A 106,904-nucleotide genomic window follows, 5' to 3' on the forward strand; every position below is an offset into this window, starting at 1 on the left:
TGTCAAGAAACTAATGTTTTTAAGCTCTTACTTTTGAAGCCTTAATACTTGGTCTATGATAGCCAAAACAGAAATATACATTCCTTCCTACCTGCTAAAATGAACTTTTATACTAAAAATAGAAACCAAAGAAATACAAGAAGGAAATGGATTCTTCAATGTTTCATTGTAGAAACTGCTGACTATAAGTTCTATTAGGGCTTAAACAGATCAATCTGGATTAAAAAAAAAAAAAAAAAAAGTTATTCAATTATTCCTTTTCAAAACCCTGTGTAGGACCTCCCACACAGGCCATGCTTTACAATTGCAGGGTGATCAGTATAAATGTTGAAATAATAACTCTTCCTACTCTAATTGAGGCACTTACCCCAGTGCCTCAAATATTTTAAGTGTACCATTAGGTTAGTGACTATGACTCTGAAAGCAGAAGGGATCCTGTCCAAAGTGGCATAGGCTGGATCCTTGTGATACCTGATCTACAGGATTAGGTTTTGGTTTATTTTCTTGCATAGATCACCTGGAAATTGTTCAGAAGTTGATTACTCATAGAGCTATAGCGTCTGTTTTACTGGTGTTCTCTGAAGCATTTGTGATAGATGAGAGTCAGGAATTTGATTAGTTTTAGTGCACCTATATTTACACTGCTTCTGGATGGTCCTACTGTAAGGATGGTCTTAGCAAAGGGCTTGAGGAGAAAAAGGAAGAGTGGAGACTTCTTTCTTGCTTAATTTGCAATAATCTCTGAAAGCAGAGCATCAGCAATCAGCTGTGAAAGCTGGAAAGTTCAGTGGCTACACTGGTCTTGCTGGAGCATTGATCAGTTCATGTACTGCTCAGATAAAGGATTTTCTAAGGCATCAACCACAACAGGCCTTACACAAGTTTCAACAATAGGTGAACGTTTAAGATATCAGCTTAACCATGCTAACAATAACATAAAATGGAGTATAAACACCCTAAGGATGCAGGTAAAACAAAGGGAAAGGATTATTGAAGGAGGTCATACTAAAACAAGAGGTCATACTTTTTTTTTTTTAATAAGATAACTCATTTTGATCACTCTATGGAAAGACTAAGAAATCACACAGCTTTGTTTTGATCTGTGGGATGTAGTTTTGAGTTGACACTTCAGTGTAGGCATCCATGTGTTAACATCTCAAAAGAGCAAGTGTACTCATATCTTGATAGCTGTCATGACTGAGGTCTGTGAGGCTACAGCATGTATTCAGATTAAGGTTTTAGACACCTGAAGTTAAAAAGGCTTGTTTATACCCACCAATCAGGTTATTGTTGCAATCAGAGTACTGAAAACAAATGACTGAAGACCTATCACTGCTCCATCTGGAAGGGTCCCTGAGATACTATGATGCCAGCTGAGAGCTAAACTTATCTCTGAAATATGTGGCAATTTTTTTAATGCTTAGATATACCTTCACGCCAGTACCAGCTCCTTGACTGACCATTTTTTTCTCTCAGATGGTGTTATAAGCAATTAAGTTACAGCCCTGTGACAATGGGCACAACCTCTTATGTGTGAAAGGTGATATAGCAAGTCCTGAGAGGTAGGGCTGCAGGTTTCTAGGCACTGGGCTCTGATAGCTTCTCCCACACACCACTGCTGTTGGATAAATAAATAACTGTTTTTTCCAAACAAAGGTGGCCTCAGAGTTTTAAGAATTGCTTTTGGAGCCAGGGGCTGTTAACACTGAAGGTCCTGTTCCCATCTTCAGTTAGTGATAACTAAGACCTCGTGTTATCTGTCCACTGCCTTTTCAAAGGAGCTGCTTAATGATGTGTTTTCATATCGCTGTCCACACACTCAGGTAGACATTGTTTATATGCAAATGAGGCAAACTCTCGTTCATGGTGCTGTCTTTTCGCTTGATTGTTTTTATAGCGTTCATTTATGTCTTGCCCTAAGGAATATTTGGAGGCTCCTGAACTCGGAATGGGTGCCTTCTTTTTCCCAAGCACATCTCTAAATTCCAGCAAGATCAGGAATTGGTAATGCACAGGTTGCCACTGGGGTAGCCACCAGTGGGATCTCACTCATTCTGCATCAATTTCGGTTCTCATTTCAACCCCTCCAAGTCTCAGGCTGAGAAGCACACCTAATGAGAAGAGATCAGACCCTGAGATTTTGTGACAACTCATTTTCTTGACGAAGACGGTAACAAAAACTGAAAATGACACAGCCCTAATCCCTTTCTCTGACAACTTTAAAGCTGTAATGAGGACAGACAGCTGCTGAAAATGTTTCTCTTCACTTCTGAAACTGGAAACTTGTGTCCCTGCTATGGAGCACTGGTGGCAAAGAAGACAAAAAAAAATATTAGCACCAAAACCAACCCCAGCCTAAGCCCTTCACGAGGAAGGTCACTGGAGTTTCTTTATTATGTATAGCCTCAAGCACAGCTTTGGTGGGCAGATAATAAAGCTAGAGCCCCTGCCTCCAGGTGGAAGTTCCCCATTCCTTGCATTTCAGCTGACTCAAGAAATTTCTTTCCTCCAAGAAATCCTTTCTGTTACTTACCAGGCTGGGGAAGAAGATGGAGCCACAAGGAGCTGTATCAGCATAGATGGGATCTGATGTTAATTGCATTATTGTGGCCTGTGAAGGTAAAATTAACAGAGCAACAAGGCCACAAAAAGCATACTTAAGCAGACAATTTAATTGTCTGTAGCAGATGTTGTTAGAAAGAATGATAAAAGCCAGAGAAACTAAAATATTGGGTATAATGTTTGGCAGGTAGGTAGGCTCTGTGAAAAAAGAGATCTGCAAATGGATGGCCTCATTTGGAAGTTACTTAACCCTGGGAAGGGGAGAGGGTTGGAAGGAAAGTTTCAGTCTGGAAGGAGAAGATCAAAACGATAAACTGTGTTAGCATATACAAAAAGGCACTCTTGGTAGCAGAGAGATGGTCTGGGATTTATCAGGGAGAAGTTTTACACCAGGTCTTTTTTTGATGTCTTCAGGATGAGACCATTTATAAAGGTGCATGAGCAAAAGGAGTCCCCTATGTATAGACACAGATGAATAAAAATATACCTATACACACAGTGTGTAATAAATATTTCAGTAGAGTACTCTGACATATGAATGTGGAGATTGGTCTTTTTTCCAGTCTATCCAAGACAGTAAACCATGAGTCAAACCCAAGATAGCACAGGGAAATAATGAGACAATACTGGTCAGTGCAAGAGGTGGTGGACCCTATAAATCAGGCAGCCTAACCTTTCTGCAGGCAGTACAAAGGCGAGCTCTAATGAAAGCCCTAGCAAAGGATAATGAGTTATTTGTGCATGTTTACATGAAGTCCTCCCTCAATGCAAAGCATAACATGGGCAAAAAAGAGCTTGCTGAGTCCTGTAACCAGCAACAGAAGAGACTGGCTTTGAGGGCTGATCAGAAACAAGATGCAAATTCTCAGCTTGAAAGGGAAGCCAAGCTCACATGTGATGCAGGAAGGCATGGGGGTCGCACAGCTGCCCCAGCATTCTCTGGTTACTTCCAGTGTCTGTGCCCTGCTCTTTTCTTGTTTCACATCCAGAGTGACTCTTCTTAAGTTTGATCTTTGCTCTTGCTAGTCATCATTGCTCTCTGATCCATGAGCTGGATCAGAGATTTAGCTATTTTAGCTATTATTGCACATTTCCTGGGCTCAGATTCAGTGTTTGGGCCCAGATGTGTACATGGGTCCATGCAGGAGGAAAGAACAGAAAGACAAAACCATGCCTGCAACTTTGCTGGGGAGGGCACATCTCCCAGAACATATAAGACTCCAGTTCATGTCAGCTCCTGAAACACTGAAGAAAACAGCTTCCCATTCCCATTCATATTTCTCTGCAAATATTTACAGACAGTCCAGACTGCTGCAACATTTCTTACTGGTGTTTGCAGTCTGCTGACCCACATAGTTTTGGTGCTTACTGAGTTTCACCCAAAGGCTGGGGTCTTTTCACAGGAACCAACAGCACAAGGATTCATTTAGATGGATCCATAAAGAATCTATCCAAATAATATAAATTGGCCTCTGATTTACCAACAGACAAAGGACTTCCTCAGATTCACTATTGTGTGACCAGACACACTGCTAAAACATAAATAGCCTGCCTAGATTTTCCAGTCTACAATGGGACAGAATTCACCATGTTCCTTTTATATCATTCCTATTTTTGATTACCCTCATTGTAATAAACCTACTTAATAATATTAATTATAAAAATATATCATATATTATATATAAAATATATTAAAATATTATTAATATAAACCATACCAGTTGTAACTTCCAGACCTTGGCACTTTTTGTCTCATGGATACCCACCTGGCTGAAGGTGGATCAGACCATAGGTCTGCATCTGGTTGAGCCTCCTGTATTGTCAGGATGAGAAATTGGCCCTTTTCCAGTGTGGATCACCTCAGCTCTCAGAAAGACACCTCTGTGCACATCTGTACTGCAGAGCCTGAAAATTAAATGACTGCCATGATCAGACTGCTCAAGCCACGCTTTAACCTTCTGTCTTGGAAAACCCAACAGATTAACCTCCCAGAGGGGATGTTTTCTCTAATCATCCCCTAGGCTTTTCTCAGAATCCTTTCCCAACTTTTCTGCCTGAGTTTCCTGAATACCTTTCTTATGAAACACATTGATCACAGAATGCAGTCCCTTGGATTTTATACAACCTGATTCTTTTCCTTCTGGGCATCACAGATAGCTCAGTAAGAGATAGATTTAAAAGCTAAAGCAATAGGTAAATAAATAAATAAACAAGAATATTGCTACATCAATTGCAGTTGTGGTGAGGAGTCTTGGTATGGCAGAATAAATAACATGGAAGCCAGAAAGAAACTTGAGCCAGGCTCCACGTGCTCAGGGCAATTTGTTGTATTGTACACGATATATTCTGCATCCACAGGTTTTTATTCCATTTTAAATGCCACACAACTGATGTTGTTAAAGTTAGAAAGGCATGTGAAATAACCCAGAAATCCCTCCTGGCTTTTTGCAACAAGGTAGCTGAGGAGATCAGCTTCTCCATAAGACCTCTATCACAGGATAAACAGGGCTGGGATAGGCAGTGCCCCTTTCCTTCTACCTGCCCCCTCTCCTGTGCTCCTTTCAGCCCAATGGTCTGGCTGCAAATGAAGAAAGCAAGGCAGTGCAAATCAAAGGGAAATGGACAGACTTCAAACATCCAGTTTCTCAGAGATAACAAAATTATTTTCATTTGGAAAAGTAAAATCTCACTTCCAAGAAAATGCCACGTGCATCCCCCTGGGGCTCCCCATCTGCCACACCAGCGGAGCAGAGGATCACTCCCCGTACCAGCCGCAGCAGCAGCAGGGGTGACGGATGGAGCACCAGCCATCTGGAGCGCTCCTCTGGGATCTGGCCTGTATCAGGTAATTATAAGATGTAGCAGGCTTCATCTTCAAAGCACTTTACAAATATTTATTAATTAGCTCGCACCACTCCCGGGTTAGGGACAGAAGTGGTGCAGTCTCCATATGTACAGAGGGGAGGAGCAGATGTAGACTTGATGACTTTCTCAGGACCTTCTGAGGAGTCAGTAACAGGGCACAGGTGTGCCTGGCATCCAGTCCCGTGTTTGCTCATGTATAAAAATTCGTTTCAACCTAACATGTTCTTACTCCACAATAAATGGACTGGCAGGCTTTGCTCTGCTTCATCACCAGAACACAAGATGTTGCAGTAATCCAAAATCTGGCTTTGCACTACAAACAGCAACAGCAACAAGTCTGCATGTGCAGTAGCATATATACTTTTAGTTATCAGAGCAGAAAGAGTGCCTCTTGCTTCACAGGGAAGTGAAAGAAGAACCTTCTGTCCTGAAAGCCTTTTATCCAGTATAATGTCATTTCCTCACAAGCAACATTAAAGGTTGGGAAAGTGATGGGCAGATGGAGGACTTGACCAGTGCATTGAGCGAGGGCTCTCTGAAGTGCCCTGGTTTGGCAGGATGAGTCTCCATCTTGCTCATATTCTACTTAGCAGTAAAAGAGTAGTGTCATTCACCACTGAGTGTATCCCTGGGGAGAAAGCAGAGCTTGCAGGAACCTGGGAAGAGGGGAATTTTAATGAAAAGCTTGAAAAGAAAACCTGTTGGCCTGAAGTCTTCAGAGGCAATTTAATAGCTGGAGACCAGAGACTCAGATAAGGTAAATCAGATTGCAGCCGTTCACACTGACTGACAATTTTTCTGTACATGTGTGTAAGAATCATACATCTGCTTTAAAATGCAACTGCCACAGCCAATTTGCACAAAGAGCTTTATGCAGTGGCACGTTTTAAGAGGAAGAACCAAGGATAACATTTTTCTTTGAAATTACAGGGGAAAATTTATGTAGGAAGAGAATATAATTAATCAACTCATGGTTTGAAAATAATCTCAGAGTTATATGTAATATTAATAAAAAAGTGAAATTCAATACTCAGCCAGTCACAGCTTCTTTTTCCTATCACACCTGTCACATGGCAGCATCGGTGCCACTGCAGTCTCCAGTCATCTCCTCAGGCATCTGTTCCTCCCCAAGAAGGCTGTCATCCCTTGCAGTCAGCCCTCAGCTCCACAGCCCCCTTGGAGGACCATTATTCATGGACTCACCCTGCACCTCCTTAGGTTCATAACTCTAGTAGGATCACCTCTGTGACAGCCGAGCAACAAGAAGCAGAGACCCAGATAATCCTGGTGGTGCCTCAGGAGGACTCTGTTTCATGGCAGGAATGCACACAGGGGTGTGAAAGCCCACACTAGGAAGATCAGAGGTCCCCAGAGTATCCCTGCCTCTCCACCCTGCCCACAGCTCTCCAATTCCTGAGATTAACCTCAAAAATCTTCCTGTCACCAAGATTGTCCTGCATATTTATCACCTCTACCATAGCAAGAGTTTCCATCTGTTACAGCACCTCAAGTTTTAAATGAAGTGTCACAGGTAATTTGAGGGGTAAAAAAAGCTACAGCATCCTCATGATGTTTCCAAAGCATTTCTCTGCTGTGCCCAATCTCTCCACTGACCCCCCCCCTACCACAACTCATGAGCAACGAGGTTGTATCTCAAAGAAAAGACAAGATATTTCAGTGACACACGAGGCAGTGCTAGGTGATCTGCTGTCACCGAAACACTCAGAGAAAATGACAGAGGTGTAATTCAGAAAAAAAAATATTGGCCTGACATCTTTCCAAAATGTTTTGATCTTACACACCGCTAATCACTTGTGATATCCAGGCCTTTCAACAGCGCGCAGCAGAAGGCTCATCAGCTGAACTATCCATCGGATTAAATTGATTGAATTATATAATAAAGAGGGATTTATTCCTGCCTCTAGACTCCCATTTTGTTGCACGAGCACTAGGCAGTAGTAAGATAATGCCTATCAAGTAGGGAAGATCAGAATTTCCCTGTCTTCTTTATTCAGGCACAGTTGCAATCAAGTAAATATCACATAGTCTATAAATGTAAATACTGTGCCTGTGCATGCGTCAAATTTGTTTAATCATCATATGCAGTTTTTAAGTCCATTCAAAATCTCTCCCCAAACACCTCATTCTTCTGAGGCACCTGCAAATGCTGTCTCTCAAGAAGCATCCTAAAATAAATGTCAAGCTCAAATACAAAATTATTGTATTTGTAAATAAAATAACTGTTTTTACCAGTCAAGTACTGAAAAACTAGCTCATGCATACATTGTCCAGGACTCTCCTTCTGACCTTAAGAAGAAAACCTCACCCTCAGATGTCTTCCCTGAATGTTAAATGACAAGGTCAGATAATAATATCCTGCACCAAGATATCAATTTCACCACAGAGGACAGTCATCTACGCACATAGGAGGGTCAAAGGCAGCTTCTAACACAACAGAGAACAGCAACTTGCAAATAAATTGTGCGCTGATAATCCGTCCAAATCCACTGGAAGATCGGAAAGCAGAATCACTCCTAGCTGGGAACTCTGAAGGGTTTGATCAGCTGAAGCATCCCCTTCAAGACAATGTGGATCTGCCTCCCCACCCCTTACACCACTGCCATGCCCCAGTACTGACATTGCTGCAGCAGGTTGTAGATCAGAATTTACACATTAAGCTTAATGCTTTGCAGCTTGTGGAGATATATGTAAGAGCTTTAAAATGTGAACACCCATCATCACAAAGTCCCCATGGTTTAGAGATGGCTTTCATTTTAAGAGAATATTTTACATTTCATTTTACATTTCCTGTTCAGTTCTGTTTTCACTTCAGCTGACAAGAACCTTTGCTTAAATTAATAACGAGAACACTGAACAGTCCCTTGATGTTTTCCCCATCAAGTCTTTTACAGAGAAAGTTGGTATTCTCACACCTGATTCAAAAATCATTATCCCAGTCATACATATGGGCTCTGTCGGAGTCCCTCTATAAACCACATTTGTGTGAAGGGATGTCATCAAATAAGTACAAACACACTGGGAGAGGTCTCAGTGTTAGCTACTAAGTGATATGGTTTATTTCCAATCACAAAGACTTCCAGAAAGGCTTCTGCTAAAGCAAAGACATCTTTTGGGAGCTTGCATTGTGCCATGTTGGCATTCATGCCTTCAATAAAATTATTCCTCGTTTACACCTCTATAAGTGATAGCGGAATCAAGAGTAAAATGTTTGAATTGATGTTTATTGGGAAATCTTTGAAGTGTAAATCACTTGTACCTGGTTCTTTAGCCTTGACACTATGCTCGGATTTCCTGCAATTAACTGCAAATGTTTGCACACAAAGCTGCCACCGTAATACAAGCCTTTGTGAAATCATAGGCAGTGTTTAGCCTTGAAGTATGCCACTTTTGAAAATACATAGGTGCAATTATCAGGTGGAAAAGTCAGCCTTCCTGAAATACCAGGTTTAATAACCACCTTTTTTATAGAATTTCTTTGCTCGGTGCAAATGAAAAAGAGTTGCACCAACTGCAGTGAGGGCCAAAACCAGGCTTCTCAAGTGGTGTAAATCAAATTATCACTCTTGAGTTTGTTTCAGAGATGAGATAATTTGTAGCTGAGGTGTCCGTCTTCCTTTCTTTTTCTTTTTTTTTTTTTTTTCTCCTGTCCTGTAAGTAAGCAGACATTGTTGCCTTTGCAGTGTGAACACAAACTTCCTGAAGTTTCTGGGTTGAAAGATATAAATGGATACCTTGTGGTTAAGACCTGGACTGAGATCTCACATTCCTTTTTGCTTTGCCTGATGTCCTTTTGCACAGGACATGAGCAGCCGGGACTGGAAGAGCACTATGACCAAAGTGTTGAACAAAACTTGAGGGTGCAAGTTTGAGGAACTCAAAAATCAGAAGTTAAATACCCAGAAATCACAAAATGAATTGTAAAAACAATGAGACTCCTGAATAAATCCTAGTCTCTTTTTATCTCCTTTCTGAACTGCAAGAATTAACAAACAGCTGCATCAGTCTTTCAAGCTTATTGTTACAACCTGAGTAGATCAGACCTTAATTCTTGCTTGATTTCATTTATAAGGATGGCAGAGGCTCTCATGTAATGGCATGTCTCCACCAGCTCTGGCTTGGAGAGGCACCCTGCTGATCACAAGATTCCCAATAAGCTCACCAGTGATTTAAAACTTAAACCTTGGAGCTACTCAGTTCCTGGAAAATTATCATTAATTAATTAGGTGGCAGGTGGTGAGTTCCAAGGGTTTTATTACTATTAATTCAAACTGGAAATTAGAAATAAAAATGAAGGAGCAAAATAACTGAAAATCCAGAAGAGAGGTTTTCATTAATCCTTTCAGTTCAGTGCTACAGAAGATTAATGAGTTCTGTTCAAGCTGAGATAGGCATCCAATACAAAACCTTCCAAAATGTATATTTCAGAGGTAAGCTGGAGAGAAACAGCTTATAGAAAAAAAAAATGTCTCAAAATACATTTGAAAATGAGACCAACACTGCTTCAGATTTATAGTGATCACCTGTATTTTCATATGTATACCCAGTGGTTATTACTAGCAACATAAAGATTCTTCTCCCCATAACTCAGCATCACTGTGGGTTATATATAAGATTGAAGGAAACACTAGGGACGTTTCCCCCAGAAGTTCCCCCATAGTCTCCTCCTTTTTCTCTGATTTTTTGACCTCTGATTATTTTATCATGCTTTGTTTCAAACAGGGCAATTTACCTGCAGGTAAGTTTTACCTAAGATTTTATTTCAAGTGCTAGTATTTTGAAGAGGTGGAAATCAACTGAAATATGGGCATAAAAATATAACATTTCCTTTCTTTCCCTTAGGTGCATCCAGAATAGATCAATGGAATTTGTCAAAATTACAGTTCACTGGTTTTGTCAAATCTAGGATACAGGAGGCAGCTACTGCAAAACCCATTCAGGACTCAAATCCGAAGTAAAACTCCAAAATCTTCTAGCTGAAAATGAACAAACCTGACATTCCTATTGAGATTCAAGACTCTTTGGTTCCATGACATCCTATTCATTACCAGTAGCAGAGTAGTGCTCTTCTTCTTCGTGTTTGTCCAGAGTACTTGTAGAGCAGCCAGGAGATGACTTCCCGTGGAGGCAACGTCTCTGCGCAAAATGCTGAATGGTTCCTGGGGGCTTGTAGCAACTCTCTCAAAATAAACTTTCCTTGCAGTTTTACTTTTCACAATAAGCATGTCTCCAAGAAACAGAGGACACATAATGAGATTCACAAACCAGGCAATAATTTAAATCTTAAAGAGCTGAAAGAGAGTGAAGATGGAGTAAACAGGAAGACAAAGCCTGGTCTGTTGCAACAGAATCAGCTATTCACAAGTAGACTCTTAAAGTTACCTTGGGTCACCTCAGGGAAAAAAGAAAAAAAGAAAAAAGAAAAAAAAAAAAAGAAAAAAAAAAAAAAAGAAAAGAAAAAAAAATCACCTGAAAACTCATAGTAAAATAAGGAGATGATTTATTTAATACCATGCAGCAAACCCCTTGACATCAAATGATGCTGTCTTCATCTCCTTAGGCAACATCGATTTCCATAATGAACTCAAGATACAAGTAGCTAAACATTTCACACTTCATGCCCTGCTCACATCTCTGCTCAAACCTCCTGCCATGTCCTCTCTCAGCCGCTTCCTCACAATCTTTCTCACACTTGTAATGCCATCTCAGTGACTTAGACACTTCTCTCAGCTGCCTCCTGTCCTTGTTTCCCCACCTCTGCATGTATGTCCTCCAAGTAGCGGCCATATTCTTGGTTCAAACATGCTCCTTCAGCGATACCCCCTGGAAGATAGCCAACATTCCTGCTGGAGCCGCAGGATGGTCCAAGGAAAGGCAACACTACCAAGAAGTACCACAGCTTGTAGCCTTGTTCTCCATCACTCTTTTTGCACTTCTTCTTGTCTCTCTGTATCCATAACTGGATTTTTAGTTCCCGTTGCCATTATTTCTCCATGGAACCCAGAGCAGCCTCCAACCTGTGAATATAACAGTGATTAATAACGGAGACATGCAAAGGGGACTACAGGTGAAAGGAAGAAAAGTGATTCCAGATTCATCCTCTGTGAGGCTTCTACTCTTCCCTTGAAAACCTCTCATACCCATGAAAACCATTTAGTACATTAATCATAACGTAGTCCTGACAAGGTCTGACAACTTCTGCTTTACTACATGAACAGATAAAATGATTTGAAAAACCTACTCATAAACACTTCATTGCTGAATATCCCTGAACATTTTCACCAAAATGCAAGGCCCTCTCCCCATTCTCTAGGAAGGACAAAAAGCAGATGTGGGATCATGGGGTTTCAGACTCCCCTCACAATATAACTTGTGCTTCAGTGGATTCACTGGCTCACTGTCAAATATTATGAAACACAGGTTAAACAAAAACACCTTGTCAAGTCAATTCCTAGTATAATACATCAGCTTCAGATACAGTTTTCTTTAGGGGTCGCTGTATGTTTTCCCATGTATATTTGATTAATCAGTTCACGAATGTGTCAATGTGCCCTGGGACGTCTGGTCACCAGTGGAGTTTAATAAAACTCTTCTCCATATAAAATGAACATTCCAGCCAGCAGTAACGTTATTTAAATCAAACCTCCAACACTGCATGCTTTTGAAAAATACTCGGCAAGCCCCACAAGGAGAATAAAGAAAAGAAGTTCAAATCACAGATCCTTTGCCACATTCAGCTGTACTTAGAAAGTTCCCACTCTCAAGTATTTTTTTTCCTTTTTTTTTTTTCTTGCTTGCTCTCCCTTTTTCTGACATGGCAGACTAAGAGGATATAAAAATTTCTGTCTTTCACCAGCAGAAGAGTTAGAAGTGGTTGCTCCCAGCAGAACACCTGGCCTTGAGAACCTTGAAGAGGAGCTCATACTGCCACTGGTGCTGTGATGCAAGGAAGGATCTGAGAACACATGTATGTTGGCAAACTGGGTGTCTCTCCTTCCCCTACAGAGAATTTAAGCTGACGATGACAAGCTGCTTCTCTTGTCAGACACTGCATTAACTCAGGGGGCAGATGTGCATGCTGTGCAAGTGAAATGCCCCAAGCCTTGTGGTGGTTCATATGCAGTACTGTATTGCTACATGATGGAAATCTTGTTTTCAGCTACTTTGTTTTTAAACTTAGGAAATGGCACACATACTTGCATGCATATGTGCACACCCATTTGCAAAGAACATTCTTATGGCTTCAAATTCACACATGCAAAAGACAAAAAATGTTAGAAATGAAGGTGCTCATGCAACCTGTTATGCACAATTATAAAACAGTCCCTAGCTTGTTAATTTAATTTGATTTTTTCAACTCAGTAAGGATTTTGCACAAGGTCTCTTACGCCCCTTCATTTTCCCTTTTCATCCAAGATTTTTGTGTGAGTTTCTCTATCTTTTTTTTTTTCTCTCTCTTTTTTTTTCTTTTGGGAAAAAAAAAAAAAAAAGTTGAAGATTTGTAGAGAATGAAAACAGTGATTGCAAGCACGAAAGGGCACTGCACTGGAACTTAAAGTACTCTATACGCATGTGGATATTTCCTGGCTCCTTGGTACATTATCTGAGATCAGGAGGTTGGATATAGTTGATACTTAAGGTCCCTTCCAACACAAATGATTGTATGATTCTATGAATTACTCAGGTCTCTTGCTCCAAAGAGTGGAAAATAGCGCCCCAGTTCAATTCATCACATCATCTGAAGACAATTTACAGAGAGAAGTGTTTGGTTACATCAGTAGCAGACGCTGTTGAAAAAAAGAAAAACAAAACAAACAAAAAAAAGTGGAAATGATTCATTCTGTCTTCAGAGTAGGGTTTGATTAGCTCCCAATAATAAGGAAAGAGGATCTGTCTTCAGCAGCGATGGTAAAGCAAAACATTGCACAGCTGCTCATTAAATGGACACTGTCTATCCAGAAGCCTGAAAGGGATCATAGGACATGAGGTGATGTGATTAAAGGTGCACAGACAACCAGAGGAAGTTGTCTGGGCAGGTTTAATTTCAGAATTGCTTCCATTTTGACTGGAGGCTTTTGTAAGCCTGCTAATATTCTCTTATCATGGGTACGATTGTGTACAAGCATACATACGTGTGTAAATAGCTTTTATCTGCAGACATAGAGGTAATGCTGTCTTCATGAGGTTTCTAATGACAGGTGAGTTATGACCATAGTTAAGAAGCAGTTTCATAGCTCCTACATCCAAATGGGGCAATTATGATCATACATCAAATAAAACAGACCAAAGAGATGCACTTAAATGAAGGTGATTACACGCAATTACCATTATCCCCTCTTGCCCTCAGCCAGGGGCTCTGCGTTTTCAGTTCAGATGGCTGCTGGTTGAGCCAGCTCATGCACGGCTTGGCCCTTCTCCCAGCAAAGCAGTCCAGTCTCGTGGGGCTGCAAGACACAGGCACAGATCTGTAACCCACACGCACTCCAGGACCACCTTTTCCAAAGCCAGCACTCAGCTTCCCTGCCTGCTGGTCCCTACCCAGACTACAGCTGCTCCAGCCACCAAGTCAAACCACAAAGTGCTTCCCATTGTGGCACAAGGCACATGCTGGTTCACTGCCGTGGCTGTGTAATGCAAACAATTTCCCCTTCTCCAGCTCACTGACTCCTGTTGCAGGCAGGGAGAAATCGAGGCTGTCTGAATGTCAAAGCGAATTTACACAGCTGTAATGCGTAGCTAAGAGCCATGGTGCCTCTCAGGGCTGTTTCTCTAATTAGTCAGCAGAGAGATCAGAAGAAATGACTTGAAAGAGAGCACAGCAGCAAGAGCAGGTAAAGGAGTATGTCAGGGAAGGAGGGAGGATGATGCAGGGAGAAAAGCAAATAAGAATTTTTGGATGCCATGCTTCAGTTAAATGCTAAATACACAATTGCAACTCATTGGGCTGTTTTATTAGGTAAGAAATTTTTATTTGGCATTAAAGGCATCCCAGACTCAGTAATAACAGTACAAGCATGTTTTCTCAAACACCATGTAAAAGGTAAAGATCTCATTGCACAGGGTATATCACAGCTTGGCAGTCACCCAGCCTGTACCCACAGGTGGCCACTTTCAAAAGTGACAGGGACTTGGGGGACTAAGGCCAGCCCTGCACTTTGTGGGGTTGTTAAAACCAGGCAACAAGCTACCAGCTCAGAGCAGCAGTACCTGGCTTATGTTTAGCACTGATGCAAGTCACTGCATGGTGCTTGGTACCAAAAAAACACTCCAGGCTGCTTGACTCCAGGTGGAGTAATTAAGTCATTTAACAAAGCCTGGCTATTAAGGGAAAATGTGGAATTGTTTGTTTCCCACACCCCCATTTCAGAAGTGATCCTCCTGACTATCTCTCAGGGGATGAAAAGCAGGTGGCTCCCTGTGACCATGCTGGGAGCCCCAGGGAGCAGCATGGTCTCTACAGTCCATCATCCAGCTCCAGCTGTGCCATGGCCCATATCTACATACCTTTAGGTTGATATTTTGGTGACATCACAGGCATGAGGAGGAAAATTTTACTCTCAAAATAAATCACCACTGCCAGTGGTCTTCCAAAGGCCAAGGGGGGAAACCTGCTCCTGCTGAAGGTTGAGGAATCCTGCCCCTGGATTCAGCTGCTCATACAGAGCTGCACAATCCATGCTGACCAAACCATGACAGCAACAAGCAGACACGGGAAAAGGCCAAAATGGGAAGAAAGAAGCATTGGGGTACGTAATGAGTCAGCTTCCCAGGAGAGAAGAAACAACGTGGACCCAAACTCTGTGATGCTAACTCCTCTGGCTAGTGCCTATCAGGGTGGAATGGTGAACAACTGTAGAGCTGTTCACCACTCGTGGGACCAGCTGGGGTCTCCTCCGGCTGCCCTGTGAGCTGTGGCCTATCTGGCTGCTCCCAGCACCTCCCCGTAATGAATGTTATTGCTCTGAGCATCCCTTTCTCTGTCCTCACTGCACCGTGGGTACCAGCTCACCAAGAACATGACAGGTGAGAAGTGCCTCTCACTGAAATGAAATACAAAATGCTCCCACAAAAGCCCAGCCCACAGCTAATGACAGCACCTTGTGCTGACAGCAGCTGCTGCAGAGGGAAATGTCGATGGGGCTATTACAGCCAGCGATTTCGCTTAGCTGATGGCAACCCTGACCTTTGCTGTACCCAGCGGCAATTTGTTTTCCTGGCTGCTGGAAAGCTGGAAAGTACCAAGAGACATTACAAAAATGGTGCGTGCCCTGACCCTGTCTCATCATCATTTGCTGTGAGATGTCTCTCTCCCGAATGCAGTGGCTGCCAGCAGCTGTGGCACAGTCTCCTGCTGGCTCCATGGGGTGGGCACAATGGGGACTCGATGGGACCGTCCCACTGCTGAGCAAGGAGCAGGGGGACTGCAGGCAGCAAGGTTCACAGATCTCGGTTCTTGGCTTACTATTTAGCTAAGGCAACTTTTCCTTAAACTCTGGACGCTTCTGCAGGAATGAACAGTGAAACATCAGCTCTAAATGGCAGCTAGATGAACGCCTCCCTTCTGCTGTTCCCAAATAGCCTGAAGGACTGCTCACCACAGCCACCCAGAGGGGATTATATAGGTGTGGGCCACCCAGAACATATTGCTTATGAGAAAAAATGCTCCTCCTCTTGACAGACCTGATGAAGAGGTGCTGAGGGAGAGGAAAGAGAGAGGTCCTCGTCATCCCATGTTTTTCGCTCAGTGTCATGTAGAGGATGACTCCCGTCCATCTGTCACTTGGGGTGCTGGTATAAACCAGCAGCATAAACCAGCAGCATTAGGTCTGACTTCAAGATGCTACATCATTTGTAGCTACTGAGGGGCTGTGTCCCTCATATTCAGCTCTAGCTTCTAAAATTTGGATGTGAAACAAAGAGCTGCAGAAGCAGGGGGTCTGTGTGAGCAGGCAAGATCATCAACAGCCACGAACAGAGTTGGAGAAATGTTTGGCTAAACTTCACCTCTGCTACAGGAAGTTTGAGTTCCACAAGCCTGTTTCTAAAGCTTTTTTCCTGACATGCTACTTTTAGTTTCAGGTATTGGACAGGCTCCATCAGACCTCCCATGCTAAGTCAGCCTTCATCCCATTTCCCAGGGAGAAATACACTTCTACCAGAATTAATTTTCAGAGATTTTGCTTATGGGAGCAGGACTCCCAGCAGTGTGCGAACAGCAAACCCCACAAATGCTGCCTTTCAGTTCTGCTGACGCTCCTCAGCTGGTGGTGTGCAGGGCTCGTTGCCAAACCCAAGCTTCCTCAGCACCCTCCCCACCTCACAGGCTGAATTCGCCACTGTGTCAGATCGTACTTGTTTGCTGTGTGCCAGGGTAGCTTCTGAAGTGAGGTCTCCAGGAAAAAAAAAAAAAAGGTAAAAAACCCCTGCCATTCCTACATCACCTCACTGCTATATTGCATTCAGCAAGGACAAAGGAGCATCCTTGCCCAGGTACCGAACTATGCTTACCCATCCTAAGATCAATTGTAAGCCATGTCCTTAAATAGAGCAATTAGTCCTCTGCCACAGGTGAAAAAGAAGGGAAGAGAGGATGGGTTTAGTCTCCTGGCTAAGCTCTGAAGATGTGTGTCACAGGCAGGAGGTGCAAGGTCTGGTATCGATACTTGCAGGGATGCACAAGCAAGCCCGCACTGTCCCTGGGAGAATAAGCTGCTTGGCTCCTAAAACTCTCTTTCCAAGGAGCTGTACTGGAAGTCTCAGAAGCTGCCGTTAGTTTTTGGTTCTGATTTCTCAGTCTATAAATGGCAGAGCTGTAATCATTACTGTTCCCTCTTACTCACGTGCCACTGTATGCTGCTCAGGGTGCCCTGCCTGCAGAGCCTGTGCTCTGCACGTGCAGCCAGCCAGCTACAGCCCTGCACAACCTGCAGCGAGCTCTGATCCCCTCCCTGTGGTCAGCCCCTGGAGGGGTGTGTGTAACAACAGGAGTGAGAAGGGGAAGGCAAAACACTGAAAGACTGATAAGGCTCCTGTTCTCGCTCCCTTCAAGCACGAGGTAACACCAGACCATCGGGATGCTATTGCATGAGCAAGTAACATCTCCCCAGATCTATTTTCTGCTTGGAAAGTGGAAAGAAATAAACAGGCAGAAGGCTTCAGACAACAGCAATATGCATGGTGGCTGTGGTGGGCACTTCAGATTATTTTTTCCTTGCTACTTCTATGTTTTTTTTTTCCCAGAGGAAGAGTTATATGACTTGAAGAACCAGCCCCTGTGGCAATCAGCTCCCTCCTGCTGGACACATCCCACAGCTTCCTTTGCCATGGGGCAGCAGTGCCCGTGAGGTGTCCTCCACTCCACTTCCCAACCCTGTCCTCACATCCCTGCAGCAAGAGGGCAGATCGCCACCTCCTTCCCAGCTGCTCCGTAAGAGGGCACTGCAATTTTTTCCTGGAGCTGAGGTGAGCTTGCTCAGGATAGAAGCTAGAAGCTCTCTGGGATGGCAGAGTCTTTTGCCATTAAGCTGTCTCACTCGTTGCAGAGTAGATCCAGACAGATCAAACGTTGTCTCTACTTACAGAGGGCACCAGCACACCTTTTATGTCTGCCATGAAAGCCAGTTCTCTGTGGCCTTTTTCTGCTTAGACATTGACTGAGGAAGAATATGTTTGCTTTAAACAGGAGTGCATATAATGAGAAAACATTGCATCATTTTCTCTTATTTATATTTTAACAGAAAAAAAGAAAAGTGAGAGAGGGTTTTTTTTTTTTTTTCATGAGGGCTGTCACATTTTCCTGGACCTTTGGCAAATGTAAAGCTTCAGTCAAGGCAAGTGTTGGTGAGGTGAAAAACAAAACCAGCCTAACAGCCCCCACAGCTGATGGCCCCTTGCCCCAGCAGCGTAGGGCAGGCTGAGTCGGAATCCCTACAGAGCCGCGCCGTGCTCACGCACGTGAACCCTGCAGGATGCGGGCACGGGAAAGGAGCTGTGGTTTAATTGCTCCCAGAAGTGGTGCCTGTTGGGATGGGGACGGGGCTGGGAGTGACAGGTGAGGAAAGATTTATTAAATGAAAAAGCGATGTCTGAAACCTGAAGCACTACAATGAGACTTAACGAGCTTTGGGCCTAGCCTGGAATGACCACGTGTCTGTACAACTGACAGGGCTTAAATTCAAGCCCAGAGAAATGAACTCCTGAGCTACCTCGGAAGGAAATATTTGTTTTCTTACCATCAATCTTTGCATTCAAGGCTACTGGTCTGTCAAGCCCTGCCATGACAGCGTCCCCCTGTACCACCCCTTTCAAAGGACACTGATGGTCTCTGAGGATCTGCCCTGAGGGACGTGGCCAAGCCACAGGGCACACTCCAGCATCAAGGCAAAGAAATGACCCAGCAGTAGGAGATCTCTACATTTTTGTGCCTGGATGGAGCCACACATCCATACGGAATGGCTGAGGCACAGCAGAGCAGCAAGGGCTGCCCCAGGAGTGAACAAGGGAGGACTGCACACCCTCGGGCCTTGGAAAAAGGAGGGCACATGCAGACCCAGACACTCACCTCACCATCTCACCATAAGTACCTCAAGCTCCCACTGAAGATAAGACATGCCTGATACTGATATTGCCTTGTTTTTCACTGATGGAGGGGCACATACTGGCTAGAAGTCCCTTTAAGACAGAAAGAAATAAAACAATACCAAGAAAAACATCATCCTTCTGCTGCTCAGAGTTTGGTTTGCTCAGTCCTGATTTTGGTGCAACCTACATGACAAGAAGAAAAACCTCCTTCATCTGACAGCCTAAGGGCCAAAGCTTCTGCACAAGTACTTTATTCTTCCCTGGGAACAAGATTGTCACGCAAACACAACTGCCTCCTGGAAGCTCCCGGAGCTGCGAGGGCATAAGTATTCAGCAAATAAGCACACATCTATACATAACAAATCTGCATCTATTCAAGACGAAGCCAGGCTGCTGGCTATCCACATAATACTGCATTCATGCCTACGCAAACCACTGTCATATTGCTGGCACTTTCACGCGATCTCAGAGCCGTGTAGAACTAAATCTGTATAAAATCAGATAATCCGCTCTGAAGGGAAAGCAGAGAAATTGAATGCAGCTTGGTGGGGGAAGGTAAAAGAAGGCTGCATAAAATAATAATAATAATAAGATAAAATAAAAAGAAATGTAAGCATATTCAAATAACTGGTATTCTTTTGGAGCTGTAGCAGGAGAAAAAGGAAGAAATAACACCCTTCTTTGGTAACTTATACAGCCCGTCACCTATCTCCCCCATTTCCTCTTGCTCAGTTAAACGCTGGCTCCATCATTTCCCATTTTATCTATATTTAATTGGGACTGCTCTATCTTCTGATTTCTTCACTGTTTTGACCAGTTTGCTCTTGTGGACACTCCTGATAACTGCCAATAGCTAGCACCAAGGTAAACAGTGTAAGGAAAGGATGAAAATAGAGCAAGCCTTTCCCAGTGACGCTCTCCTCCCTCCAGCAATCTGCTGTTTAGAAGTTCCCTGTGACATTTGCATTTAAAAATAGCCTGGGACAGAATTTATTCTCTAACTTTTTCTAACATTTGGCTGCCTTCTGTGCACGGTGCTTAGGGAGAGCGTGGCCAGGCAGCAGCAGAGCCAGGAACCACTCACTACCTGGGCTGTGATTTGCATGAGAAGGAGCAGCTCTGACACACGATACATTCACTTTGGTCACTTTGGAGGTGAGCAGATACCTGGCAACTTCGAAACGAGGGGGAAACTGGAATTCAGATGGAGTACCCAGGCTGCAGACGCACTCAATTAATTTCATTAGACAAAGGATCCCCCCCAGGCTAAAAGGCTTCAAAGTGGCGGGGGAGATAAATTATCCTTCCAATTCAGACTCATGGCCATCCTTCGCTCGGGAGCCTGCTTGGATTATTATTAATTTTTTCCCCCTCAGTAACAGTGAAAGATGTCTGCAAATAGATTCAAGAAGAGGGGACATTTCCAGAATATAAACTCTGAGCTTTCCCTTGATTGCTTTCAGACTTGCTCCTGTAACATCCTCAATTCCCCCCTCCCTGCCCAAGCCTATCAGGTTTTTCTTGATGTTTCTGAGGACTTGTTTAAAAAGGCTGCCAGACATAATACTGCCTCATCATTTCCTCCACTAGATGAATTACTTTTGGGGGGCCAGAGTACAGTGATTTTCCCTGACCTTACAAAGGGACAAAGATAAATAGCCTTAAAGGGGAAAAGTTAGCGTTCTGCCATAAGATGACATCAAACCACTTGGCAAAGTACAAATTGATCTGAAGTTAGGAGGACAGCATAGATGTGGAATGACAATCAATATCTGTAGGAAGGTATTGTCCCATTTTTCAAGGCACAGAAAAATTCACCTGCACTGATGCACAAGCTATATCTAAACATATTTCTCCTGCAGATGGTCTAGGATCAAAACAGTGGGAAGTTAAAGACAAGAGAGGGAGGGTTGTGTTTTCTTTTCAGAAGCTTCATAAACTTCTTCCCTTGTATTTCATTATGAGACAAACCCTGGGGGAAAAGAGGGTGAGGTTCTCATCCTGTTCCGGCTGCCCGATGTTCAGAGCAAAGGCCAGGCCAGGACTAGTGGGCTGGCATGGCTCCCCTGCTGCCAGCACGGCAACAGGCAGGGGAGAGGGATGTGGAGAAAGACAGGAGGTCAAGCGAGGGCTGTGCCCTTGCCTCTGCAGGGCTATGATGACCCCAGCAAGTGCCAGAGCCCTGAGGGCAGCCCTTCCAGCTCTCTCTTTGCTGTAGGTGAATAAACCAAAGCAGCCACCCTGCCTTCTCTGCACGGCTGATACCTCACCTGCTCGGCAGCAGATGCCCTGTTCCTCCTTGCTGCAGGAGACCAGCAGGGCAGCCTGGAGGAGGTCAATTATGTCCCTGCATTCCCTGTGGGAACAATGGGACACAAAACCCAACTGTTGTGACTTGCAGTCCTGCTTATCCCCCCTTCTCTCGGGCTGCATGTGTGCAATCTACAGGGAACCTTGAAATGGGGGTCAATTTTGCGTTAGTCACATGCACATCACATCAACATCCATTATGCTATGATAGCACCAAAAGAATTTTGTTGTTTGTTTGTTTGTTTGTTTTAATCCTATGAGCTAGGTTGCTGCTGAGGAGCTGGGAGAGCAAAGCAGTTCCATCACCCATGACTTGGCCAGCCCTGTACCACCACTTTGCCCAAGAGGAGGTCTAGCATGTAGGCAGGTTCCAAAAATCGAATGGTTCAGCTGAAGATCAAAGAGTAAAGACCAGGAGAGAAGGGGAGCAGAGCTGAAGAAGGACTGAGCAACAGCAGGCAACAGGAATTAGCTTCCCAAGTCACAGACAGACCATGCAGCAGAGGATGCCACAGCACTAGGGATCGGCATCCTTCCCAGCAGTCAGCTTCAGCTCACTTCTGCTCCTGGGGGAGGCAAACCCAGGCAGTGCCCTCCAGCCTGTTGTCCCCAAGGGAGGAAGGGAGAAGTGGCCACAGCGGCTGCTGCATTCTGCCAGCAGATCTGTTGTCTGTGGCCCAGGCTCCCTGGGGCATCCGCACACGGCCACACATATATGCATGCACACACGCGCACAAACGCCGAGGATAAGCTGCCATACATTAATAGTGCTATTAGTAATATGTAATGGAATTGTCAAAGTCGCCCAACGCTGGCATAATAGGTAATTCTTCATCATTAACAGGAACTGCCAGCAGAACAGCTACCAGCATCCAAATGTTTAATTTTCAGACGGAGGAAACACAAAGCTCTCAGTGGGCAGCTCAGCAGCAAGCCGACCCCGTGGCCAGTAACTCTTGGAGGCATCAAGGAGGTGTCACTGGTGGAGAAAATTGCAAGCTCATATCGACCAGATCAGAGCTAATCACCAGACCCCAAAGTGAGACCTCACTAAGGTGGGAAGAAGTTACACCTACAGTAAAAATGAAAAATAATGAACACTTTCCTCACCTTGTCCATGCCTCCTGGTCATGGCCACGACAGCGACGTGGCAGTACTGGGACACCTGCACTGCCAGCTCAGCAGACACAGGTAGCTCAGCAGCAGGACTGCCTGGCAAACCTAAATATATCACACAGTCCTGTAGGGAACAGGATTGTACTACTCCATCTCCCACCCCACTGGATTGATTTCCTCCGCCCTGTTTAAACCTCTCCTGGATATGCATCAGGAGGGCAGAGACAAGGAGAGAAGTAAGTAATGCTCCGCTTAGCAGTACTTTAAGTATGGATATTGGTTTCTCCTTTTCTTAGTTCCTTCCTCCCACCCTCAGAAAAATAACTGCTTGTATTCATAGAAGTAGGGATACAATTGATCTGAGAATGAAAAGGGCAAACATATTTACCTGGCTTTTTGGAATGCAGCTGGTAGCATCCCAGGACCTGTAGGATGGGTCCAGGCACCTTCTGGAATAGCTGGTGAAAGAAGGTAAAGAAAAAGAAGAGGGGTAAATTGGACTTATCCAAGGGAAGTCACTAAATTATAGAGCTAGCTAAGTACTTTATATCAAAGCCATTTTACAGAAAAATACACATTTTTCCTGAGAAATGTAATTTTCTTTAAGTTTTAAGGGAGTTATTGTAAACAAATACTGGACAATTTCCAGAAGAGGAGAAGGAAAAATAAAAAAGAAAGTGGTTGTTTTGTAAACCGAAGCATTTTTAGTTTATTGGGAAACAATAAATTTCATGGCAGACACTCCAATATTGAGGTTTTATAGATCGTGTGTGAAAAACAGTTGATAGTTTTGACTCATTCATTGCCCTTTAGCTACCTACAGGACCCAGTTCTGCTCCCAGACTCACACAGATGGCTGCAGGAAGGGTGCATCCACAGCATAAGCAACAAAAGCACATCCCTCAGTCTGACCTTCCCACGTGTGTGTGATCTGTGGTCCCTACGTGTTCGGGAGCACAAGCTATAGGGAGGAAGAATGGCAGTGACAACACATCACTGGTGGTGGTCACAGCAGGGATGCTGGGGTGGGAAGGTACGGACTGGCCAGGGTGAAAACAGGTGGAGGAGTGTGGAGGAAGGAAGGAAGGAAGGAAGGAAGGAAGGAAGGAAGGAAGGAAGGAAGGAAGGAAGGAAGGAAGGAAGGAAGGAAGGAAGGAAGGAAGGAAGGAAGGAAGGAAGGAGGGGAGAGAGAGAGAGAGAGGGAGAGAGAGAAAGAAGCCAATCAGTGAGTTTCCTCTAGTGCAGGAAGGACAAAACTAAGGATGAGACAAAGAGAGAGTCCTGCTGCACCCCATCCCAACAAGGAAAACCTGAAGCTTGGCCTTTTTGCATTTAGAAATTAACAGATGCAGTAAAAGGGCAGAACTGCAGCTGGCAATGTAACGAGAAACATTAGAAAAGGAGTAGAAGAGAGACAGGCAGCATGCCAGGTTGCTTAAATGTTCTGGGGACTTGTTTCAAACAGTGAAGGAAGGTGCTGGTGGAGCAGCTCCTCTAGGCTTGATTGCAGTCAGCAGGTAGCTAGTAGTTAAAAATCCCAGCTGGAAAGTCATTTGGGTGCAAATAATTCAGAAATGTTGGCACCCTCTGGTCTTCAGGAGCTGGGCAGAATTAGCAGGAGCCCAAAGGAAATGCAGGTTCTCCCTCCCACACTCCAACAAACTCAGCAACGTGGCAGAAGAGGTCTCCAGAGAAGGGAATTTCTGCATGGAGGAGCAGAAGAAAATTGGCAGTTACTGAGAAAGACCATGTTAAAGCACAATGGTAACCTATCCTATTGTGCTAGAAAGATGGGAAGCAGAATAAGTGACCATTAGAGCTGCATGAAGAGCTCTTTAGGGACCTGAAAATCAAAAAGAAATTACAGCAAAAGTGAAAACTAGACCACATAGCTAAGGACCAGCGTAAAAGAATAATAGAGGCATAAAAATCAGAATGGATAAAGCACAGAATTAATTACAATTAGTAATGGACATCAGACCACAATAAAAGTGCTAAGGTATCAGCAGAGGCAGAAGAAAAGAGAACATGCAGTCTATTATTTAATGGAAAAAGTGGAAACAGAGGCTGATATAGAGAAGGATGCAGTAGCCTCATCCATCTCTGCTTCAGACTTCATAACATACTTCAAAAATTAATTCCAACAAGGAGACAGAAACACAAGCCAGAGCACAGAAAGAACAAAATCTTGAGATAAATGAGATATGGTCAAATTATCAGTGCCTTCTGAAATCCACCCTCAGACATTGAAGGTACCCGCTATAGAAATCTCTGATCCGTTCAGAAATTATCCCTGAAATTCATGATATAACAGTGATCCCAGAAGATTCAAGAAGGGCAAATATAATATCTTTATTTAAAATAAGGCAAAAGGAAAACATGGAAAAACACATACTAGTTAACTCTCCCTGGAAAAAATACTAGAACAAACTATTACATGATCAATATATAAAAACCCAAAGGAAAACAAGTGGATAAAAAAAAAAAAAAAAAAACTCAACATAATGAATTTATCAAGAAAAAAAATCATTTCAGTTATTCATTTCAACAAACATTGAACATTGAATCAGTTGTTCTTTTCTGAGCAAACTAATTTTCTTCTTTGACAAGGTAACTAGCTTTGTGGGTAAGGAAGAAGTGGTAGAAATATGTTTTAGCACAGCTTTCAATATTGTCCCACATGGCCACGAGCAAATTAAGTCAGTACAGCCCTAGTTTTGCAGTACTTTGGCTTTTGGGGTCCTTGATCATAACTGGTCGTAAATTCTCTTGCAAACACTGTCTGGATTTACTATCAGACTTTTAATAGGAAGGAGGAGTGCTTCCTTGGATCAAGTGCAGGGCATGTACTATGGCTTTGCAGCTCATCAGCAATTCAAAGATGATAATGTGGAAGTCACTAGCCTACATGAAATTGCCTATAACTGCAATTAGGTAGGAAAAAAAAAAAAAAAAGAAAAGAAACCACTAGTGAAGAACTATTGGTGTAAGATTTCTTGTGAATCCTGGAAGAATCTGTCCTCCTCCTGGCTCTGTTCCAGGTTTTTACAGTAACTTGAGTAATGGAAGACAGCATGAATTACAAAATCTGCAGATCAATCCAAGGTAAGAGGACATTTGTAGAACAGGACCTGAATTCGAAATGATCTCAATAAATTGGAGAAATGGTATGAAATCAACAAGTCATAATTCAATAAATCCTTCAATAAAATATTAAACTAGGAAAGAAGAAAGCAAATGCTGAGCCTTCAGACAGGGAATAACTGCTAAGTCAAAGGTATATATTTGAAACTACAGTGAAATACAAACTCAAGATGAACACAGTCTCATTTTTGCAACTCTTACCGAGTGTCATCTCCAAAACCATAAGGAATTTTTTCTGTGCTACTCCGCTTCAGTGGGGCTGGGCTGTGGTCTTGTATTCAGGTCAGTGCACCTGAGGATACTAAGAGAAGAAATGTAGAAGACAGCAACATTAAAGACAAAGGCTAAGGAAGTGGCACCAAAGTTGATGGGTTGATGGTGAAGGGCACAGCATTGTTTGGTCATAAATAAAATAAAATAAAATAAAATGAAAGAAACTTGGATTTGGAAGGAAACTGGATTTGAAAACTGGGAAATCCTTTGTTAAGGGTGAGTCCATCACAAAGGACAAAAATAATGCCCCTCCTTTCCATTGCCACCTTCTTGTTTGCAAAGCAGTGGGTGCTCCCTGCAGGGCTGGAGAGGTGTTTTGTGGTGTGCATCATGCTCCAACAGGAGACAAGTGTTGGGTTTGTGGACCACTCTAGGCACTGAAGGGGCAAAATCACAAAGTCCAGGCAAAGAGAAAGTGACCAATGTCAATAAGGGAGAAACACGTCTAAAGACCAGGGCCATGGGGCAGCCATAGGGCCGCTGGCTAGCCAGGCCAAAGGGTGTCAAACCCTGGTGTCACCCTGTCAGCACCTTCCCTGGGCATGGCATCATCTGCAGATTCCCAAGCATTGCCTAACCCCCAGCATTAAAATTTGTCACCACATGTATTCGAGTCAGTCAACATTTCTTTTTTATATTTTTGAATGATAACTCTAAGAAATTGGCTTTTTTCACCATTTTGGGTGCATTTTCATTGCTCGAAAATAAATAAATAATAAATTTAAAAATACGCATTCTTTCATCATTTCTGATGTAGACCTCAGTGGAGGATTAGATTCACTCCTCTGTTATTTTCCCTTCACCCAGCTGAGGGGGAAGAAAAAAAGGATGATGGAAATGAAATGAGCAGACGAACAGGAAAGAGACATTTCAAACAGTTGGAACTAAAAACCTGGTTTCATTAATTTTCAAAGATGGCAGTCAAACGTGAAATTTAAAATAAATATTGTTATTCACTTTTCTTAATTAAGAAAAAAATAAGAGTAATACTTCCAGTATTTTTCATGAAAGCTTAACTGGTATCTTTCACCATCTCTGTACATTCTGCCCTTCATCTGCCTCAAGAGCTGAGATTACCCCACCCTGCCACCAAGGATGAGAAGTGCAGATGTCACAGGTCCTTCTCCATGACATGCTCTCCTCAGCTTCCTCGAAACCCAGCTGAGACTTTCTGGCAGCCACATGGTAGATATTTTTTTGCCATCATTCTGTATTGGTTTGGTCACCCTATTAGCAACAATATAGTTCCTCATCAGAGCTAATGCATCGTCTTTGATCATTGTTCTAGTTTACATTTCTCATGTCTTTTACTCACATATCACAACCCTCATTATTAAACACATTTCCAAACTTTCATCTCCCAAAGGTCAGAGAGGGAATAACGGGGAAGTTGGAATTTAACAAGATTTGGCACTAAGCTTTGATTTATTGAATCAAAGGCTGGCGGGAAGGCGCGCAGAGAAAGGAAAGGGCAGGAGAGGAGCAGCGCACAACAATAATTTGCAAAGATCTTAGGTGCCAGTGAAACCTTGCTTGTTAATGACTGGCTGCTTCCTGTGATATTGATGGACAGGAGAAACCTCCCCACCTTCCTGGCTTCCTCCAGCACAAGGAGTCCAGCCGGCAGCTGAGGTAGAGCCCAGCGAGCAGCTTGAAGGCTCTCACCCTCCCCAGGTGCAGATGCTGTCCTGTGGGAGGGGGACACCACAGGCAGCTGAGATTATCATCTCCTGCTCCTCTCTGCTGTGATTTCCCCCTCTGACTAAGTGACACAGGGAAGAGCACCACCAAGCAGCCCACAGGGAAGGAGCCCCCAGTGCACTACAATGGCAGTGAAATAGGGCTACACGAGAGGTGTTCAGATGGGGCAAGAAGGGGTGCCCGCTCCCCATCACTCTCCCAGCTCCCCAGCAAGGTTGTTGCTGGCCCTGAACAGCTGAAGATGGTGTTTTTAACATGAGTCTGTCCTCCAGAAGCGTGCCAGAAGAGCAGCAATACTTAAGGCACCATACAAGCATCTTGCTTCTCTCCTGGTAGGAGTGGGTGCTCCCCACAAAAGCTTGCTGACTTCGGCCAGCCCTCCTATAAAGATGCCAAAACTGAACCCTACTTAGAAATGCTGCCTGCTCCAGCTAAAGGAGCAGCAAAACCCGTGGCTGCCCCACAGCTTTGAAGATGTCAGTGTGGAGGGGACAGCCACCAGGAGCCCACTGCGGAGTGGCAGAGCAAGTCAGTGTTGGTGCTCCCTCTTGTACAGCTATCAGCCAAGGCAGAATAATAACAACTCCATCCACATCAGCCCTCCAGCTGTTAACTCCTGCAGATACACAAATGCTTTGCAAAAGGCTGACGCATTTTACAATTCACAGATACCTAACCAAGACACCAGAGGTACAGGCAACCAGCCTGCATGGCAAAAGAAGAGAGAAATAAGCATAAATTTATCAAAAGCTTTGAGGTACTCTGCACAAACTTACTAACAAAATGTGAAACATAAAGGATAGGCTGATCACGGGCAGAGATGGCATTACTGCTGCTTGTGTTGTCCCTGTTTACTGGATAAACAAAGGACTCCTGTAGATAAACAAAAGATTGTCATTCTAGCACTTTTCCCAGTGCCAGATTTGGAGATAAACACACAGATGAAAAGGGTTTCTTAGAAAAAGCTCGACTGTTTTGGCTCTTGGCACTGGAAATGATAGGGATTTGTGTCAGTGGGGCATTAATCCTTTATAAATGTTTTTTTTAAATAATACATGTGCCCTGAAAGAGTATGTGAAGATTGCCTTATCAAACTGAGATCTAAATTTAACAACTTATTTGGGGAAAGGCATCATTTATTAAGCTGTTGCCAACAGCCCCTCATTCCCAACACAAGCATCCCCTTCCTGTCTGGCTGAATCCCTTCCAGCCCCAGCAAAGCCCATGCTGTCCTACTGAAGACAAAAACAGGAGATCTGCATGGCCCCAGGGCACTGGGATGGTCTTCCCATGGCTGTGGCCAGGCCAGAGCAGCAGCCCCAGCGTGGGGAATGCCTGCCGAGCCTCCTGTCCACAGTTTTGGTGCGGAGCCCAGCAGCAAGGGAGACTGCGAGCAGCCAGCTGAGCAGTCTTTGCTTCTGCCACCAGCAAGTCGATACACAGAGCAGTGTGCACTAAGACATCCCTGTGACTTTTGTCATGGCTTTTGTTGTCATCAGCTTTGGCTTCTGAACTTCCAAGCCAGCAAACTCTGTTCAGCACGCTTCTCTTCAGCACCATCCACAGTTTGCCTTCCTAAGCATGCCCCATCCCTCACCAGGTGAGAGGGACACTTCCAGGTGTCTGAAGCACACCTTGTGTGATCCAGCAGACTACGTCTGCTTTTCAGATGCTGAGTCTTCCTCTCCCTCACTGGGGTTGTGGGGTCCTTTAGCAGCGGGCACATGGGGCTGAGGACTACCTGTGCCCACCTTTAGTCCACTTGTAGTTTACTGAAGCCACAGACCCACACAGATTGATTAAGATCTGGTACCACTGGGAATTAATCCAGGTGGGGACATGGCATGGATGGATCTTCTACCTACCACTAAGCCATACTCATGATTCCCCTTTATCTCTGGCATGACCAGAGGGAACTGGGGCCTCCTTTTCCTAAAGAAGAAGCCTCTGGGCAGAGGATGCATTTGGGGATCTCCAAGGGCTTGGGCTTTACCCCCACCAGACTGGAGGAAACACTAGCCCCGTTTTATTCTCCAGGGATCAGAGCAGTCAGCACCCAGCCTCCTGCAACAAGGAGGGGAACAGAGCTTTAGGGCTTTGCACTGCAGGACCTAAACCCCTTTCTTGCACCGCTGCAGGGGCTGCCCTGGCCCAGGGCTTGCTGACAGCACCAAGCACCTTGGTTAATTTCCCTGCTCAGTGACAACACTTTTGACAGCTTTTGCTATCAAATGAACAATCTCAGACCCAAAATAAATAAATAAATAAATAAATAAATAGAATAAAGCATTAAAAATAGAGACAGAAAAAGAAAATCCTGACGTGGCCTAATTTGAGGTCTAACACCAAACAAGTCTGCAATAAATTGGAAATTTTCTTCACATAGTAGAGATCAATAAATGTAATTATTTGGACTTAAACCTCATGAATTCTGAAGAGCTTCTCGGATTACTTGGAGAATAAGTGCTATTTTATACGATGTCAAAGCTGATCAGAATAACAACGCTTACAGCAAAGACCCCATCAAGAGGAATGAAACCTTACAGTATCTCACTGCGCCTCACACTTCTTAAAGGAACATTACCAGGGCAGAAATCACGTTAAAAGAATTGATGTCTCCTCTCTCAACTTATTAACAAAGCAAGCCGGGCTTGTAAACCTCTCATTGTTGCAGTCTACATCTCTTATCTTAAACCTAACACATTCTTCAAATTTCGTTTGTTTCCCTCGGAGAGTCTGGCTGTTAGCTTTTATGCTTTTCTTTGAGACGGATGGTGAAGTTAGATGGGACCGACTGGCAGAGATGGGGCCCAAATCCAAACCGTATTTCCACAGACCTGTGTTCTGGGATTTGAGAGGAAATAGGATCAGCACTGAAGTCACCCTTGGTACTGGAAAATTAAAATGTCAGCAGCAAGCTAAGTCAAGCACAGGTTTGGTCTCTTTCCAGGACCTTCTATGTAGGCTGGTGTGAATTGGGGTAATTCCACTAAAGTCAAGTTACTGCTCAGCTGGAAAACTGGCATTAGAGGAGAATTTCTCAGGCCTTAGGGTTGAATCCCTTTCACTTCCCATTAATCCTCTGCAGTTCTCCGGCACTGCACAACGTGGCTGCACTGAGCTCGCAGCAGTACAGGAGAAAGTCTGAAAGAAATTCATCCCCAGCAGCAGCCTGAAAGCCCAGAAACCTATGCATTTTAACCAGGGCTATGTTTTGGAGCCAAAATCCCATCCTTAGAGATCAGAGCATTTAGACTGCACTTGCTTCAGATGCAGCAAACAGGATTTTGACCCATTTAGATGGCACCCATCCCCAACTAAGAAGAAAAAAAACAGCTCAGGTTGTGAGCCCAGACCACTCCTTGCTGCCAAACCTACGTGTCCATCCCTGCACACCAATCCCAGGCTCTGGCACCCACAACCCACCACCACTGCCCCAGGGGACTGATAGAGCTGTTGTTTGGTTAATATTTAATTGGACATAAGACGTGATGGCTTCTGTGGTCTCCAAAGGGAGGTGACAAGGCTCCAGAGAAACACTTCGTAAGAGCTGTCCAAAGACTTCATCTGCTCATGTTCACTTGTCCGCTTCAGCAAACTTTCAGAGCACTACGGGCTCTCAATCAGGTGGTGCTCTGACTGATGCAGGGTCTGTGATCTACACCCTTCTCTAAATTATTGCCTTTAGGTCACAGATTCACCAGGGCAAGCTTTTAACTAGGTTCCTCAGCTAGCAGTGTACTCATGGTGACACAAGGCTCAATGTGGGTGCATACTGCCATTTTTTCTGACTTACCTATTTCCACAGTAGCTAGTTTAAAATCAGTAGCAGCAAATACAACATTACAGCCACTGGTAGGGCTCTAGTGCAGATTTACACATATTCCAGGACAAGATCTGAAACACTCAAGCAGAGACCCTGGCTTTTATAGATCTCATTAGGCAAGCTTCATGCCATGCTATGTGTTCTTTTCCACTTAACTAAAACACATGGGAAAAAGTGCTTCCCAGTCCTTTGGCTAGAGCCCAAAGAAGCTGTCACTCCACACATCTGAAGTCTTCATGTGCAGTGACAGGGGCTGGTCAGCATAGGCATGAAGTTGTAAATATGCCAGCAAGTCTTGCTGGTAGAAACACAGACTCTCTTCAGTTTTCTCTACCTGCATCAGAGGCATTCCCAAACGAAAATAAGTGACAAAATCCACAAAATCCACTTTTTTTACTGGTAAAATGGCATCGTTGGCTTCATTCATCCTCCCCACCTGGCTGCAAGGACAAAGAGCACATCCCTGTGAGACGAAGAAAAGGCTGGAAATGCCTGGAATTCCCCACACTTCAGGAAGCAAGATTGAAAAATCTTCAAAGGAAGAGCAGACATGAGGGAGAAGCAAGCTAAGCAGTGCCCATTCATTCCCAGCCACCACAGGAGAGGCCTCCACATCAGGCTGCTATTGAAGGTTCAGGCAGAGGAAAGGGAATCAATTTACTTTGTGCCAGAGTATTTATCTACCCCTGGGAAGTCCTTCATAGCTACGATACTGTGGCAGCTGATGGTGACCCTAACATCCCCTCCTCGAGACTGGACATATCTGCACATGCAAGTTTCACTTCTTGGGGCCAACACTCAAACCATCACCCAGGGTTCGTAAAGTAGCAAGGCTACGTCCATGCTATCAGAAATCCCATATAACAAGGAGCTCTGTGAAATGCCTGCTGCTCACTGGCACTTGGCTCTGGGATGCCTGAGTCTGTATTCAGCTCTTTTCAGGTTTCTCATTCAAAAGCAAAACAGAGAATGTTCCTGCTCGTTTTAACTTCCTATAGCCATTAACCTTAACCCTGATGCGCTTGGACGCGAGGAGGTGGAGAGGTCAAGCAGGCATTTCACCCCTGTGATGCTAAAGCTGCCTGGTGTCCAAGCAGCTTCACCTGGCATCTGTTTACCCATTTCTATCAGCAACCTTTTCACTTTCTCCTCCCCAGTGCACACTGCCTGCTGCTTTACATGGTTAGCCGAGAAATTCCTGGTGCCTTGTCCTCTCCCGTGCACTACCGCAGCCTTTAACCACTGCCAGGTGGAGGGGTCCTGCCCTTCAGCACACCAAGGGCACCAAATTTAAGCACTCCAGTCAAACTCCTCCAGTTTTTGCTGTGCATTTTAGTAGGGCTGCCCCAGGCAGTTGGTACAGTAGAAGTGGAAACAGCCCCTCCATGCAGAGACAACATGATGAGGGATTTTAGAAGGAAAAAAAAAAAAAAAAAAAAAAAAAAAAAAAAAAAAGATTCAAAAGAAATGTTAAAGCAAACACAGGAAAGAAGAGTGTCCAAGCAGATAACATTTCTCCATAAAACACTCTGGCAAACGCATGCTGTTACTGGTGTTTCTGCTGGTTGCACTAACTGCTCTTCTGAGTCACCAGCTTATCATCTACAAATGTGCCTGATAAGTCAAACAGTCTGAAATGCTTGGTTACAAAAGCCCTCAGGAAGCGGGAAAACAAATCGGGTAAAGCAAAATTAATGGAAAGGAAAAGCTTTCTGATTTTATTTCAGTTTTAAAAGGAAGAGACCCAAAATGCCACAGATAACCAGACCAGGAACTTCCAACCTTGTGCACTGCACCAGTTTTACCACATTGATCATATTCCTTCCAGACTTGGGCAAATGCCTCCTGTAAGCAGAGAAGTGTGAAAGATGGTCCACGACCTAACTGCCCAAAGCAAGCCCTTGACAGCCCAAGGGGAGATGCAGAGCAAAGGTCTCTTTATTTTTTAACGTGGCTGAGGTGGGAATCGGGTTCAAGGACTGACACAATCAATTAAAACACTCTGATAAAATTAAAATATGACAGCTGATACCCGTCATTAGAGATTACATCTCATAGGATATCCACAAGGACGTCCAGCTGTGTGAAAGAGGTCAGCTTTCCCAAAACCTTGGAGATGGCAGGAGGGGGGAAGAACATCCCATTTCTCCATATGCACAGTTCTTTCTGTTTCTGTTGTGTTGTGTTTTTTTTTTCATCCCCAAACAAGTAAATTGAGTTTTTCAGCAAATAATGACAGAGGATCATTGGGGGATAGATGTCAGTAGCATCTCTTTATGTGTGTGTTATGCTCTCCTTTCTATTATTTCTCTTCTACATCTACTGTTTCAACCTGTCTGCATTACAGACAGATACTGTGTTTTGTTCTGCGGAGATCATTACATTTGTAATTGGAAAGCTCAAGAAATTTTTCCCTCACCCCTTTTCAGGAACAGCTGACAATAGAAACTTTGGTGTTAGGCTGTCATTCAGATTCTGGGAAAGGAGATACAGCTATGGAAACAACCTAGATTTTTTCCCTTTCTCAAAGTACAATTAAGAGCTGGCAAAGAGGTTACATTTAAAACCCTGAGTAACTGGGACCAGGGTGAGCACAGCAGTGGTAGGCAGAAACAGATGTTCTCATTGAGTGAGGAGCAATCTTAAAATCCAGCTGATGTTTAAATGCAGATGATTTTCTTCTTGCTGTCCACTGTAGGCCACTTCTGCTCCAGGGTTCAGCTGAGAAGGAGAAATGTCCTTCAGCAGGGGAGTCTCCCATCCCTGTGATGCTGAAGCACAACTGTTTCATGGTGTCACCCCTCTCTGCGTTGTACCACATCATATAAATGGGGATTGTTTGCATCTGGCATCAATAGTTGCCATTTTGCCCTGTTGCTGTGCAAAGCATGGAAGGGGCAACTTTGGCTAAAGACAGGGTCTGCTGGATGCTCTTGTTCTGCCAACAGCTGTATTTCATCAGCCTAAGTAATTGCAGTAACCATTAGTAATAGTGATGTGTATTTGGTATTCCTTCCATTACTGGTTTCACCACCTGCTGCTAAAAGCCTCTGAGGGTATCAGTGGAAAAACAGAAACAGTGGAATATGGAGAGGATCCTAATGGAAAGGTCTGCCCCAGGGGAGGTAAGGAAAAGAAATTCTCCTGGGTATAAAAAGGGAAAGGTGGAATGGAAACAACGTATAGGAAAGTTTTCTGCTCTATGAAGAAAAAAAAAAAAAAAAGGAAAAAAAAGATTAAATTAGGGTTTTAGAGCCATTTTTATGCAAACTAAATTGAAAATTGAGGGAAAAGAGCTCTCTGCCTAAATGTGGTGGAAGAACAGTGGAAATACTTAAAGACTTCTGTATGGCTGAAATATAGCATACAGACTGAATTGAGGAAAAGAAGAAAACATTACATAATAACAGAGAATTTTCTAATGGGAAAAAAATATGAGAGACATTATGTAATAACAGAGATTTTTCTAATGGGAAAATATAAGAGTTTCATCAGGAAAAAGAAGAGAGGGGAAGTGAGAAAATCTCACTGCATCACTGGCCAGCTTAGAAATCTTCTCCAATACCTGTTGTATTTGTAATTTCTCATTAAAAGTCCTGTCCACTTGAAGGATAGCGAGCCACAACTTGGGCAATGTTCCCACTGTCTCTTCAAACCAATTTGAAGCCCAAGCTGCAACCCGTTGTGCTGTACTTATTTATCACATGTTTACAGCAGCCTGCCACGCGTGCTGAGCAGTTTCCAAACACTGAGGAAGGATGGAGCCAGCTCTCAAAATATCATATGCTGAATATAAGCAGAGAAGATGACAGAGGTTAAGAGAAGAATAACAATTTGCAATTTAGGTTTAAAACTCATCTTTAAACTCAGGCCATCGCTTTGGCAATGTAAAGATGACTTCACATAGTCAAAAATGCAACCTACTGTTAATTTATGGCTCCTCCACATTTCCAAGAGAGCAAAAAGAACTTTTTCTATAACTGAAAACAATCCCCAAAGTACAGATCTTTTTGGTTCAGAGTGAACAACCCAGCAAAAACATGTCTCCAAAAGGATGCTAAAAGTAGAAAGAGCAGTGCTAGCATGCATCCAATGTTTCTACACATCTTTGGGTTTTTCTGCCTTCAGGTGTGCCCTAGGCAGACTTTCTAGCTGTTTAGCTAGGATTTCTGCTTTGCCGGCAATGCCAAGATGTGTTCTTTGTGCTCAGCACCTGTATGATGTGTTACTCCCTCCGGGACAAGAGAATGCTGAGTTCACATCAAGACAGGGCTAAGGGGATGATCTGCATTAGGCACACAGCCCGTGGTGGGCTGTAGGCTCCCATGCAGATGATAAACTCGCTCTGATGGTAAATGCACCCTGATGTCAACAAGCAGGATGACATCTGCTTGCACACAAGCATCCAGACATGCTGGTTCTTCACCAGAGCCACTGGGAGGAGGGTGTACAGACATCACATAAGGCTGATGTAGAGTCCACATGGATCCTGTTCACCTTCCTATGGAAAGGGAAGGAATCTCTTGGAAGGGACCATCCCTTTGGGGGATGGAAGGGATTGAAGGGACCATCCCAACACCACACCATGCCCAGCCCTGCCCTGCAAGGTTGGCCCTTGCCTCCTAGCTCAGCAAGCTGTGAGACTGTCCTACCGTGGCCCAAATCCCATCACACCAAGCAAATCTGCATGACCAAGCCCTGTCTCAGAGTATTTTTCTAGCATATGCTGCTGTAGCACGTGTGGTTGTCAGCCTGGGATCCTTGACAGGAAACCAAAGAATTTCACTGTGTTCTCTAATGTAGTGATTCATCTTTTCTCAGGTTTCATCTATTATTAATTGTTATTATTTCTATAATTTGTTAAGCACATACAGCATATTTCTACATGCACAAGACTAAATTATGGCCCTGCGCTAAGAGGCTGTATTTTAAATAGACAGATTTTCTCACAAACTGCTGTGAGCTCACCATCATTTCTGCAATATTTACAGTGTGTCTTAAAGGCCTACCACCTAGATCTCCGGCTTTCTTTTTTATTTTTCAAGACATTTCTTCTCCATGTGTTTGCAATGAGATAAAACAGACTTAGAAACCTAATGAATCTTTGAGGAAAAAAAAAAAAAAAAAAAAAAAAAAAAAGCACTTTCAGTGTTTTTTTTTATTAATCATATGATTTCCCAGCCGATCGCATGATATCTGAAGAACTATGACAGTCTCATGAGAAAACCTGATGAAAGCTGATAGCGGTGAAATGGGAGCACTGCTGAAGCACGATGAAAGGAAATACCCCATGTTTGATTGATGCAGTCGTGTTTCCTATGCCGCAGTTCATGCTACGTGAGGGTGTGTAGAGGCAATGCTCTCTGGTATCTCCACTACACCCTCAGTCAGCCCACATGCTGGGACTGATCTGGACAGATCCACATCCATGGCTCTGGGCTGGGGGGGACCAGCCCCGGAGGGTTCCTGCCCGCCCTCACCGGGTGACCACAGCATCTCAGGATGCGTGCAGTCCTTGTGCTCTGCGAAGCAAAAAATGACCCAAGCTCTGAGGCAAGGAGCACGCTCATGAGTAGGTGTTTTAACTTACTGCCTTCACAGTCCCTGAGCCAACTATTGGAGTTTCTGGTTCAGAGGTTCCCTCTAAATGTAATGAGTAGAGGAAATTATTTCCATGGCCACAGACTGGGCCTGCTATGCTAAAATGTCCAGAGCAGAAAAGGAGCTTGTAGCTAGGAGTAATGATGAATGTGAAAGCTGAGGTCAAAGAACGATATTGCAGCGGCTCCGTGCATCACCCACGGGATGCGGGAGTTCTTTCAGTGCCTGGAGGAAGGAAAAGCACTCACACCACAGTGCCTGTTCCTGCTGGCCAAACAGCCCAGCATAGCGCCTCTCGCTCTCCCAGCCAAGAGTGGTACTATAAATGAGGCAGGAGAGAGACCTGTGGTTATTTATCGTTTTAAAATGAACTGGGAATATTGATTATTTTTCCCCCTTTCTTTCTGAAAACTCGATTAAGTCGGTATAACAAACAGCTCTGCTAATGGGCCGTGTCAGTAACTGATGTCCATCCTGAGATGAAATGAACTGCATCCTGCTAGGCTTGTTTCACCCCATTGCTTCCTGCTCCAGCAGCAGTCCATGTACTGACTCGTGAAGCCTTTCCAGACTCACTCCTGCAGGGTTCCCTGGTCAAAGTGGGTGTCAACATTTTTTTCTGAAGGTCTGTGGTGCATGTAATGAGCCGAGCTATGTTCTTGCATCTGGCAGAGACTCCTGATCTCATTTAAATAGTGCAGGGCAGCTGAACACCTGCCAAAGGCCTAGAACTTTCCATGGGAGATCCCTTCCTGTACACGCTCTACTCCTCATGCTTTAAGGCACCTCAGAAAAGTCATCCCTTTCACCCTGAAATTCAACCCCAGCCACCAACTCTTTGGTGCCCGCACTGCAGTCCCGTCACAGAAATTGGTCCCTGTTTTCTGAGCCCAGAAATGGCACCAAACCGAGTGGCCGTGTGCCTAACAAAGCTACAAGAGGTGAGCAGGTTCATTGTCCTTCTCTAGCTCCTGCCAAAACCTCCCAGAAGCATACCTGCTGGGTTCCCGCACATAGCTGTGACTTCAGCCTGTGTTCAGCATCCCCGAGGGGAAGCAACTGTCAGCCTCATAGAAAAAAAAAAAAAATATATATATATATATACACACACACACACACACACACACACACACATATATATATACATATATATATATATATATAATATATATATATAAATATAAGATGCTCCATAGCATGGACTGGCTTTGTACTGTCCATAGCTGCCCCAAGGCCTTCTGCTGGTCTGTGATGTGAGGCTGGTGGAAATGGACACAACCACGAAAAGAATCACAAGCTGGGGGTGTTGCTTGCACACCTAAAATTTGGCACGAGAACCAAGGGCCTGAGGGAAGCAAGGAGCACCTGGCTCCCCTTCCTCATGACATTACGGGGGACAGAAGCAGAGAAATGGGTGCCAGGCTGAGCTGGTGGGGCTGAGGTTTTCAGTCATTTCTCTGAAAGAATTACAGAGAATGGCCTTGCATATAAATTACAGGAACACACAAACCAGGGCTTTCTGTCTCTGTCAGACATCCCTCGATAAGCAGTTGTGAAAAATACAGCAGCCACACAGTAATAAAAAACAGGCTTACATTTGTCACCTCATTGAATCCAGAACAACACATATAAAATACAATGCATCCTTTTCCAGGAGGCAAAGTCTTCCATGGCACCTTTGGGCCAGGTTCAGGCTCAGCGAAGCCTCTGGAGGCAGGTATAAGTTACTCACACACCAAATACTTCCACTAGCGCAGTGTTCAGTGAATTCCCCTGCCTGCAGGGATTTGGCCTGCAGCCATTTCCATCCTGATGGTGCCAAATTCTGCTGTCTTCAGCGAGAACCCTGAACACATTCTCAAAGGCAGAGTTTGGCCTAATAGTCAAGATTAAAATCCTTTGAATGCAAATATTTACCAAGGAATGCATAGATTAAGTCCCTAATTTATCCTTTAGGAAGTGATGCTCAGGGCTCAGAAAGCATGGAGACCTTCCAAACTCACTGAAAGAACATTTCTCCTATATGTCTTCAGCTCTGTCAGCACCGGAAAAAGATGCTCACTGGATTAAGTTACATGGCTAACTGGCCTGCTTTACTCCAGGGCAGTGTGTCTCCCTCAGGGGACTGATCATCACTGAATGATACCTGAGAACCACTTGTGTGTGCTTAATTTTGGTTTCCTATGGGTAAGGCTTCGTGCTGTTATCTCAGACATTGCGGTGCTCCTCAAAGAAATACAATGGAGATGATTTCTGTGATTTTAATAGAAAAGGATTTGAATTCCTTGACCAATCACGTATTCACAAATGCTTCAGCAATGTTAATTAGATCAAGTGGAGAAATAGTTATGTAAAAATCACTTCAAACAAAAATCCAAGGCTGTCCAAGACTACACAGAAACTGATGGATGACCTCCATTGCACTTGACACCCACTCCCCACATCACTCGGACCCTGAAAGTCCCCAGTGCTTCCATACCCTAAGATCAGACCCATGTGTCCCCTGCCTTAGCCACGCATCCTTCAAAGGACCTGCTGGGGATGGAGAGAAACACACTTCTCTGGGGAAGAGAGGCATCAGAACAGGTCAAGGCCAGGAAGGTGGGAAAGCTGGACAGGTGTTTCTAGAAATTTTTATGAAAGTTCAGCTTTCCATTTGAGTAAATATTTGTGTCAGTACACAATCACAGCTGTCTTCCTCCAGTGCTCCCTGGTAATGCCATCATTCATATTCCTCTGCACTCTGCTGTGTTTGATGGTTAAGAGCCTCCACAGGCTCCTCTGCACGTACCACTGAAAAGGGGTTACTCCATGCTCTGGCAGAGAGATGGCATTGTACTGTGTATATTTACATTTTTTAAAAAGATATTGCTAATGCATTTCAGTAATGATAATTTAAAAATAAATAAATAAATAAATCTTTCTAGCCATTACAGTAATGGCTTTGAGCTAATTGCTTGCATTTGCACTCCAATATGGTACTCCCCTCTCTGACTCATTTCCATTTTTATGCAGATAAGCTCTAATCAGCTTGCTTACTAGACTTTTATCTCCCAGCTCTTAAGGACCAGCTGTTGCCTGCCTTACTCACTCAGGTAGGAACTTGCTCCATGGACTGCAGTATGGCCACTCCTGGAGGAAGATGCTTCTTAGCACAGGTAAAATTTCCAGACTCCAGCTTACGCTAGATAGGCTGTGCTGGGAGATGCTGGGTGTGTTCAGTGTCTGAGGAGGCCCGCCCTAGGTGCTGCAGGCAAACAAAGAGGTATCCCCTGAGAATTTGCTTTCACACAGGGAGCCTGGCCTTTGTGGTGGGGTGACCCTGTCCCCAAAGCCGCTGGCTGGTGAAGCATGAGGTGCTGGTTGCCATATTAGCAGGCCACGTTCTCCACAACTGCCTGTGCTACACTTGGTACAAATCAAAAAGGGGGGCCCAAGGTTGCTTTAAATTCTTTTGAATTTCCCATTCGACGAGTTATTGGATCCACAGGAAAAAGATAAAGGTATGAAGCTAGAAACTTGTTTGGCAAGCCTACAGATAAGAAAGCCTGTTCCATAATGGATAAGCTGAGGCCGCAGCCTGACAGGATCCATAGCAGCTGGCAGTCCTGCTGCAGTAACTATGGGATGACTTCTTTTCTCTTGAGCACCGAAGCAAAAAAAATGTGGATAGGACATACATTTTGGAGTCACCTTCGAGCATTTACTGATGAACACAGTGACTGATTCTGGTCAAGGACCGTTGCACTTTTCACGGGGAGCACAAAGCCTATCAGAAAGTGTCGGCTGGCTAAATGCTGTAAAGCTGCCTCTGCTCAGAGAACACTCATACCAGCGTGGAAAAACTGCGAATGAAAAGCAACAGCCCTTGAACACATGGGAGGAGAACTCTGAAACATGTGGGACGCTGATCTGCAAAGGAGGGGGAGATACTCCACCGCCTGCCTGATGTTCACGTGCTCTTTTTCCATACACAGTCAGGCCACACAGAATCAGAAGGCAGGAAGGAGGACCTGCCTGAAATGAAGGTGCACGTGATACTGGTATTTTTCTTCTCCAGGGTGATTTCTGTGGGGTCTTGGCAGTCTGGCATCTTTTACTGTCTGTAAAGCAGGGATACATATGGAGTCTATCAGTTATAACTAATTCATGCCTTCCAAAGACCTCCAAGTACCCAAGCCTATGTAAAGCATTGTGACTGAATGCAGAAATAACACAATTTGTCATTTTTGTGGGTTTTGTTTTCTGTTTTTGTTTGTTTGTTTGTTTTGTTTTCTCTAGAGGTCTCTGAACCTTCAGCACTCACAGAAATCATCTTATAATTTCACCCATCCAAATAAGCCATGGAGCCAGAGGGGTGAATGTTGTCAGATTTTTGACTCTGCCCAATGGCAGCCAGAGACCTAATGAAACATATTGTTTTTCATTGCCCTGCCCAGCACACATGAAGCACAGACAAAGTACAGGAAATGTGAACTGTACAAGTGTAAGTCTTCTAGCCAAGGAGGTAACTCTGCTCATGAAGGCACTGTTTTTCACAAAGGTCTCAACAAGATCTGGTGAAATGTCCATTGCAATTATCCTTTTACTCTATCTGCTTTTATTAGTTCCACCAATAGCAGAGAATTATTAACACCTGAGCATCTGTGTTGCATCTCTACTTGGCCACTGTGAAGTCCTAGTAGCTACCATGGGGAGGGGATCTGTTCTTGAAATACCTGTCCATGTCGCTGTCAGACGTGAAGCTCAGGCTTGGGCTTGAGTTCTCAGAGCCAAATGACCACACTGAGGTGGATATGTAGCATGTTTTTTTTCTGTTGGGGGAATTTCAAGTGATGCCTCTGCCAGAAGAGCAGGGTTTGTTCTGGTGACCTTCCCTTTCCCTTCAGCAACTCAGCTGGTTGTATTACTACTAATATATTCCTAATATCCCATGCTATACTCAATATTCTCCCCATCTATTTGCACATTATTTAACAGTTCCTTCCTCCTTCACATTCATTCATGACTTAGAAAAAGCCTTCCCGTCCTTCTTCAGGCAAAACACCCACAGATGTCCCCGGGAACTTTGTCCAAAGGTTGCGGTGTCTGCTTCAACACTGGACATAAACTACATGACTGTACTCCTGAAGTACAATTACTTTATTCCTGTGCCCAACTGCAAGCATGTGACCTTTTTTTTTTTCCACTTGTGAACCAGCTAAGGGAAAAATTAAATGAGTATCTCATCGATCTACATTCCCAACGCAGAGTTTGCTGCTCCAGGTCCCTAACTCTGTATCTCAGCTTCTATCATATATCAGGGCTCTTGCTGCAACAACGGCACAACCATTCTTAAATTAGCTTTCCGTGTTGGTGTTTAAATGAAAAGAGACATCTAATTTGTGAGTGAAAACATTTGTCATTTCTTAGGGGGATCCAGACACACAAAATACAATTAACATCTCTGAAGAACGCTACACAGAGGTTCAGAAGCAGCTGACAGGGAAAATGAAATGAAAACAAATAAAATCAGTTGTTCTAATACCATAACTCGAGTGGCAAGTGTAATCTTCTCCTTTTATCTGAGGTTGGAATTGCTTTCCTGCAACAGCTTTCATTATGAAAATGTGGCACTTCTCAGCACCAGAATATTAAGACAACACATGCCCACAGGGGCCCAGATCATTTTAACGAGGAACAAACAATACAGAATGCAGCTTTTATGTTTTTTCTGAGCTAACACCTGCTTTGCAGCAAATGAACAATGGTAATGATAAGCACGACAACTCACACATATCTAGGCTGAGATGCGTGTCGCTGGCATCTTTCTCTTCCTTTCAGCATAAGAAGGGTCTGGTGATCAGTGTCATTTTTAGGGTAGCCAAAACCCTTGGCCATGGGCTGAGGAAAAGGTCTGTGTTTCTTGGAGATGTGAATCTTGTGGGGTGGTCCTGAGCTTCCCAAGGGACTGAGGGACCTTCTGTAACCTGACAGCTTTACAGGTGTGGGGAGGAGGACACGGCAGGGGCACAGAATGATTTGCATATTGGTGATCCTGCCTGAGACAAGGCAATGGGCTCCAGGACCTTTCTGCAGCACTACCAGCTCTGTATTTCTGTGGAGCTATGCACTAGACCTGCTGCAGGATGGCTCTGTTGCTGCACAGGGGATTCCAGACGGGGTGTGGGAGGAGGAGGACTACCCAGTTGATTAAAGGCCTGGAAATTAAAGGCCAAAAGCATGAGATGTGGGAGAGCCAGAGGCACAATTAACCTGGTAACTACAACAGAAATATTACTGTAGAACAAGCCCAGAGAATTTGCAAGTAGCATCTCCAGAGAATCTAAGCGAATAACATGATCTAAGGATTATTTTTCCTCTAGTTTAGGACTGAATCACAGTTTTTGATATGGCCAGTAGGGTGACTGCCATCACCTAGGTAGTGACTTGCACAGGATTTGCAAGGCTATAAAGCCCGGACACTTGGAAAGGGCTCGTTCTTGGAGGAAACTCATGCAGCTGAGAAGGCAGCCTGTGATCCAGAGCTTCCTTTTCATGTCCAGACCCTAGAGCTTACAGGTCTCTTACAGACCTCATGCCCCCAGCTCAGGCTATAAAAAGGGTCACACTTTTAAGCTGTGGAAGTTCCCCGGTTCAGTCCCTGGTGTTAGCCAGCACAGCAGTCATCCCAGGCACATTGCTGCTGTGTTATTTTTGTTCTGGGGATGAAAAGAGGATTAAAATCTTCAGAGCTGCCATCTCAGATTCTTTTGGTAGGAGTCTGCTCATTTATGCAAACAAAACCTGCAAAGCTGGAAGGAGATTGACGCATAAGATTTAGAGCAAAGTATGGAATAATGATGCTGTGTTTTGCCAGATAGCAAATCTATGTGCTTCTCACTTGGCAACCAAGCAGAGACCTTAAAGAAGATGGAGGAGAGCAAAAAGGATGCCACAATTCACCCACACTCATTGAGACGGAAAGGATAGAAAGACCCTCAGGGCCTAGAACTGACAAGATAAAGAGGGAATATAAATAACTTCAATTAAGGACAGGTTTTGAAAATAAGTCTAATGATTTCTGTGCCTTCATGTTATTTCTATTTCCCTTAGGCACCCTGCTGTATTTGGTGGGGTGGCATCAAAAGTAACAGAAGACAACGAACACTATTTTCCTGTTGCAGGACTCTCTGGTTTTCCTCCCTCAGTTTCCTTGGAACAAAATCTTGACACTTCCATTCTCCACAGCCCGTTCTATTTCTCCCTTCTCAGAAGCGGATTTCAAGGTTTTCTGGTTATATAAATTCTAACAAGGAAACTAAAGTAGTGGAACCCACTTCTGAAGCATGCACTATAGACGGCAGCTCTCTCTCTCTCCCCTTCTCCCTCTCTCTTCTCCTTATTAAGGTAGGAAACCCTTTGTTCCTTTTGGAAAATTATACAAAAATATCTTTGCAAGACACGGGATGCATTTTTACTTGGTCTCACAAAAATTATCACTCAGAAATGAAGATCTGTTTCAGGACTGCACACTGAATATCTACATGTAAACTAGAGAATTTCAGGGATAATTTTGGATTTCTCAGAAATGACTTGAAACAGAATTTTTTGTAAAAAGACCGACTCTTGCATGTGCTCTGTTCAGTATGCCAAGAACTTATTAACTTTGCTTTATCCATCACAAGATATGACATAAAAGAAAGCATGCCACAGCTTAAATGAGGGGTGTGTGTTCTGTAAAAAAAGTCAGGCTTCGTGCCATCGCCCGCCCGTGCTCCCACTCCCCTCATGTCCCAGTTCTGCCTCTCCTTTCTACCAGGGACCAGATCCTGCCCAGAGCACCAGGCTACACAGATGAGCATCCATTAGCAAAAATTTAAAAATGAAAATAAAAAACGTGGCTGAAACCAAATCATTGCTAGTGGCTAGCAAGCTTTGCATTAATTTTGTGTGGGCAAGCTCAGTCCTGACAGAGCATGACAAGAGTAACAGCCCTAGATTTTGAGAGCCTCTCCGTAGCAAGACTGGAGCACATAACATGATTGCAGAAGTTGTTGTATATTCATGGGCTGTCCCAGGAATGTGCGGCAGTGCCGTTTGGTGGGAAGATGGGCCTTCAGCTTCCATCCAGGCTTTTCACATTTCTCCGAGGGTACAGCAAGGGAACCAATTAGCACTAACAATGGCAGAGGTAATTTAGTGATATGGACACTTGTGTATATGAAAATGACGGGTGCTGTCAGATCGGTGGAACAAAAAAATCATTCCTGGAGCAGCCCAATCGTGCCAGTTAGCTAGAGGCATCAGGTGCCCAGAGAGATGAACTGCAGATCCTGATCTAAATTTAGCACGATGAGCTTTTTTTAATTTGGCTTATTACTCTGCTGTACAGCTCTTATCCAGAAAAGCATTGAGGTACACACATAATTCACAGCACAGCCACACCCTGTCGTTCAGATACCTAAAATTATGTGTGCTTATCTGGATTGCTAGATGAAAAGCGAGGAGCACCACATGGTTATCTCAAGCACCCAAAACCCTTGTGGTCACACATCCCACAAAGCCAACGTGCTTACAGAAGAAGGAAGTATTCAGAATCCTTTAGGAGCTATAAATGATAGGATGGTAACTGCAAAGCCACATATATATATCTGGTAGGTACATCTCCGCATAGATAAGTACATACACAAATACTAACTGCATCAGCATTTGTCAAATACATACCTACATAGATTGCTCTCTCCTTCTCTTCAGTTTCTTAGGTCACTTTGAATCGCTGAAGTCTCAGAGACGCAGCTGGATTCAGGGCAATGGGGGATGGAGAAATCAAAACTTGTCATTTTTAACTTTTACAGTTCCTAGAAGAATTTGTCTCATCTTTCTCTCTTCACTGCCTTTCTTTTCACTTTTAGATCCTTCACCACTGTACGAATTTTCAATAGGCACTCCAAGAGCTGATGCTTTCCCTCCGAGTGAGGCTGCTCACAGATTTTCTGTGCTGACTGTCACCGTCTCTTCCATCTGCCTTTCAGAAAAAGAAACTTCAGCTCTTTCACAGTCCCACACTGGCACTCATGGGTACTCATCTACTTGCATCATGACTCTGCAAAATTACCTCTGTCTCATTAAAATATCCTAGAATTACCCACAGACAGCACCCTAGTCTGTATCCATAGGTTCTGAAACTACTGAAGACTCTGTAAGATGCCAGGCTCATGCAGAATTTATAAAGCAGAGTAAATAGAGTCAATGCTCAAGGGTCTGTGCCAGGCCAACAAGCATCCTCTCTTCTGGCTTGCAGTTGCAAGGCCAGGCATCTTTAATTCCCTATTGCCTCGGGTACACCTGGGAGGACTGGGCCATTAATTAGTGCCTTTTGTAGGGAGGATTCTGTTCCTTTTGCACCCAAACCAAGAAGAGCACAGCTTATCAAAACTGAGTATGCCAACAGCATCGCAAGGCACAGTGAGAAGAGGGAAAGAAATCATTGCTGAGAGCTGTGGAGCTCCCACGGATCTGTTGTGCAAAGCTCATTTTTTAAAGATTGGAAACGAGTGCAGGGAAGTCTCTGAGCTTTAGGCTAGCGGATCTGAATACATAAAGGAGAGCATCTTTTTATTCATTTAATTTCTACAGTTTCTTTGAAGTCTTAGTGGAAGATTTGGATATAAAGAGATGTATCTGGTTTGCTCACTCTTTTCCTCAATAAAATCAATTCAGTAGACAAACGATTATGGTTTATCCTACCTACGTGTTTAAAAATGCTCTGTATTATGGGGCACCTATAGTTAATAGAGCTGGGACATCTCAGCCATAACAGACAAATTTAATTCAGATAGCACACCATAAATGCAACTACTTTACTTTCAATGTGGCCGTCCATGATGCGGGGAAGTCGAGTTGCATCTTTGTTTTTTTATGAGCTATAAGGAAGTCTCAGAAGATGGTTTCAGATACCAAGCTTTTTAGGTTAAAATTATTCCATGTTATTTTCTTTAGTCATGAAGAGTAACCAGCAACTGGATTCCTTGTTTCTTTTCTTTGCTAGAGAAATTCAGGACTGCTGTACAATAGAAGAGTTTATATTGACTTAAATAATAGCAAAATTATGGTATTACAAGAGTCAAGAGAATAACAATGGGGGAAGACAGTGTTAAACTGGTCTGGTTGCATTCATTTAAGTCTTTTCAGTACTGGGCTTTGCAGATGAAAAGGGGTTTTGCTAAATGTTCAGCATCGCTCTCTTCAAAGCAGCTGCAGCAGCAGCAGACACGTCCCACTTACCAGGAACACTAAATTTCCTCCAGCAAGATCAGGAATGCCAAAACCAATATTGTGGCTGCTCCCAGGTTGGAAAATAATATGAAAAGAAAAGGGAAAAAATAAATGAATACAAGAAAAAGGCTGCTTTTCCTATTTGCTTGTTTGTGCTAGTATTGGCAAACGCTGTCATTTTTCCAGCCTTTTTTTGCACTGCTCTGAAAGCGAAGCCCAGAAAGGCCAAGCTTCTTCAGTGTGCAGATCTTTCATGGGGTTACTGCTTAGCAAGAGCCAGCTGTGGGGAAGTGTGCACAGGGTGTGCAAGCTTCTCTCCTCGCGTGCTGAAACCTTTCATTGCCTGAGGACTGCGCTCCCTGAGGGATGCTGGAGGAGTGGCAGCTGGGTGGAGACATTTTCCTGAGTACAACCCAATGGAAAAAACAGACCTTTAGTTCTAAAATGTGCCCCAGTACTTGGTGAAGAGGAGAAGGAGGTGCAGTGGCAGTCAGGAGGCCTTGTTTTCTGTTTAGCAGATCTTTCCCAAAGAGCTTTGCCAAAAAGGAAAACCACAGGCCCCAGCAGAGCCCCTCCAGCCTGCTGGCCTCTCCCTGTCCTGCAGCATGGAGGCACCAGGGATGGCACAGCTTCATGCTGGAGCTGGGAGCCACAGGCTGCTATGCTGGGCCACCAGTTTGTCCAGCTTCAACAGGCTGGAGCGGCTGAGAAGAGCCACCAGCACTCCCAGCAGGTCCTGGAGGTAGCTGCTCGTTTCTCACCAACCTCCGCGGCCTCTCACAGGTCCATAAGCACGTGCTCAATGCTAATAAAAGCCCTGATCAGCTCAGCACATGACTTGAAAATTCAGTCTCCTCACAGCTCACTATCCCACCCGAGGGTGAGGCACAGCTCCAGGGGCAGTTTGGGCTTAGGGGCAGCAGCCAAGATTTCAGGGAAAAAACACACAGAAAGAACACCAGGGCCCTGCCAGGCACCAGAAGCAGAAAGAGACCCCTCACAGCATCCAAGCCACTGGTCCAGCTCGCTGGCAGGGCCCTGTTCTTGTTGCAGTGACCTTCCCAGAGCAAAGGCACGCGTGGCCCTGGTGCAGAAGCGATGCAGCTACTGCTCATGAGCTGATTTTCAAGGGAAGGGGCTGCTCCAGCAGCAGGGGCTGTTTCTGACCTGCCGAGCCCAAAGGGAAGAGCCTGAGAGCTCTGCAAATCACAGAGGGTGGGTGCAAAGGTGGGCAAGCACCCCCTCACCTCCCCAGATCCCCACAGCGGGGCTGGGCATTCCCCTCGCCCTGCAGTAAGGGCGTGGGGGCAGCGAGCCCACCCCGAAGGAGATTTCATCGTAAATCATAATGAGGTCGTTTTCTTTCACTCGAGCGTTCCCATAGCAACAAAGAGAGGCGATTCTAATCTCCGATATAATAGACGCCGTGAAAAATGACATGGTTTGGGGTTTGGGGGATTTTTTGGGGAGGGGAGAGGATGCTTCTGCAGCTGCTGGCAGCCCCCCGCGCAGCGTGCGGCCAGCACCACCATGCGGCCACGAGCCCGGCAGACCACCAGCCCCACCACATCTCAGCTGGGCAGAGGGCAAAAGTAACAGGCACAAGAAAGCTTGGCAGGTGCCCTGCTGAGACCTTCTCGGCCATCCCTTGCTCTGCCTCACAGATGCTGGTGGACTCAGGGTTGCAGCAGCACAGCCCAACACAGAGCCACTCCCTGTGCTGTGGTACTGGAAGGGCCCTCTCCAGAGCCGACAGGGGCACACTGCAGGACAGGGGGCACCTCATGTCAGGCTGGTGGCCACAGGCTTAGGTATCTTCTTCACAGCTGCAGGGCCTAGCCCTGAATTGCCAGGCAGCAGAACACAGCACATTTGAAAGGGAAAGAGGAACACACACACATTTCCCCCCACACAAGATGTCCATGGGGACATAGCTGAGAGCACCTTCCATGACTCTGAGGATCACCGAGAGCCTACTGGCTCCAGGACAGAGGTGATACAGCACAGGGACATTCAAGTCACTAGAGTAAAGGGACGTAAACCTGGGACAGAAGGAGGCTCATGCTTTAATCCAGCAGGGTGCAATAGGAACTGGTGATTACTGTCTTTTTCCCCCCAGGCACTGTCAGGGAAATGCAAAGCACACCCCAGGCTCCCCTTGGACAGGTGAATTAATTCAATACTGCACGCTTCAGAGGACAGCAGCTGTGTGGACAGACTAGTTTCAGGAAAAGGGGAGATGAGCAGTGCTACTGTTAGTGTTCCCTCTCACCCAGCCAGGTACCATGGGCCTTTATCTGAAACATCACTCATCAGCTCTACTGCAACAGGGGGAGCAGAGGGGAAAATACCCTCTTCTTCAGTTACTGCAGTCTAAATCAGTCTTTTCTCTTTTTAATAACAGTATGTAGAACAAGTAGACTTATACGTAGTCTGGTAATATAAGTAATAGTTGTTGTAGAATATCAAGTTGTTTAAGCCAGATGAATACCAACACTAGTATCATGGTACCTATCTGTCTTCTGGGGTTCTCTAGCAGTGGCACCCATGAAAAATAAGACTTCCACTTTCTCTGGCCCCATCCTGGAATAATATTTCATCTGCCTAGTTGTGATAGTAACACCAATGTTTAACACCAATGTTGTGTCAGTAGCATATTCAGGTCTGCAAAATGTCTGTTCCAAATTCCATAATAGGACCTCCACGACTTTGTATTCACTATACCGTGCTTTAAAGCAAACAAAAAAAATCCACACAAAACCTCTACAATTTTTATTTCTTAGACTTTTTCTTAAAATTACAAAGAAACTCTCTCCAGGAGAGCAAGGAAGAAAAGAAAAAAATGAGAAAGAAATATTTCCCAGCAATTTTGTTGCTTATAAACAGAAGCAAAATTACATATTTCACTCACATGCATGTACAAAAAACATTTTACTTAAAAAATACCCTTCACACATAACATGTGCATCAGTCTCAGAATTCAGCACGTAATCAGATTGGCCTCACCTACCCTACCTAATCTTATTTTCCTATTTTCCTTTTCAGCTGTGAATTTCTATGCAGGAAACATCTTTTTCTGCACAGCATTATGCATATTTAAATTAGTATGGATGGTCTTGGAATTAAATCGCTAGGTAGCACAGTCTGACTTACAAGTGTACACTGGAGTTGTCACACTGATGTTTACACAGTGAACTTTGCTGGATGCCAGGCAAAACTCTTCAAAAGGAATGAAAAGGTATTGCTAGAGGGAAAAAGGAATATGATATATAGCATTCTCTCATCTGCAATAATCCTGTATCATTCCCATGCAAAATACTTCAAAAGCCTAGTAATTCACAGATCTTGCTCTTTAAATTGATATCACAGTTACCAACAATTTAAATCACGGCAAAATAAATCCCCTGAAGACATCAATGCCACTGGACATGGATGCAGTCAACACTCAATATTCCAATTTGCCATCTGTGTACCTTTGGAAAGGGAAGGCAGAAAGATGAAAGAGCCAACAAAATGACAAACTTCTGAAGCAGGTGTGGCAGCAGAGCACTTTACACAGAAACAGAAAAAAAAAACACAACTCTGAGAGCACAGCTTCATTCCAAACCATTGCATAATCTCAGTGTGGCTTAAAATTTGGGGATTACATGGTCAATGAACTTCTTGCTAGCTGTCCAAGGCTGCATCAACACCTAGTAAAATCTTATTTGATTCATCAGAAAAGCACATGGTCTGTATCTGAGCTGGTGAGCTACATTTGAAATTTCACTATTTCACGCATGATGAACACCCCTGTAAATCTAAGGCCTGCAAATGTTCAGAAGGGAAGGGCTCACCCAGAAGGTAAAGCTTCCACGTGCACAAAAGGAAGCGTCCAGCATACAAATGCCAGAAGCAACACAGCATAGTGGTGAACAGGAGGTACAGATTTTACTCTGCAATCACTTTTTAAATGTACAAGCTATGCTGATGCATTTCTAATCTCTGCATAAACAAGCATCCTAAAGAGAATCAATAACACATCTCTCTTACATTGCAACAACGCAGCTGAATCAATAGAGGGTGAATTTCCACTGTATTTAAACACTTGAAGCACTCAGGCTTGGCTTGTTGCAGAGTGTGTGTTACAGGGTAAGATGGGTGTGGAAAGGGGATGTGAAATACAAAAGCACGATTAGAAGTAAGACAGAGCACCTGTACTTGAGCAATATAAAGAAAGCACTTAAGACTGAGGCTTAAGAGGTTTAACTAAAGCCCTGGAGAGCACCAGATTTTCATTTTTAGCCCAACTGAAGTCTTGCAAATGAGCAAGTGATGCTGACAGCAGCCACTCTGTCCTCTAGCTCCTGAAAAGGGTGCAAGAGACTTCGCTTAGATGTCTCAGACTCAAAAATATTTAACTACAACAGCTGGGCAAAGCATCTCTGCTGCAAGGCCCAATTTACAGGTGTTCTCATGCAGTATGAAAGACAGGCACGGGAGCCAAACCAGGCTGAACCTGAGGCCCAGGTCTAGCACATCATGCATATAGTGGAGAACCCTGGATAGGATATGCTGTTGTAGGTAAGACAGGCAGGCTGCTTTTAGATCAGTACTGCAATTTCAACACCAAGCACTACTGAACGTGTAGAAGAAAAAGCAACTGCCCAGCAGGACCAAGTCTCCTCTGATTCCCAGACAGGGAGAGCTAAAGTCAGGTCACTTCATGAAGATACTGATGGTGTGGACGTCTTCAGCTGAGGTAGTCAGGTTGAACTCACTTTGTTGGCACACAGTGGAAAACCAGACACTTGCAGAACACCACTCATCTGACCTCCTTTAGACTTCTACATCTGGGTCACATGGGTGCTCTCCTAAAAGTGATTATCCCACTTTAGCTGCAGATGGGGCCCAGAGCAACAAATCTAGATGCAGATATCTAAAGCTCGGTGGAAGGGCACCACCCAAAATGCCTTCCTTGTATCATGGCAGTTGAATAGTACAACTGTGCTGTACTTCTTTCTGATAAGCAGTTTTGCTTACAACTGGTGTCACATAGGTCACTAACATTTCAGCGTCCATCAAAGCATATTCCAGCCAGCAACAGTCCGACCCCTGTGAGAGCTCACAGCTCTCACAAAACTCTCTCAAGGAATAAAGTGGTTTTGTTTTGTTTTAAAGAAAACAAGTCTCCAGCACACATCTAAGAGGCAAATACTATTATTCTTTTTACAGCTGAGAAAACAGGGACATTGCAGCTTCCCTAATGGTGACTCAAAGGGAATCAAAATAGAGATTTCCTGATACACTGGTCCTCTGTTCAACTACTGACTAGGCTTCAAATAGCTACAATTTACCTCCCAGGAGGAGCCTTTAAAACTCTGACGGGCAATTTTAACTCCACTGTCCATAAAAGCCTGTAGTCACACATTCTTATTAGACATCGAAGAATTTAATGTTTGTCTTCCACTTCTATAAAATAGAAGAGAAATACAGTTAGGAAAAAAAAAGAATTAAGGCTAGGCGTGTTATACAGAAACAAGAAATACTATGCCTGGAGCTCATTCTTTCAAAAGATAAACTTGCAATTGTAAGGACAAATGGGAGGTCTGGTAAATCTCCCTCAGACATCCCAATGGGTTACAGGTATAAAGCCAGTTTAAGTGGCTGTTCACTCTTGATTCACGTTCATTCTAGCTTTTTTGAGAGATACTCACTGAATCAAGTTAAAGACTGAGTTGATCAACTGAGGACTGTGCAGAACAAAAAAATTGTCATCAGTCAGCTGAGCCATAAAAGCAAACAACAAAATAGATTCTGTTTCAGACTAAGTTGTCAAGATAGCAACTTTGAATAGGAAACCTCAGCTGGCCTGAAGTTCCTACACTCAATTTAATAAGAGTGAAGGAAAAGCTTGCATTGCCAGTACTGGCTCATACCAACAATAAACGCTGCTTCACTCTCTGTGGAAAATCCTGCCTTAAACAGCTGGCTGTCAACTTCCCTGATTAAGCAATCAGGGAATCAAATAGGGAAAAAGCTCTGCTGGACTTGTTAGTTAGAAGGAAGAATTGGTGGAGAATGTGAAGGTACTGCCTACAGCAAACATGGGATCATGGCATTTACAATCTTGGTATGTGTATAAGGTGAGTAGAGCTCTGGACCTTCAGGACAACATATTTTGGTTTATTTGAGAAACATCTTTGTAGGAGCTCATGAGGGACAGCCCTGGCATCCCAAAGTGGCCAAGAGTACAGTCTTCAAAAACCGCTTTCTGAAGGTAGCAGAACAGTCCATTCTGACGAGCAGAAAGTACAGCAGGCATGACAGAAGGCCAGCACAGATGATAAAGGAAATCCTGACTGAGCTCAAATGTACAGGAAAAAATACACGGTGGTAGAGGTGAGGATGGGCCGGCTGAGGGGAAACAAAGACACAGCCCAGGCATGCACAGACAGTTAGGAAAGCCAAGGTTCAGCTGGAGTCAATACTGGTAAGAAATGTGAAGAATAGCTTTTCTAAGTGCACTGGAAGCAAAAGAAAGGTTAAAGAAAATGCAGGTTTGCTGTCCAACAGTGCAGACGCCTGGTAACAAACGCAGTGCTTTGTACTTTCAGGCTGACATACTCTCCACCACTCAACGCTCTCACTTAGGTGGAAGGTCTGCCCTCAGGCCTGCAAGGTCCCTGGGTCTATTAGGAGTGCATGGGAGCAAAGCACCACCTACGTAGAGGAAGACTGAGTTAACAAGAACTTCAGCCAGCTGGACGTTCATAGCTCTAGGCGAGCAGACAGGATGCATGTGAAGGCACTAAAGGAGCTAGCTGACAGCACTGTGAGACCACCCTCCAGCATCTTTGCCAGGTCACCACAAGTGAAGGCTTCCCAGGCAGAGAAATTACCCAACTTTAGATGATCTTGTTGCCTGCAACAGTTAGCGTGTGTGACCAGCACATTGAGGGAAAGCATTTCTACCTACACAGTGCCTGTGAGACTGCATCAGGAGGACTGCATCTACTTTTGTGCTCCCCCTTACAGGAAGGGCACTGCAGCAATTTTGTAGGAAGGCCACTAAGATGGGTAGGGGACTCTAGCACAGGACAAGGAGAGACTGAGGGAGCTTGGTTTCTTCAGACATGAGAACAGAGAAAGCTAGAAAGAGACCTCGCTGTTGTTTACAACCACTTAATGCACAGATTAGACAGACTGCACTCACAGATGAACAGTGACAGAACAAGTGGCAATGACCACAAGATCAATCACTGAACATTCCAGCTAGATGTAATATATTTTTTCCCCTGTGAGGGTAGTCAAATACTGGAAAATGTTGCCTAGAGAAGTTTGGTCTTGCCATCCTTGAGGAAAATCAAAACCAACTAGACAAGGCCCCAAACAACCTGCTCTATTTGGTTTGGCTGGACCAAAAACATCAAGAAGCTCCTCCAACCCAAATTATTCAACAATTCAGTGACTTAAATCTCCTCACAGCTACTTTCCACTGGTGACTTCCTCATTAATCTGCCACAACAAGCTATGACAGCAAACACATATGGTGATCTTCAACCTCATGAGCCAGGATGGAGTACAGAAGCCAGCTAAGAAGTGCAGTACACATCAAACCTCTCATAAAAGTTTTATGCAAGGTCCCTCATACAGCAGGGCCAGCCCTGTTTACACATCATAGCCACTACAGTACTTTGTTAGCTCATTTCACATCCACTGGGACTAAATAAAAAGGCCCCTTTTCACATCTTCTTCATCTTTTTCTTGCAGCGCTGGTTGAAGACAGGCGAGGATCCCATCAGACTGTCAGCAGAATGAGAACCATAGCTGCTCTCTGAGCCATTGGGGCTCTGCGGCATCCCAGCTTCACTCATGCCTGACATAGGTTCCTCAAAGACATCACTGCCTAGGACCCCATGGCCATGTACATTGGCCTCTTCGTTCTCCTGTGGCTCCATTTTCACCTGTGACAAGTTCCAGAGAGGGGAAGCATTCACCTCAGCCCCTAGAGAAAGGAAAAGCATGCATTAGTAACAGAGTAAAAGGATAAATTACAAATGCTAAGTGGATGCAAGGGACAGCAGCACTGGTAAAGCAGTAAAAACAAAGCTCCAAGTGAAATAGGCTGGGGGAAAAGAAAATACCAAGCAGTGTGAAACAAATAAAAGTCAGCTTTTTTTTTTTTTTAATAACCCAGCAGTTGCAGCTCTAAAAAATATGATGCTATGCTTTCACAGCAAATCCAATGCTATCCTTTCATAGTACTCCATTTTATTTCTTTTTATGAGAAATAACAACTTAGAAACAACATGAAATCAGAGCTCCCTTCACTCTCCAGGAAGGAGCATCTCAACAAACATGCCACGAACACATGGGCTAGACCCTGTACAAGCAGGACTTGGAGGCAGTCCAGAAGTCATCCCCTGCAACTTTGGCAGTCTCCCTTCAGCTGTCAACCACACTGGACTTCTGCTAGCTCTGCAGGGGAGGGGAGAGGGCAGAGGACTAGGTAGATGAACAGTCTCAAACACAGATTCCTGCACTGAAACACGGGGATAAGAGAGCTGCAGTCAGCCACTAGCCTACCTCCTCCTTGTACCTGGAGGTCTCATCCACCCTTCAGCAGAACAGAAAGAAACCCTCTTGGCTCAATCTGAAGGACACCCCGCCCATTACCAGAGGACAGCAAACCACAAGAATAGTTTGTGCTGTAGTATACTGGAACAGAGGAAGGGTATTAGGGCACCTGGGGCAAGGAGGCTGTAGTCTGGAAACAAGCAGACTGTGAATCCCAGGTGACCTTTTTAAAGAAGGAGGTTAGAGTCCAGGGAATCACCTGGATTTTTTTTAAATGATTAAAATAGTTCAATTAAAACACAGAGAATCAAATTTTTTATCTAGGTTACTTGCATGACCTTCCTTTGATCACTACCATCACCTTATCTGCTCTTCCCTATTCTCTTTGCATGCATGTATCCTACCAACATTGTTGTAACATGGCTTAGATACAACTCCACTATTTTAATGTTTATATACTTTCTTGGCATTGTGTAACTCAGAATAGGCAGTGGGATTTTAAATAGTAAAATTCAATAAATGTAAAAAAATCCATAACGACTTCTCAGATCTTGGACAACAAACATTTTCAGGACACCTGTGACGGTTGGCTTAGCAGTCTAACAAATCCCTGCTCACTGTGGCATTTGTGGCTCTTTTCTCCTAGCTTCTAGCCAGGAGTAACAGACCTGAGGGAGGATGTTCACTGCAAATAACAAATCCAATGCCTTCTTAGAAATCAGAAGGGTTCAAAATATAGGCCATAAACATTTAACTACTCTAAAACTTGTTCAGATATAACTCAGATCAGCAGCAACTGTAAGTTTTTATCACATAGCTGGCTAGAAACACACACAAAAGGAACTTTCCCATTTTAAATTAATTCCACAGTGTAAGATTTGCCAATCCACACAGGTGTAATGGGTTTTGTTTGTTGTTTTTTTCACATTTGGACTAGTGTGCAATCTGAGCAGATAAAGGATTTTCTGTACAAGATTATGAAACCATACTTTCTGAACACAGCAAATGTTTTGTCCCCAAGAGCAGTAATTATAGATTGCATTATTTCTGCTTATTTACAGTTTTAAGAGAGACAAAAATCCTATTAAAAACACACTAATTGGGCCCCTTGCTGACATGGGCCTAATGAGCCCAAATCTGAACAACGCCTGAAATCTTCTCTTGCTTTTAAAGCTGATCCCTCTAGCGTGGGGTTAAATTCACATGGAAAATAAAACAAACTAAGAAGCCAGGTTTTAGTAAGTTTTCTAAGCCTTGTGTCTCAAACTGTTTGAATGCACAACCAAGCCTCTTGTACTGAGCCAGCCTACCACTGCTCCCTACTGCCAGCATGCCACTAGCTATAGTCCCTTATCACCAGCAGTTCCACTAAGAAATCTCCCATCACGTTTGTACTGTGAATTTTCCCTTACGGAGGAGGCAGGAACTTTCTGAAGCAGCTTAGCTCAAAGCAGGGCTTAGGAGACCTTTGTGGCAGTAGCAGACAACACAGCCCACGTCGGCTCAGCAGTTAGATAACAAGCCAGAATTGAAGTACTTGCTGATGTCCAGTTGCCTTAATGAAAAGTCCCTTTTATGTTAATTACAAGGGAATGTATTCCTCTCAACAACAAGGACACATCATTAAAATGCTATCAGTTCCACAGAGTTGCAGCTCCAGTCCACACAATCAAAGGTGCTCACTAACCTCACTGTTGCTTTCTCTCATCAATTGCTCTTCATTGCTCAACCTCATCCCTTTCAGCTCCATCTCCTGCCATTGAGTGTCCCTAATGACCAGCAGTACTTAAGCAGAGATGCTGGACATTTCATTTTCAAAGCACTCCAGCCTCCAAGTACTTCACAAATGAGCTAATCCTCGAGTTGTTATCCCGCTGGGTGGAGGAACAAAATGCCAAATTTTGCCTCTACTTCCCCAGCTGCATTACAATTAGCAGCTGGCCCACAGTTGTAACCTCTGGCACCAGCAGGAACAGATGCCCAACAGGGAAGGCTGCTATGACAGCTTGGCCCTCTGATACTGCTGTGCTGCCACCCTCCTTACAGGCCTCATGCTTGTACATCCGAGATGCTGGTGTCCTCACTGCAGCAGCTTTCTCTCCCTCCTCATATTTCACACTCCAGCCTGCCCAGCTCTAGGCTGGGACTTCTTACAGTGAAGAGATTTCCAAAGGCCCTTGTGAAGTGAAGAGAGATTTTCAGGGACGAACAGAGCACTTGTATCCTTAATTAGAAAACATCAATTTGGTATCAGATGGGCAAGAAGCGTTTAGGATACAGCTATCTTGCTAACCTCTGGGTCTCAAGTGGTAGATGCTAATACCAAGCTTTCCAGATGAATCACTTGCAACCCCAGATGGGCCACCAGTGCCCATTATTCCCTCTCCCTCAAAAGTGCCAGCACTTTACATTTCAGAGGTACAATGGAAAACAATATGAGCTTCCAGAAATACAACAGATAGATTTGTGTGGGTTTGTTTTCTTTAAACTCAAAATGCTATTTAAAAAAAAAACTAAGAGGTACACTCACCCCTCAATACACAATGCATAAGTAAAGATACATAGGAGAACAGACTTGGTTGTTTTTAATCATGTTTTTAAAGTGAAACACTAATTACTGCAGGGGCTGGAAGAGTTCAAATGGTTCTATAAAAAAAATAAAGAATGCCGACTTTGCTTTCCATAAAAATTAGTTCTACTGAATAGTACAGACCTTGCATATAGATTCAGAAAAGGAACAGCAGCAACAGCAGCTTGTCCCATGCTCATCAACAGTGTGCTTCAACACCAACATACAGCTTTCCATAGGAGCAGCTAACTACAGCAGACTTTCAGGATAAAACTCTGTTTTCTTTTGATATAGAAATCCAAAGGTTATTTTTGTCTGTTACATCAGACAGGAAGAAAGACACCAGTACTCATATTTGCAGCAAACACAAAACAACAACAAAGCCCCTGGGACATCACTGTAGAGAAACAGGCTTTCTCACACCAATAACAAAACTAAGAACATTCACCGTCCCACCAAAATTAATGTTATATAAACCATCATATTCTGCAGGATCCATTAACAGAGTAAAAACTTAGCAAATCCTCGTAATTGATATATTTGACTGTTTTTGCGTTTAGAAAGTAAGCAAGTATTTCTCCCCCAGATAAATCTACCACTGAAAAGGAAGAATTTCTTCTCCCTCCCCTTCCACACCTTTGAATCTGCTATTAAAAACAGAAACAGGATCATATGAAACAGATGAGCTGTAGCAACAAACCTCTACCTGAAGTTTGTGGGGAAGCTTCTACCTCCAAGTTTGCAGAGAATCGCTCACTTTGAGCTCCAAGGACTCCAACTGGCAGAGACTGGTCACCAGAAGCCAGATCTCCTTCCAGCTCCTCACTTACGGGGAAAGTGATATCGCTAACGGGTTCCTCCTTAATCTTCACTGGCTTTGTGTCTTCTGCTGCCTTTTCAGGGTTGACAATCTTTTCATACTCTTCAGAGAGCTGCTTGCTAACCTGTTAAAGATCAGTGGAGATGAAAAAGAGGCAAGAAAGGTCACAGTGACTTCAGAGACTCTGATGACAATTACATTGCAGTGTGCACTCCTCACAGAGTATTATTAATGCCTGACCTGACTGAACAACTACACACTTAGCTGCACAAAAAAGATTTTCTCCCCCTTCAAGAACACCTTCTATCCTTTATCAAGGGGCTTTAATAAGAGCTTGAATTCCTTAACACATCTGCTTGATAAATATGTGCAGATTTATTCCACAGACAGAAATGAGGCCCAGAAATTTAACTGGAGAAAAAAGCAAGAGCAAAGTACCTCAGCCTTACTCTTTGATTTTACCTGTAAGACCTCCCCCTGTCCATCAGTACTAAATTTTACTCCAGCACTAATAAACAAGCAGATCAGATATTCCTTAGCTTCTGTAGTTAGTTACTGCTAGCAAAGGCCAGTTACCTTCTGTCACAGTCTGTCGTGGTTTAACCCGGCCGGCAGCTAAACACCACGCAGCCGTTCGCTCACCCTCCCCCCTCCCTCTCTGGGACAGGGGAGAGAAATGGAAAGTGAAGCCCGTGAGTTGAGATAAAGACAGTTTAATAAGACAGGAAAATAATAATAACAAAATAATAATAACAATAATAATAATATGGTGATAATAGGGAAATAATAATAATATGTACAAACAAGTGATGCACAATGCAATTGCTCACCACTCGCTGACCGACGCCCAGCCTAACCCCGAGCAGTCCGGCCCCCTCCCCCCGGCTAGCCACCCCTATATATTGTTTAGCATGACGTCAGATGGTATGGAATACCCCTTTGGCTAGTTTGGGTCACCTGTCCTGGGTCTGTCCCCTCCCAGCTCTTACTGCACCCCCAGCCTGCCCGTTGGCAGGACAGAGCAAAAGGCTGAGATGTCCTTGGCTTAGTATAAGCACTGCTCTGCAACAATTAAAGCATCGGGGTGTTATCAGCACTCTTCTCATCCTAAGCCAAAACACAGCATTCCACCAGCTACTAGGAAGAAAATTAATTCTGTGCTAACTGAAACCAGGACATCTATCCACCCCTTATTCCATACCATTTATGTCATGCTCAGGTTACACTCTTTTCCATACATTCTAATTAGTCACCTATAGTAATCATGGTAGCGATAACATACAGTGTAATATACTAATTAACATGGTACAATTCAGTTCATGGGCTATTCTCACCCAGTATTAAATCTCCTTGAGGTACACACCGCACCTCTCCGTTCTTTTGCATCACCCACCAAGTGTATCCAGGTCCCTGAGCGAAAACAATTCCACGAATAGGTTTGCCTTTTCCTGAGGCAGGAGTAGCCCAGACTGTTTTACCCAGCATATTTTTTACATGCACTACAGGAACTTTATCCCCATCTACAGTACGTAACAGGTTTGATTGGGCAGGTCCAGCTCGGTTGGTAGATCCCCTAGTATTGACTAACCAGGTGGCCTTTGCCAAATGTGTATCCCAGTTTTTGAACGTCCCAGCGCCCATTGCTTTCAAGGTAGTCTTTAACAGGCCATTGTATCGTTCAACTTTCCCGGAGGCTGGTGCATGATAGGGGATGTGATACACCCATTCAATACCATGTTCTTTGGCCCAAGTGTCTATAAGGTTGTTTCGGAAGTGAGTCCCATTGTCTGATTCTATTCTTTCTGGGGTGCCATGTCGCCATAGGACTTGCTTTTCAAGGCCCAGGATGGTGTTCCGGGCGGTGGCATGAGGCACTGGATATGTTTCCAGCCATCCGGTGGTTGCTTCCACCATTGTAAGTACGTGGCGCTTGCCATTGCGAGTTTGAGGGAGTGTGATGTAATCAATCTGCCAGGCCTCTCCATATTTATATTTCAGCCATCGTCCTCCATACCAAAGAGGCTTTGACCGTTTGGCTTGCTTGATTGCAGCACATGTTTCACAGTCATGAATAACCTGTGCTATAGCGTCCATGGTCAAGTCCACCCCTCGATCACGAGCCCATCTGTATGTTGCGTCTCTACCTTGATGGTCTGAGGTGTCATGGGCCCATTGGGCTATAAATAATTCACCTTTATGCTGCCAATCCAGGTCCACCTGAGCTATTTCAATCTTAGCAGCCTGATCCACCTGCTGGTTGTTTTGATGTTCTTCAGTAGCCCGATTCTTGGGCACATGAGCATCTATGTGGCGTACTTTCACAGCCAGGTTCTCTACCCGAGCAGCAATATCTTGCCACAATGCAGCAGCCCAGATGGGTTTGCCCCTACGCTGCCAGTTGTTTTGCTTCCATTGTTGTAACCATCCCCACAGGGCATTTGCTACCATCCATGAATCGGTGTAGAGATAGAGAACTGGCCATTTTTCTCGTTCAGCAATGTCTAAAGCCAGCTGAATGGCTTTCACTTCTGCAAACTGACTCGATTCACCTTCTCCCTCAGCAGCTTCTGCAACTCGTCGCGTAGGACTCCATACAGCAGCCTTCCATCTCCGATGCTTCCCCACAATACGACAGGACCCATCAGTGAACAGGGCATATTTCTTTTCATTCTCTGGCAACTGGTTGTACAGTGGGGCTTCTTCAGCACGACCCACCTCCTCCTCTGATGATATCCCAAAGTATTTGCCTTCTGGCCAGTCCATGATCACTTCCAATATTCCTGGGCGACTGGGGTTTCCTATTCGAGCCCGCTGAGTAATCAGTGCAACCCACTTGCTCCATGTAGCATCAGTTGCATGATGCGTAGAGGGGACCCTTCCCTTGAACATCCAGCCTAGTACCGGCAATCGGGGTGCTAGGAGGAGCTGCGCTTCAGTACCGACCACCTCCGAAGCAGATCGAACTCCTTCATATGCTGCCAATATCTCCTTTTCAGTTGGAGTATAGCGGGCCTCAGATCCTCTGTATCCCCGACTCCAAAACCCCAGGGGCCGACCTCGAGTTTCCCCAGGTTCTTTCTGCCAGAGGCTCCAGGTGGGGCCGTTCTCCCCGGCTGCAGTGTAGAGCACATTCTTTACATCTGGTCCTGTTCGAACTGGCCCAAGGGCTACTGCATGGACTATTTCCTGCTTGATTTGTTCAAAGGCTTGTCGTTGTTCAGGGCCCCATTCAAATTCATTCTTCTTACGGGTTACTTGGTAGAGTGGGTTTACAATCAGACTGTAATTTGGGATGTGCATTCTCCAAAACCCCACAACACCTAGGAAAGTCTGTGTTTCTTTTTTGTTAGTTGGTGGAGACATAGCTGTTATTTTGTTGATCACATCCATTGGGATTTGACGACGTCCATCTTGCCATTTTATTCCTAAAAACTGGATCTCTCGTGCAGGTCCTTTGACTTTATTTTGTTTTATGGCAAAACCGGCTTTCAGAAGGATTTGGACTATTTTCTTCCCTTTCTCGAAAACTTCCTCTGCTGTGTCACCCCACACAATAATGTCATCGATGTACTGCAGGTGTTCAGGAGCTTCCCCCTGCTCTAGCGCAGACTGGATCAGCCCATGGCAAATGGTAGGGCTGTGTTTCCACCCCTGGGGCAGCCTATTCCAAGTATATTGGACTCCCCTCCAAGTGAAGGCAAATTGTGGCCTGCACTCTGCTGCTAGATGGATGGAGAAAAATGCATTAGCGATATCAATTGTGGTGTACCACTTGGCTGCCTTCGATTCAAGTTCATACTGAAGTTCCAGCATGTCCGGCACTGCAGCACTCAGTGGTGGCATGACTTCGTTCAGGCCGCGATAGTCCACTGTTAGTCTCCACTCGCCATTAGACTTTCTCACTGGCCATATGGGACTATTGAAAGGTGAATGGGTCTTGCTGATCACTCCTTGGCTCTCCAATTGACGAATTAGCTTATGGATGGGGATCAGGGAGTCTCGGTTAGTGCGATATTGCCGCCGGTGCACAGTTGTGGTAGTGATTGGCACTTGCTGTTCTTCGACCCTCAGCAACCCCACAACAGAGGGGTCCTCTGAGAGACCAGGCAAGGTAGATAATTGTTTAATGCCCTCTGTCTCTAAAGCAGCTATACCAAAAGCCCACCGGAACCCTTTTGGGTCCTTGCAATATCCTCTTCTAAGATAGTCTATGCCAAGGATACATGGAGCATCCGGGCCAGTCACAATGCGGTGCTTTTCCCACTCATTCCCAGTCAGACTCACTTCAGCCTCCAATACAGTCAACTGCTGAGATCCTCCTGTCACTCCACAAATATAGATGGGCTCTGGTCCTTTATAGCTCGATGGCATTATAGTACATTGTGCACCGGTGTCTACTAAAGCCTTATACTTCTGTGCGCGTGATGTGCCAGGCCATCGAATCCACACAGTCCAATAAACTCGATTGTCCCTTTCCTCCCCCTGACTGGAGGCAGGGCCCCCCTAATCCTGGTCAGAATCTTCTTCGTTTCTGTGTTTGAAGGACTGTCTGCTGGAAGTTGGAGCAGCAAACTTTTCAGAGAATCCTTTTTTCCTGATTGTTTTCTTTTGCAACTCACATACCCGTGCCTCTAGGGTCGCGGTAGATTTTCCATCCCATTTTCTCATGTCCTCTCCATGGTCTCGTAAGTAAAACCACAGGGTGGCACGGGGTGAGTACCCACCATATCGTCTTCCTTGTGTGGGTGAACGCCTACCCCTGACAGCTGAGACACTGCTTTGTACAGGTGCGGAGGAGAATAATCTCTCTTCAAGTTGGTGAACCTTTTCAGAAATTTTCTCCCAGGTGTTCTCTTTTGGTCGGTGGACACTGGTTGGTTCAGGTGGGGAGGACAATAGATTCTCTTCAAGTTGGTGAACCTTTTCAGAAAGTTTCTCCACAGTTGAGACGCAGGCCTGTAAGGAAGAGGAGAGACTTTCTTCGTTTCCGACCTGGGCCGGTTCACCCCTCCTTAGACAACCTGGTGTGCCCCGGCTCCCCGGGGCTCACCATATTGATGCCGGCCTTAGCGCGGACGCCCGCTCGGCATAGCGCACTGCAGCCCAGAACTCCTGGGCTCAAGCGATCCGGCGGGCTCAGCCTCCCGAGCAGCTGGGACTACAGGCGTGCGCCACCGCGCCCGGCAAAAAACGCAGTTTCCTCCAGTCAGACAAGCGAAACAAACGCAGGAATGAGATTCGGAACAATCTTTTTGCTTCTAGAAACATAACTCTAACCAAGTAAATTAAGATTTTTCAGGTTTAGTCTGCCTTTAACAGGTACTTGTTTGTACCTCTGAATCCCGACATTAAGTGAACTGAGCTGAAAAAAAGCCCAAGGCATTTTTTTTTAAATAGCAGAAGCAAGAAAGAAAAAAGAATAGCAAAGCCTATTTCCCCCCTTCTAGACACACTTCCAAACACAGAGGCTACTCTGAACCTCAGCCCTGCATGAAGAACAGAACAAATAAGACAATGACCATCTGCAAGATGAGAGTGAATTGCATCAGCAAAATGATACAGACAGCCCAAATTCCAGAAGGAGACAACGCCTGGGTATCAGGATACAACTGTTAACTACATTCAGTGCTTTATAACCTTTCAAACTGGAAAAAAAATCCTCTAACAGGAGAGTATATTTAAATTAATGCAATCAGTCCTTTTGAACAAAAATGTTTTTTAACAAGGCCAGAGCTTGATGATGTTATTTCTATGCACAAACCTCAAGAGGCCGTCACAATTTCCATACTACATGCGCTTACAGGTGTCTGATTTATACTACCTCTGTAAGCCACAAGGTGCCAACCCTGGGAAAAGAAGGAGCACAAAGGAGCTGCCCTATGATGAATCAACTGGTACTCTCAGATAACATGACAAGGAAGGGAAAGATTAGGCATGGCAGGTTTTGCCTTTGGTCTCGGGCTACCTACTTGATCCAAATCTTGTTTCTTGATGAATAGCAATAAAATTCGCACATCAAGTCCCTGCACTTCTGCAAGTCTATCGATCAAATAAAATGCACATTTAAGTTCACAGAATACCCAGACCAAGAAAAACTAGGGGATTTAACAGTTCCTCTCCTTTCTCCACAGAAGTAGTGCCCTCTAGAGTAGAAGGCAGTGCGTGTTCAACATCTCAGATCGGTGCAGTACTACCCTGCGCTCTTACCACTTAAGTGTGCTACCCTTAACTTAAAGCCAACACAAGTCACTGTGCCCCTAAGCAATTTCTGTCTGCTTACTTGTTTTATGAAATGGTAAGCAGACAAATATCCTGTTAAAGCAGAAAATTCAGTCACTATTGACTTTATTTCTACTTGATATTTTACTCTGTGCCATTCAGGAGCTGGGGGCCTCCTCTTAAACCCAAACCATCAGCACAGCACTCTTAGCCTGTGTGTTCCATTCATATCTGCCAAAAAAACATCTCGTTTCCCTCTTCCTTGATGACCCAAGAGGGTTTCTCATATGATTTCACCTCATTGTTGCTACAGGAATAAGCAATTATTTCATTATTACATTTCTTAGTGCTGCCAGCTCCCTACCAGTCTCCTCACCTGAAGCATGTAGCTGTGGTAATCCTTAATGCGGTGCTGCCAGAACTTCTGCAGCGAGAGCACGCTGCCAATGCCCACTTCGTGGAAGACCTGCTCCATGACGTCTGGGAATGGTGTGTGCCCGAGTCGGGCTTCCCGATCCACAGCAAAGCGCAGCAGCTTGGTGAACTTCAAGCAGTACTCGTGGGCGATGTCTGTCAGGGTCTCCAGGACACTCTCATTGGCACACTCAAAGCCTGTGTGAGCCAGGATGGTGGCCATGGACTGGTAGAGGAGCTGCCGGCAGGAGGACCAGCTCAGCTCGGTCACGGGCTCCCCTTTTCCTCTGAAAGGCAAAAAGGAGAAAAATAGCACACCTCCAAAACCAAACTGAGTATACCATTCAAGAGATACTGCCAGGATTAATGTGCTCTACAAAGGGAAAGCAACTTGGCTGGGCTTCACCACAGCTCCCCCGTTACACGTGAACCCTACCTACTGTGGGTTTATCTGCTTTCCCTTCTTCCCCCTCCCTCAAAATCAGCACTGCTGAGTCTCATTTTCACTTCTAACACCACAGGAATCCTTGGGTGATTCATCAATACGGGATGCAAATCTTTTGAACCTTCAAGCAATTCCCTTCCCACCCAAGAGCTTTTCTCCTGGAGATGTGAATTAAATGGGTCCTTGACACAAACAAAAAAAAAAAAGGCACTTTAAATAACATGAATGCAAATCATTTCCCCTCTCAGTTAATTACATTTCTCTTCCTTGTTATCTCTGATGTCATAGGCCTAACAGTCAGATACAAAGGCTTCTGGGATAGACAAGATCTGAATTTATAATGCAAAGGACACACAAAAAGCAAGACATGGCATACACATCTTCACCCACACTTCATCAAGCTACGCTGTAGCCATTATGACCATTTCCCTACCCTTAGTTCTCATAGTCACGAAGCCTGAAGCTGAAAGCAGGACCCTGTAGGTAACAGGAGAAGTGAACACAAAGCCTTGGGGAAGCCTGGAGAGGTCCTGCCTTAGAGCAGCACTCCCTGCCCTTGGGCTTGAGGCCCCTCTTCTCTGTGCTGCTAGGAGGGAAAAAGTGATAATGCAGGACAGAACAGCTGGCACGAGCATTTCAAACCTCACTCAGTTACAGTCAGGCAAGCAAACTTTTCATCAAGACGAGTTAACAAATTCCACATAGAAGAAAAAAGGAGGCAAGACAGTTTAACAAGAAATGTAAGTATACTTCCACCAGATTTCCAGACCTACGATTAAACACACATGATTTACTTGCCTGTAACAGTAACACCATCTTCAGATGCTGATGTCAAAAAATCAAGTCTCCTTTTTACTAAGTATGGTATTTTGTCACTTTTTTCCACTCCACTCAGCATCAATAAGTTGAAGAAAGCTAACAATTTCACCCTTCATTTGTTTCTGATCAATTTCTTCCAACATCTGATCCAGCCCACCCTGAGACTTCGCAGTACACTATTTGCCTAACACTGCACAAACTTCTCAGTACCACAGCCTGATTAAACAGCACACAGACAGCACTGGTGACTTGCACGGAGGGCAGCACTGGCCTCAGCAAAATTCTCACTGCTCTGCTTCTCCAACAGGTGCATTGGGTGCCCTTCAGCCTCGCTGAGCCGCTGGGTCACAGAGCTTCAGCTCCCTCTTATCCTCAGAGCTGACCTATAGAAAACCACTGAAACACAGGAGTAAAAAAGGTATCATTTCAGAGGAGTGAAAATGGGAGGTTAAACTTGGAGCCATCGGGACCAAAATCCCAGAGCTTCACTTTCAAGAGCACCAGCTCAGCTCAGCACTTTCTGCTTATTGAAGGAAAGGGGCAGAGGGATGGAAATCACACTGTATTGAGAGGTGCAGATGACACTGTTACTAAGTGGGTACAAAGAACAGCGTGTGCATCCCAGTCATGGATTCATCCCAGTTATTACTTGCTGGAGGAGAACAGCTCGCATCCCCATTCCTACTCAATTACATGACTACCATGGAAAGAAGACAGCTGGTACCCTGACAAAATGAATTACAAGATCACCAGTTCCCTTATAAACCAAGCGTCATCCACGCTGTTTTTCCATCTCCCTAACTTTCCCCTCCACCTCCCAGGGACAGATTTCTGCAGCTCACAAGGAGCCATATGTCTCACACAGCACTGGGACAAGGAGGTCACAACAGAGGGGAAAAAAAAATAAATCACACAAAACAACCAGAAAACAACCATCAACATTTATGCTTAAGAACTGGAAAGTTTTGGTTTTTAAACACAAGGGATGAGCCTAGCTGTCCACTAGCCATTAGCTGAGAGCAGCTTATGCTACCAAGACCACTGAAGACCAGATTATCATTAATACAGACAGAAATAAAGAGCCATTATCGACCGCCTGCCAGTCACACAAAACACTACGGGCAAACTTGAACTAGACACTGAATTTGGCAAACCCAAGCAGGACACTCAGCCACGTCTGAAGTGGAGGACGATCATTTAGCAACGCATTTCGCTGCTCAGAAGCGGCGCAGAATGTCATCTCTCTTTTAAACTCCTAAAGGAAAAGAAACTAATTGCCAGCATTAAAATGCAGCTAGGTCACTATGCTGAAAGGGATATAATCAACTTGAAATCTAATCAATTACAGAGAGAAAAGAAATTTCAGGTGCTCTACTCAAATCCAACTCCCTACCTCTTGTTTTTGGTGAGGTCAATCAATTTTATTTTGTTTTTCTTGTTCTTTCTTCCCTTGATTTCTCTTTTCCCACGATAAACAATAGAGGAAGATGATTAAAATCCTGATTAGACAGGAAAAATTAAAATATTGCTATAGATGTTAATGGAAAGCAACAAATGAGAAATGATTTTTGCTTCATCTCCTTTAACTTTCAGGTGCCGCCTGATAAGGTTGCAAATAAACAGAAACAGGCACGTTTAAGTTGAGAGGAGCTGACTAGTGGCAAGCCTTCTCCAAAAGCACCAGCACACTTCTTTTCCCAGATTGTCACAGGTGAAGAGCCTTGCTCTCAGACCTCACCCCGATGCCCAGCACCTCCAAAAGCACCCTTCTGATACCATCACTCAGAATGACACCCTCTGCTTTCCAAAACCAAAACCAAGCCTGTATTACCAATGTCACGTAGCTGCAAGTAAACAAGAGCGCTTTAAACCCCAAAATTCTGTCTCCAGAGGCAAAACTCAGTTAAGTCTGACTTGGAGGTGATCATACAGAGGCTGTAGTATGAAACTTCACACAGACACTCAGTTTTCAGCCAGCTAATACAACACAAGGCCACTCCCCAAAGGCACTACAATCCCCTCACCCAAGCTCATCCCCTGTAAAGTCCTTTTGCATACAGAAAAGGAGCTCACGGTCCATTTGCTGTGCAAACACCGTTAGGGGAAAGCGTTTGGGCTAAGTCAATGCAAAGATCAACAGCTGAGGTCTGCCTGAAGTGCTCTGCTCCCTCCCAGGTGAGCATAAGCCAGCAGCAGATGGAGGGAGGGGTTGTTTTTCCTACAAACCCATCAGTTTTAGGAAACACTGCATCGTGGAGTTGAATTTCTACCAAATGAGGTGCACCACGGTTACTTCACAGCCACCTTTCCCCGATACAAAATAAAGAAGATTGGAAAAACAAGATCATACTTGTCAGAGAGCATAGAGAACGGAGCACACCAACTCAAAATGAAAAATAAATCTCCTTTTGGAAAAGGGCCTCTTTCCACCTCATCCTGAATAAGCCTCTTTTCAAATATCCCAGCTATGTCTACAGAAGGATGCACAGGGACAAACAAACTGCTCAATAGATAATACCAACAGATAACAGGTAACATTTGGAAGATAAGTAGTCCCAGTGGGACAATGCAGAACACCAAACACTTCAGGAGCTAAGCTGAAGTGCTTTGTCCAGCAGGATAAGCATGTTCTGCCTGCTCTGATTTCCACTGCTCCAAATCCTTCTCCACACTTGCCCTGCTATCCCACCAACCTCCCTACTTCTGCACAGAAATTTAACTAGCAGACCTTCTGCCATGAGCTGTCTTCCCACTGTGACATCCCAATTTGATCTGCAGATAACCTTTCAATACAAAGCACGCACATGATGTGGTCAGCAACACAAATGAAAGAGTAACAGAGAAATCTGTTAGGAAACCACTCACATACACAAAAAACACACAACATCTGGAGAGCCACATAATCGGTAGGTTTCTTCTGACAATGGATCCATGCTGTTAGGGGGAAGCTGAACACTGAAGAAGGAAGAGCTGGCAGCCATATTATGGTAAAAGTTCCCTGATGAAATGGTGGTTGCAAGTTTACAGTTACTCATTCCTCATCAATTATGCTTCAAGTTTACCTTCTGTTTCTAAACCAGCCAAAAATCAAACGTTAATCCCCTACTGTGTACTCCAAGAATTGTAACATCAACAGTTGCAAATCACCAGGACCAGATGGCAATTCACTCAGGAACACTAAAGGAATTCAAGGATGAAATATCTGAATGGCTGTGGTGAGTCACTTCGTGCTTTAAACTGCTCTGGCCCATGAGGACCAGAAGGTAGAAAATGTGAAAACATTTTCTTTCAATAGCTTCAGAAAAGATTTGAAGAACTACAGGCAGGAAAAACCGATATATCCTGGCACATCAGAGAAATTCAGAGAAATGATAAGAACAGAATTCAAGGACACATGGGTAAAGATGATACACTCAGGACAAGTCAAGACAGGCTCTGTAAATAGAAAACCTGCTTCACAAGCCTGCTAGAGCCCTCCAAAGCCATCAACAGGCAAGTACATACCAGATCTCCACTGTGAAGCCAAGGACTTTCCTCAGGGATCTGTGTCACAGTCAAGGTTTAGTGCCCCCCCACCCCCCATACATTTATCAACAGCCTGGAAAAATGCACAAAAGGAACAGTGTCTTAATTAAATCTGTTGCTGGTACAGATTTCTGGGAGGTTGAGAAGACCAGAACAACTGAAAAATAGCAGTAAATTAGGTTCTGCCTCCTTTACATCTAAAAAGGGTTTGGGAAGCAGGGATTACGGTATAGGGCGGGGCAGGAGGTACTGCCAAAAAAGAGAGACAAGGCTGTGGGGTCAAAGGACAAAAATGAATAACAGGGAAACAAAAGAGGACATGGCTATTTTAAAGAAACTTGTGGTCTAATTTGGACTGGCAACTCCTATCTTCCTTTCTTCCGATGTTCAAATATACCTGCGTGCTGCTTCTGAGCCCCACGTTACTGCCATAGAAAACAGAATTAAAATGTGCATTTAGTCTAACACTAACTCTGTAACTCTGACAATCACACACAAGAAGGCAGAATAAAACTAAGTAATATCATGTTTTATTAAGGGGAAGAATAGTCTTCCCCAAATCGTTTTAAACACTAAGGCTAAGCACTAACAGATCTTACAGTTATAGCAGTAAAATAAAGCAGTAAGTGCTATTCTTACTTTATCAAAGTGTCTAAAAACAGTTAAGAACAAACATGCAACTGCGATCTAAAAGCTTGCCTCCTGGAAAACCATAAGTGTGTTTGGTTTAGCAAGCACACTATTAAGTTCTAGTCTATACCATGGCCCATTATAAATCCACCCTGTCAGCAACAAAACATTTTGTTTTGAAATTGTCTATCAAGCTTTCACAATCTAGTCCTTAAACTCCCCCATGTGGTTGACTGTTAAATTACATTTCTTTACTCGCACTTCATAAACTTTCGAAGGGACAGCAAAAAGACAGCAGCCCGCAGAACAAGGTCAAGGCCATAGAAAATTAAAGTTAAGCTGAAACCACCAGGGAGGACAGGTACACATGGCTGCCTCAGTCCTACAAACCACAGTCCCAGGAAGAGCAGGAGTCACAGGGCTCAGACGTTTACTCACAGGACTGGATTTCCCTTCACCCCTTTTGGCAAATTACTTTATTCATCCCAGAAGGACGAGGGTGTTCCTCCAAAACCAGCACTAAATCTTGCTGCTACCAAAACAGACACTTTATTGTAAAGTGCGCTTTATGCTACCTCAGGCCATTGAAGCTCTGAGGCATTTAACTGATAAAATGTTTTACTGCTGCAGATTTTCTCCCATTTGAAGAAATAAAATGTGTTCTCTCCTACTTCATGATCACTGAAGCAGTCTTTGATCTAAAAACACTGAGGATTAATCCCTGAATTTCAATGCTAAGCCTACAAAGTACCATGAGATCCTGCAAGAAATGCAGCGCATCTTTGTGAAGTCAGTGCTCGCCAGAGGGGCAGATGGGGAGGAGCTGGCAGTAGTAGTCAATCAAAGACTGACTGCAGAGGTAGAAGCAACACAACCTTCATTTCCATCTTCTCCAGCCCTCAGCTGGTGGAGCCAGCATTGGAGAGAGGATTTCCCTTCATCAACACTCACTGCCAGATCCGACCACACTACCAAATACTGACAAACAGGGTGAAATGTGGTGGCTTGCTACATTGCAGATCTTTGGCCACTGAAATATTACAAATATTAGTTACTGAAGTTACTAGAACCTGCAACCAGTGGGCCAACAAGTGCTAGCAAGACAGGAATCAGCACTGCACATCCACATTTTATAGACAGAAAACAAAGGCACATTTGTTTTAAACACCTCGCATGTTATGGGCACAGCAGAATTCTCAACCTTTCAGCTCTTAAGCTTATTTTACTCTTTATGTACACACAACTGCTTGACCTTTGGCCTAAGGGAATCGACAAAACCACGTCTATATTTAAAAACACTCAGCTTTGCCGCAGCCACGAGCTAACCCAAAGAAATACCAACCAACACACCTGTAAAAGTCACTCTCTGGGTCACTGTGCCTCAGCTGAAACGGCATTTTGGGGGTTTTGCTGTCCAGAGGAAGCAGGTCATCGGGGAGAGGTGGGGAGGCCGGGCAAGAGGGCAGAGGCTCGGTGTCTTCGGTCTTGATGCCCTCCGCCTGCTGCTGGTTTTGAGCCTGGGCCATGGCGATGAGGCCGCGCAGCCGCCGGTTGTGCTGGATGAGCTGGATGGTGTGGATGGTGAGGCTGCAGGGCTCGGAGGGGATGTCCAGCATGGTGGTGGGCCGGGGCTTGTTGGCGGAGGGCTGGTGCAGCGGCGGGTCCTGGACTTCCACGGTGCGAAACTCGCGCTGAAGCAGGTCGAAGGAGCTGCGGTTGGCCTGGCTGGACGAAACGGGGATCTCACCCCAGTACCGCAGCATTTTTAGGTAGGCAACGTCCCGTCCTCAGCACCTGGGGGAAAGGCTCCCAAACACTGTCAGCAGGCAGAGGGGTGCTCCAGGCTTTGGGCAGCAGGGTTAACCGGAGCTGGGCTGGTGCTTGGCATAAAGCAAGATGGGAATGGCAACAAGATGTTCAGTGTCACAGCCAGAAGTGCAGCTTTTAGGGTGGCATCGGGGCACAGCGCTCCCCTAACAGCCCACCCAGCCGCTTCCCCTGAAGGAGGTGGGGGGGAGAAGAGAGCAAAGCGGCTGCGAGGCGGTGGGAAGCCCCCAGCGGCCCTGAGCCAGGCAGGGCCACGGGAAGGGGGAAAAAGCAGGAAAAGGGGACGGGAAGGGGAAGGAAGAGGGCAGGGGAGGCCGCAAGAGCTGCTCCGCCGCCGGAACTCGGCACCGGTCCGCTCCTCAAGCGGCTCCCCCGGGGGGAAGGAGAGCGCCGGGCTCCGGGCTCCCGGCTCGCAGCCCCGCTCCGCCGCCTGCCCCCCGCACCCCCGGCTCCCCGCCCCGGGTCCCGTCCCGCTGCCGGCAGCCGAGGCAGCGCCGCAGCCTCCCGGTGGCCGCCTCCCCGCTCCGCCAGCCCGCGGCGGACCCTATTTCGGGAGGGACGCCGTAAAATGGCGGAGCCCGGCGAGACGGAGGCGGCCGGCTTCAAGCGGCCGAGCCGCCCGCCGCCAGCAGAACCGGGACCCGGAGCCGGTCCCGGGGCTTGTCCCGGTCCCGGTCCCGCGGCGCCAGCCCCCCGCTACGAGGAGCCGCCGTGGGGCTGCCGCCCTCCAGCCGGCGCCGGCTACGGGCTGGAGGTGCTGAAGGGCGGCGTGGTGCTGGGCTCGGTGCGGCTGGAGGGCGGCAGCTGGTTCCTGGTGGGGCGGCTGCCCGGCTGCGCCCTGGCCCTGGAGCACCCGTCGGTGTCGCGGCACCACGCCGTGCTGCAGTACCGGGGGCCCGGCAGTTCCCCCGAGGGCTCCGACGCCGCCGGTTTCTATGTCTACGACCTGGGCAGCACCCACGGCACTTTCCTCAACAAGGCGAGGGTGCCGCCGCGCACCTACTGCCGGGTGCGGGTGGGCCACGGGCTCCGCTTCGGCGGCAGCTCCCGCCTCTTCCTGCTGCAGGTGGGCCGGGGGTGGTGGGGGGAGCGCTGGTATTTATGTAATTACGGGGCCTTGTGCCCCAGCTGTGCCCCGAGGGAGGTTTGGGGAGGGCAGGAGGGCCTTGGGGTGTCCAGCGTGGAAGGGGGGTGAACTGCGTGCTCCCCGTCCGCTGGAAATCTTTGCATTGTGCCCCTTTGGGTTGTATTTGAGCAGCCTGCGGGTATAAAGTAACGCTCACTTCTTTCTTTCTCCTCCTCTCGATGTTGAAATTAATATATCTGCATGTAAGCAGATACATCTTCCAGTTTGAAGAGCAATGGCAAATGGTTTGAAGAGCGCTTTTTGAAGGGCGCTATAATCTGTAGACATTATTGTATGTAATATGCATGTCTGGTTGAAACTATCCCTCTTCTTTTTTTCAAAACACTCCTATAAAGTTACTGTTTGTGACACAGGGACCCGAGGAGGACCAGGAGTCCGAGTCGGAGCTGACCGTGACGCAGCTGAAGGCACTGCGCAAACAGCAGCAAGCGAAACTGGAAAAGACGATGTTGGGAGAGGACTCTGACGAGGAAGGTGACAAAGAGGAGAGGAGAAACGAGAGCAGTCAGAACACCGAAATGAGCTGCTCGTGGGGAATGGGTAAGCACTGATGCACACATCAGCTGATGCGCCTTGGGAGGTTTTTAAGTGAGTTTCAAGGAATACTGGGGTTGACGTACCAGCTGGATGACAATTGTCCAAAACCAGTGGAAGTTCCTGAGTACAAATGCAAAGTCCATTTCCTTTTAAAAAGACAAGTACTGTGAGTAGGTGAAATATACCAGGCAAGAACCTTACTAGAGCTTCTTCTAAAGTCAGGGAAAAAGTGATTTGTCTATACCTCGAAAGGAAAATGAGACTTTAGTTTGGGCTGTGTATTTTGTTCTTGCGGTGACATTCACATTTTGGCCAGAGAGGTTAAATTTTCTTGCTTGAGACTGCTGTGCAATGAGGCTGTCCTTACATTTTTAACAGTAATTCCACATCTGAATGAGATAAATTATAGCTAACGAGCTTTTCAGTACAAAATGGTTTGTTTGTAAATGAGCATTTATAAGTACATAAACCCCTTGAAGGTGCTGAAACTCTAGTAACATTTCTATGTAAAACTGTATCCTAAAATGGAATAACTAATTGCAAAAGTGTGGGGGTTTTTGTTTGGATGCAGAACCAATATTCAAGTTAAGAAAAATAATTTTAAGGATGATGTAGTTGATATTTCTTTCAAACTGACAGTAGTTGAAATACACTGGTGTTCAAATTCTAACATTTCAATATCTTGTTTTCACTTTGTTCTTCCAGGAGAGGATGCTGAGGAGGATGATGCTGAAGAAAACCCTATTGCTATTGATTTTCAGGACGTACAAGATGCCTTCTATATGAAAGACCCTAGAAAGGCCCTACAGGGCTTTTTTGACAGAGAAGGTACTTTTCACTTATAAATTGTTTTTGCTTAGCCAAGTTTGGTGTTTGTGCTCATATTTTTCTTTGGAAATTAAAGAGTGAAAGCTAAACTTTTCTGTTTAATTGTGGGTGGGGCTTTTTTGTTTGGTCATTGTTTTTTGGGAGAAGGGGGTTGTTTTTAAAAACTTGGCTTGCCACTGAAGAGCTGAGACTTATTTCCTAACTTCTAAATTGGGAGTTGGAGAGGGCATCTTATGTTCCTCTGTCAAACCACATCCATCTTTTGAAGCTATATTAAAAAATCTGAAGCCATCAAATTTCAAGCTGTGCTGTTCGGAGATAGCACTGGAAAGTATTAAAAGAAAAAAGCAATAATGAATTAGCCTAAGCTTCCATTAGTTGCTAGCAAAGCTTACGGATTACTCCTATATTTGTTAACATGAAAAATTAACCTTTGTAATAAACAGTATCTGTGAATCCAGATTTCAAACTGTCCTTCCTTCAGTATCATTTACTTTAATGCCTGAAGGTACAAGGTTGTTTTTTTTTCTTTAACTGTGTATTCCTAAACAGGTCAGTTACGGATCTTTGATATGAAAAAAACCTTGATTGTGAAAAATAACTAAATGAGCATAATATGAACCAAAGATCCCATGGCATTAAAAAAAAAAAAAAAAAAAAGACAAATTCAGTCTTTGATATACCACAAGAACATCATACCTATTTTGTCTAACCCTGATGTTTTTCTCAGCTATAAAGATTGTACCTGTTTATTTCACTTTTGATAACTATACCAACTTTCTTTCTTTTCCTCTCTAGGAGAAGAGTTAGAATACGAATATGATGACCGTGGGCACAACAGCTGGCTATGCAGGGTCAAGTATGTATACATTCATTCACTTCTGTGTGTAGAATCTGGCTTCATTGTATTCACAAACAAAAGCTGAGGGAATCACTTATCTATCATGCTTGCCAAGGAGGCCAGCTGGAATTAGACCAAAGTCCTGATACTGAAGCAGAAGGTCAAGGATCAATGCCTAGTTCAGTGTCTGTACTCCTTTCTGGTCTGCCAGCATTTGGTGCTCCTTAGAGGTGAAAATTGGTAAAGCAAGGAAACGGGTTCTTTCACTTCCCCATGTTTTCAGAAACACATGAAATTGAAATACAAAAGAAACCAGGAGTCAGTATCTTACAACTCCTAATGGGGAAAAAAATGTTCTACTCTATACCATCAAAGAACTGAAACTGGTACAAAGCAGTTTTGTGGGTTTTGTTGACCAACTAACGTAATTCTTGTATTAGGCTGGAGAAGGTGAGGTAGAATTAAATCAACAGATTAGGTCTCAAATGGATAGGTACAACATGTCATCATTGCTTAAGAAACCTTTCCTTCAGTGTGACATAAAATATTTGTTACTGGTGTTGCATAGATGCAAGGTGATGCTTAAAAAGATTCATGACTGATGTTTAACCTGTTGTAATCCCAACTGAACAAATGGAAAAATATTTATTGTTTGGGTTAGTGAAATAAAATACAGAAAGTCTGTGCTCACGTTTGGATTAGTAGGGTGTCAAATGAAATGTAAAAATATTTAACCCCCACAAAAAGAAAGACTAGAGAGAGGTGGAAAGAACAATGTTGACATGACAAATACAGTGTCTGAGTAGCATCCAGGAAAAGCTGTTTGTATTGGAGCTATTCTCTGATGCTGTGAACTGAACAGGTTGCCTGTGGATGATGCATCAGGGAAGCAGCTGGTGGCAGAGGTTCTCCATTCAGGAAAGAAGAAAGAAGCAATGGTACAGTGTGCACTGGAAGCTTGCAGATTATTGGATGCTAGGGGAGTGCTGAGGCAAGAAGCAGGTAAATAACCGTGTAAATGCTGTGATGTTTCTAAAAGCCCCTTAACTCCAGGGGTTTGAGATGGCTATCATGAAATTGTTTGACTTCTCAGTGTAAGTCACTTTGTTCCTGGCCTTTTCCTTTAACCTTTCCCAGTATCTCGAAAAAGGAAATCAAAGAATTGGGAAGATGAGGACTTCTATGATAGTGATGATGACACCTTCCTTGATCGAACTGGTGCTGTAGAAAAGAAGCGACTGAACAGAATGAAAAAAGCTGGTAAAATAGAAGAAAAACCAGAAACTTATGACTCCCTGGTAAGAAGAATTATGACATGCCAGGCCTATTCTTTCATAAACGTCTTATTACTGAGAAGGAAAGCTTATATATGTGTGTGTGTATATATTTTTTTTCCCCAGTTCTTATTTTTGTTGGCCTGAACTCTAGTATCGTTTGATACCCTTATCTATTAATTGGACAAGATAAATTGGAATGGGGTTAGATTTGGTGATTGTAGAATCACCAAAGGCTTTTAAAGGTTTTGAGAGGGGGAAAAAAGGGATATAGAAGAAACCTTAAACTCTTAAACAACAACAGAAAGTGAGAAAGTGATTTGTTACTTCAATTTAATACTTAGTGTACATCACAGAAACATCATTGGTACTGCTACTAACTGACGCATATTTGCTACCTTAGGCAGAAGGGATAACTGTCTGTGGAAAATAAAATACCTTGTTGTCAGGAACTTTCATGGCTTAAGGCCAAGTCAGCCTGCAAAAAAGTAGTTTGCAGCTCCTTGTGTTGTCTCTTCTCTAGTGAGCAGGGTTTGGTTTGTGAGGTTCTGTCACTGCATACAAGACTTAATTTGTCATAAACTAGGAGAGGCAAGAGAAATTTGCAACTTTGAGTAGAGTTTTTTTACTTTGTTCACAGTATCTGTAAATATCTGAAAAAATGGTAATTACAGTGAAAGCAAACTGCCTTTCTTTTTTGTCTGTGTAATATTGGTGTAATATTGCCTTCTGCTTGGTAGATCACAACAGTGGCTGAATGAGAACAGGATACCATAAAATAGCTTTAAAGCACTAGATAATAATTGCAAGCTTTCAAGTTCACAGGGCACATACCAACGAAGGATCTTATTCTGCTTCAAAGAATGAGCAGACTGGACTGACACGAGTATGACAACTAAAAATCCTACACAGACAATAGTGTGTGGAGAGGCTAATAGGTGAGAGTAGGAAGGGCTTGGAGGATCATGACAGTGGCATAAAAGCCACTGAGAAAGGACTTTCTGAAACACATAAATATGAGTACTGTTCAAATAATTTTTGATGCATTGTTTAGGAACAATCTAGACTATATTTTTTTCATCCCAGAAATTCCCAGTCAGAGATCAGAAATAAAATTAATTTAAAAGAAAAAAAAAAGAGATAATGTGGTAGGATATTGGAGAAACTTTTAAATGGAGATTTTAAAGAAGATAAAGTATATGCTTAGGAGGTCTTTTCTCTTATAGGTCGCAAAGCTAAAGGAATCTGAAAATGAGCTCCTTGAGATAACAGAAAAGCTGAAGGCTTCAGGGAAAGGTAAGATGTGAAGTCTCTGATTATAGTGTTCTCCATTTAAAAAAAAACATCTTACGGATATCATAGACTCATGAATCTTACATTCATTTTTTTGTATGTCTGCTTTCCACAAAGAGGTAGGAAGATTTGCAGGTGATTGAGTTATCTGGAGAAGATACTTAATACTCTTAATCCAGTAGGTTATGTACTGTGTGTGTAGTTATTTGCTAATGAATGCAGATTTCTCCAAAAGTATCCCACTTCTAAGATAAGGAGGAAAGTGTACAAGCTCCTGGAGCATAACAGGGTGGGCATTATTACTGTTTATCTGCCCATAGTAGTGAAACTGACCCAGCTCAAGGACCACATTTTTCCATTCCCTCCAAAACCATCTGTAAGGGAAGAACAAACAACTGGCAGAGGAAAGACAGTATCTTTCATTTTACTTCTCTCATTGCAAATACACCTTGAAAAGGTAGGAAAAGAGAAATACAGAGTTAGAGTAGTGGATGCTTAGCTCACGTGTTCAGTAATATAATATAATTCTGATATGTTATCGTGTCTTGGTAAATTGTAACTGGTTACAGAACTAGTTTAGAGACTTGGAAAAAGTGAAATCTCATCAGTTAACTACCAGGCCCAACAGCCTGCAAGGTATTGCAATGCAGAGTGATTCAGTTTTGGATGCAGATTTCCTAAAACTAGACCAGGATAAAACATAGCAAATATTCTGTCATCAGTTTGTGTGCGTGTGTTCTAGTTACTTGTGTTTTCTCAGATGTAATCACAGATGAGGAATACAAGTATAAGCCAGGAGTGTGTGTATTGATCATGGGTGACTCTTATTACTCTCTTGAGCTGCCTGGCAAAGTTGCAGCATTCCATACAGTTCTGAAACCTTCACGCACTTTGGCTTGCTCTAAATGATCATTTGTAGCCTAGGGGTGAGAGTGTAGTGAGACCAGTGAGTGAATGACAGGCTAAATTGCAACACCTCTTACCAAGCACTTGGAGAGATTAAGTGGTTTTTGAAAAGATCTCAGTGAAAGTTCATAAATTGTTCTTCAGAACTAACTACTGATGGACTGACTTGGTGTCTCTCAGTTACTGATGTAACTGGATGAAAATCAGACACACAAAAGCTCTTCAGTCTCATTTTTGGTTGCCTGTTCAAAAGAAAATTGGTAAGTTTTTGGTCCAGTAAAAGCTTTATTGCGTTCCCCCCCTCCCATGACATCTCCTCTTGATTCTAGGCTGTGAGGTGATTCAGGCTGTTTATTAACAAGGCCTTCTCATTGATCATTTTTGTCTAAGCTCAAAATAGTTAGGAGAAAGAAGAGTATTTCTGTCTGAATTTCTTTTATAATACATTTCATTCTTATTTATATTTGGTTGGAGGTGGATGCTCTTATCTCTCTGAGCTTTTTAATCCTGTATGTCTTCAGTTGCTGTTTCAGCTTTCATATGTTTGTGAAAACTGCATTTTGTCTCTAGATCAGAAATATCCTTTTCAGTTGAGTACATTTGAAAATTTTAGTCTTTTTATACTTTTGTGTAACTATTAAATGTTATGTAAAACTGCTCAGATGTGTACTCTTAACAATAATGTAAACTGCATTAAAAATAACTCATTGGTCACAGAATTATCCTTGTGCATATATTAAAGCCACAGATAAATATCAGATTTGCCAACTTTATATAACAATAAAAGGCAGAAAACTGCCTGTCAAACAATTCGCTGTAATCCTAACAACAACGTTTTTCTTTGTCTCAGAGTTACTTTTGAGCAAAATATAAAAATTCCTTTCTCAGGCTTGATCAATGCTTCAGGAGTTTTCCTGTTCTTTTGTTCGTTTTCTAAATCCATATGTTAGAATTGTGTATTTATTTTTCTTTGTTTGAGTTTTTCCTCCCAGTTTTATTTTAATTAGTTAAATATGCAGAGAAATATTTTTGTTTGAAGTCAGGTGGAGTAGAAGGACTGTCTTTTTGTTTTTCTCAAGTACAAAGCAGTGTTTTCCTGTTAGAAAATCAAACCAAAACAAAGATAAATTTTGTGTGATTGTCTTAACATATACAATTTATTCTCATATGCACTCAGTCATTCAGGAGTGGGAGACAGCATCATGTGTCAGTTAATTCATTTTTAGGTTTGCAAACGTTATTACATAAACATCCTGGGAAAGTCAAAATGGGATTTCCCATGTGGTGTTGTAGGATTCCTTGTAGCCGTGTTTATTTTAGTCTGTGACTATAAAAAGGACCCAAAAGCCACTTTTTCTTATTTTTTTTTAGGGACTTTTTCTTATTTTTTTTTTAGGGATCTTGATTTGGGATGAGCAACCTAAAATGCAGACAGACTTGCTCATAAAGAAACATTCAATTTTGAGTGGCTTTTTCATCTGATTGGATTAAGATTTACTGCTGGGCTTTGTTAAAAGAAAAGCTTTCATCTTTCTAGGGCTATCAACCTCCATTATTTCACCACACAAAAAAATCTCACAGAGAGAATAGTCATTCATATATTCTTTATTCTCTAAAGGCAGGACTTGAGTATAACAATATGTATCTTATCGTTATTTTGCCTAGCCCAGTCCCAGCCAGCAGCTCAAGATTCCTTGGATGAATTCATGACCGAAATAAAGTCAGGGTGCACCTTAGACAGCGTGACTCGAAAGAAACTTCACTTGCGATCGTTTGAACTGAGGAAAGAGCAGCAGAGATTGAAAGGGTTAATAAAGCTCGTCAAGCCTACAGAATTACCTGAGCTGAAGCCCCCGTAAGTCTTGGCTAAAGTCTGTTGTGTTTTTTGTTTGGTTGGTTTGTTTGTTTGTTTTGTTGTTGTTTTTTTTTAATTACTTCCACTGTTGTTACTTTTCATAGGCAATCTTGCACCCCCAGTAAGTAGACAGTTTTCCAAATGCAAAGGCAGCAATGCCTTCAAAACTTCCTGGTTCATCTCTCCAACAAGCTTCTGTGCCTTCTGGCCACTGCTGCCTCTGGGGCTGAGGCAGATGCACAGCAATAGTGGAGTAAATTGAACCTACACTGGGACAAAGAGCAGGAAGGGGCTGGAAACATGGTGTCAGCATTTATTTTTTTCTACAACCTCCATCCAAAAGGAACTGAAGAGTTTTACAGTACTTTGTATAATATGAAAATCACTTTGTGAAATGTACCCAGAAGTCAAGTGCAGTGGCTGTTCAGCCACTGCCTAGCAATGCTGCTGCAATTCAAGAGGGTGTGTGCTGGGTTCATCGTTTACTAGTGACAACTTGATTAGAGGTTTAATTACTTAATTTACTTAAATTGAGGCTTGGCCTCTGAGTGTGTTTATATATTTACAGATATATTATGCATATATGTAAGTGCATTTGAATTTGAGGGAGTCTGATAAGTGTGGTTTGTGTTTTTTTTTTTTCTTTTTGCTTTTTCTTTCTGTTATGGCAAGTGTCTGACTCCTGCAGTATGGAGGAGTCATATCCTGAAACATCCTCCTTGGATGCTGCAAGTCTGAAAGAAATAGAAGGACTTTTATATATTCACTTATATTTTGCAGGGTTTTTGCATATGTATATATAAGACTTGTTTGGTTCTTTAAATACTGTTTTTCTTTGTAACTATTTTTTATTAGGAGTGGGAGTCACAGTCTGGAAGCAGACAGCAAGCCTAAAAAGATTGCCCTGCCTCTCTTCGGTGCAATGAAAGGGGGGAGTAAATTCAAGCTGAAGACTGGAAGCCTAGGGGTAAGTGCTGCAAGTCAGACACTTGTTCTTAGATATCTGAGGCTGTGGAGCCTACAGGTGGCAACCGTGTCATCTCGCACGGAGGAGCAAGCCTGCAGGAATGGAAGAGTACACGGGGCAGCAAGCAGTGTCTGCCAGATGTTGTTTGCTGCCAGCAGTAGCCATTCCGTGCCCTTGTGCAATCAATCTTCTGGGGCACAGCTGCAGTTAAAAGGCATTGATCCAAGTAGAGGCAGTCTGGAGACATCAGGCTGAATGACTGCTATACATCAGCAGCTAGTCCTTTTCTTTCTTTTGTTTTTCTTGATCTTTTAGCTAAGATCGTATCCAAGATTGATTCAGCTCCCAGTGTCCCTTTTATGAAAAGACTGCACTCTTGCCTGTGGGCTGAACATCTTTTTTTTTCCCCCTTCCATCTCTACCAAAAACTCTTTCCTTAAAACCTAACTATTCTTCATCCTGTGAGTGTTTCCCTACCAGCTATCACTGTGACCGAAACACACGTGTTTGCTCCTGTAATGAATCTCTGTGACATCTACTTCTGTGTTGTTCTGGCACTGATGCACAAGTCTTTGTCCTGCAGAAATTGCCTGATAAGCGTCCAGTTATCCCTGAAAACTTGTTAAAAATGAAAGACGATAGACCAGAGGAAGAGGAGGAGGAAGAAGAGGAAGAAATGGAGGAGGAGCAGGAAGTAGATGCAGTAAACAGCAGAGCATCAGATGTGGAAATGAAAACAACAACAGAGGAAGAAACAGGAGAAGAAATTAATGATCCCAGTGGTTCTACTCACAATAATGAGAAGCTAGAATCCCTTCAGGATGGTAAGCATGGATTTTGATTTTTCTAGTAGTAAGGCTGAGTCTATAAGTACTCTTTTTTTCTTCCTGAGTCATGTGAATCTGCTAAGGTTTGTGTCACAGGTTTTCCAGCAGTATATAGTTTTTCCATGAATTTTTGCCATGAACCCAGTGTCTAGGTGAAAATAGATGAGGAACTGGTGAAAGTTATACCTGTTTCAGGTTGGGACTCTACTCAGCAGTCATGTTTACTTGCTTTTGGTAAAACAGAAGTAAGTCTCCTGGACTCAAGAAAGGTCCTATTTTGATAGGCCCTGATTTCTTTAGATTGAATGTCCATATGATAATAACAACGTGTTGTTGTCAGAGAGAGTGACTTAATATGAAAAGAAATGCCTCAGTAAAGCTTCAGACCAGCTAGTGAGGAGGAAAAATAATTTTAAAAATAGGAAGGAAGAAGCATCTTCTTTGCATCTCTGTGGTTTATCTGTAACTCATCCTTTTATATATTAATTTCATGCATTTAAAATCTTATTAATAATGTTTCTCCGTAAATAGTTTGTTTGACAGAAACCTAATTCCATCTTCTTGTCTTAATGCTGAACAGGTTGTTCTTGAAAAGTGTATTTTAACTGGTCATAAATTTTGCTTTAATACTCTATTGTGATAGACTTGAATGAAATAATTTGGAGAACTTCTAAGAGAAGAATTCTTCCTGAAACAAATGTAACTAAGAGTTCCCTTCAAAATTTTTTCTGCACTTCAAAGTTGGTGCAGAACATTCACCTAACATTTTTTTTTTTTTTTACAGGGGTTAATATTCTGCCTGAGCCAAAGATATTAAGAAATAAATCTCAGATGGGACCCTCGCTAGAGAAATCTCAAGGTGAGCTGTACAGTTTGGAGACTATAGTACAGTAGCATGTGGATTCAGAAACTGCCTAAAGGAGTTACTGCTTTTTTGTCAGTAGAAAGAGACTAAGCTTAACTGTAGAGTCTAAAGAATCTAGAATTCAAATGAAGAATTGTTTTGTTTGGGCAGTGCTAAATGTATGGCAAAGACAAGCAATTTCAGCTGTTTCAGATCTCCTTGCTTTTTGTAGTCACTAACTGTGGAGAGATTTTTTTTTTTTTAAATAAATGTCTAGAATAAAAGTTGTTATAATTTAGGAGCATAAACATACAGCTTCTTTCCCCTTATTCTCTTGCAGTACTAGCTCATGTCACTTCGTAAAGGGAAAGTTCTGTCCTTCTGTAGTGTTAACTAGTACATAATGTTAGCTAGCACTCTTAATGACCCAGATGACCCCTCTGCTCGTGCACACACACACACACATACACACACACAAGATTCTCAAAATGTAGACAGTGTATGGTGCAATGAACATCTGGAGGAGATCTGTATGAATTTTCTTTTTTCCTAAGTCAGTGCCTGAAGAGTATGTTTTCCTGCCCTCATGATAATAACCATGGACTTAAGAAAGTCAATATTTCATAGATTAAGCGGCAGAAAAGCCAGGCATACTTCTGTCTTTGCCTTCCCCTCACATATGTTACTATAAAATGATTTTTTTTAAGGTTGTTGACTCTGCATTTTCTACAGTTTATGTCTAAATCAGTCACCGTAGTGATTACAGATATTGAGTTTCTCATAGAAAATCAACATCTGCCATTAACTAAAAGGATTTTGCAGAATGCCAAATAGAGGACCTCATTAAACTGCATTCAGTTTGGGGACTGTGAGTGTATTAAGCATGAGTTAATAGATCTATGGAAAACAAAGATGGTCAGCAGCCATAAATATGAATGGTTTTGCAGTGAGTTGTCTTGGATTTCCTTTTGGAAGTATCCATCCTTATGTGAGTTTTCTATAAGCATATTTGTGATAGAATTGGTCATTTTATGATGTGTCATAAAACTTTTTTTTTTTTGTCAGCATCTGAGGCATTGTGCAAGAAGCCTGAAGAGACATCTGAGAAAGCTAAGAAAACAAATAGCTCAAGCAAGGTCAGTTACGATACTGTGACTCCTACAGCCTAAGAATTACAAGGAATCATTTAGTCAGCTCCTTAATAGTGAAATAGTAACAACTGGATTGAGTGTGCCTTTGGTGATGGTAGTGCTTTTCTGCTGAGTGATTCCCAAATGTAGAACTGCACACTACCATTGAACACAGCTTCTGGAGTCTCCAGTGAGAACGCAGAGCATTTCAAGCATGAGAAAGGGGTTCTATGAAGCTGTAGTAAATAAAAAAAGGTTCTCAATTGAAACACAGAATTATTTTTCCAGCTATTCACTTGGCAAAGCTGATATTCAGCTGTTGTGAATTGCGTCTTCTCCTGTAGCACAAGTGTTGTAGAACACTGGTGCTCTTCTGGGCTTTCAAAGTGACTTTGCAAAACTTTCATGGAGAGTAGCATGGGAAGCATGCATTGGCTGACACAGAACATGCTGGACTAAAACTGTAGTTTTCATCCTTCTCTGTAAGATAATGGTAAGAGAAATATCTAATAAGACTATCGTATTTTGCAACCCAATTATTATTGAATTTGAGGGTACGTGATGTGCTTCCCATTCATAAGATTTGTAGTAAAATGCAAAGTATATGAGCCTTCCACATTTTGGGTAGTTGTTGCATTGCTGGAATTGGGAAGAAACTTCTCTGATGGCGTGCTCTTAGCCTGGTGTTTATTGCGAGGCTCTTCCCTTCAGAATGCATCCCACCATAATGCTGGCTGCCATCAAAGAAGATTACTGTAGTTGATGGACCATGAGTTCTGAGCATTAGGACATTTTTTTGTGGTGACCATTGAATTTTAGTCCTGCTCCACCTGCTTAGAGAAACTTAACTCCCTGAAGCATGTGTGCGCTAGCTGCTGCTGCTCTTGCTGCTCTTGGCAGAGGACCCAAGGACTGGGTAGGCACAGCCTCTAGTATTATTCTTTGTTGCTGGCCTAAAGTACGTTGATAAAGAAAGCAAGAGTAAATTTACTCTATTAGAGCCCAATGTATACCCTTTCTATGAGAAGCTGCCTTGTTCTTCTGCATTCACACTGAGGCAGTCAAGTCAGCACCTCCCATCAGCACAGAGTTCACTCTAACACTGAGCATTCCCCAAATACCAGATGGCTTAGCTGTGTTCTCTCTCCCATTACAAATCACTTTTTCCACATGCCCTGTCTGCCATTGCGCTCATTTTCTTGCATGGAAAGTATCAAGTGGAATTCTCCTTATGTTTTTTTCTCTTTTCATGTTTGAGGAATAACTTTGAATAATGCAAAACTGGAAAAAATCTATTTTTTAAGTGGCTGTTCACAAGTCATACTTAAAAACTGTTCAACTCCACAGTCTAATGTTTTTCAAAACATTAGTGATACAAACGAACTCTTTTAGAGGTTAATTTGGGGAAGGGAAATTGTTTTTCTGTTTCTTTGTTTGTTTTGATTTTTGAGGGAATGAAAAATTGCTTCAACTGCATAACTTAGGACTGTGTCATGATATTACAGAGTAATGCAAATCAGTGCTGAGTAACATGGGCACATTTTGAGCTCATAAAACATCAAAAAACTGTAGAGTGAGACTTTTTTTGTTAGCTACCTGCAGTAGTTGAAAACAAAACTTGAGAAAATGATGCCAGTGTGGCAAAACTTAAAAAGCTGGGGATAAAGAGACATTGCTGTGTCAACATTTGAATTGCAAGTGACCTGTTTCTGTTTGCTTTAAACATTTCAGTGATGCCAGTGAGACCTGAATAAAATGGGTTTTCTTGTCTTTTGAAAAGCTAAGTTACCCTTATACAACATAGCAGAACTTTTATATACTTTATATACTTTCAAAAGTCACCTTAAACCTAAAGTTTTCAGTGGGATTGTGCTTTGAAATCACTAAAGCACTTCTTAAAAATCCTACTCTAAAGCTTTTCCCTGTGTAAAGAAACTCAGTGTCGAATGACAGTAACAAACATTAGGATGAGGCAATTAAAATGTTCAGAACTGGAGTTGTGGAAAGCAGTGGGAGAGATTTCTTTGAAACTGAAAGTTGTCATAGGCACTTCTGTTATTCAGTAAAGCTGTAGAGTTTTGCACTACATTTATCTCCCCTCACTAGTCTGCCCAGATCCACTCTCTGAAGACCATGGATGACCTGATTTGGTGTTGGCAATGGACCTATTTTGAGATGGAGTTTGGACTCGTTGATCTTCAGAGGTCCTTTCTAACCAATGTTTCTATGGTTCTGTGACTATACTGGGAATAAATTGGATCAATTTGAGAGTTTACTATATTTTTTTCTTTCCACTAAACTATATTTTTTTGTCCATGGCCATGTAAAAATAACCCCCACTACTCAGCATTTGTCTTTTGAATAATTGAGAGACTTAGTGGCTGTGACACATTGTTGAAAGGGTGCAGCACCTTAAAAATCTTTTCTCCTTTTGCAGGTCCAACCACCTTTTTTTTCTTCACATTACCCAGATGACGACCCAGACTACTGCATGTGGGTTCCTCCTGCAGGTATTGACAATTTCTTTGGGTTTTATTCCTATAACTCCAGAATATACCTAACAAGTAGTCAGGGTGTCCTTGTAATGCATTGAGGGGGAAAAAGTAATGTGGGAATACTTACTGCGAACCTGATGTTTTTTGGCATGTTATGCCCCATATTTACTTCTTGTATCTCCATGCAACGCTTGTTGTGAAATGCTGACCTTATCTGTAGCAGCTTCATCTCAGTGGACAAATGCACCTGAAGTTTGTCTTTCATTTCTATAACATTTGAGAGACCTAACTCCATTCACATATAGTGATACAGGTATCTAGTTAGAAGAAAAGCTCAAAGCTTCACCAAGGATAAATGCCCCAGCAATATTAGTATTCTCAATTTTCATAGAAGCCTGTGACATATGAAAATCCTCTGCAGCTTTTTGCAATACAGACTTTGGGTCGTACTTTGAAGAAAAGTCTTGCTACCTCTTTGAAGATGCTGAATAATTGATACACACATTTAGTACATGTTAAAATTGAACTTTTTTGATTTTAGTTCTAGAGTGTTTTTAGTTAAGTGGGGTTACTCTTAAAGAATGTATTGAATTTCCAGTGGCTCCAAAACTGGAAATTTATTTTCTTGCATTTAAGTTTTCATCGTAAGATCAAAGCTTAGCTTTCATTTGGTAGATTCATCATTATAACTTTTGCTGAAGCTGTTGCAACTTGATAATGTGGGAAGGCTCTAAAGGAAGTAAAAAAAAAATGAGAATAAATTTCACTGTAGAAAAACTATAACCTGGTGAAGCCTTCCTGGCATGTGAATCAGCTGGAGCAAAGTGCCTGCTTCAATAACCAACCCAGAGGTCTGATTTAGGGTAGCCAAGAGAGTTGCGTCCATTAGAGGGAGCTCCTTTTCTTGTCTCTACCTGCAAATAACCAGATTTATCTTCTAAGTTGGCATAACTAGTACACCAGGAAAAAAATAATAAAATAAAGCATGAATAGATGATGTAATCTTGACAGTGTTAGTAATGTTAAGGAATTATAAATAAAAAGACAATTTGGACTGTAATATCCTGCCTGGGTTTATGCCTATCTGACAGGTGCTGCCTAGAGACTATTTAATACTTGTCCTGTAAACTTGTATTGGACTAATTTTTGGTGTGTTTTTTTGTTCATTGTTGGTTGGTTGTGGGGTTCTTATGTTGTTTTCTTTGTTTGTTTGTTTTTAAGTTAATTTGTTTTTTCTTTAAAGTAACGTTTTATCTTTGTCCATTAGGTCAGAGTGGTGATGGCAAGACTCACCTCAACGAAAAGTATGGCTACTAAGCTTCAAGCTCCAGAAAGCAGATCTGAGGTTTGAAGGACTGCTCTGCTTCGGACTCTTTATTGAGTCCACTCGTTACTGAGGGATAAAAGAGATGTTTTTTTCAGACCCTATTCCAGCCGTGCTGGCTGTTAGCCATCCCTGCGTGTCCTCTGTTGCTTGTGTTCCAAATACTTTTTTTAAAGATTCCTGAGCCCACGCATTCTTCTCTCTCTTTCTTCTGCTATTAGCTTTGTTCTTTTTGTTTAGTGTGAAACCACAGACTTGTTTATCCTTTTGTAAATAAAAATATAAAAAATATTTTAAGTATATTAAAAAAAAACACTCCATGCTTACAGGACTGATAAATTGAATTCATGTTGGTTTTAGGCAATTAAAATGAGACACGCTACCATTTTGCTTCTGTTGCTGCTATTTGAAAATATAATCAAGGCAAATGGAATCCGAAACACATTTTTCGTTGGGGGGGGGAGAACGCAGAGACTTCTACTTTAAGAAAAAAAGTGTTTCAGTCCTCCCCAACAGAGGTTTTTGAATACAGTTGCTGAATGCTTGATAGGAAGGGGACTAGGAGGGAGGAGAACACTGTTATAAAGGTGTAGAAGCACTGAAGAACTGCAGAGTATGGCACTGCCCATCTCAAATTAGAGGATAACAGAAGAAATGATGAAAGGATAACCTGCAAAAGGCTGCTTATATTGTAGCCTGTTCTTTACCTCTCACAGCCCATGAACAAAGAGCCACTTTCATGCAATTTCAGCACTTTATAAAGAATGTAGGTTTGCAACTGAATAACTAACTCTTTGGCACCAAAGCATATTAGAGGCAAGAATAAAGCAGTGTTCAAAGTGGGAGTAGGCACCTTATCAAAGGATGACAAAAGACATCCCATTCTGACTGGTAGCCCATTTTCTTTGGAGCAGGAAATGCTAATGTATAAGAGTAGATGTTTTTCTCTCTTGTGTATATGAATATAGGTATCTGAAGGAGAGTACAAATATATATATATTATGCATGGATTCACTTCTGATGTGTACTTGTGTACATATTGCATACATTTAGAAAAAAGCACACATGATTTAAATGTGTGGGTATAAACTGGATTAGCACTTTATCCATTTCTTGAACTCTTACTAAAGTTTACATGTGAATAGAGGTACTTGAACAAAGGTAGAGGGCAGGATTGGGTGCCCTGCTTGCTGGGACTAGAGAACAGGTCCAACTTGGGGTGCCAGGAGGTTGAGCGTGCCCCAGGGCCGTGGGCTTCTGCCCGGAGGCCACCATGGGGCTGCTGGCCCCCTGGGCACTGCTGGGCCTGGCTGTCCCTGCCCATCCACCCCTGGGCCCTCCCCTGCTCTGCCTAGGGATCCATTCCAGCCCAGTGCTGCCCCTGAGCAAAAGCAGTACAGGAAACGGTTTGGGTCTCTTGTCATGGACCATAGACCACGTTCTGCACCTTCTGACAGGCCTGGTTTCTCTCACCCTTTCCTTGCTCCTGGTGATAGAGCTGCTCTGCTATGCACTTTTTAGGGTTTTTGCAATCTCGATTTATGCTATAATCTCAGCAGACTTTCTCCAGAGCCTAGTTCAATTCCAGGTGTTCATAAGGGCTCTTCATTTTAATCACTGTGGATGCAGAGGGCCTGCACAGGTGTGGGACAGGAGAAACAACAGTTCACTACTTACCCTCTTGGGAAACAGAAAAAAAGAGCCCACCAGGTGGGTACACCCTTACTGCAAAATAGGCAGCCAGCATGTCAAGTCTCAAAACAATGATTTCTGGGTTCCCTAGAGGGTGTTATTTTTGCTTATGAAAGGATAGAAACTAGCAAAATCATAGTATGCACAAAGCTGTATCTTTTCATTGGGAGGCTGCTTTGTAGTACAGACAAATTGCATTTGCCCTGCTGCCAACAAGCACGTCTCTGGGGATCAAGGCCTGGGCAGTTGGTGCTGGCTAAGCCCATGAGCTCCCCATCTGTTTCTTTTCATAGCAGCTCGCTTGTGCTCCCATACAGATCTGATGCTAAAACCCGCTCTCTGTCGGTGGTCCATCTTTTGTTGCATTGTGTGTTACGAAAACCCAAAGGTGGTCCCCACAGGATGGTTCCAGTAAATGCCATGGTAGCTGTATCAGCTGTGGAAAAATCACCCATTCGAAAGCTGTTGGCACCCCATCAGTGATCATTTTGCCATTCAGAAATCAGGTTTGTACTTGATACCCACCACCATGTAACAGGACAAATCTGAATATTTTCCCTTTTCAGCCAGGTACATACATCACTGAATAGGGGAGATTGAATATCTCTTTCTTCTCTAAAGATAGCCATAAACCAGTATGTGGCCAGGAAAGGAGAGGCCACCACTGTATATGAAAAGGGATCTGTACAGCTATAAGCCTTCCCCTTTTCATCAGCCTCTTTCTCACAGCCTGTGCAATGGGTCATCACTGTGATCTTATTCCTGTGTGCTCTGCCTCAATTTTTTTATATCCTGTTGGCAATAGTAACCAGTTCTTGTTGCAAGTCAAAGATCTTCTCCTGATGGTCTGTGTATGTGTCGAGAACTGCTTTTTCTCCTAAGCAGCATGCGGTGCTCCCTGTTACAACCCTGCCGTGGAAGAAGGCCTACATAACTGATTCTTAATGGTGCTGAAAAAATGGAGGAAATAACCCATGCAGCCCTCGATACCCAACATTTGGAGAAGGCTGCTTAGTTTCATGGGTAAAAAATGTAAAGAGTCTATGAAATGTAAACTCCGGCTGGGTACTTCTCTGCACATCAGCTTACCACCCTGGGCAATTAATTACACAGCCATTTTTTCTCTCCGCAGCTGGCTCACAACCAAGCTGCCATTGCAGCTCGTGGCCTTACGTGCTAGAGAAGCTCAGCTCTTAAACTTCAGCAGGTTCAGCCTCTGGACTATTTGAGGTGCTTTTCCCACATAAATCCTGCACTTTTCGTGTAAAATTATAGCTGAATACCCTGTTGTGTTTTCTTTGTAAGTAGTTAGGCCTTGTGCCTCTGTAACCAACCCCCAGAGCTGCACTGCGGCCTGGTGCTGGGGCACCTTACGCTCCTGACCACATTAAGTGCCCTGGAAAGCAGCAAGCAGAGGTGGCAGCGATATGTCCAGCTATGGGTGTGATTCTAGAGCGTATGACACAGCTCACAGAAGTTTCTCACCCCAAATGCAGTCCTGTCCCGACAGTCCTATACATGCTGACAGCTTCACAGCAGAGCTGAGCATAATCATCAGGTCTGGATATCTGGCATTAAGTCATCAGGAACTTGCTCTACACCCCAAGCAAGTGCTTTGTGAGCTTCCTGCAGAAGGAGCTTGCTGATTTTGACCCAGTACTGTTGGATTTTCTCTCCGTTCCTTTCAAAACGCACAGATTAGAACAAGCAACCTCCAGATGGAGCTCATGATGCACAGACCTCACTGTACCTCAAGTCTCTTCTGCCAGCAAGAAGGGAACCCCAGCTGTAACCGAGGCTGTCTGTGGGCCCCTGAAAAATACTGCTTCTCATTTCTCTAAAGAAAATTGACACTAGGCCCATGCTCTCTCCTTTCTAGAATGGAAAGGAGCATTCACATGGCCATTCAAAGCCTTCAAAGGAGTAAAACACCTTTTGGTTACTTTCTTGTCAACCTGGGTTTACAGTACTGGAAAAAATGTCAGGACGCAGAGGGATGTTATTAACAAGTGCACCATCCTGTAGCCAGCTCGCAGGCCTTGCTCCAGCATTCAAGAAGTGACTGCTTAAAGCTGCTATTTCCTGCAGAGATCACACGATTAGTTGGTATTTTCTTTGCAACATGTGTTTACCTCATTATCATGCTTATTTTCCACTGCTACAAAACTTCCAGTTCTGTATTCACCTAATAAATACTCCTAAATTTATAGGGCATCAATGCCCTAAGGTCCAGGAGCACCTAATATTTGGGCAGCTGGCTGCAAGACATTTTGGTTCGCAGCCTGTGCGTAAAGCACTATATATTTTGATATCTGTAGAGCAGCACATTCTGCTGTCCTGGGGCACAGAATTATCCACACACACCGCACATAGCTGCAGACATGATATGGGGGTTTTAGGTTTCTTTTTTACATTCTGAAAATGAAGTGCTGTCTTAGGAGCTCTCATTTTCAGAGTGGATGTAAGGGAAGATGTGGAAAGTGTGCTTTAAGTTAGAGGGAAGGGCTATATATCAGCCTGATCGGCTTAGTTATGCTTTTAAATTGTGGAAGTGTTTTGTTGATTGTGCAGCTGGGTCGATGTATATGCAGGTGTATGCACACTTTCAAACACGAATATATTGGTTTGTTTTTCTCTTTTGACCTGTTAAACCACTTGAAACTCAACTTTATGCTTTTGCTGGACGCAATCTGCTGAAACTGCAGTCTGGGCATTTCAAGACAGGCGTCTGTTTATGCTGAGTACCTATTTCAGATCCAGTTTCTTGTAACACCTAGAAATGAGTTATTCCTGCTAAGAATAGCATATGATATGGCTCCATCTGGCAGACTATTGCTCAAGGGAAGCTGAGTTGATGTTAGGCTGCTGGGATAGGAGGTCAAAACCCACCTGTGCTGACCCAAGTGATGAGAGCGCTTGGACACACTGCAGATGGCTCAGCAGCTCCCACAGTCTTGAGTCAAAAGCACCGAGTCCCCCCTTTTTGTAGGAATCATGTTTTACTCTCTACATAAAGATACATTTGCTGAGGTCTTGGCCACATGGCCAGCACGCAACGTGTGCAGTACTTTGGTTTAAAAGCAACATATGGACTCTGACAAAAATTAATGTCCATGTGAACGGCAAAGTCTTCATAAGTAAGGAAACCGTAAGAGCTGGCACATGTAATACAAGTGGAGCAGAGTCAAGTCAGTTCCAAAAGGGAAAGATCTACCAAGTAGGTCGTTACAGTTTCTTGTGTTTGGCAATGGATTAATTTATTTTTGTGCAGAATCCAGGGACCAGCAGACACCTTTTTTTTTTTTTTTTAACCATATACATTTTGAAACCTTTCCTTGAAAAATAGCTTTTCATTTGAGCTTGTGTCTTTTCCCCCACCAGACTTAATCTGGCCTGTTTTGCTGCTGGTGCTCCTCTGTTCTGCCCATACTTTGAGTTCAGCTCAAGTTTCCCCTGTGGGGCGGAATCATGTTGTGTTGAGCCACTTCCTTCATTAATCTTCGTCCTCGAGCCCACCTCCACCGTAGCTGTGCTCCAGAACATCCCCTTTCTCCTTCTGTCCTGCTCCTGAGTTGCCCAAATGATTTTGCAAGGGGTTGAACTAAGCCAGAAACCAGTCTGAACCATGCTCTTCTTCCTCACCCTCACCTCCCCAAGCAGAAACTGAACCTGAATCTGTATTTTGAGGTTTTGAGTGAGGTTTTTGGTCGCAGTGGAACCTGAACCAAATATTTATTTTGCTGGGTCTCTCAGCTGCCCCTTTTTTCTTGAAGCTTTTTTCCAGAGAGTCATCAAGTGCAGGACAAGGTAGCCAACTCCCCGGGTAAGCCAGGTTCTGCCTGGTTTAGATCCAGCCCCAGGCTGATTATTCAGGGTGTGCGCTCACCTCAGCCAGGCGTCAGCTGGAAGGGTCAGCTCCCAAACTGCAGGCTGCTGGTACTGAACAGGCAGAAGGAGCAGGCACGAGGAGAGGGAACTGGGTAGCTACATCCCTGCCTTCTTCTCCCTAACCAGAGCAGAGTCAGGGAAGTCCTGAGATCTGCTCTCCTACGTTTCTTCAGGGGGAAATGACAGAGCCATCATCTCAAGGTAGGGTGGGGTGACATTTCTTTGCAACAAGGTGGAGGAATATTGGTGTGAAATCTCATAGCTTAGTCATTCTTCTCCTTATTCCCCAAACACAATTAACCACCCCATTCCCATTGCACCTCTTCACAAAACAGCAACCCGCAAGTCAGGAACATCCTCATTGCTCTTCCATGCTAAGGTAATTATAATGGGGTCTGTGACGGAAAGATGATTTATTTTCCAATGTTGAAAGCACAGCTGTAAGCACACAGACATTCTCTGTGCTTCCTCCTGAAACAGCCCTCTTGGCTTCTCAGGTGTCTCACCGCAAAACAGACGAAACCGTTTTTTCTCTCCAAATTAGCAGATTTGCCTGAGAACTGTCATCTGTGCTTGTGAAGCCGTCACACGAGGAAACACACCGTGAAACGCTGATGATCTGCAAATTCTCTTCTGCTGTTCAAAATATGTAGATAAGTATTAAAAGGTTTAGGCTCAGGCCCAGGCAGAATCAACTCCTGACTTATTAGCAGCCTCTGACTTTCCTACAGCATTTTCTTCTCTTTGCCTAATTTGCCCAGCAGTAAAATGTGGTCAGCTTCACAGAAATGCAGATGCACCCAGAGAGTGAAACCTTGGTCTTTCTGAGGGATGCTGGCATGGGGTCTAGGCCTTTGCCATGTTTGTGAAGAGCTTTGTTGGCCTGGATTGAAAGGTGCCATCAAGCATCTTATCCCCCTGAAGATGTGGGTAGTGTTCGGGCCGGGAGGCAGAGTCAAAAGGATGACTGGATCTCCTTTGTGCAGGAAAAGGCAGAATACAAACTACGCTTGAAATGACTATGGAAAAACTTCTGTGGTGGCTATGGGGAGAGAGAGATGCAGGTATCTATAGCCAATATCGTTATCTTGTCTAAAAACAATACAACATTTACAGCAAATCAGATTTCCTTGCTCTGTCTCCCTCCCCTCTATCTGTGGCCTGCTGAAATCTGTAATGGCTGTAGGGTTAGCCCAAACCCGTTAAACTCCATAAGAGCGATTTGTCTCCGTACCATGTGCAGAGACTTGTTTAATGTTGCTGTGTTTTTTAGCAAGTATCCAGCATCAATAAGACCTGACCAGCAGGTTTTTTTTTTTCATGTTTAAGGAGGAAAGAAAAGTCATGTCCCAAGCCATGAGGGAGGCACGTGTCTAAATAATACAAAGGAACTGAAGCTGTGCAAAAGCCGGAGGAGGAGGAGGAAAATGCCAGACTTTCCGCAGCTGCTTGGAGCTTACTAGGAAGAGGAATAGCTGCACTGGGCCAGACCAAGGCTTTGCTTAGCTTGCTGTCTGTTGGATGCATAGAAGAAGAAGGAGCATAAGAAATCATGCCTGTGTGCATGTGTATATGCATGTATCTATATGTGCTAGGAGCAGAGGCAGCAGTCACAACTGCAGGAAGGGAAATTCCTGTTAGATATTAAGAAAAAGTCTTCCCCATGAGGGTGAGCAGGTGCCCAGAGGGGTGTAGGGTCTCCACACCTGGAGGGGCTCAACACTTGGCTGGACAAGGGCCTGAGCAATGCCACCTAACTTGGCTTGGTTTTCTGGGTGCTAAACTAGATCACCCCCGGAGGGCTTTTTCAGCTTCAATTATTCAAACACATACATGTATATGTGCATATAAGTATACATGTGCATATAAATATACATATTTCAAAATAATTATGTATATAGTACCTCCTCTCTTCAAACTCATGTTCTTTGAGACTTAACCTGTTGCGCTATTTGCTTGTCTTTTCAATGAAAAGAGAAAAGTCCTTTTACCACGATCCTCCAGACGTATTCGTTCAGCGGTGCTGCTCGTGCAAAGTTCAATGAAGAGGTGGTTCCTCCGGCACTCGGTAGGGTTCTTGGCATGCCCAAAGCTCATGGAAGTGTTCCCAATATCTGATTTAGAACTATAATTTGAAGTCAAACACAAAAAAAAAAAAAAAAAAAAAAAAAAAAAGCACGCTACAAAACAGATTTCCAGGAACAAACCTCTGTATCTTTCGCATGTAAGTCCAAGTAAGTGTCTGGCCAGTGGGTGAGGATGGTTGTTGTGGAAGTGGATGCTCAACTATTGAGGAGAGTTATGACCTTTATTCTGTAAGGAGCGATAGTGTGGAATGAGGGCTGCGTGTGAGGGAGTGAACGGGCTGTTGTCAGTTGAGCTCTGTTTTTAGTTCTTGCTTTGGATCCTATTACCTTTTGCACAGAAACTGAGTTTATTTCTACATTCCCTCCAGCCTAAAGCAATTTATAGCTCTTGTTCTTCCCCTGGTGAGTGGGTGGGAAGCTCTTATTTCAGAGTCCTTTAAATAACCAGACTCAATTTCACCCTCATAAATTTGATCTCCAACACACATCCCCTTACTAAATAAGCAAATATTTTTCCTAAAACCAGTTTGACTTATTCCTAGGTTGACCTTTTGTCAACAAAACATGAAGATATTATCGTGATTGGAAACACTTCTCTCAGGCCCATAAACCAGGCAAACAAAAAGGGGAGCGCAGAGGGGAGAAAGGCTGGGGCTTAAAAACTTCATTTTGGAAATGTCAACTGGACAACCAAACAGCATGAATCAAAAAAAAAAATAGTGAAAGAGGCAGGGAAACAATGTGTGAACAATTACTGCACTGAAAGAGCTGGTAATTCGTTGTATACATAACAAATCTGTCTGCTAAGCTGGGAAATGATATTTCACTTCATCCTGTGGCACGGCCGGCGTTTTTCCATGCAGAGGCTGGGTTCAGGTGGCATCAGAGGATGGTTCGGGTGGGCTCATGCCCTTGGACAAGCCAGGGCAAAGGGAAACCTTGCAGAGGTCCACAGCTCGTGTATTGCAATGAATAGCTCAAGCTGGCTTTGCCAGGAGGGACACCAGAGGCATGCAGGATCCCTCCCTCCTCCATGCTGCAGTTGCCAGCCTTCCAGGCAGATTTTGCGTGTTGTGGGTGAGGGAGCGGCTTCTGAAAGGCACACAGTGAAACTGAAGGTGAGGGGTGTTTGCCCTCCGTCCCCCCCACAGGAATTAGTCCAGGCGGGAACACCAGTTGTGCTGCCTCCTCCAGAGGGCCTCCAGCTCCTCCTGCCTCCGCCGGGCCCCAGCACACGCAGGTTTGAGCCGTGCTGTGGCAAAATGCCCCAAAGAGGCCAAGGGTGGTTGGCGGGCACAGGCTGCTCTCACTGCTTCCTCTCCCAGCCCAAGCCCAGGCAGGTGTCAAGTGAGGCGAGTGATTTTAGCACAGCCTGTTCAAACTGGCAGCATCGTAAAACTCAGATCGTTCTAGAAGCTGAGAAATGCCATTCCTGTGACGTTCATGGTTTTTCAGTGGCATTGTGAGGAAAGGCCTGGGGTAAGCGTAGGAGAAACGGGTCAGTGAGCTCAAGAGTGGTGTAATTCCTGCCAGGAGACAGCTTGCAGGTCTTCAGTGGCACTGGTGCAGGGGGATCTGTCCCAGTGACCTTTCCTGGACGTGCCCTCCTGCAGGTGATTCCAGCCCCTCATCACAGCAGCTCTCACCTGCTTCAGACGAGTTACATCCTGAGCTAGGCCCTGCACATCGCCTGTGCTGTCATCAGCCCTGGCGTGATGTGGGAGGGTTGGTGGAAGAATTGAACAGTGAGCGTGCAGTGCTGCAACAGTGGGTAAAGACATTGCAAGAAATACACCCAGGATCAGGTGTTGGGTCTGTTTTTCCATAATTCCCATTATCTGCTGTGGTTGGTAGAGTAACAGGGGTCTGTCTCTGCTTGCATGTCCATGTTACAGCTTGCTATGCCTTCACTGGATGTCATCCTTCCATCAGGGAGGTTAGAGAGGAGGGGGAGATGAGAACACAGCTCTTAACAGATTTAGGGAAAGACTGAAGCTGTAAATCAAGATCTTCAATACATTTCATCTCCTTTTCTTTCAGCATTTAGCAAGAAAACAAATGCATACACAGGAAATAAGGAACAGATGCGCAAGCGCATCTTGGGACAAATAAATTAACATGCAAGTAAGCAGTCAGGCGAGAGTAGCAATAAAGGGTAATTAGACCACACAGGCACCACCAGCACAGGGCTGCATCTCCAAACACTGCCAATGTTCATGAGGGCCACAGCACAGTGAACTCTTCTATTTTGGGCTATGGTGGCCCCAGGTCAGCACTCAGGCTATCAGTACCTGATGCTTTGATGACTGGGTGGGTAGGGATGCTCTCCAAGAATAAGTAATCATTGAGGGATATGTGAGAACCACAGACAACTCACCCTGCTTCCCTCTTTTTGGGGCAAATTTCCTTTCCACAGCAAGTAAGCAGACCAGACAGATCAGAAAGCTATCATATCCTGTAGCTGTTGGGTTTGAGTGTGGCCAGTACCTTCCCTCTCCCACCCTGTAGACAGAAAGATGTTTTTTCTACCGGATATATTGACACTGAGACATTCTTCCCCTGTCCCCAGTTCTCCATAAATCCTAACCCACCAGCATCCCAGAGCACCAGCCTGCAGTACTGTGCAGAACACAAGCCTGCAGCACCCACAGAAATACAGCACAGCCTTGATGAACTCCTCAAAGGCCAACAGCAGCCCTCAGGCATTGTACAGTCCTAGATGGCAGGGCAGGGTTTGGCTCGGAGCACCTGGGTCACCACAAAACCATATGCTTACCTTGCTCCTGGCCCCTTCTGCATAGTTTCCACAGAGCCTTATATGCATTAGGCCAGCATCTCTGCATGTGTTTTACTCAAAGCTCTGCCCAGCCCTCTCTGAATAAACTGAAGGACGCAGTCACCGCAGTGATTTGTGCTTAGATCCAAGGGAAAATTAAGCTCAGCTTTGAGTGTCTGTTTATTTTTTCGCATTCCCCCCAGTTTTGATTGCATGCGTAGGAATGCGTGTGTAGGAGGGTTTTGTATTGCACTTTGCACCATCCGCTGAGCAGCTCCGGACGCCTGGTGGACTGCAGGCACCATGGCTGGCAGATGCTGTGCTGCATGAGGAGAAGTGGCTGCCCTGCCATATGGACACACGGGACGCTGTTGCTGTCAGAAAATGGTAAAAACATCAACATCAACATGAACACAGCAGTACCTGCGTGCCACTGCTGTGCCCAGCTGTTGGAAAGGCAGCGCTGCTTACCACGTGCTGAGGGAGAGGCTGGGAAGGAATAGGGTTGGCAGCCTCTTGGGTCAGTAAATCCCACGGTTACTCCCAAAATGTCCCCGATGCCCTGCCGCCGGACCATGACCACCCCTCCACACGCTCCTGCCCTCCAGGCAGCTCCTTGCCAGCTGTGCTCAGGGGCTGTAATGGCATCTCTTCACCCTGGTCCACCCGCCAAGCCCCCCAAGGTGGTGGCTGGCCGGGGCTCTCACACAAGGCCTGGACACAGAGAGATGTCCTGTGAGCCCCCAGGGGCATTAGAGACCTGGTGGCAATGCTCATGTCCTCAAGTGCAGGGGTGAGCTGGCCAGGCCTCACTTGCTCCAAATAACTGCACTGCACTTTCCAGCTAGGCCTAAGTGTTTGGTTAATAACTGAGCTAATTCCTGTGTTCCCCAGACAGGGAGAAAGTTGGGCTTTTGGAATTAAATATCCGTTACAAATGACACAAAAAATGTGCCCTCTCTTTCTTTTACCCCTTCCTTCCAACCACAACACACATTGTTCCCCCTCTATCTGTCACCTGCCTCCCCAAGGACCTTGCTTTTTGAGTCCTTGTCTTTTCTCCCGATCCTCCCTCCTCTCTTCTCTGGCTGTACGTTTCACAGGTCACTCAGACATTCACGTGGAAGGAGCTGGACCTCACTCAGCCTCTTTGGTTATCATGCCTTTTCATTAGCACACTGGTAGCTCCCTGCAGACTGTCCCTCGCTGTTCAAGCATTTTGGTGGGGCATTGGCATGAAGGACTTCACAAGCCACAGGTAACAGGAGTAGTCTGGAGAATACATAACACATACGCTGACCATCTCAAGCAGAGCATGGCAGGCAGGAGTGAGGTGGCGCTTTCCATAGCCAGGAGGCCATTTTGCTCCATGCCCTCCAGCCTTTTGCTGGAGGAAATATTTATCCTTTCCTCCATGTCTCGGGATCAAAAAGATTATGGCCTCTTCTGACCAAACATCCCATCGTGGTGCACATGTATGTGGTCTCACCAGTAATTTCCACAACACCAGCTGCTGAAGCTTTTTGCTGCCGTATGCAGGATTCCCTAAGCAGCTCGTTGTGGTGAGCCTTGCTCCATAACCACAGGACAACACAAATGGAAGGGACCCTCTGGGCTGTATCAAGTCCTTTGCTGTCACAGTCACAGTGTTGTGAAAACCTTGCAGAGACTTGTCCTTAGCGCTGTGGAGATATTCAGGGGAATGTCTGGTCAGCAGGAGTAATATTTATGTTAAGTGTGAACCAGAATCAAACCTCAAGCACAGGTTTCGGTTCTGGTTTGGCATTTCCTGAGCCAAATCCCAAACACATGTGAAACCTCTAAAACTTCAGGTCTGCATTTCACACTGTCTTACATGAGTGTGCCTCCAACCAAGCTATCTCAGTGTTCTGCGGAGTAGAAATGACACGCTGGCATTTAGCTGAAAGGTCCTGCCCAGGACTCGGTGTATTGCCCACGCAGTGGGTCCCAAAAGCCTGACAGGCTATGGAAAGGTTTCTAGAAATCACTTGGGGTCCTGCTGAGAGGCAGCCACCTCTGAACACATTGCAGCACTCACTGAATGGCTTCCAACCATGTGAGAGCTTCATTTGTGAGGCTTCTAAGGAAATTGCATCCAGTTGTCATTGCAAAAGAGGGAATTTAAGGCATGCACGATGTAATTATTCCCACTGGGAACTGCCAAAACCAACAAGGGTGGCACCCCATCGCTGTGAAAAAAAAAATGTAAAAAGGAAGAAAAAAAAGAAGAAAAAAAAAAAAGGAGGAAGAAGTTGTAGAATATCTACTGCTGTGTGTGGCCAGGACTTTGATGTTGCATCTCCTCTGAGCACAACCTTCCCCCTTAGCTCCCCCCAAAACCCCCCTGGCTTTCCATGCCACAGGGGAGCACAGGCTGGGGGGAGGCAGAGGCGAGCCCCCCCAAACTTCTGGGTGTGGGAGCACAGGCCTGCTTATTTCCAGATCTCATGGATTTCACTGGGAGCCTGATGTTCAGATATTATTGAGGCTCCCTGCAGAAATGAAGATGTCAGCACCCCGCATTTTCACAGAGGGCTACTGAAGAGGCAGTAGCCTCATTTGGGGAGGCAGACAGCGGGGCCAGGCCCAGAAATGAGGTGCTCTATCTGTCTTCACCAGCAGCCAAGCATGGTGCCATGGCCGGGAGCTCCCAAGCTGAGACCCCAGCAGTGCCACCATGCTGCTGCTGCCCCTTGCTCCAGGCCCTTCTGAACAGACCTGGGAAGCAGCACCTGGATCAGATCTAGGTTTGATTAATCTGTGAAATAGCCTCTTCTTTCTTCTCTAACCAAGCTCTTTTCCTCTGAGTGAGTGAAGCAAAACACGCAAAGAGCGAGCTCTGGGGGAGGCTGGGCCTGGAAGAGGCTCAAAAGAGCCTAATCTCATTCTCGTGTGTATGTTTTTGCTTTGTATAGTCCTTTGTATATGCTATAGCTCCAGATGTCATCAGCAGAGCCCAGCAACCAAGCTGTCGGTGACAGAGCAGCCGCAGAGGCAGCGGGGCTGTCACAGGCATGGGCATCCCACACAAGGCCAGCACCGCCTCCATCTTGTCTTTACAGAGGGCCCGCGGCTCTGCTGGCACTTGCACTGCTGTTCCCAGCTATGAGAGAGCCCAGACCCGGGTTGTTCGGAGGAATTGCGTCTCATCTGAGCTCCCATGAGGAGGACAGCTCGCGTGAAATCACTGGATGGGGCTGAGGCCAGGAGCAATGGTCAGAGGTGGACATCTCGGGCACAGCACAGTCCCGCCAGCTGCCAAAATGCAGCAAGCATCCCACTGACAATCAGTTGTACAGTGAGATGGCCGAAACCCAGCCTGATTCATCTCCAGCACCAGCTCTAGATTGCAGTAGTTGTTTTGATCTGTGTGTTAAATAGTTCCAGTGCCTTACTGACAGTACATTTGCAGAGGTTTAACAGCAATTAAACTCAGATGTCTCTCTCGCATGGGAGCTTGGCTTCAGTCAGTATGGTTTCAATAACGAAGTGGTATTTTGTTTACATGCCATAATTATGATATTAAAATCTATACACAAACCTCACTGGAAACAACTGTCTTTTAGTGTGTGGTGGTCTTTGTAGCTGACAGCAGGATGTGGAGGTAAAAGGTGGCAAGATGGATGTGGTGTGAGTTTCCATATGGTTAACCACCACAGACACAGCTGAGAGGGGTCCCTGGTGACTGGCAAGATGGGCATCGCTTCCAGCTCTTCAGCTGAGAGCTACTAGATGCTAGCTGACATCCCCGAGCTCCTAGTGTGCTCAACCATGTCTTCCACTGGAACAAAGCATCCCAAACTGGGGGTGTTGAAAACAAACAGGGTCACAGTATGGATGATGTGTTTATCTCCATAGTTGTGGTTGTACGTGTCACACAGCTAGGGCTCACGTTTAGCATGAAGGCAATGCTCCCCTCAAACATGGGGCAAGAGGATGTAGGATCCTGAATCTTGGCCCTTAAAAAAACACTCTGTAAGGCTGCTAGAAAGGACTAGAAAGGAGTTGCATAGGGGAATTTACATTGTAAAGCATGCATTTTTGGATGACTGGGGAGACCTTCAAAGAACTGACAAAGACAGTATGACTCAGTGACTGCAGCCATAAAATGGGGCGCAAGTGGCTCAGTGCTAGTTCTGGTTCAAAATCCATTAGTACCTCACTTTCCCTCTCTGGACTTGTATCTCCCACCTTGTGACCTTCTTCTCTATCTGCAGTGTGAACTTTTGGAGGAGGAAGCTCTGTCTGTACTGATTGCATGACACAGAGATTTTGCCTTGCAAACCATACCCAGCATCCCAGTGAAGACGCAGCCAGCACATTTTGCCTAGGAGGTTATCAAGATGAGGTGGTAAGGAAAAGCAGTTTAAGGTCTACTCTTAGTGCTGGGTGTGAGCAGCCCTGCTCCTTTCCTGGGCAAAGTCAGACCATGGTGGCTTGAATATTCCTCTATCTTTATATTGGAACTTGTGGAAAAAAGCTCAATGCAGGCAAGGAAAGATGAAAAGAAGTCAGTGCTTTAGTGCTTTAAAATCTGTGGCCAGAAAGGAGAGTTAATTTCTTTGTCATGTGTTGAGTTGATAACTTTTCTCCAAGCAAAGGACTTGTGGGGAGAGAAACAGTCAGGGGCTGAGATTAAACGGTACCTCCAGTAATAAAAGCAAAGCAGATTTGCCTGTAGTGAGTTTTCCTTTCCGAGAGCCATGCCTGGATAATCTCAGTTTCTACCTAAGAGATAGCAGAGCTGTCAGGACATACTCCATGTGGCCACACAAGAAAGCACAGACCTGACCCCGTAGCTCTAAGGAACGAACGTAAAGGGGGAGGGGAAAAAACACCAGCGGGGGAAAAGAAAACAAAACCCAAATTCATATAGCAAACAAATGTACAGCTCCTATTTTTACTCAGTAATTTACACGCCTGGCCCCCTTCCTATTTCATCCATTTTTAATCTGCAGCAAGTATCTCTGAACTGTGCTGAGGCAATAAATCTGGGCCCCTTTGAAGACCTTGGGCAGCAGTGCAACAACAATATACTTTATAAACTAAACATTTTAGAGATTCGTTTTCCCTTTGATCTGCAGCATGGTACCTCCACTGCATACGTACGCGCACACAGACGTGCACACATCCTGCTGAACCCGCCACGCTATTGTTCCCCTGCCACTGACAATGGACATCAGAGAGATCCAAGCTGGACATAATGCACAATGTGCAACCTCACAGAGACACGCACGTGCACAAAGCGTTTCTGGTGAAAGAACGTCATAAAAATTGTGACCGCTCAAAAACTGATAAACAGAAGAATTGAAAGTCCTGGTGAAAGAATGAATTGTTCAGAAGAAGGGACAGGAAGCGGTTGTAAGCAATTTTAGCGTTTGTTTATTTTTAAAGCACAGTGAGAGAAAAGGAAAGACATTGTATTGCATGATATCTTTCTCATATCCCCGGGGACCATTAGCAGGGTCACATCTATGAGATCTGTTACATAGATCTCTGCCCTTGAACTAGCAAAATAAGCAAAGGCAATAGCTATTTGTCATACTTTGTGTAAGCCTGCTCTGGACACTTTGCCTGTGGTTTTCACAGACAGCTGTTGACAGTGAAAAAATAACAAGGCACCAATGACTTTGCCACTCTAACGTTCTGTCTCAACAGCAGCTCACAATTTCATTGTCCCTTTATGTGCTCTTCATCCCAAGTCATTCTCCAAGCAGAAATCCTCTGCCTGTTGAATGACACCATTCACAGCCTCTGCACCCTTTTTGTTTCAGAGATGACAACTTATGGATAATTAGGTTTTTTTTTCCTCAGTTTAGCTTCTTTGTAGCTTTGTACTGACACTGCAGTAGCTGTACATCTGAGTCCACGTGCCTCTGACAGCCACCGAACTGAAGGGATACAAAGCATTTTTGAACAAAGCATTGATCACCAATGCATCACCCACCTACTTCTTAAACGCAGCTTCCCTGGACCAGCATCATGACTGTAGATTAGCAATTTGGGGCAAGAAATTAAAGCAAGTCATAGCTCAAAGAAAGTGAAATCTGATGTAAGAGGAATCCATGGTTTGTGCTTAATGTGAATTCCTGGGAAATTCCTCTCACTCATCCTCGCCTCTCTCTCATCCTTGCCATTCTGTAAGCCATGACTCAAACTCCAGAATACCAACTGCTGTTGAAGGTGAGGAGCTCAACTGCATGTCTATATGAAAGCAGGCTCAAAGAAAGAGATGAGGTTATTTAAAGTAATGTTGTCTTCCTGAGTCTGAAGAGATCCTGAAGCAGCCCCAGGGGGTAGAAAGGCCTTTATTCCATATTAAGTTGTTCATTTCTGGGACCACAATTGATTTAAGTAACACTGCTTGACTGATTAGCATTTTAGCAGAAATATTCAGCTCAGACGTCCATGCCAGGACAATTTCCTGTGTTTTCCTTGCTTCCATATTGCCTTTTGCCCAGTTGCCTGCTCAATTGCCTTTTGCTCAGTAACAAGATCTTCAATTTCTCCCCTACGTTTTTTAATGGACATACAGTTTGCCAATGCTTCGATCCAGCAGTGTGTCAAAACTTGGAACTAAAGGAATGAATGGGGCAAGGGAGAAGAAAGTGGGAAGGATCCCCAAATGCAGTTCAACAGCCAAGATGCTTTTCTAGGCTAATTCCTGCCACCTATGCCCAAAGCTGTGAGCAGGACCTTGCTCCTCACAGCTTGCTGCCTGGAGAAGAGCTGCACCAGGCACTTACAGCCATCGGGCCGGAATAGCAGGGCGATAGCTGCAGCTTATCGAATCAACAGCTTCCTCCAACCCCTGCCCTCCAAAAAGCAAAGGAAGGATAAAACCCCATCATCTGACACAAAATAATTTCCTGGAAAGACTGCTGAGTGAGTTAAAAACACACACATGCTAGCAGATCACAAGCCCTGAAACCTGACCCAGCACACGCTGCGGTGAGACGGGCTGACATGGGGCATCCCCAAATCTCCCCATCCCCTGGGTGCACACCGTGCTGCCCCTGGCTGCTTGGTGTCAGCAGGCAGAGGGAAGCACCAGTGTTCAGGCAGATGTAGGTGCTTTAACACAAGCAGAA

At 44.2% G+C, this 106,904-nt stretch overlaps 2 protein-coding genes and 1 long non-coding RNA gene across 4 annotated transcripts; 1 reads left to right on the forward strand and 2 right to left on the reverse strand.

The window, feature by feature from the left end:
* Positions 1 to 10,487: 10,487 nt before the first annotated feature.
* Positions 10,488 to 46,422, reverse strand: LOC137853821 (uncharacterized). The gene is made up of 5 exons (XR_011094744.1): positions 46,095 to 46,422; positions 45,704 to 46,004; positions 23,301 to 24,155; positions 22,841 to 22,910; positions 10,488 to 11,462 (listed from the first exon to the last, which is right to left on the reverse strand). It is a non-coding gene; the product is annotated as an uncharacterized lncRNA (long non-coding RNA).
* Positions 46,423 to 50,003: 3,581 nt separating this feature from the next.
* SUPT7L (SPT7 like, STAGA complex subunit gamma) lies at positions 50,004 to 73,448 on the reverse strand. Of its 2 annotated transcripts, none has more exons than XM_068676611.1 (4): positions 72,605 to 73,448; positions 65,798 to 66,122; positions 59,089 to 59,326; positions 50,004 to 55,241 (listed from the first exon to the last, which is right to left on the reverse strand). In XM_068676611.1, exons 1-4 carry the CDS (start codon positions 73,015 to 73,017, stop codon positions 54,979 to 54,981), a joined length of 1,239 nt encoding a protein of 412 aa, XP_068532712.1. In that variant the 5' UTR covers positions 73,018 to 73,448; the 3' UTR covers positions 50,004 to 54,978. The 2 variants fall into 2 exon arrangements, with proteins under 2 accessions (XP_068532712.1, XP_068532711.1); XM_068676610.1 differs by having other exon boundaries at positions 59,083 to 59,326.
* A 201-nt stretch (positions 73,449 to 73,649) lies between these two features.
* SLC4A1AP (solute carrier family 4 member 1 adaptor protein) lies at positions 73,650 to 89,734 on the forward strand. Its single transcript, XM_068676609.1, has 14 exons — positions 73,650 to 74,147; positions 74,582 to 74,768; positions 75,471 to 75,593; positions 76,392 to 76,452; positions 77,297 to 77,436; positions 77,572 to 77,732; positions 78,935 to 79,004; positions 81,573 to 81,762; positions 82,618 to 82,729; positions 83,313 to 83,553; positions 84,341 to 84,415; positions 85,466 to 85,536; positions 87,968 to 88,040; positions 89,293 to 89,734. Exons 1-14 carry the CDS (start codon positions 73,650 to 73,652, stop codon positions 89,340 to 89,342), a joined length of 2,052 nt encoding a protein of 683 aa, XP_068532710.1. The 3' UTR covers positions 89,343 to 89,734.
* The last annotated feature ends 17,170 nt before the right edge of the window (positions 89,735 to 106,904 follow it).

Source organism: Anas acuta, chromosome 3 (assembly GCF_963932015.1).
Source record: "Anas acuta chromosome 3, bAnaAcu1.1, whole genome shotgun sequence".
In the NCBI taxonomy this organism is placed as follows: domain Eukaryota; kingdom Metazoa; phylum Chordata; class Aves; order Anseriformes; family Anatidae; genus Anas; species Anas acuta.

Bases quoted from the DNA above. Each gene is read 5' to 3' on its own strand.
- SLC4A1AP (XM_068676609.1), top strand. From the start codon at position 73,650: ATGGCGGAGCCCGGCGAGACGGAGGCGGCCGGCTTCAAGCGGCCGAGC. The intron at 75,594-76,391 runs GTACTTTTCACT...TTTCCTCTCTAG, and splicing joins GGGCTTTTTTGACAGAGAAG to GAGAAGAGTTAGAATACGAA. The intron at 83,554-84,340 runs GTAAGCATGGAT...TTTTTTTTACAG, and splicing joins GCTAGAATCCCTTCAGGATG to GGGTTAATATTCTGCCTGAG.
- SUPT7L (XM_068676610.1), bottom strand. From the start codon at position 73,017: ATGCTGCGGTACTGGGGTGAGATCCCCGTTTCGTCCAGCCAGGCCAAC. The intron at 59,327-65,797 runs GTGAGGAGACTG...GATCTTTAACAG, and splicing joins ACCACAGCTACATGCTTCAG to GTTAGCAAGCAGCTCTCTGA. The intron at 55,242-59,082 runs GTTTGTTGCTAC...TCCTTTCTCTAG, and splicing joins CCCACAAACTTCAGGTAGAG to GGGCTGAGGTGAATGCTTCC.